This window comes from Lampetra fluviatilis, chromosome 6 (genome assembly GCF_964198595.1).
Source record: "Lampetra fluviatilis chromosome 6, kcLamFluv1.1, whole genome shotgun sequence".
Lineage (NCBI taxonomy): Eukaryota > Metazoa > Chordata > Hyperoartia > Petromyzontiformes > Petromyzontidae > Lampetra > Lampetra fluviatilis.
This window is the reverse complement of record NC_136280.1, coordinates 4,257,466-4,401,644: the sequence shown is the minus strand read 5'-3', so window position 1 is coordinate 4,401,644 and position 144,179 is coordinate 4,257,466. Positions and strand designations below refer to the sequence as shown.

General features: G+C 47.7%; 1 protein-coding gene across 4 annotated transcripts; it reads left to right on the top strand.

Annotated features, from left to right (window-relative positions):
* The first annotated feature begins 30,907 nt into the window (after positions 1–30,907).
* Positions 30,908–137,167, top strand: DTX1 (deltex E3 ubiquitin ligase 1). Of its 4 annotated transcripts, none has more exons than XM_078857567.1 (10): positions 30,909–31,782; positions 106,346–107,106; positions 108,690–108,946; positions 124,636–124,697; positions 127,298–127,459; positions 131,237–131,301; positions 131,871–132,029; positions 133,168–133,329; positions 134,281–134,370; positions 136,886–137,167. In XM_078857567.1, exons 1-10 carry the CDS (start codon positions 31,236–31,238, stop codon positions 137,108–137,110), a joined length of 2,490 nt encoding a protein of 829 aa, XP_078713693.1. In that variant the 5' UTR covers positions 30,909–31,235; the 3' UTR covers positions 137,111–137,167. The 4 variants fall into 4 exon arrangements, with proteins under 4 accessions (XP_078713696.1, XP_078713693.1, XP_078713695.1 ...); XM_078857569.1 differs by lacking the exon at positions 136,886–137,167 and adding an exon at positions 136,355–136,447; XM_078857568.1 differs by having other exon boundaries at positions 30,910–31,782; positions 108,690–108,901.
* The last annotated feature ends 7,012 nt before the right edge of the window (positions 137,168–144,179 follow it).

Below are 144,179 nucleotides of genomic sequence, written 5' to 3'. Positions count from 1 at the left end.
AAAAATAAAACATAATAAAATAATGCGATTCTCACGACGTTTCGGCCACAACGCAAGCAGCCGTCCTCAGGTGAAGAACAGGTCTGTCGGAAAGACAGTGTCTTCACCTGAGGACGGCTGCTTGCGTTGAAGAACAGGTCTGTCTGAAAGACAGCGTCTTCACCTGAGGACGGCTGCTTGCGTTGTGGCCGAAACGTTGTGAGAATCGTATTATTTTATTATGTTTTATTTTTTATTATTTTCTTATCTCCCTTCTACGTGCCTTTACCGAAAGAACCAAGAAGACTTTTTTCCTTGGTTTGCTTACGCCTCGCGCCACCGCTGTGGTATGGCGTGGGGGACTTCTAATGATGACCATTGTCACAAGCTCCAGCCTCCGCCAGGAACTGAATAGGGAGCTTGAGAGGGGTGAGCCTCCACATTCTGTCCCGCGGCTAGTGCGAGGGCCTGGCAGCAGTGCTGCGGATTTGTATTGAGAGTCAGCGTAGTAATTACTCTCGTCCTTACTGCCCTCTCATTCGAATGCATTGAGGATACTGAATGGAAATTCTTCGAAATCGTCCGATTAAATGGCACTTCAATGCCACGCGGTGATTCAGAGACAACACACGGTGTGGGGGCAATGGGCGATCAAAAGCCTTCACGGCAATTTGCTCGGCTCGTCCTCGCAACATTTCCACCCTGTGAGGGTCAGGTAAAGCGGTAAGTGTGTGGTGAGCGCAAGTATCGAGCGAGTGTTGATTTTCACCTTCTGGTTGAGTGTCCGCTGAGTGGTGGGTATCAGGTGAGGCTCGGCTGAGTTTCTGGAAAGTGCAAATGTCTGGTCACGGGTGAGCGGTGAGTGTAGTGAGCGGTGAGTCTGGTGACTGGTGAGTGTCCGGTGTGAGTCTTCCGCCAGGATGGGTTGCGCTCTAGTCATCGTGATTTTAGGTGACAATGAGACAATTAAATGTGGCACAGCAACAATCGGTGTTAACAGGCAGCATACTGGCTCGCTCCGAGACTAATTCTTTTGAGCTTTTCGGTGCGTAATGTTTTGCAGCGTCACATCTGCGAATGTTTTTGCATCCCTTTCCTCTCGGCCTACCGCATGCGGATTTGTAATCTGTCAAGTAGCCCTGTGGCAAAATGGAGCTGCGCAACATATTGGCTTACGGAGCAATGTGTTTTAAATCGAATGCAGCTATGTTAGTTACGGAAGGAATATCGAATACACGGCTTAGCGATAGATAGATGCGAAATAGAATATATGTACCACGTATTTTTTTTTTTACGAGCGTTACATTTTACATGCGACCCTTACCAACAGGAACACAAATTCTGTCGAACCGCTTCCAGAGGCCCGATTTCAAGTGGCTACAGCATCTCCTTGTGGCCACGCTCGGCATCAAATTAATGGTTCATAAATCAGGCGGCCGTGTCGTATGCTTAATTGGTTTTAGGTTCAAGCTCGCAGCCTGGAGGTGACCGGGTTGCTTGAGGATAAGAGCCCAGGGGGGGGGGGAGTTGGCGCCGCCGAGATCCTTAAGTTTGAATCGTAATCTGTGTTTCAGCCACCCATTATTAAATCCAGATCGCCAGGTACAGTTGAGTTCATGGCCTCAGCTCAGTCGCCAATGGCTGCGTCTAATTTGTCCAAATTCCATCTATTGAAAGTTATACGTATGTATATTTAGGTTTGAGTGCCGTGTGATGAGCATCGCTATAGTTGTGCATGTGAGAAAGTTGTGGCCCTTGATGTGCGGATCAAAATAATGATTTAAAGGCATATCAGAAGCGCTTCTGTGAGATCTGTTTCCACGTGACATTGTGTGGTATACGGAGGTGCGCGCAGCTCTGCGAGACATACGAACGGATCTTTCATACTGCGACAAGATGCCGGTAGCGCGATTAGAACAACGCTGGGAATAAGACAAGTAAATTAATTTCAGACTGAGATCACAAATGAGGAATGCAATTAAGTGAAATCAATTGGATTTCCCGTGGAATGCATTGCCCTTGTTGACAGCTATATACGAACACCATAACTTGCCGGTTTGCATATATGTACGCATGCATTTTTACGGAAATAAACAGAACAAAATCATCTAAAACACACTTTTAGATAAAACACACTTTTAGATAATACGATGTATAATTGTTTTGTTATTTTCTTTCAAACAACAATTCCCATTAGGATTCTTATTCGATGCTGTAACCATTGTCGGGATTGATGCTCAAAAGCAGACAAATACAAACCGTAGTGCTTCGATGCCATACTCTGTCATGTCACAACACTGATGCAGGGTGGTCCCTAAGTCATTGTGGAGCCATGGTGTTAGTCAGCTCATCTCTAAATAATCCTCATCGCTCCCTGTCACGAGCCACTGCGCTACATCTTACCACGTCCCCACTCATTTAAGCCGGGGTCTCTGGCCTTTTAAAAGAGGATAACTTTCGATTTAAAGCCTTCGTGACTGCAGGGATTCATCTTCTTGGTTCTTTCGGTAAAGTCACTTTACCGAAAGAACCAAGAAGAAGAAGATAACTGATTGATACTCCGGCACCCACCAATTCGCGTCAGTCATTCGCTCAACAGCGGCCAGTCGCCTCCGTATCACTCTTCTATTGCTACTGCCACCATGGTGACGGGGGATGAGCAGACTAGCGGCTGTTTCATCTCATCCACACTGCAGGTGCACGACATTTCTCGCTCTGCTGCTTCCCTCACATTGCTCCACTTTGGACTTCCCTACCATCATCTCTTTTCCTAACCTCTCATAACCTTTGCTACAATGCCAGAAATGTGTCACAACTCGTATCTATGAATCTGAAAATAAAAAAAATAAAAATATATTTTACCATGTCGGGCCCATTGAGCTATAAACCTCTTTTTTCGGAAGCAACCTGGCCACAAATGATAGCTCAACAAAGTGGCTTATCGTGTGGAAATGTACAGCGACCAAATACTCTAAACCCACGTTTTTAAAACTGGAGGGGAAAACACCGGAGGACCCGGAGACAAATCCACGCGACCGCGGCGAGAGAGACACGCAAACTCAAATATACAACAGGCGTCGGGTTCGGGATCGAACCCACGAACTCGGGTATAGCAGGCGAGGAAGTTAACATCTCTGCACCCGTGATGCAATATTGTAACTCTGATTCGCGTGGTTGGCTACTATTCCCCATCTCCAATTAGCATGGTTGGTTATGTACGGTGCAAAAGAAGTTCAGCATACATATGAATGTCCAACTTTGATCATGCTCATTGTTGGGCCGTTGAACCCGTGCCCAGTAACTGTAAAAAAGAGAGTAATATATGGCCTGTGTGCAGACACACTGCAGATGAATCACGCAAATATAACTCGATTTGTAGCTTCATTAAGAAGATGTTTCCTCTCGCAGAGAAAACATCAACGCTCATTTATTTCAAAACAGGACAGCGACATTCAGAAAATGTCCCGCAGCAGCAGTGTTCAATTTACTGTGTGGCTCAAGATTTTTAAGGCACCGTAAACTAAAATGTGATGAACCAAGTTATGATGTCAGCTGCATAATTAAAATGTCATTTAAACGCGACACCGCCACATCGCGTTTCACGGCGTTTATATGAAATGCTGCCCACGTTCTCATTAGCGGTAACCCCATTCCTGCGAGGCGTACATTACGAGAGAATGTGCAGTCTAATGTTGCCGTGGTGTAATTGTTAAGCACACTGGGGAGGGGCTGGGTGGGGAGGGTGGGGTGGGGCTGGGTGGGGAGGGGAGGGTGGTGAGGGGCTGGGTGGGGTGGGTGGGGCTGGGTGGGGGGTGGGAGGGGTGGGACTGGGTGGGGAGGGGCTGGTCACCCCGTGGTGCCCTTGTAAAACTCAACGTTTCACATACTCACGCCGGCTTGTGCTCGCCCTCACAGTCGGGCATATTTGCGGAATACACCACGCCGCCGTTGACCCTGGCCATTGCCGAGCAACCCAACGTTCCTACCAGCTCCCTCCGCAGGAATGTGTTCTATAGCTTTACCATATGTTGAGCCGGTTTTTTTTGGCTTCCTTGATTATTTTGAACTTAAATGTGGTATTAAAATCTCAAGAAGCCAACATTGAGGTGTTTCAAATGCCCCCATGAATTGATATGTAAATCAGATGAGTGCTGATGGCCACATTGTCAGTATACGGGAGCTTGCATCCATAAACTCTTCCCCGTTCGTTTTTGCACACTTTACCAAATCGCTAAGCCCAGGTAATAATAAAAAAATGTTCAGGGAGTGGCGCAGTGGTTAGCGCATCTGCTATGAATCTGGCATCCTGAGTTCAACTCTTGGCCACAGGTAGCATCGGTGATGGTTTATATCTCAACCGACCCTGGGCCGCTACTGTCACCAATCTGCACTGACCAGCGTGGTGAAGTATGGTTAAAAAAAACATGCCGTACACGGTATAGAGTGAACTTCATACACTGACACTATTATTGTTATAATCCTAGTGTTTGTAAGCAATGCGAGATAAATAACTGTGTCCTGCATACCAAAAAGTATATACACAATTACTTTAAATATGAACCACCAAAGATTACTCCCATGACCCCAAGGTTTTTGGGGGTATTTTTTCCAAAACACCCAGGAGTTTATGCACAATTTTATTGAAATATTGAAAGAAATGTTTTACTCCGTGACTGTATTAAATGGACAGAATCAATTGTGTCAAAAGGAAATGTCACACGACGATTAATAGCGGAGCCGTGAAGGGTGGTTACTTACATTTGAAGTGTCTTCTCCCTCATGATTTTGGTACGTTATTATTTTTGAGCAATGGGAGATGGCGGTCGAGCATTGTTCAAGGGCAGAGTGTGCCAAATATCCTCAGGAGGTCAATGAAGCATTTATCTTATTGAAAGCACTCCTTTCGTGGTCCCACTTAACCTGAAACACTCACTGTGATGAGGAAGGGAACTCCTAGATTGGATCTAATTTTTTAATTCGGGAATTATTGCTCACAAGTGGATACTGTCTTTCAAGTGATTTACGTTAAGTCCTCGCTTAACACGTGTTCACACATCGTGTTTTTACTATCCTGTGATGTACAGCACTTTTGAGTGCGCACCTAAGTAGACTTTATTTTACACGTATTATTACGAATATAATTGCATTTTTGTCTTATTTATTGTATGTGTTTACATTTATTTTGTGTACAGGTATATATGTATATATGTTAAACTTCTTTTGCACCATGCGTAGCCAACCGTGCTTATCGGAGGTGTGCGGCAGAAAACTAAAGCCCATGATCCCATCAACCTTCGAAAGCTAATGAGGGTTGAGCCTGGATAATGCTCGGATGGGATACGACCATGCACAAAAACACGTGTTGTCAGTGTTTATGAACAGCAAAGTTAACACAATATGTAGATCATTGTGGCCTAACCCAAAGAAATCCATTATGAATCATATTGGTTCCAGAAAGCAAACGTGCTATTCAAGTGAACGCTGTCTTCCCGACAGACCTGTTCTTCACCTGAAGACGGCTGCTTGCGTTGTGGCCGAAAAGTCGTGAGAATTATTTATTATGTTTTATTTTTATTATTTTATTATTTCCCTTCTACGTGACTTTACCGAAAGAGCCAAGCAGATGAACCGTTTAGTCATGTGTAGTGCTGGAATTATTAATTGATGACATATATTAACTATTCATATTTTTTACAACAAAAATATATAGCTGATCGGCGGCCATTTTAAAATGGCAGATGGCAGTTATCCGGCCTCCAAAATACTGTAAACAGCAGTCCACTCCTAAGTGCATTGCGGTGACAATGAGTGAGGGTCGTGGCGTTAATGGATTGCATGGGAGTTTCCATTTGATCATTAAATTAATCGAAGCAAGAATTACAGGATACACATTAATTGATTATTTCAATTCTATTCACGCGGTCTTGGCAATCTTTCTTCCATGCCCTCAAAATGAACAATATTTTGAGGGAAATAATGACAGAGGGCGACCCACTAAAAGCACCTTGATATTATTTTATTGCAAAATTGTTGTTGTTCTCAGCTAGTAACTTCCCATTGCCGGGCTAAGGCCTCTCTCATTTTTTTCCGTTCCTCGGTTGCTCCTGTAGAGTCGTGACCTCCGAAGTCTGTGATTTCGTCTCGCTTTCTGCCGCTCTCCACTCCAGAAAAGATTGTGTCTCTTGCCAGTTGCCAACTGCAAAGTACACTCCTTGAAATATATTGCATTACCATGGTATTGTCTGCATTGCACTAGTGCCAGCACCGTGGCGTGCCTCTTCAAACACCAAACCAGAATGTGGGCATCGTACATTACACGATTGCAACCAGCAGGGGGCAGTCGGTCACAGCAAACCGTGTCACGTGGCACGTGTCTTGTCTTGCAACGAGCCTAAATGTAAGTGGCACAAGCCACGTGCGAGAGACGCAGAGGACGGGATGCATGGATGCTTGCCAGAGGCCCACGTGAGATAGCGAACCCACCTTTGTGACGCACGCGGGTAGCTTTGCTTGTGGCAGATGTGTGCGGGTTATTACCGAGGGTGCAAATAACCACACGAATTCTCCCAGTGCCCGATTCTCCTAGTAGCAAAAGTAGCTACATATGTAGCTACGGGCCCCACACTTTCAAGGGCCCCGCGCTAAATGCTTTAAAGCTATCAATTCCGGTTCAGTCATTCTGCACTTGCTCTATTACTATAGTACTATAACGCCTTCAACTTTTATGAACGACTGGGTGTTTAATGGTTAGCGATTTGTCGTATTATATGGCTGTATAGCATATGAAAAAATACAATTACTTTACTATTCAAGTCAAAAATTAGTGTTTTAATGTTAATGTTTTATATATTAAGGGCCCCTTTATAACATATGCTCCAGGCCCCGCACTAGTTTAATCCGGTACTGAATACTACCACGAACTTACTATACGCCGTCCTGATTCACAGTGGACCTTAAAGGATCCCCTGGCCGTCGTTAGCAAGTGTAGGCCATTGCGAGCCAGCGTCAAGGGGAGGCGCATTTGCAAAAATTCGAAAATGCTCACCGCAAATGACTCGCTTGGGTTTCATGGCCAGCAGCAATCGTCGCCGATCCTCCTCGCAGACTAATGCCCCAGCAAGTCACGTATTTAATGACTCCACAACAGAGGGAGTTGGGTTGGATCGCGTAAATACAAATATGTCGTTAACCAAAAAAACCTCTATTATGGATAATATTGGTAGCGAAAGCCTACGTGCTATTCTGCCGACTGTTAAGAGAAAAGTGATGTGGCTTGGGCGGGATAAATCGTGAGTAGGAATGATGGCCAATGGATGAGACTGCTGATAGAATTGAGCAACCAAATGGTAATGTCCCAGAGAGTACAGTCGAACTATTGCAGAGGCGGAGCGATGGGGGTCTGTTTGTGTGCACAAGTGACGCGGACTGTGGAATCGCAGACTGTGTGGGATAATGACAGCTGGGGAAGAGGTCTATCTAGCAATGGATGAACAGTGGCTGATGATGCTAATGATATTTAAATGTTGCTGAGAGTAGACCATCGTCAAAGTGCTATGGTTTTGTTGAACACCAAAATCTAAAAGATGAATTTTTTTTTTCAATCATAGAAATCATTGCAGCAGAAATTAATGCGTTATATAATTATCTGGCAATGCCAGATGGCTCCCCTTGTGTTGGCGGGAGGAAATTGCTGAGCATGCACAAAAGGCTCCGAAACAATAGCGGTCATTATAGGTAATTGAAGATCTCGGTGCCCTTGTCATATGAATGCACACCTGTATGAAATGTGCACCTTTTCGTTTCCGGAATTTAACGACCCACCGATGACCAAATCGCCTGGAAAGCATCCGATCTGAGCAGATTATGGAAGACAGGTAGATTAGAGTCTGGATAGGTGTCATCGGCTGTGGCGGAGCAGTGTTTGTTTGTACGTGTGTTGTCGAACTGCTTTCGCACCGTACGTAGCCAAACCGCACGAGTCATCGTAGGTGCGGGCAATGTGGACGGCACGGGGCAGTGGAGCACAATTGTTGTACAGTACTTCTAGCGTGCTCCCGCGTCTATGTTGCCCGCTTCCTCTGACCAGCGCTGGCTAGAAAGGTGAAGTATGGTCAACCCCCATGAGTGGGGGAGGAAGTCCGTAGCCAGCAGTGGATTGAAAGAGACTGTACATTAGTATCATTATTTATGATAATGAATTGCAATGTAGTGGCAGACAAAAGTGTCACCTTTCACAAGTACTGTTACTTTTATATATATTTTTTAAAACAACATTTACATGAAAAGGGTGACAACGATTGTAAACGTTAAGGGAGAAAGTCACAAACTCATGTCATCATATTATTTGGGTCTTTCGGTAAAGTCACGTCGATAGAAAAATAATAAATTATTTTTAAAAATCTCGACCTTTCGATCGCAACACCTGAGGACGATTGCTTGTGTTGCGATGGAGACGTCGTGATTTTATTATCATTTTATTAATTTTCTATGTACGTGACTTTACCGAAAGGCCCAAAGAATATAAATTCCTGCAGTCACGAAAGCTTTAAATCAAAACATTACAAAGCTGTCAAATATTTTTGGTAGGCCCTCAAAGTCTGAAGCCCTCTAGCTATATGGCCCCGAAATCCCCCCCGTGTTAATCTGTCCCAGCCCACGTAATTAATTGGCGATAAATGCTGACGAATTGGGTTGCCTAATTTGTGGAACTGCCCATATGTCCTTTTGTGCGAAAGTACGCATGGGCTAGGCACTAAATTAGCGTGAAGACAATTCATTCACATTGCTGTACCATGTATCATTTATTTTCATCGCATATTGCATGGGGGGGGGGGGGTATTTACCGGGTTTGCAATCCACTTCTTTCCATGCGCTACTTATTTATTTATTTTAAAATTGTATTATTTTATTGACAGTCCTTTGCCAATTCACTGATGGATGAAAGCCTTCCCAAACTATGTCCGCTGTGAGGGATGTTTACCTTGCTAGTCAGTGCGGGTTGGGTTCAGATGTCATCACGTTCCACTGCTGTTCGTCTTGGCTGGAAATCGGTCGCTGGGTTCACATCGCAGTGCGCTAACCACTGCACCACCGCTCTCTCCCGTGTATACACACTGTGCTTCCGAAAAATGCTTTATGCTAACAACCAGAATAAAATATATACATAGTCCGTTCGCTTGAAATATTTTACGCAGTAAACCTATTTGAGACGTAATTACAGAGAGGGATAAATGAGCGACATGCGATGTATGTCGTCCAATCACGCTGTGACACAATGCATACATCACAATAGACTGACACGAGCAGGCTGGGAAAGATAAACAATACCCTCGTAAGGAAAACAGGCAAGTTTCTCACTCTACATGAATAATAATAACAGTACTTTTTTTTTGTTATTTCATTAAGTTGAGTTATTTCTCCGACTTCTTATTGGAAACGGTGAGAGTGTGTGATATTGCAGAGCTCGTTTTCAATCTCCGACGGTGAACGATAAATAAAATGTTGCCGCTGCGACCGGAATGATTTTCACAGCCCCGGCGAGGTTCGCGCCGCGCGCCTTGGCGGCACGGAGCCCTTCTTTCTGGTGCGGCACGTGGAACGAAACGTCGCACCGCCAAATAACGTGCGGTATGATACTCTTAGTTTTTTCGGTAAAGTCATGTAGGTAAAAAATGAAATTAAAATTAATAAAAATAAAATAATAAAAATGACGACGTTTCGGATTACAGCAAATCTGGCTGTGACGGTCCCACCTGATGACGGAGACTTGTGTTGCCTCCGAAACGTCGTGATTTTTATAATTTTATTTGCATTAATTTAAATTTCATTTTTTACCTACGTGACGTTACCGAAAAAACTAAGAGTATGAATCATTGCAGTCACGAAAGCTTCAAATCTAGTGCGGTATGATCCCGACGACGCAACGGAGAGAGCTGTGGACTGTTTGTGTGTACAGTTCAGTCAACTACGGATCATTCCACCCATTTACACCTGCTGGAATTGGTCTCATTTTCTTGCGGAGTTCGAGAGGAGAGGGGGGGGGGGGAGAAAAAAAACACCCACCACATCATCTTCAATAAATGTATGCATCGGTTAAATTAGTCATGAAAATTGACTAATGACCTACAAATTAAAATAAAACAAACAAGCAATGAAACAGCAGGCGGTGTGAATATAATTGGGGCTTCCCGTAGCGATAGGGATGCAGTGGAGGGTCATATTTTATCCGCGCTGACAGGAAGGCCCCCACACGCTGCTTGGCCGTCTCTGCAGCTGACCTCTCCAAAGTCCGGTGTGAGTCTGACAGCCCCCCCCCCCCCAAACGCCACCACGGAGAGCCATTAACTCTTTCACCCCGAATCCTGAAAAAAAAGTATCGGCATTGTCATCAGACGCGATCTCTCCACTGCTGGATCAAGGCCTCCCCGAAGCAGATGCCATCTCTCACGTGGTTTCGCGATGCAAAACGTCCTTTAGGCTTCTCTGAGGTGATTCGATCGCTCCATCTCCACGTTGGTTATCCTTTCGTGTGTATTCCCCCCCCACCCCTAATGTGGATGCCACTTTGTCCCTCCTGGCAATTATGCTCTGCCCAAACCCGATTACATTTCTAAATAACGTGATATATTTGAATTGCAATGCGTTCTCTAATGCACGTGCTCCTCGTCCTATCTCTCAGCGTATTTCCAAAGCACGGACCTCTGTATTTGTGTAATTTTCTGATTATTTTTTCCCATTTTCTTTGCCAGTGGCTTTCACGTTTCCTGATCGATGCCTGAAAAATTATCATTCAGTCAATGTTCTCCAAGGGAGCAAACTAATATCAAACCCGTTCGCTGCTAGCTTTCGCATTCCCGTGATAATTGTGTTGTTCCATTTTTTGTGAACGTGATCACGTCGCCTCCGCGCTCATCTCCTCTCCTGCCATTTCAGTATCTTGTCATTTTTTTCTTCTTCTTGGTTCTTTCGGTAAAGTCACGTAGAATGGAAATAATAAAATAATAAAAATAAAACAATAAAATAATTCTCACGACGTTTCGGCCACAATGCAAGCAGCCGCCCTCAGGTGGAGAACAGGTCTGTCGAGAAGACAGAGTCTGAATGAAACACCCCAGGCTTGGAGCGTCTTTTTAAGCTGGGTTGGAGGGGGAAGAACGCCTTGACAAAATAATTTGCATATCAAGAGGTTATTTAGCATATTTATGAGAAATACAGATATGGGATTAGTACTACTTGTGAAATGCGTAGGAGGTGGGCGGGGGGTTTTAGAAGATGCATCCTTGCAGTCACGAAAGCTTTAAATCGAAATTAAACTACCTTGTCCTTGTGTTTTTTTTTGGTGCGATATGCCTGTTGTTTATTTGGGTTAACATTGTGAACGTTTGTTCTTTAAGCACTCGTTTTGCCTGCTCCCATGTTGCCTGTCCCTCCGCACGGACCACTCTAACGTCGTCGTTGTTGTTGTTGTTGTCGTCGTTGTTGTTGTTATCGTTGTTGTTGTTCTGCGCTGATGTGCACCGCCGATCGCTCTTGCGAACTAACTGGGTAACTGGCTAACCGGAACTCTCCGTATGGCAAATGAATGAATAAAAAGCATCGGTTGAATTAAACTTGAGCGAGTCTGGTACACTGAAAAGCGTGATGTGTGCAGACGATTGGAATTGTGGGGAAATAACGACCTCCCCGCACCGCCCCGACTCTCAGTCGGGGCGGCTGTGATCTGGACAGTGGCGGCTCCTGCAAAATCTCTCAGGGGGGGCAAATGTCTGGATGATTGATAAGAATAAGGTCCACCCATGCAATGGATAAATTAACAGCTTAAGCATGTAAAGGCAACTTCACTTCTTTAATATTAATGAAAAATAAAGTGACTCTTACAATACATCTTGTTTGTTTCTATACTCACTATTAATACAATCCACTCAAGTTTATTTTATTAAAGATTCCACTAGGTGGCGACAAATAATATTGTTGGATGCAACGTGCTTACGTATGATGACGTAAGCACGTTAGTGCGAGCCCTCCCGGAAGCCATAGAGAATGCATTGCAGCATCCCCCGTTCGAAAAAAAAACATCTTTGAATGTAAGTCTATGGGGCCACTCGGGGCGATTCTCAGCCGTAGTGAAATCGCCCAAAAAGAGGCGGTACTCCACAGAACGTGACATGACGCTGATTGGACTATGACCAGAGGCACAGTGACGGCTAGCGTGACTCTGTGGTTGAATGACATTGGTGGTGCGTCGCCCAATCGCCCTAATGAAGAAACCGCCCCTGCTCCGCAGAATGCCCCAGGTTGCTGGTAAGTTGCTTCATCGTGATTTTAGTTTTCAGAAGGCAAAGATGGCCGTTTAACGTAGCAAAGCAATGCATCTTGAGGGCGTGTAATACATAATGCATTTTAAATTATTACACAGTTTTAAAACGATTACTTACGCTCACTGGAGGAGCCAGTGGGGGGGGGGGGTGGAGTGGCACGTGACCCCCCCCCGCCCCAATGGTCCGATCGAAATCCCTCATTTAGATCGGATCATTGGGGTTTATTAGTAATAAATCGGCATTTTGCGACCCCCACTGCCACTGTGTAGCATATTATTATGTGCCAGGGACTCTATGAGATGATAGGACAATAGTCTGAGCCCATAATTGGCAATAAGTAACGGCAAAGCAGTTATAAGTGACTCAGAATTGTGCGCAGTTGCGTTTACAGCCCACGACTTCCCTGAAGGCATCAACAGCTTCAGCGAGTGCGATGCCGATCACACACGGTTCGAATTCGACCCTCGATCGATGGCTGCGCCATCGCCGCACACGCGTCGAATAAAACGCGAAGGACAAGTCCTTACTTACTAACAACTCCTTACTTACTAACAACTCCTTACTCATTGCTGGAGGGGTTGCCCCCCCCTAACTGAAAATCCTGGCTCCACCATTGGTTACGCTGACGATGACATGAATCTAATTGTGCGTGGGAAAGAGTTCATTGTTTTTGTCTTACCCCCCCCCCCCCCATTGTTATCCAGTTGTGCTATCAGCATTATATCATGAGGTGAAGAATCCGTTTGTAAATCTCAGAACGCAATGCATCGGTGTGTCCCCCACCCAGACAGTGGCTGCAGAAGAGATTTCGCGTGACACTTCTCGCAAATGATTCCATCATGTTGGTATATTTTTTTATTTTACACAGTAGGGGCACCGCACTTTCCCACACATTCTGCTGTGCGGTATTTTTTGTTTATCTCAGGGCTGGAATTTAGCCGAACGAAGTGCAAACCAAGTTTCAATGCGATGGATTTTTGTCCAGGCATACGGGACCAATCGTGTGCAGCTCATATAGATGACACGAACATGATGCGGTAGTTTTAACACGTAAGCTTTGACGACCAATATTACGATTTATAATTTATTTTTAGATGAGATCGTGAGCAAACGTACCAATATATAACTGAAAATAATTTGGCGCATTTGTTCACTTTACAACTTCATTAATTGGCTGTCGGTTGAAAGAGGGTAAATGACGCATACGATTTGACCCACACATCAATTGTGAATCACGACATGCTAATGTTGTTGCATTTTGGCTGACAGAAAAAGCTGCCCTCCATAAAGAAGACGACTCAAGAAACGAGAATCAAGAAGAAATGGATGGTAAAAAATTAACCCGTAAAAACAAAGTGTTTCACTATAAATCCTTTATATGCGTGGCGACTAGAGTCCTCTCGTCCTCTGGCTTGAGATGGCTGCCACCTATGGGTCAGATGATTGCCTGCCACCATTAAGCAATTGGTAATTAAATATAAAAAAAAATTCCTAAAAAGTGTAAATTTGGGGGAAAAATGTTCACCAAAAGAAATTGTCACGCACAACGAGTCTGTGTGCAAAATGTCAGCTCGATTGGATCACGGGAAGTGGGTTAAAAAACGACCGAAAGATTTGCACGGTCGTAAGCGCGCAAGCAAGTGAACTTAATATAAAGGATTTAAAAATGAGACCATCTCACGGAGAGTTGCATTCTTTGCGTTACATTGAGAGACGGAGATAACCACATGGGTTGGAGAAACGTGCATTCAAATAGTTAAGTGTGTGTGTGTGTTTTCTTTTTTAAGCGTAAATGTGCTTGGGCAGGACAACTTGCTCGCAGCGATGATGGCAAATGGTCAAGAATAATAATAATGCAGCAGCAAGTGAAGGAAGGGAACGCGTCCAACTCCACGATAAGCCGTGGCATGCATGATGCATGGCCCAACTGCAGATTCATGAGGGCTGAGATGTGAGAACCGGGGTAGCTGCCCATGGTGCAATGGCGAGTGGTTATCACACCGGATTTGCATTCCAGAGGGTGGCCGATTCAATTCGATCTGCAAGCTGACACAATGGCCAAAATGTCTTCACTTCCCCAAACCGCCCCCACCTCCCCGCCTGATCCGCACCACCTCTAAAAATACACAGTCAGTCGATGGACAGCTCGCCTATGGTGGGGTAAAGTGTGTGTGTACTCCGACTTCATCCAAGATTTCTGGCCGGTGTGGAATAATTATATAATAATAATAATATTGTTATTAAAGATACCCTCTATGAAGTCACGTAGGTAAAAAAATTTAAATTAATAAAAGTAAAATAAAAATAAAATAAAAATCACGACGTTTCGGAGGCAACACAAGCTTCCGTCTTCAGGTGGAACCGTCACAGCACCTGAAGACGGAAGCTTGTGTTGCCTTCGAAACGTCGTGATTTTATTTTATTTTTATTTTACTTTTATTAATTTAAATTTTTTACCTACGTGACTTTACCGAAAAAAAACCTAAGAATATGAATCCTTGCAGTCACGAAAGCTTCAAATCTAGAAATACCCTCAATGTGTGTGTGTCTCTAGAGCTCCCTCTAGTGGATGCCGCTCTTCCAGCAGTGACGTAGCCAACGTTAGAGCTGCACTTTAACCTTTTTGTTGAAACTTGAACGTCCTATGTATGTTCTGTATGTTGAACTTCTTTCGCACCTTCCATAGCCAACCGTGCTAATCAGAGGTGCGGGGACGTTAAAATAGTGTGCAGGATAGGGACGCAACCTGCACATTGCTCGTGGCCAATAAGCGAAAACATTTTCCAAAAAATAAGTTTGGGACCTATTTGTGTGTATTATCCCCTCGTAAATGTGGGGTTTTCTCCGGATTCTCCAGTTGCCTTCCACGTGCAAAGCACTCATTTCAAGAGGAACTCGCCAAACAAAAACATTCCGGGGACCTAGTCTGCAAATGAATCTCGCGACTCGGCGAAACTTTCCTAGACGAATGGCAAAAAAATCCCAAAACGTCGTCATCCTAAGTGACGACGCCTCCTTTGTGGCTCAAGCTCCCCAGCCGAGCGTGCGATGTCTTCACGGCCGTTCAATCCCGCGGGGCGTGACATCGTCGCAATGACGTAGCGGGCAGCCCCTTTGTCAATTCCAATGGGATGAACGCGTGCCCGGACGGTATCGGTGAAATCGGTCGTATCGCCATACTTTTTTTTTATCACAACGATCGATTCAGTTTGGGTGGCGGTGTAACCAAGACTGGTTCACGAATCGCTCGCCCGCTCAGTCGCCGGTCACCAGGATAGTTTCGGTGTCAGAGGCCCTGCAGCAGCCGCTAAACAATCGAGTTTCTTTTTTTGTTGTGGGTGGCGAGAAACCCAGCCAGTAAGCCAGCCAGGCAACTCGAGCCATTGATTCTTTTGAATAGCAGTCATGACAAGTGCAATTCGTTTTTTGTTGTTGTTGTTGTGGTTCCCGAAGCCAACCTTCCAATGTTATTCTTGCGCGCAAATGTCGCACGATGCGATGGCAACCCATCGCAAGGTTTCTGCAGCGAATGGATGTCAGCCCAATCACTCGCCCCCTGGTCCACAGCGCCGTTCCTGAATCACTGCGCCACCGCCGAGAGAAAGTGGAAGAGGGGGGGGGGGCGGGGGAAATAGGGCCCCGTTCTTTCCACACCAGCCCCGACCACCGCTCCGACAAAGGCTGAGTCGTATCCCCCCACTGGTTGGTGCCCTCCTTTGGGAGCTGCACAAACTTGACCTTTGGCAAGAGCGTAGCTCATTATGCACCGCTGCAGCGAGGGAGTTATCACTGTCCCTGGGGACCATTTGTACGAGATGTAAATGCATCGTAAGCCGTTCTTAATTCACTCGTGGATGATGGAGGCAAATCGTAATCCTGCGCAGCTGCATTGCGTCTCGCTCTCGCATGCGCTAGTCTCTGGAACGTCGTCCCTTCTTCGTCCGAGATCGTTGCAGACTAACGCTGCCACTCAGCCACTCGAGTGGGGGAAGGATAGAGGCATCGAATCATGAGCGCACGAATCGATTGTGCAAGATTTTGATGTTTTGGGATTTCCGTCCAGTAATCTCGCTCACGCCAATGCTGGCGGAAGCAGCTCTAGAGGTGTATTTGGCCTGCTCTTCCACGGCGGCCAGATGCCCATTCACCTGCCCATCGACTTAAGTGTGGTGACCTCTGTATTGCAAGTGCAGCGTGCTAGCCATTACACCACAACAGCATCCCTTATTCGTGTGTGCTGTGCGCTGTAGGTCCCTGTCAACCACGTAGTCGCCACTACAGGTGCTACCATATTTTCCGTAGTTTTATTTTATTTCTTAAAGAATCAAATCGCGAGTCCATCGAGACAAACAGCTCCTTTGCAACGGCAACTTAGGTTGGAAAACAAAAATGTACGACAATGTGTGAATACAGACAGGTTAACGGAACAACCTTCGTGAGATACAGAAAATCAAACAAAATTACCGACACTGAAAACGAAAATATATGTGTATTTGTTAGAAGAACCAGGGGAGTCGTGTCTTAGCGGTTAGCACACTCCGCAAGACGAAACCTGCAGGCAGTCTCAATTCGATTCTCTTCCATGCCGCTCACACGAGTGATGATTTATCTCTGATCCAGCCCCTTCACTGACCACAATAGTGAAGTATGGTCGAATACCCCCATAACCGCCATGATGTGGGGTACCTTCACGCAGCAATAGATGTACAAAGGACCCTAAATTATTGTTATTATCCGCAACGAAATATAAGTGACAGCCGTCATTTTCATAACTCTTCACGCGTTTCTGAACTCTGGACACGAACATTAATCTGCTGAGGTTTTTTTTTATAAAGACTCCCGAGCATATAAGGAATATTCTGACGAAAGAATTCCTGATTTGAAGCTTTCGTGACTGCAGGAATCCATACTCTTTGGTTCGTTCGGTAAAGTCACGTTGGTGATTTATTTTATTTTATACCTTCGTGCCTTTACCGAAAGTACCAAAGAGTACGAAAGAATTCCATTAATAGGACTGCAAATTGAAAGTTTTGAGACATTCTAAATGAACAACCGTGGTCAGTCTTCTGTATGTATTACTCCCGCCTCTTCGGAGTCGCTGTCTGTGATGTGCACGTCTTGGAAACTCCTTCCGCCGTTTCAATTCGATTAAATGTCGATTTGCTACACGGGCAAAATCTCCCGTTTCGCCCGGTCGGCCCAGTCTCGTTTCGATGGCAACGCTCCACGGCAGCCGCCGAACAATCGATGGTGGCCAGGAACCCAGCCAGTAGCCAGCCAAGAAACTTGAGGCATTGATCATTTTGAATAGGAGTATGACGAGAGCAATCTATATTTTTGTTTAACAGGTTCTACCCCACGTCGCCGTGTGTGCGTGCGTGCGTGTGGTCTCGACGTGTTTGTTTGTAGGGTGGCGCATTCTCGTGTTTTGTTTGTTCCCGAGCCACCTGCGCATTCATCGCTCGGCTCCTCTTTAAGCGGAATCATTAATCGCAGCGAGCAGACGCAATCACGAATGGCGCGAGATGTGGGTGTGTAAGGTAAAGGTGCAGCCCTGCAATTGCTTGCTCACGCTACTGCTGACCGAAGGGGCTCCCAGAGGTTATCTTTCGCCTACTCGTCCACGTGTAGTGCATAATGTGCAGGGTGCTTCGAAACAATGTGAACACTTCCGAGAATTTTCAACAATACCACGAGAAATGTGCCGCCTCCGTGCTCTGGAGACCTCCTGGAGATGATTCCAGGCACGTGTTGACAACGATGGCGAACAAAGTGGAGACCCTTTGACTTTTTGAAGCTATTAACATTACATTTGTTATCATGTTACGGTGGATTATCCGTTAATTTTCCATAAAAAAAACGATAGTCCCGTATGAGCGTTAACATTTTTTTTAAGCATTTTTTTTTTACATGTCATAATGCAGCCGTGCCATTGCTTGCTCACAACACTGCTTGTGGATGGGCCTCCACTAGAGGGGGTTGGGGGGGGAGGGCTCTAGAGAGAGCCCATCAGAGAGGGTATTTGACATACTCCACCACGAATTTTGTCGATTCTTCCACGCCGGCAAGATGCCTTGGAAGACGCGCGGGTCCCCACGCTTTACCCCACCATGTGCCAACCTGCCCATCGGCTGTCCGCGCGGTGCCACCCGTCTGCACTGCCGGGTGGACAGAGGGGCGCGCCACGTGCTTTCAAATGCCGTGCCGGCAAGGGGGCCGCCCATAAATGACGTCACGCGATTTTGGACGATTTTTGATCCCCACCCCCCCCCCCCTCGGCACACGGCGTCACAGAAAGTCAGACTCTCCTGAAATATGACGTCACAAAGCTCTGCCCCCTCCCCTCCCCCAAAACAAAATAAAACATGCTTCAAATCGCTTTAACTATTGTCATTATAGTGCGTATTTAATGTGGCGCTGCACTCTGATGTTGTAGGAGAAAACATTGATTAAAATGATATTTAAATTAAGTAGAACGTGTTGTCTATATTTATTTAAAGTTGAGCATTTTGATGTAACGTCACATTTCTCAACTCCCCCCCTCCCTCTCGTCACACATCGTCACAAATGTCTGACCCCACCCCCGCCCCCTAGGTGCGTGACGTCATTTATGGACGACCCCCCAAATCGAAAATGGAGCCGGCACGTCCGACCTCCGGATTTGCCTCGTGTCACGCGCGAACCATTTCCGTATTCCACGGCACTTGTCGCCGTGGTGTCCGGGCTGCTCGAATTCCCACACGAGAGACCTTTGCGTGACGTCACCTTCGGAGAAGCACGCAAATTGTGCGCCGATTTGCTCACCAGACAACGCTCAAAAGTAGCGGTCAGAGGGGACAGACCAAATCCGAGGGCATAAATTAGCACGGACTCGGCCGTGCGGCAAAGTCACGTCGATAGAAAAATAATAAATGATTTTTTAAAATCTAGACGTTTCGATCGCAACACCCGAGGACGATGGCTTGTGTTGCGATGGAGACGTCGTGATTTTTTTTATCATTTTATTAATTTTCTATCTACGTGACTTTACCGAAAGACCCGAAGAATATGAGGGCATAAATGAGCACGGACTCGGCCGTGTGCAAAGGTGGCGATTCAATGGGCTCTATTCGCCCCCCTTAAAGCAGAGGTCGCAACCGGGTACCCGATACCCGTACCCTACCCGATACCCGGCTACCCGTACCCGGCCGGGTACGGGTACGGGTAGCCGTTTGCGACCCTGGTGCGGCCGGGTACGGGTACGGATAAGGAACCAAAACCCGTTTGCGACCTCTGCCTTAAAGAGGGGCTTTAACACAATCGTCAATTCTGCCCGAACTCTATCTCTCGTCTCGGACGTTTCGGCGCTGGAGGGGTTTATTCGTTATTTCATCGCAATGCATTAGAGCGGACGGCTAATTATTTAAATTAATAGGACGTTCACGATGCAGCGGAATAACACATTGCAAAACCCTGACATTTCAATAGCAAAACAAGCTTTAAGTCAATAACGATAATTCGATACATGTTTCTTGATGGGTTTGTTTTTACTATGTGACCCTGAAATGTAAGACTAACTTAATTGAGCTAACTGCATTAACGTAACTTTTAGCTTTTGTTTACATTCACAATGTATGCCTGGTTTTCACTAATGATAAAAAAGTCTAATTAGCCTAATGCGGGTTACAAGCAGCCGATGTATCCTTGCAATGTTCCATCGGACTCTTTGTTGTGAAAACAAATTACCACAAGCCTCTGAAACGTTGTATAAAAAATATCGCAGGACATGATACATTGCACGTTAAATGCATGAGATAGATTACACGGATTGGCTTGCATGAAACGCGTGGTCCATATACATTGGCGGCCGCCTTTGATTAAATCATCGGGTCTCAGAAGCTCAAACTGGCTTCGAGTCTGCATAGTGCTTGATTGAGTGACCGCTATGCACCACGTGTGGGGAGCGGTGGTGCAGCGGTTAGCGCACCGCGCTACGAACCCGGCGACCCGAGTTAGATTCCCCCTCATGGCCAACACCGGTGACGATTATCTGAACCGGTCCTGGGCCTTCCCCTAGGTCGACTCAGCCTCGAATGAGTACCTGGTGCGATGTGTAGTAGACATCGCCACTGGGGAGACAAAGGCGGCCGGGCGTGGTGCTGGCCACCCACGCCCTCCGGCCTTCATAGGTGCTCGCTGACAGCCCTTGCCCCAACAGTCTGTTAAGGCTATACGGGAGGGGGGGGATTTTGTCTCTTCTCTGGCTCTGCACCAAACCAGGTGTCTTGGGCGGCTGTGGGCCGCTTTGTTGGCAGCAGAGGGCAGTGCAGCAAACTCCATTGTGATACCGGACTTTCAATTTCCTTTGTCACGCGGTTCGCTTTTGTTCTGAGTCTCTCCGTTTGCTTCGTTGCTGTGCTAACCCCCCCCACCACCACGGTTTGTTTGACTTTTTTTGCCATTTGGGTGACCCCGGTTCACTCTTGCAAATGATATTTTTCACTTTTATGATTTTTATTAGATTTTCTAACTACGTGACTTTACCGAAAGAACCAAAGAATATGAATTCGTGCAGTCACGAAAGCTTTAAGTCAAAATGACAAGGATGCTTAGTAAGTAAAAAATAAATGGTCAAAAAAACCCCCCTTGTTTTTCAATGCACACACTTATTCAGGAAGTTCAACAACAAAACACAAGCCCCTGTGATTGGTACCGAACGGGTCCTGCAAAGGGGATTGGTTAGAGGTATGGGGAAATTGAAGGGATTGGAGGTAGAAATGCAACATGGACAGGGCGAGATACGGAGGATGATTGACTGGGAGGGTCGGTTGGGGGACCCGTTCGAAAAAAAGTGGGAAGGTGATCGGCCGGAGGGAAAGTGGGCCAAGGAACATTCGAGAATGGGGCTTTTGAGGGATATTGTAAGGGGGGAGACGCGAGGGCTCGAAACGCTTTGGAGTGAAGGGACTCCTTGAAGACCGCGTCTCGTGCCCAAGGAAATAAATACTTTCAAATAAAGATTTGTTGAAGGCTGCTTTGTCGGATGTCACTCCACTTCTATTGCTCCCCGGCTTCACCAGCCCATACTGACCAGCGTGATGAAGTATGGTCGATAAACCGCCACGACCCCCACGGCATGAGGAGGCCCTCATTCAGCGGTGGATTGACAAAAAAGGGCCGTACACAGTCCACGTGTACAGGGGTGGGGGGTAAGGGGCCTAGGTGGGGTAATGGCCTATATCTGTCTTGGTGTGCACATGCGGCCGTCTGTTGAGCTGCACAAAAAACTCGGAGCAGGGGCCTCTAGGGCGCCAATCTGCACCTCAACCTGTTCATGAGCGGTGGCATCGTTTCCGTCAGCGCGAATACATCGAGGCCTTATTACCCCATGTAGGCCTCTTAGCCCACCATACCCCCCTGCCTTTCGTAACATATTGGCTTGCGTTTTGATTGAAAGCTTTCGTGACTGCAGGGATTCATATTATTGGTTCTTTCGGTAAAGTCACGGAGAAGGGAAATAATAAAAATAATATAAATATAAAACAATAAAAATTCTCACGACGTTTCGACTGCAACACAAGCAATCATCATCAGGTGTGAAATCCACAGCAAGAAAAGTAGAAATTTCACACAAAATTTGAAATTTCAAATTTTCTTGCTGTGGATTTCACACAACATTTCTAATTTTCTTGCTGTTGATTTCACACCTGATGATGATTGCTTGTGTTGCAGTCGAAACGTCGTGAGAATTTGTATTGTTTTATATGTATATTATTTTATTATTTCCCTTCTACGTGACTTTACCGAAAGAACCAAGAATATATTGGCTTGCGTTGGTGTTTTCACTCCCACCGCTGCTTGTTTCAAGCCTCAAGTACGGTGTCTTTGACCCCGCGAGAACAAGCGGGGATGAGAATAACCTCGCCGGCACGAGTGAGCTGGAGCATCACAATAACAATAGCAACGCAAAAAATAAATTACCGTAAAGCAATGAGGACAATGGAAAGCATAACAAAAAACAAGCGCATCACGTGAACAATTCTAGATTTGAAGCTTTCGTGACTGCAAGGATTCATATTCTTAGGTTTTTTCGGTAAAGTCACTCTCTACCTGTGTTACTCTCTCTCTCTCTCTATGTATCTTGGTGATATCTGTCTGCTTATATGTCTGTCTATAGTTTTTCTGGTTAGAATTTTTTGTTGCTATTTCATTTATACCTGATGATGATTGCTTGTGTTGCAATCGAAACGTCGTGATTTTTATTTTTATTTTATTTTACTTTCATTAATTTTAATTTTATTTTTTTACCTACGTGACTTTACCGAAAAAAACCTAAGAACACGTGAACAATGTTTAAGACATTGCACAAACATGAATCGATGTTAAATCAAAATTAAGTGTAAAATTCCCCGCGGCGCAAAATCTGCTCGGGCAGATTATTTTTAGACTGATCGGCGTAGTGCCCATTTCGAAAATTAAGTTACAGAAACATTAAACGGATGTACGGTGACTCGTACTTAGCGCGTAAAGGAAGATACATGGCGATGCGTACGTTTGAGGCTTCATCAGCAGTGAGCGAACAAAGGGACTGTACGTGAGCACACACAGTACAGTAAAGGGTGCCCCAGATGTCTCGTGATCCCCACTTAATTCTCCAAGCGAGGTTGATTTGAAACAGAAATGAACATGCAAAGGAAAATTAATTGGGAGCCACAAGACATCTGGACAACCCTGTACATACATTGGTCATCGCTAACTCTGCACAACCACCGACAACAACAACAACACAAAAACATGTTTGGCTGGGCAAAGCATTGAATTTGTATTGCATGCAGCCGTTCCTGATGGTGGTGGTGCGTGAAAAAATGTTTTTTTGTCTAAATCATCTCCACCAGGGCGTTTAGCTTCGCCGTCAAACGCCATAATCGCTTAGTTGCCATGGCAACACCTCCAAAGCACCGTACCACGTCCATCAAACCGCTTAAAGGAGAAAGTGGACGTGCGGATCTGCGCCTGAGGAGGCGTATTGTCGGCTAATTAGATGATTAGTGGGTACGCGAGTCTAGTGTCGCGGTTAAAAGGGAAGGTGAGCCGTGGCATTCCCGCGTGGCTAATCAGTCAGATTTGTTTTTTTTTGCGTGTCGTCCTGCAGCGAGACAACAACTACAAGTTCGAGACCGTGTCCAACGTTATTTGTGCAAAAAGATTGCTGCGGCTGCCCAGGGTTTTCGCGGCACGATGGAGTGTTCTTTGAAACAAAACAGAAAACTAAAAAAGATTTTTAACGATGAAATTAATTCAGCACAGCACCGTGCCTGAATAACGATAATAATAATCGACATGTGCGTCAGAAATATGGACCCTGACAAAGGAGTTAAATCCCAAAAAAAATGCTGCACCTAAAATAAACGAAGAAGCGTGGGGAGATGCGCGCTTGGGATTGAAGAAGGAGGAACACGCGTAATCAGAAGCATCATTGACTGTTGAGGAAGTTCCTATGATCACTGTTACATTGTTTTTATAACTTTATTTTGGTGATTTTGGGAAACGTTTTGGTTTAGCCATGTTTGTTTGTTGTAGTACAGAGTTAGCCTGTTAACTTTAATCTACGTTGTCTTATGATTGTTATTGTTTGACTTGCATCCCACTGGGATTTTTGCACACAACGTTGAAATGCGGTGTTTTTTTCTGGAAGACTTTGCTGTTTTTTCCTGGATTTTTCTGTTGCGTGTGGTCACTATAAGATGTTTCTTGTTCATGTTTTTTTTGTTGTTGTTGCAGTTGCACCCGAGTCAAGAGCCGCATAGCTCACAGGGTTATATACCTAATAAATGCAAACTGAAAGTGCAGGGCTTGCACAAGAGATGCGTCACGAGAAGGCTCGATGGCCAACAAAACTGAGACTGGTAATGGAATGTGCGGCCAAAGGAGAGAACGCATAAAAGAGTGACCACCGCAGAGAGATGGAGCGATGAGATTAGCTCATGCGCAAGAGCTAAGAGGGATTGTTCATCGCACGACTGGAATGGGTTAGCGATAGTGTGGGGGGGGGGGGTGGGAGGAGAGACCATCCAGGAGTGGATAGAAAATGGCTGGTGATGATTTTTCTCTTGATGGTCAAATTCAAAGTGTTCGTGGTCTGTCTAGTATCCTATTTAGAACACAGATTTGATCATTGATCTCCAAGGTTAGAACGCACAGATGTCCTCCCTGCCGTTTGAAAAAAAAAATCAGAGGCCCATGGGTATTTCTTTTTTATTTAATCAGGCCATGAACATCAAAGGGCCCAGCTTTTAATGTTTACCAGATCAATAACTCCGAACACTTCACCACTAAACGAGAATGCTTGTTGGCGGTAACAGCTGATCGCTGAGTCGCGACGTACCAGGCTTGCTAATTAATGTTGCAGTGGATGTCTGTCATGATTGTTCGTCGGTGCATGTTAAAACGGTGGTTGGAAGCGGTGTAGCAGGGGGGGGTGAAGGACTGGTTAAGATATTACTCGCCACCAATAATGACCGTCGCCAAGAATCGAATTCGGGTCACCGCGGTTCAGTGCCATAACCATTCACGCCACCGTTCCTCCCATAGATATGCTACACGCGACTATGGCGCATGCCACGTGTGACATCTCTTTTTTTAGTAAATAACGACAACAGTTTCGATTTAAAGCTTTCGTGACTGCAGGGATTCATCTTCTTGGTTCTTTCGGTAAAGTCACGTAGAAGGGAAATAATAAAATAATAAAAATAAAACATACAAATAAAACATAATAAAATAAGAGAATTATTTTATTTTGTTTTATTTTTACTATTTCATTATTTCCCTTCTACGTGATGACTTTACCGAAAGAACCAAGAAGAAGAAAATAACAACAGCCTAAACCCCCGCCCCCGACTCCACACGCCCCCCCCCCCCCCCCCTGCATCCCTCCTCCCTTGCTCTTAGCCTATATAATCGCTTGTCACATACAACTCTCTCTGCCCACTACAGTAAAAAAAATGCTGGGGTTGTCCCACCTGATAACGGAAGCTTGTGTTGCCTCCGAAACGTCGTGATTTAGTTTTTTTTTTTTTCACCGACGTGACTTTACCGAAAGAACCAAAGAGTAGTATGGATGCTTGCAGTCACGAAAACTTCAAATCTAGAATCTCCTTTTACTGTTTTACTTAGGGTCAGCAGAAGTGCTTTGGTGCTTAAATGTAGCAAGCATCAGTTAGAGGCGGTGAGTGACGGATGATTAACGCGATGAGTGTATGTGTTCAAGATGAGACTGCTTTATGGTGCATTTGACCACGGAATTAGCCTTGTGCAGCATTTCATGCCGTTAGGATAAACGACGATAGGCGTTAAACTGCAAGTAGCACTGAGAGGTGAGTGACAGTTTTCCAGTCGATGAGGATGTCCACTGGCATGATTTGTTTTGGTGGCCCACTTTACGTCTGGCTCATTCATCGACTAGCATATTCACGTATGTGTACACAAAAATGTTTTTTAAAATTTCCAGAAAACCTATCAATCCATTCCTGGATGGATGCTCACACGATCGTGGGAGTTGTTTGACCGTACTTGGTATAGCTTTTGTAAAGAGGGAGGGAGGTTCGAGGACCATGACCGGTTGAAATATAAAATCTCCCCACCGATGTCAGATGTGGCCGCGTCTCAAAGAGCGATGCGTAAACGACTGCGCCACGACTCCTCCACGTCCACAGGGGCGGTCCCTAAATGACGTCACGCACCTAGGGGGGGGGGGGTCAGACATTTGTGACGATGTGTGACGATGTGTGACGAGGGGGGGGGGGTCTGAGAAATGTGACGTCACATCAAAATGCGCAACTTTAAATATCGTTATAACAACACTCATACAACATCAGAGTGTAGCGCCACATTAAATACGCACTACAATGACAATAGTTTAAAGCGATTTGAAGCATCTTTTATTTTCAAAATGGAAATATGGTTTTGGTGGGGGGGGGGGGCAGAGCTTTGTGACGTCATATTTGAGGGGGGAGGGGGTCTGACTATTTGTGACACCGTGTGACGAGGGGGGGATAAAAAATCGTCCAAAATCGCGTGACGTCATTTATGGACGGCCCCATAGCCATTCATACCGGCATCGAATTAAGAATGGCTGTGGAAGGTCACTCCTCATCTGCTGCCCCCTGTCGTTTAGAAAGCTCTCTTGCTGATGTTGTCCACGCTGCAGTCTAAAACTGATGACCTTCGGGAGCTTCTTGAGCTATAGATAATCGACGGCATTGTTCCACCACTTTGCAGATAGATTATCTATAGCCCCCTATACATCTCAACGTTCATCCTACAAAGTGCCATCAAGAGAAAGAAACGCAAACAAATAGACAATCAAAATGTTGCCTGTGTTGAAACGGATGTGCTCCGTATGGACCTAAAAACTGAATTTCAATGTACACAAGAATACGGGTAAACCGCATGGGTTGACCGGCATGACGTTGCAACATTTTCGTCTCCGTATTAATCATCTCTCCTCTCCCTGTCCTTGCGCTGGTTGCATGAATCCAAAGTAGCCGTTTTCTTGATTCTTTCGGTAAAGTCACGTAGAAGGGAAATAATAAAATAATAAAAATAAAACATAATAAAATAATTCTCACGAAGTTTCGGCCACAACGCAAGCAGCCGTCCTCAGGTGAAGAATGCATGAATTCTTCACCTGAGGACGGCTGCTTTCGTTGTAGCCGAAACGTCGTGAGAATTATTTTATTATGTTTTATTTTTATTATTTAATTATTTCCCTTCTACGTGACTTTACCGAAAGAACCAAGAAGATGAATCCCTGCAGTCACGAAAGCTTTAAATCCAAAGTAGCCGTTGTTGCCAAAGATCACGACACATCACAGTGCGGATCACGACCATCTGCGCGGACTCACACACGCGTGGTGTGTGTCACACGACTGCTTGATCTTCCCAACATGCGTTTTTGTTTTGAATTTGTTCTGGGGTTTTTTGTTGTTTTGCTTGCCAGAATGCACTGTTTATGTATGCGTATGCTCCGCACGTAATCTTGAGATGCTTAGCCATTTAGACGCTATACGCATTCCAATGATCGCATAATGGAAGTGTCTCTCGATAAGCAGCGTACTGGTCACGGAGTTTCAAGTGGATCCAATGTACACCAGTCAGCCGTCCGTTTGTTTTACGTAACAAAAAAACACAACGCATTCGTCAATAACGCTGCCCCTAAAACGATGTACACATATTTAGTTGGTGACGTTTCAGGCAACGGCCCTTCTCCGCAGCAAAGAGATCTCTCATTTGCCCTTGTGCAGCACTGCCAATGCAATATCCCCTTACAACCTTGGTTATTCTTGCATACAGCAGTTCCAGCTGAGCGTTGGATGGATTGCAGGATGACCCACGAGTGGAATATCCAGTCCTGCTGCGACCAACAAACAGCCCATGCAGTGACTGCGTTAACAGAACACGTGCCAGGCAATGTGGGCTCTCGTTTCAATTTGGTCAGCACATACGACGAATGGGGGAGGGGGCCTTCATGAATTTCACGACACGCAACTTTGTTGATTCGTTGGGGGCAGTGCCGGATTAAGCTCAGTGCGGGGCCTGTAGCATGTGTTATAAATGGGGCCCTAAATATAAAAAACACCGAAATATTAAACCACAAATGTTTTAACTGGAATCGTAAAGTAATTGTATTTTTTTATTTGATTTTTTTTTACGTTCGTAAAAAGTTGAAGGCGGCAAAGTACTACAGTAATAGAGCAAGTGCAGAATCACTAAAACCGGAATTGATAACTTGAAAGCATTTAGCGGCGGGACCCTTGAAAGTGCGTAGCCCGTAGCTACATACACGTGCAGTGTCATCGCGTGACGTCAACGTGCAGTGCCGGCCCTCGAGAGGCACGGCATGCGGTGTAGCGACATCGCAGACACTACGGCGATGTGGGTGTAGTACCGGCCCTAGAAGGGCCCCGTCAGCGCTGAGTGACAGCGCCGGATGGCACCACGCTTGGCGTGCAGTGCCAGCCCCTACAGGATAGGGTGTGGAAGTGCCGGCCGTAGGAAAGGGGTTATTAAAGGCCATGGCACTCAGGTTTACCCGAGACGACACGTGACCGGTCAAGTCTACAAAGGGGCCCCAAGTGGGGGCTAGGGGTGGTCACGTGGTCAGGGTCCAGCTCCTGCTGGAGGGTTCTGGAAGGTGGGCGTGGCCAATGGAGGAGCCAGCCACTCCGCAGAGGATATAAGCCGGGTCTCCCAGAGGGATCGGCGTTGTTGTTCATCCTGAAGAAGCCTTCGTCTACGTTCTACCGAGTCTCCAACACGTGGACCTGGACACGAGCTGTGGTCCAGTCCGTAGTAGCTCGTTACGTTGTGATTAGTGTAGTTAGCCTGGTGGTCACCACCCGGCTAACTACACCAGTTACGTTGTGATTAGTGTAGCTAGCCTGGTGGTCACCACCATAGCTTGTTATTCTGTTAAGGGGCAGTTACCCCGTGTGTTGGCGTTACATAAATGTGTTGCCTACAAGTCTACGTCTGCTACTCAGTTGAACTCACTACATATATAGCTACTTTTGCTACTAGGATCATCTGGCACTGCCTGGGGGTGGGGGGGAGGGGTGCTGGGGGGCGAGTGGGTGACGAGGCTGCATGATTCCGTGGGCTATTTTTATTATTTCTACGGGACCGTTTTGTCAGTATACAAAATGATTAAAAGTAAGAATATGTAATACCCTCTCGGCTTGTTGGTTTGCACGTTTTGCCATAGGTACGTGTGGTTAATGCAGATTTGATGCCTTGCAAAAGGTTTCTATTTGGTACTCTTAGGTTTTTTCGGTAAAGTCACGTAGGTAAAAAATAAAATTAAAAGTTAATAATGGAAATAGAATAAAATAATAAATCACGACGTTTCGGAGGCAACACAAGTCTCCGTCATCAGGTGGGACTTGTGTTGCCTCCGAAACGTCGTGATTTATTATTTTATTTTATTTCCATTATTAACTTTTAATTTTATTTTTTACCTACGTGACTTTACCGAAAAAACCTAAGAGTATGAATCCTTGCAGTCACGAAAGCTTCAAATCTAGAATTAGTTTCTATTTGGTGTTTGAACATCTTAACGCTTGTTTAATTGCCAGAAAAGGTAAAACCTATTATTATTATTATGCATGTTTAACCAGGAAAAGCCTCACTGAGGCGTACAACTCTGCAAAAAAATGTTTGCAGTAGTGGGCGATGATTGCTGTGTATATTCCATTTGAGTTATTTGCAGGAATTAGTTTTTTGTTTGCCAAATATAGGAGATGATGGTGCATGTTTATGGTGAGAAATTGTGGTGGGTTGGGGGAGATTATGGTGGGTGGGGGAGAGAGGGTGGTGGTGGTGATGATGGTGGGTGCGGGAGAGAGGGTGGTGGTGATGGTGGTGGTGATGGTGGGTGGGTGAGTGCTGAGGGAGGGTGAAATAGTAAATGGTGAGGGAAAGAGGGAGGATGATTTGGTGGGTGATTATGGTGGTGGTGCTGGGTGGATGGGTTATCGGGTGGGTAACGAAGATGAGGGATGGTGGTGAGAAATGGTGAGGTTGGTGATGGTGGAGATAAACTGGGTGGCTGTGTGATGAGGGTGAGTGACTGTGTGATGAGGGTGAGTGACTGTGTGACGAGGGTGAGTGACTGTGTGACGAGGGTGAGTGGCTGTGTGATGAGGGTGAGTGACTGTGTGATGAGGGTGAGTGACTGTGTGATGAGGGTGAGTGACTGTGTGATGAGGGTGAGTGACTGTGTGACGAGGGTGAGTGACTGTGTGACGAGGGTGAGTGGCTGTGTGATGAGGGTGAGTGGCTGTGTGACGAGGGTGAGTGACTGTGTGATGAGGGTGAGTGGCTGTGTGACGAGGGTGAGTGACTGTGTGATGAGGGTGAGTGACTGTGTGACGAGGGTGAGTGACTGTGTGATGAGGGTGAGTGGCTGTGTGATGAGGGTGAGTGACTGTGTGATGAGGGTGAGTGGCTGTGTGATGAGGGTGAGTGGCTGTGTGACGAGGGTGAGTGACTGTGTGATGAGGGTGAGTGGCTGTGTGACGAGGGTGAGTGACTGTGTGATGAGGGTGAGTGACTGTGTGACGAGGGTGAGTGACTGTGTGATGAGGGTGAGTGGCTGTGTGATGAGGGTGAGTGACTGTGTGATGAGGGTGAGTGACTGTGTGATGAGGGTGAGTGACTGTGTGACGAGGGTGGGTGGCTGTGTGATGGGGGTGAGTGGCTGTGTGACGAGGGTGAGTGGCCGTGTGATGAGGGTGAGTGGCTGTGTGATGAGGGTGAGTGGCTGTGTGATGAGGGTTGGTGGCCGCGTGACGACGGCGGGTGGCTGGGAAGCAAGGGGGGTGGGGGGGTAGGGTGGGGGTGGGGGGGTAGGGTGGGGGTGGTGGGGTGGGGGGGTAGGGTGGGGGTGGTGGGGTGGGGGCGGGGGGTGGGGTGGGGGCTGGGGGGTAGGGTGGGGGTGGGGGGTAGGGTGGGGGTGGTGGGGTGGGGGCAGGGGGGTGGGGGGGGGTGGGGGCACGGGGGTGGGGGGTGGGGGCACGGGGGTGGGGGGGTGGGGGTCCTTGAATTAAACGCACTCCGGCAGGTGGGGGCGCGCTCACGCTCATCCTGCACCGCAGCCACCACAGCGCATCGCATCACAAGGCGAGCCGAACGTGCCCCGAGCCCTCGGCAGAGCGCGCGTGGGCGTCGGCGTCGTCAGAGGGGCGGACGACACAGAACCGAGTGCAGCAGCAGGAGGAGCAGCAGGAGGAGGATGAGGACTCATCCGACAAGGGGCTGAAGAGGAACCCTGGGGTTCGAGGCAGGCTCGGGGAGTACGAGCGAGAGCTACAAGCTCGGTTGGAGCGACCTGGTGCTGGTGGTGGTGGTTCGGTGGGTGGGGAGGGGGGTGCGGCGAGGAGGAGTAGGAGGAGGTGATCCGCGATGATGCCGCTGCTCGGGTCCGAGATGCAGCTCCTCGCTTCGGGCGCGCATCCCAGCGCGCTGGCCGGCGCCTCGCCGCTCGCCCTCGCCCCGCAGCCCGTGTGGCGAGTCGTGGTCTGGGAGTGGCTGGACGATCAGCAGCCATCCCCGCTCGGCGCGCCGACGACGCAGCCGACGCCGCAGCAGTCGCAGCAGCAGCAGCCGCATAACGGACAGCAGCAGCAGACGACAACGACGACGCATCAACAATCGCAAGCGTCAACACAGCAGCAACAGCAGCTGCAGCAACAGCAGCAACAGCAGCAGCCGGCTACGGTGTGGCGAGCATACAGCGCAGCGGTGTGTCACCACATCGAGACGGTTCTGCGTTCGGGAGGATTGCAGGGCGGTGGTGGTGGCATGCGAGGTGGCAGCGTGAGTGGTGGTGGTGGGGCTGGCGGGGCTAGCCTCGGGGGCTCGGGCAGCGTGGTGCTTGGCCAGGCCGACCCGACACTGTCGCCCTACATCCTCGACCTGCAGAGCATGCAACAATTCCGCCAGGACACGGGTACGTGGCGACTTCTCTTTTCGCGACTTTGCCACCCGCGTCTGAGTCTGTCTGTCTGTCTGTGTCTGTCTTTGCGTGACCGTCATTCCACCGTGACCCTAGCCATGCGCCACCGCCGAAGCAGACAAATCCAGCGGAGGGCATTGCCCGCTCACACGGCCGTCGACATTGCATTGAAATGGTTTCAGCAGCAGATGATGATGACGAGAATGAAGCATCGGTGGGTAAATCCTCATCCTCCTCCATACGGTCGCTTGCAGCGTTCCAAAGGCCGTCGAGGTGGCCTCTGGCTTACATCGCGTGAAGTGCCGCTGCGTGCAACGGGTTGTGCGAGCCCTTTTTCTTTTTGTCCCATGCGCAAAATGCACAAGTCGTTAAAGCTCTGGCAGCAATGCTCTCGCCCCCCCCTCCTCCTCTCCACCACAACACCCCCTCCTCCAAGCCTCGACGCGCGTCTGACAAGAGGCGTCGTTCTCGACGCGCGCCAGCCGTGTGCCGTGACCGTCGCAAAGTGAGACGAAATAAAAACGTCGGCACCACAGACCGCGCGCCGGTTGCGAACTTGCGCGCAGGCATCGTTTACGCATTGACGGAGCGGCAAGCCTCCTCGGGTCGGCGTCACTGCCCCCCCACCACCCCGCCCGCTCCCGCAACACCATCAGCACCATCATCATCATCACCAATCGAGTGTTTTCTAAACCAAAAAAAACCGATTCTAATCTTCCGTCGCTCGTTGCTTTCGTTACGGATTTTTTTGTCGTTGTTGATTTCTGACCACCCGCTTCCACCACCACCGCTCCTCTCTCCCATTATCCTCACTCCCTCCCCCGTACTACTCCGCGCGCTTCCACCCCAACCGCATCAAATGTGCGATTGCGCACAGACAATTAACGTGAACCGCAAGCAAACGAGCGTCGACTGTGTCCCGAGCCACGATAGAAGGGCGTTTGCTCGTAACGTCGTTCGTCTCTTGCCGTATTCGCATTTTAGTGCGGCGTCACATTGACGAACGGCTGCTTTTGGGTAATTTGCGAAAGCCGATTTATTGCGGCGTGATCGGGGTGATGCTCGAGCATTCGTGACACCTGTGAATACGTGAGCAGAGCGTACCCTCGCTGTGTGTGGGAGACAGAGAGAGAGAACGCGAGAGATCTGCCGATGCTGGCGATGGTGGGTGTTGCTGACTGTTATTCGCGTCACGTCTTAGACGCGTGCGTGCCTTGCGTAGCAACGAACCCCTGATACTGCTGGCACTGCTCCGTTATTAATATTCATAATCAATGCGCGCCCATTATGCGTGGGGGCAGGACCCCGACCCCCCCCCACCCCCATTTTCTGCAAAAGCTGTCGGATGAGCATTGATCTGCGCTATGGCTGTTTAATGACGAGCAGATACTGTTCGTCGCAGCGACGCATGAAGCACGGGGACGGCTGAACGACTCATTTGCCTCTCGTCCGTTTCGCGTTCGACGGCGCACGAATCGGGCGAGAGGCGGAGCGAAAGGCGGCGTTCGTTCTCAGGGATCTCTGTCTGTGACCTTTGAACTTGATTGGGTTGCGTCGTTTTGTGTTCACGAGAGGTTGCGAGGTGACCAGGAGATGGCAACGTTAAAGGGATTGAGGTTTGCTCGGTGGTGGCGTTTGCTCTGGCTTATTGCCCACGTGAAGCAAACCACTCGCCAATGGAATCGTGCCAAGCGTCCCGATCTAGCAGGACCCTCCTGAGAAAGAGTCTTGAGACTCGGTGAGGGTCCGCACTATTCTTATCAATATTATTTTCTTCTTCGTCGGCGTTGTTATTGGGGCTGTTAGGAGAGTACCATTAGCCTCGTGTTCCACCGTGATGCACTCACATATGCCCCCGCTAATCCCACCGCGTCTAGAGATGAGGTTGCATGTAGACGTTATGCAAATCCAAACCCGTGCCCTGTTGTATTTCAACTGCAAGTAATAATAATTCGAATTTATAATGTACATCCCATCCTAGGATTCCAATTCGCAGCGCATGGAAAGCAGGAAACAAAAACAGAACCAGGGCAATCGACCAAACTGAAGAGGGAATGCCACTTTAAAGATATGGGTTTTCAAAGAAGGCGTCGATATTTACCGACTCGGATTTTCTGATTTAAAGTGGCAAAGCGTTCCATAGCCTGGGTGCCACGCTCACAAAAGCCCGATCGCCAAAAGAGTGCAACCCAGACCTGGGAGTGATACGTAGTTGGAGATCAGAAGCTCTTAAGGACCTTGATGGAATATTTAAATGTATTAGTTCCTGCAAGCAATGTGGGGTGAGCGCCTTTAAAGCCTTATAGATTAATAACAGCATGTTAAAATCCACTCGGAATTTGACCGGTAGCCAATGAAGGGATAAGATCACTGGTGTAATGTGCTCACGGAATGGTAAACGTGTGGACACTCGAGCAGCTCCATTCTGAACAAGCTGGAGTCTACACAGTACTTTGCTCGGCATCCCAACCAGGAAGGCGTCGCAATAGTCAAGTCGGGATAACGCAAACGCATGGATCAGTCTCCCCAAGTCAGCCGGTGACAACGTAGCCAGCGAAATTCGTTGGACGGGGCTCTCCCTGAGACAGAGATGCTGAAGATTGCGAAAGATTGACAAGAGTCTGTCATGGACACTCAACCGCCAGTTATGAGGACGACACCTATCGAGGCCTAGTGAGCTTGCTCCACCACCTGCAAGCCTCTGCAGCGGCAACAGAAGCAGCTTCAGAAGCCACGTGCAAGTTGGCGCCACAGTTTACGCACGCACCTGAACGAAGTTGATCAAATGTGCAAAACTGTTTTACGATGACCCCCCTCACCTCCCCTCTGAGCAGAGATGCGCCTTGGGGGCGGGGGGGGGGTGGCGGTAATGGTTAGCACCCGGGCCTTGCAGTCCAGAGGTCACCAGTTGGATTAGATCCATCGCCATGGAAGTTCTAACAATGGGTAGAAGTTTGTTGAATCTCGCACCGCCTCTGTACGCCCGGCAGTATAAATGAGTGCTCCACAATTAGTTGATCGGTAATTTGTGGGCATTCCTATTGCTTTCCGAGACGTCTGACCAGCATAGAAGGGTAAGTAAGCGACATTACCCTCTAGAGAGAGGGGGGGGGGGTCTCTCAGGAGCTACCACTAATGGAGGCCTTGCTGCCAGCAGTGAGAATGAGCCGGACATTGCAGGACCACACCTTTCATCTTCACATTATGTGTGTGTGTATCGGCTAGAGTTGCCCGATAATTCATCTGACCCAAAGAAATGTGTGCTTGTATATATAATGTATGTTGACTTTTTTCGCACTCAACGTAGCCAGCCATGCTAATCGCAGCTTTGGGACAACGCGTGGTGGCATGAACCCTTCGTAATTAATAAGGGGTTAGATAACAGCCCTGTAGGTTGGAATCTCCGTACGTCAATGGCAAAACTCGCTCAGTTGCTGGCAGCTATGTGCGTTATCCATAGCACCACAGAAATTAGAATTAAAGAGTCCCTTAGATCTAGAAATGGGGTTTCCACTTGTGTATGGATTTATTTAAAACAATGAGAATTGTGCACTATTTTTTTTCACTATTTTGTTTTCATCAGTGCATACACAACCTGCTGTCACTAGAATTATAAATGTGGGGAAGTTATCAATTGAGACTGAACAAATACTGAAGAGTGTGCAAAGACCCCTGGAGAGATGCCTATTTGGAATTACTCCGTAATACAGAAAGAGAAACGCATGTATCAGAGTGCATAGGCAGGCAAATGAGAGCATTCAAACTGTTAAGATGAGGAAGTGGACGCGCGTGTTGTGATGATGATGATGGCCGATGGTCAAGAATAATAACAGAGTGGCAGCCAAGGAATGGAACCCATTCCGAGAGGAAGTCAACCCCACGGAGACACATACGGTCGTGATGAAATCGGAGATACGATGTGGACAATTACCACTGGTGAGGGAGAGATGGTGTTGTGGTCGGCGCACTGTGCGACGAACCCCATGACCAGAGTTCGATTCCCGGTCATGGCCGGTATCAGTGACGAATATCTGAACCAGTGCTTGGGGCCTCCCCTAGGTTGACTCAGCCTTAGATAGGAGTGTAAACGTTAGCGTTGGGGAGACAAAGACGGCCTAGGCGTGGTGAGTCAACCACCCCCTCATGTGCCGTGTAGCCCTTCAAAGGTGCTCGATGTATGTAGAACTTCTTTCACGTTGCACATAGCCAACCGCGATAATCAAAGGTGCGGGTAAAGAAACAGTACTTGCCCCAACAGCATGTTGAAGGCTATACGGGCGATATTTGTCTTTGTGCTTTACTGTCACTGGACTGTGAGAGATGGGGGTGGATTGGTGAGGCATGTATCCAGCAGTAGATTTATAACTCTCCTCTGCCTGCTGTGCAAACAAGAGTCAGGGCACATCCATCCGATGGCGAATTTTCAAGAGAAATCTGGAGAGATTGCTCATATCTTCTTGGTTCTTTCGGTAAAGTCACGTAGAAGGGAAGTAATAAAATAATAAAAATAAAACATAATAAAATGAAATAATTCTCACGACGTTTCGGCTACAACGCAAGCAGCCGTCTTCAGGTGATTGCGTTGTCGCCGAAACGTCGTGAGAATTATTTCATTTTATTATGTTTTATTTTTATTATTTTATTACTTCCCTTCTACGTGACTTTACCGAAAGAACCAAGAAGATGAATCCCTGCAGTCACGAAATCTTTAAATCGAAAGATTGCTCATAATTGGAATTCACTTTCAGATGCGGTCTTGTCAATTGCACTCCGCACGCTGCCGCCATCCCAGACAGGGTTCTGTGATGCCGCAATCCATCTCGCTCCTACGCGGGGACGGATCTCATCTCTGTGGTGGTCTGTCTCTTGAGCGGATCTCTTTCTCTCTGTTCCATCACTTCAGTGGTGTGGCCAGTCCAAGCCCGCACTCCCTCCTTTACAGTCAATGCTATGCCTCTGATTTGCATGTTTCCTGATCCGTGTGCTCATCTTTCTTTACTCTCGATGCAATTGTGAGCACGTATATATGTTGAACTTCTTTCGCGCCGTACGTAGCCAACTGTGCTAACGCGAACCTATCTAGAACTACTTTGTCTGCTGTTTAACTGTTCCTTTTCCCCTGCCAGTGGCCATGTTTCTGATTCGTACGTCTTAGCTCTCGGCAAGCACGGACTTAAAACTTCTTCATGCACATCAGTATTGTCCTTGTCATTATCAAATGTCAGTTTTCCAGAAATGTTCCATCCTGCTCGTGCTCATCCCCTTCATTTCGTGATATTGATCCAAAAATGCCTTCAGTAATTGCCCTAGGTATACACCCGTATTGCAATCTATTTCAGTGCTTCTCTCGAAGAGCTGTGTAATTTTTGTTGCACTCGATTACGTGTGTATAATACGTCTCATGGGAAATGAATAATCGTCACAATTCAGCCTCACATTTTAATACATTTTCGTCGTCATGATCGCGTCTTGTCTTGGACCCTCTGTCGTGCTGTCTCGGTCCACCTTCTTTCACTCCATTCGCCCGACGGCGACTTGCACCTAACCCGTGAACGATCAACCCGACAACACGCACACTTTCGTACGCGTGCTATCGCGATATTTGTGAATGGCCAATCTGTGTGGAACCTAGCGCGCCACGTGTGTCCTTGTGAACGTGTCATCTACTCGTGCGTGGGTTTTCACGGTTGTGCTGTATACCTGCAGTGAAACACAATCCGTCTGTATGAAGGAATTGAGAGGCTATATTATAAATGAAGGTGACACCACAACGGGGAACTGCAGGGATGAGACTCCCGACTTGTGGTGCTGAATGTTGAACGTTATCAGCACCACCGAGTGGACTGAGCCCCCGGCTCCTACAAGCTCCTGGGTGTGGGGTGGAGTGTGATCGGCGGACAGCCGCGGAAGCTGTCAGTTGGGGCAGTTGACGGGCAGCCACGAGGTTGTCGGTTGGGGCAGTTTACGGGCAGCCACGAGGTTGTCGGTTGGGGCAGTTGACGGGCAGCCACGAGGTTGTCGGTTGGGGCAATTAACGGGCAGCCACGGGGCTGTCAGTTGGGGCAGTTGACGGGCAGCCACGAGGTTGTCGGTTGGGGCAGTTAACGGGCAGCCACGGGGCTGTCGGTTGGGGCAGTTGACGGGCAGCCACGAGGTTGTCGGTTGGGGCAGTTCACGGGCAGCCACGAGGCTGTCGGTTGGGGCAGTTGACGAGCAGCCACGAGGTTGTCAGTTGGGGCAGTTGACGGGCAGCCACGAGGCTGTCGGTTGGGGCAGTTAACGGGCAGCCACGGGGCTGTCGGTTGGGGCAGTTAACTGGCAGCCACGGGGCTGTCGGTTAGGGCAGTTAACGGGCAGCCACGAGGTTATCGGATGGAGCAGTTAACGGGCAGCCACGATGCTGTCGGTTGGGGCAGTTAACGGGCAGCCACGGGGCTGTCGGTTGGGGCAGTTAACGGACAGCCACGAAGCTGTCAGTTGGGGCAGTTGACGGGCAGCCACGGGGCTGTCAGTCGGGGCAGTTAACGGACAGCCTCGTGGCTGTCGGTCGGGGCAGTTAATGGGCAGCCACGGGGCTGTCGGTTGGGGCAGTTAACTGGCAGCCACGGGGCTGTCGTTTGGGGCAGTTAACGGGCAGCCACGAGGTTGTCAGTTGGGGCAGTTAACGGACAGCCACGATGCTGTCGGTTGGGGCAGTTAACGGGTAGCCACGGGGCTGTCAGTTGGGGCAGTTAACGGGCAGCCACGAGGTTGTCGGTTGGGGCAGTTAACCGACAGCCACGAGGTTGTCAGTTGGGGCAGTTAACGGACAGCCACGAAGCTGTCAGTTGGGGCAGTTGACGGGCAGCCTCGTGGCTGTCTGTTGGGGCAGTTAACGGACAGCCACGAAGCTGTCAGTTGGGGCAATTGACGGGCAGCCACGGGGCTGTCAGTTGGGGCAGTTAACGGACAGCCACAAAGCTGTCAGTTGGGGCAGTTGACGGGCAGCCACGGGGCTGTCAGTTGGGGCAGTTAACGGACAGCCTCGTGGGTGTCGGTTGGGGCAGTTAACGGGCAGCCACGGGGCTATCCGTTGGGGCAGTTAATGGGCAGCCACGGGGCTGTCGGTTGGGGCGGTTAATGGGCAGCCACGATGCTGTCGATTGGGGCAGTTAATGGGCAGCCACGGGGCTGTCGGTTGGGGCAGTTAATGGGCAGCCACGAGGGTTTCGGTTGGGGCAGTTAATGGGCAGCCACGAGGCTGTCGGTTGGGGCAGTTAATGGGCAGCCACGAGGCTGTCGGTTGGGGCAGTTAACGGACAGCTGCGATGCTGTCGGTTGGGGCAGTTTAGGGAATAGGGGAGTCGATATAAAAATGGGTGAAATAGCAGTTGGATAGACGGTTAAGCCTGGAGAGAAAAGGGAGTGGTTGCGAGAGCTCCATAGAAAGTTATAGGACGAATAAGTATTGGAGTCTAACCAGCAAGTTACCGATAGTTACAATTGTGAAGTAAAATTTCATTAAATTGTGTTACCCAGTCCTGGTATAACATATACACGATTGTCAGCGTTTTTAACTGTTTATAAATAGCAAATGTAGGCGACGTTACATACAAACGCACGGCCCATATGCCCCCGCTCGATGCTGTGCACCGTTCACCCGTACGTAAGACCGTGTGCGTGCGTCCTTGCTCAGCCACACTGCCGGAGATGCAGAGGGTCAGATCAGCGTACGTCACTTGAGGCTGACCCCACTTACTTTGGCTGTTCCATTATTCACCACGCGGCAGGCCGAGCATCACATGGCACGGTGGGAAATAGTCTCAAGGTTTTCGTCCGTTATTTAAGCTTTCAGATGTGGGTAGGTGGCTAGATTTATGACACGCCGGTATATATAGAGCTGTGTCTTCATTGTAATCTTCGTCAGCAGCAGCAGGCATTGTCTATCCACTACCGGATGAAGGCCTCTTCACACGGCCATCTTTTGCCGTCCTGCGATGCCACAGTCCATCCCAGTAAATATGCAATGCTGTGCCAACGTAGGCATGTGGTTGTAACCATTGGACGAAGCGTTGGTCCCGTGTTTACTGGAATGTTACTTCTGTGTGTGAACTGATTTAATTGCTCTTTCTCCACTGTGGCTGATCGCTCGGGCTCGTTCTAGCCTTTTGGCTGCCATTCCACCACTAGTCTTGTCCATTGGCCATCTTGCTCTTTAATGGTGTGTCCTGCCTATAGTTAATACCTCCCTGGGGTTTTGCCTGGTAGGATGGGGATGGTTTAGTTTTATTTGTATGCGTTTGGGTGGTTTGTTTACATTTCTTATACTTTGCACTGCTACTATGTTGTTTCGCTGTTTGTTGTTGTTGTAACGTTCTTACCCACCCCGACTGGAAATATGTGAAAAAAGCTTTATAGCTCATCGGATCCCTCCATTATAAATAAATATTCTGATTCTATAGTATGCATACCATAGGCAGGTCACAGTACTGCGCATATACAGCATTGTTTATGCTCCTGTAACTGCTGGGCTAGTTTTCTCATGTTGTAACCCGATTTCACAGTATAAGGCTTTAGAGCAACGTAGCTATTGCCAAGTATTACAAATCCACAAGCTCATGATTAAATACATTATTTGGTGAGGCAGTACTTCACTGGTGCATACGCACAAATAACGTAACACATCGACACATTCATCAATAACACCGCCGCCTTTAAAAGGAAAAAACAATATGTTGATTTGTTGCCTTTTCTATGAATATATTTCTTTTTATGGATATGTTACAGTCCTGCAAGTATCGTTGGTGTAGTTGGTGCTTCAGCGTTGATCGTGCGCCGTTACTTTTCCGCGTTACTTCTTGAGTGGTGGTGCTGGCTTGAATGTTGCTGTTTCTTAAATGTGTTGCTACTCAGTGTCTGCAATGTTATAATTTTTTATACCGTGATATTTTCTTCTCACCAACATCCTCCGCCGGTCATTCTTACGGTCGAATGTTTCCCACCCGATTCATTTAACAAAAATAAATGAATCAATATCCTCTTTGTATGTGTGATAAAGAAGCGCCGTTACCAGCAACATTACCTTTTTTTTATTTAAGGCAGTGTTCATAGATCACAACCAATAGTTATGCAAACAATATTGTGGGAAGTGGGTTTGGGCAAAAAAACATTTTCATTATATCTTAATTTTAGAACTTTCGTGACTGCAGGAATTATTATTTGGTTCTTTCGGTTAAGTCACGTCTAAAGATAAAATAATAAATTAAATTAAATAATAGAATACGACGTTTCGATTGCAACACAAGCAATCATCATCAGGTATAATGAAATAGCGACATAATATCTAACCAGAAAACTATAGACAGACATATTAGCAGACAGATATCACAAGATACATACATAGCGAGAGCAACACAGGTGACAGAGAGGGGTGATCGTCTCTGTGGGGTGGCCTTAAATAGACAGAGGGGGGGCGGAGGCAGAGAGAGGGAGGGGGGTTAGAAAAAAATTAGCATATCAATGAGTGGTCCAAAAGAAAACGTGGTGCTGCGAGTACGATGGCACAGGCTTGCTTGCTGTGCCATCAGGCTTGCTTGCTGTGCCATCGTACTCGCAGCACCACGTTTTCTTTTGGACCACTCATTGATATGCTAATTTTTTCTAACCCCCCTCCCTCTCTCTGCCTCCGCCCCCCCTCTGTCTATTTAAGGCCACCCCACAGAGACGATCACCCCTCTCTGTCACCTGTGTTGCTCTCGCTATGTATGTATCTTGTGATATCTGTCTGCTAATATGTCTGTCTATAGTTTTCTGGTTAGATATTATGTCGCTATTTCATTATACCTGATGATGATTGCTTGTGTTGCAATCGAAACGTCGTATTCTATTATTTAATTTAATTTATTATTTTATCTTTAGACGTGACTTAACCGAAAGAACCAAATAATATTTTCATTATATGTTTTATATCTGCTCGTATCAGTCTCGCTGTAGTCAAAACATCTCGCTCATTAAAATTAAAGGCAGCTGTGGCCCAAATTGTTGTCCCGATGTTTGATATCCCCAGCCACCCTGCACTGCTTTCATTGTAAGGAGCTTGTTTTCGTTTATTTTACAATACAACTCCGTTTTATCTTCTTCCCTGGCGACCGAGGATCGTGTGATCTTGAGGCTGCACTGACAATGCTGTACATTACATTGTCTTTGAGCCTTTGTACTTGAGAAGTTGAATGTAATACGGTACTCTACACCACTGTGCTATGTGGGATGTAACTCTGGTGTAGTGGTTGGCGCACTGGACTTGCAATCCAGAGGTCGCAGTGTTAATCTCCCGGTGCTGCAGCTGAAATAAATGGGTGCCAAGTTTATTTTAAATCCTGTTTACCGAGCAGCTGTCTGCTTAAGGTCGTCACACACACACACAGAGTCGACACACAGCTAAACACCACCATGCGCATCATCACTGGTACACTATGATTCAGACTCGCAATAACCCGCAAAATTATTGAAAAAGTCTGCCAAGAAAGCCGATTTGGAAAGACCGACCCACACACAACTTCAACACCAAATCTCACCTGGACACAAGAATGGGAGTCACTGGAGCTGGTCCTTGATTTCAACCTCCACAGGTCCAGGGTCACGGCCCATGCCTTGCCAACCTCCACCGATGGGGCATAAGAGCGAGCCCCCTATGTGCCTGTGCGGTGGAGCGAACCATGCGCCACATCCTCGAAGTCTGCTCAATGCACAAATTCGGCAGAGGCCTACTCGCCCTCAACACAGCAGGACCAGAAGCAACCGCTTGGCTTAGGGACTTTGCATTTGGTAACTAAATAAATAAATACCGAGCAGTAGAAATGGCTTCCCCGCATTTCAAGGCGATCGGCAGGTTAAATGTGGCGGGCTAAAGTGTCGGGTAACTCCCAATGGAATGGCTCTCTCGAGCTCCATCCAGTGCAGGAAGGCATCATCCACCAGCAGTGGTATGAGCCAGCAAATTGCGGGGCTGCACTTTTGCCTTTTCGTGAGCATTATCTCTTTTGTTAATCAATTTCAAGGTAATCAATTTCAACGTAATTCATTGAGTCGGCTGTAAATTGTATTCGCGTTGTCATCACACGTGACTTTAACATGGTGCCAGCGCACGGAGAGGGCTTAACAGCCGAATGTAACTTTTCTGTTGCTTTTAAGGCGCTAATAGCCAAGTCGTTGAACGTCAGACTCAGACCACATTCCTAGGTTGGCTGTTGTGCTGTATTCATCACCCTTCGCCATAATCAATCCACTCCTGGATGAACTGATGTCATCGCTCCATCTCATCGGTGAACATGGATGTACTCCATTTGTTCCTTGAGCGACTCCGACACGCGTCTAGAAGAAGGCTTCTCATTTATTAAGAGGACACAGGGCGATACACTTTGTCATGCAGTGACACCCAGGCTGCTCTAAACATGCGACCCCTCTCCGTCCTGCGCTATGCTGGCTGCTTGACGAGCGTAGCGGCGAAGACTTAGCGGCTTCCGCAGAAGAACAGCCACGTGGTCGACGGCGAAGATGACGGCGACCAGCGACGCAACCAGGACCCAGACCCCACGCTAACAGCCCCGAAGCTCTGGTTCGGTGCTCATGATATCAACCTGGCGTGGCCAAGCTCCACCTCTGGCCACGCCCCCTTTCTAGAACCTTCTAGAACCTTCGGGATCGTTCCCGGAGCTCCTCGACTGACACCGACCTTGACCTTTACCCCAGATACGCTCCTTGACAATAAGGCATTGGGTAATTCAGCTATAACCGTAATTACCCTTACAGGCCGGCAGGTGTCACCCTGTCATTACACTTACATAGTGCAATACTTTATAGACACCAGGTGGGAGCGAGTTGAGAGTTAAAAGTTGAAACGTTTAAAGGAGATGTGGGTCACAAATACATTAAATAGAGCACTGTATATGCATGAATAAAGAGTCGAGGCAACATCTCAAATCAAAACATTTTACATCCAACAGTAAAGCAGTGTCCTGTTTTAAACAATGTGACAATTTTTAACGTCCGTTAGCATTGCCTAATAACAGGGGGGGAAATGTATAATAGGCTCACATTTTGAATAATTGTCCCATAAGGGCAATTGCCCAAAATGTCACCTTAGTTCATAGTTTTTGTTCCGTTATAAAGCAGAGTTAATGACCAATGTGGTGAGAATTTATTGATTTTTTTTACTTTATTTTGCCTCATCCACAACTTTCACAGGTTGTTAATGCCAGCGTAGTGTCACCGGTGTAACATCCCTCAAGCATTGCCTCTGTGACCCCCACAGAGAAAGAGAGAACCCAGTGGCGGGGGGAGGGGTTGAGTCAGATGAACACCAAGGGAGGGAGACGCGGCTAATTGTGCCAATGTCGACCCTGATCCAAACGCAAGCCCCAGTCGGGTATCACACGAGACCCGGGGAGCATTGCACATCAGTGGGGTATCTACAAACGGATCGCCCCGTGCGTTGTGCACTGATAGGTCCACCGGTTTTACAAAGCAAGGGTCATAAAATAAACGGCATGCAAATGCATGTAACTGTACGAGGCTTTTTTTGTTTTTTAATACTGTGCGCGTTTCGGTAGTCAGATTTTATGGAGCGCGCGTATGGCGTAGGGATTTGGAGGCAAGCATAAATGTGAGGGATGTCACAGGGGAAGGATTCCCGCCAAAATGAGATGGGACAGGGGGGCGGGGACAGTGGAAGGGGGAGGAGCAGAGAGGCGAGGAGAGATAAGGGGGAGGAGCAGAGAGGCGAGGAGAGATAAGGGGGAGGAGCGGAGAGGCGAGGAGAGATAAGGGGGAGGAGCAGAGAGGCGAGGAGAGATAAGGGGGAGGAGCAGAGAGGCGAGGAGAGATAAGGGGGAGGGGCAGAGAGACGAGGAGAGATAAGGGGGAGGGGCAGAGAGGCGAGGAGAGATAAGGGGGAGGAGCAGAGAGGCGAGGAGAGATAAGGGGGAGGAGCAGAGAGGCGAGGAGAGATAAGGGGGAGGAGCAGAGAGGCGAGGAGAGATAAGGGGGAGGAGCAGAGAGGCGAGGAGAGATAAGGGGGAGGAGCAGAGAGGCGAGGAGAGATAAGGGGGAGGAGCAGAGAGGCGAGGAGAGATAAGGGGGAGGGGCAGAGAGGCGAGGAGAGATAAGGGGGAGGGGCAGAGAGGCGAGGAGAGATAAGGGGGAGGAGCAGAGAGACGAGGAGAGATAAGGGGGAGGGGCAGAGAGGCGAGGAGAGATAAGGGGGAGGAGCGGAGAGGCGAGGAGAGATAAGGGGGAGGAGCGGAGAGACGAGGAGAGATAAGGGGGAGGAGCAGAGAGGCGAGGAGAGATAAGGGGGAGGAGCAGAGAGGCGAGGAGAGATAAGGGGGAGGAGCAGAGAGGCGAGGAGAGATAAGGGGGAGGAGCAGAGAGGCGAGGAGAGATAAGGGGGAGGAGCAGAGAGGCGAGGAGAGATAAGGGGGAGGAGCGGAGAGGCGATGAGAGATAAGGGGGAGGAGCAGAGAGGCGAGGAGAGATAAGGGGGAGGGGCAGAGAGACGAGGAGAGATAAGGGGGAGGAGCAGAGAGGCGAGGAGAGATAAGGGGGAGGAGCAGAGAGGCGAGGAGAGATAAGGGGGAGGAGCAGAGAGGCGAGGAGAGATAAGGGGGAGGGGCAGAGAGGCGAGGAGAGATAAGGGGGAGGAGCAGAGAGGCGATGAGATATAAGGGGGAGGAGCAGAGAGGCGAGGAGAGATAAGGGGGAGGAGCAGAGAGGCGAGGAGAGATAAGGGGGAGGGGCAGAGAGGCGAGGAGAGATAAGGGGGAGGAGCAGAGAGGCGATGAGATATAAGGGGGAGGAGCAGAGAGGCGAGGAGAGATAAGGGGGAGGAGCAGAGAGACGAGGAGAGATAAGGGGGAGGGGCAGAGAGGCGAGGAGAGATAAGGGGGAGGAGCGGAGAGGCGAGGAGAGATAAGGGGGAGGAGCGGAGAGGCGAGGAGAGATAAGGGGGAGGAGCAGAGAGGCGAGGAGAGATAAGGGGGAGGAGCAGAGAGGCGAGGAGAGATAAGGGGGAGGGGCAGAGAGGCGAGGAGAGATAAGGGGGAGGAGCAGAGAGGCGAGGAGAGATAAGGGGGAGGGGCAGAGAGACGAGGAGAGATAAGTGGGAGGAGCAGAGAGGCGAGGAGAGATAAGGGGGAGGAGCAGAGAGGCGAGGAGAGATAAGGGGGAGGAGCAGAGAGGCGAGGAGAGATAAGGGGGAGGAGCAGAGATGTGAGGAGAGATAAGGGGGAGGGGCAGAGAGGCGAGGAGAGATAAGGGGGAGGGGCAGAGAGACGAGGAGAGATAAGGGGGAGGGGCAGAGAGGCGAGGAGAGATAAGGGGGAGAAAACTCAGTCTTGATTTGAAGCTTTCGTGACTGCAGGCATCCAGACTCTTTGGTTCTTTCGGTAAAGTCACGTAGGTAGAAAATAAAATAAATCACGACGTTTCCCACCTGATGACGGACGCTTGTGTTGTTCCCGAAACGTCGTGATTCATTTTATTTTATACTAACGTGATTTTACCGAAAGAACCAAAGAGTAAGGGGGGAGAACTTTGCGGGACACGGAGAGAGAAGGCTGGGGACGAATGTGGACTTGGGAAAACAATAAAAGACGAACCCCCTACAACCATGTGTCGCCTTCTTTACAAATGGATAGTAGATACCAGAGGTGGGACAAAGTCATTGTTATGCAAGTCCAAGTCGAGTCGCAAGTCATCAAATTCATGACTCGAGTCTGACTCGAGTCCAAGTCACATGACTCGAGTCCACATCTCATAGGTGGGACAAAGTCATTGTTATGCAAGTCCAAGTCGAGTCGCAAGTCATCAAATTCATGACTCGAGTCTGACTCGAGTCCAAGTCACATGACTCGAGTCCACACCTCTGGTAGATACTGTCTACGTGCGTTGGGGGGGGGGGCAGGTGGTGTGGAAGTGCTTGTTGGCTTACTGCGCTAGGGGGTGTTGAGTTCGATTTCGGGTCGCAAGGGACATTTGTGGCCAGTGGCATCTGACTGGGCCACGTCTTTTACCAGCGCACAGTGGCCAAACACGGCCGAAAGAGAGGACTTCAATTTCGATTTAAAGCTTTCGTGACTGCAGGGATTCATCTTCTTGGTTCTTTCGGTAAAGTCACGTAGAATGGAAATAATAAAATAATAAAAATAAAACAAAATAATATAATAATATATAAACTAAACATAATAAAATAATATAATAATATACAATTTTTTTGTGTTTTATTTTTATTATTTTATTATTTCCAGAGGGCTTCGTCTGACAGTGTATTGACAAAGGGTTGTAAATTACTGTTATTGTTATTGCTAGCAACATCTACAGTCGGTTTAACACGTAGGCTTTCGCGACCAATGTCATCCATAATACGGGTTTTTGGGGGGGGGGTGTTAGATCGTGTAAATATAGAAATGTGTCGTTAACCTCGCCACCACCCGACACAGCCAATTAGTAAGGGTTTTCGCGTAGGAGTTTCTCCAATTTTGTGATTTGAAGAAAAGTATCCTCCCAATGGAGGCTTAGTCAGTTTAACACGTAGGCTTTCGCGACCAATATCCATAAATGTTATGTTATTTACACAGTCTAACCCCAAAAAAAAACTGTATCATGAACATCGACAGTCCATGCAAACCAATTAAAAAATAAACATTTAAAATTCGGCACGCAGTAGTAATTTATTTGACCGTATGGTATGTTTTTTATTGCCTTGCAGCATAATTATTTTGCGTGTGATGCATTTGAATACACTAGTTATGCAAATGCTTTGTACACCATTCTGCCCCTTCCACCCGATTCTTTTCCGAATTTCGTACATTACTCAAAACATAATTAGACTTACCAAGCACCGGTTGGGGGTGACGGAGAAAAGGGTCTTGTGGCCGGTGCGTGAGTTGGAGAAACTAATGGATCGTCACAATGCGAGGTTTTAATATTTTCACTTTCGTCTGGCAGGCAGACGTTGGCTGATTTTTGCATGGCCCTCGGTTGTCTCAACGACAAATTGGCTTCGCTTGAATTGCCTTTCGCGCTTTAGCCGCGTCGCAGAGGTCAAAGGCCGCCCCCCCCCCCCCCCCCCGTGAGCATCGCGCAACTCATAAACATTGAAGCCTCGTCCACGTCTGGGGGCGCGTTAATCGTCCCTTGCACTATTATCCCACAGTGGAATTATTTGAAGTGTCAGTTGAAGATAGGAAGCGTACCCAGGTGCTTGTACGTCGCATCAGGAGAGATGGGGATGGCGTTGAAGATGTTGGAGGTTGTGTTTTCATCGTGACCAGGTTTGGCATGATTTGCTTTGGTCTTCTTAGGCCATATTCGTTTGCCAAAGTCTTGGAATTGTAACGCTTATGGCGATGTACATGTACAGCCCTTTGCCAAAGCACTGCTGGGTTGAGGGCCTGCTTACACCTGGCAGGTCATTGGGGTTATGTAACCATACTTCACCACGCTGATCAATGTGGGTTGGTGAAGGTAGGAACCATGGATCTGTAAGCATAGAAGTGTAGTACAACGATGGATGTTGCTACACTGCTCTCTGCTCCCCACCATGTAATCCCACAGCCGATGTGTACCTGCTGTGCATAGTGGTCACCCATTCAAGCGCTATCCAGGCTCAAACCTGCTGCGCTTCTAAAATCTGATTAAAACCGGCATACCGATAAGGAAGGCAACATGTTTGAGACCTTTAATGAGTCGAGGGAGCTTGGCGAACTTGCGCTTAACTCAGACGATCCAGTGCAAGAGGGGATGCAAAGATGTATCTGGACAATACCTCGATGTGGATTGGTTAACAAGGACAGGTGAAGTGAGGCATGTTACAGGAAACACGTTTTTTTTTAAGGAAGGGATGAAGATCCAAGACTGTCGGCCGCTGAGATTTTGGGAAGACACCAGAGGTCGCAACCAGGTACCCGATACCCGTACCCTACCCGATACCCGGCTACCCGTACCCGGCCAGGTACGAGTACGGGTACCCGTTTGCGACCCTGGTGCGGCCGGGTACGGGTACGGGTAGGCCGTGAGTCACTGGTGAGTAACCGTTTGTCACTCATTTCGGGTAGGGGTACGGGTAGGGAACGGGTACCCGTACCCGCCAAAGTCTTGTACCCGGCCGGGTACCCATTTGCGACCCTGGTGCGGCCGGGTACGGGTAAGGAATCAAAACCCGTTTGCGACCTCTGGACACACAACGACCGCTGAGCAGAGGGGGTAAGGGATTGAACGAGGCAGGGTAGAGGCAAACCGACGACTCTGCTTTTGGAACCTCCCAACAACCTCCACCTGTGATCTCGCCCACCCACTTGGCCGAGCACCCCCGCCTTTCCCCTCCCCACATGCCGCTAATTGCCCGACGGTCTTGCCATCTCTGCTCCCCGCAATCAGTGCTGCAGCGTTGATTGTGAGGCTCGCATGCGGTTTCTTCGCCTCCCACCAACCCCCCAAGCATGCTCCCTCGTTGACAGTTCTGCTGATGCCTCAAGGATGCCTTCGGAATAACGGGGGGGGAGGGGGGCACGGTGCCAAATTTTGAGACAGCGGGTTCTTTGAAATCAGCCGATTGCTGAAACAGAGGACGTCTTTGCACCACAACGGAGCCACCAAGTGTGCCCACGTACCAGATGGCTGTTGGGGCCTAGGGCGCATTACTTTCATGCTTTGTTAAAATATTTCGCGACGCTTACACGAGGCAGCGATGCAAGAGAGGGCTTCGATTTTAGTTTTTTTACACGCTTTTTATTAGCTCACTCTGTCTGTTGTTGTTGTCGTTGTATCCTCAAATCTTGTAACTCCATTTTTACCCACTTCCCAATGTGGTATCAACTGCAAACTTTGTATAATTATGTTATACTGATGACAATGCTATATTCTATCATAAAACATATTTTTAAACATTATTTTTAATATGTTATGGTTTGGCTTGGCTGTAATTGTCCACGGTCAACTGACGTTGGCTGTAAATGACCTCGGTCCCTTACGTTATGGCAAGCTTCGGGGCCACTTCCTGGAGTCGTGGAGTTCTTCCATTACTAGTAGGGTACATTTCATACTGGTAGGAACCTCCTGGTTACACCAGCCCACAGGGGATTATTGTGTCTGTCCGTCCGTCGTGCATCCAAAAATGGGAGGGGTGGGGCTGGGTGGAGAGGGGAGGGTGGGGAGGGGCTGGGTGGGGAGGGTGGGGAGGGGCTGGGTGGAGTGGGGAGGGGCTGGGTGGGGAGGGTGGGGAGGGGCTGGGTGGGGTGGGGAGGGTGGGGCTGGGTGGGAGGGGTGGGACTGGGTGGGGAGGGGCTGGTCACCCCGTGGTGCCCTTATAAAACTCAACGTTTCACCTACTCACGCCGGCTTGTGCCCACCCTCACAGTCGGCCATATTTGCGGAATACACCACGCCGCCGTTGACCCTGGCCATTGACCGAGCAACCCAACGTTGTTACCAGCTCCCTCCGCAGGAATGTGTTTAAAGCGTGTTTTTAAAAAAGTGTTTTTAAATATTATTTATTTGTTTAAGATGACAGCCAGGGGCACCAGTGAGAGGCAGTGCCTCACACAGGGCCCAAACTCATCCTTCCCAATACACAAACATATCAGCAGTTCCAGAAATGTTCAGGTTGGTTTAAAAAAAGGGATAAAACTTTAAAATAAGAGATAAATTACACTGAGTGTTGTTTGCTGTGCATAATGTTTCGTGTAAATGTTTAAAAACTGACAAATCTTGGCACTTTGTTCATGTTTTACTGGAAACTTAACTTCTGCGAACATTTCGTAGGCAAACAACATTGGCAAAAATATATATACAGTATGTAGATAAGCAATTCAGTTAATTTACACCTAATTTGTGGAAACAGCCTTTCTGTGAAGACATGAATCACCAATACATCAATCGGTCACACAACATCCTCAAAGTGAGGGATGTGTGCGTTCATCAGATATCATCATCACTTGCTGTGTCCTAGAAGTGCACGTATATCATTCTCTTCTTTTATACGCTCACTGTACACCTTTTTTAGCTACCTGTTTCTATAGAGAGAGAATGTGCCTCAAGAGGATGGGCCACATCGTCGAGGATGAAGTGAATGAGATGGGCTCCTGTAAATGTGTGAGGTGGATTTGTGGCATCGCAGAGTGCATTGCCAAGTCACGTGTTCTATATTCTCTGCATTAAGATGCGTTTTCCTTCCCTATAATTTAAAGCAAAAGCCTCCTTTCGATGTAAAGCTTTCGTGACTGCAGGGATTCATATTCTTGGTTCTTTCGGTAAAGTCACGTAGAAGGGAAAACAATAAAATAATAAAAAATAAAACAATAAAATTCTCGCGACGTTTCCATTGCAACACAAGCAATCATCATCAAGTGTGAAAACTACACTTGACTTTACCGAAAGAACCAAGAATACAAAAGCCTCCTGTTATTCTGGGAACTGCGCATGCATGACCAGATCTTTGTACATTTATTTACACTGGACACAAGTTTCTGGTGCGTCTTGATTTTCTGAAACATCTTTAAAATTCTAGATTTGAAGCTTTCGTGACTGCAAGGATTCATATTCTTTGTTTTTTTCTGTAAAGTCACGTAGGTAAAAATTTTAAATTAATAAAAGTAAAATAAAAATAAAATAAAAATCACGACGTTTCGGAGGCAACACAAGCTTCCGTCTTCAGGTGGAACCGTCACAGCACGCTTATTTTATTTAACTTTTATTAATTTTTATTTTTTACCTCCGTGACTTTACCGAAAAACCCCAAGAATATGCGTCTTTATAATCTGGAGGATACGATCGTACAGTAGTGGTAAGAACCCCACATTTTTGTTGAAATCAAATTTCAATACGTTAATTTCCCTTCACAAATAGGCATGAATCAAAAGTGATGTCGTACTATTGAACCGTTGAAAGTCACTGCAATGGAAAATGAGTCTTCGTCTTGCCCCCGGCGTGTGTGTATCTGACGACGATACCAATTAAAATCGATGGCACACTTCGTGAGTTTATTTACAAAAGAAAAATGTGCCGCCTTCAAACAAAGACATTGGCGAGTCAACACTTTGTCATGCTGTTTAAAGCAGCACAAACAGGTGCCACGAAGAAACGAGCTGCTATTACGTTATTTGCATGACACATCACCAGTAAAATGTGTTTACATTGTGCCTTGCTGTTATAATAGAGATGTTCCTTTTTAGGCCTTCTATTTTTGTAATTACCACAAGAAGATGCGTACACGAGTTGAAAATACTTGAAAGGCTTTCTCGTCGATTTAATGAAGTCGCAAAATAGACATTTCTCTGTCATGACATGTTGAGAAACACGTGACTTCATTTCAGACAATTGTAAGCCTCTGGTGTTGTGACATAATTCTTTGGCGTAATTAGAAAAATTGCATTAGAGGGAGCCGGCAGTGAGTGAGACCAGTGATTGATGGGATGGTGCCTCACTAGAGTCTAGGCCTATTGGACCTGTTGGGTGGCAGGGGTGGCACAGTGGTAACACTCGTGCCCCGCAGTACGAAGGATCTGGGCTCAATTCCTTTTCTGTGTGCAGGTTGTATGTTCTCCCCCTGTTCTGCACGGGTTTTCTCGGGACGCTCCGCTTTCCTCGCATAGCAGCAACAACAACAAGAACAAATACCCAGTGTGACTGATATTGGCCAAACATCTCAATGCTGAAAAGTTTCCTGCAAATTACTCATTTGGGATGACACAGCAGCAGCAGCGGCAGCAACTACATCGCCCCAACTGCGGCAAAACGTGACAGGACCCCCCTGAAAAAGCGTCTCAAGACCCAGCGAGGCCTTCCTCGGCAACCAAACGCAATAAACAATAAGTCACGATGCGTGCTCCTCTATTCGATGAATCCTCAAAGATTTCGGATCTCGATGCGATTCAACAATTGTCTCACTTGTGTTGTGGCGAATGTTAGTGGCAGCAGCAGTCACGTGAACCCATCACATACAGGGTATACAAACTACAACGGATTATTACACCCGCCATTTTATTCCTGCATCGTAAGGCCAATACTGCAAACGAGTCGATGCATAGTGACGTCCCTCATGATTCATGACCGCAGTCCGCGTTCCTGGGCGCCACGGTGGTGAGGTGTTAACTACTGTGCCTGGTATGCACGAAGCCTGTGGGTTCAATCCCGACCCTGACGCCTGCTGTATATTTGGAGTTTGCGTGTTTCTCTCTCCCGGTGGTCACGTGGATTTTTGTCCCGGTCCTCCGGGGTTTTCCCTCCACGTTTAGAAACATGCGCTTTTGAAAAAGGGGCTTTCTAGCTCAGTGGGCCTTACCTGGTCAAATACCATAAAAATGTGTTTAAGTAGTTGACATAGTCCTCTATATTCTAAAATATGCTGATCTCACTCAGGACCGTGTGTCTCTGTAGTCGGCTGGAATGAACCCTAATGTGAGCGGACTATAAAATTGTACTCAAGGAAGTGACGTGAGTAATTGAGGCAGACTTGACTCCTCGCAGGCGAACAAATGGAATTTCCTATAATATTGATCACGCTTCTAGCAGCTGACTCCCCAACCCCCCCCCCACACCACCCCCTTGCTGAATCTCACCCTCTACCAAACCCAAAAGTCTCACTGAGCCACCATCAGCCACCCCCGCACAGTGGGGGGGGGGGGGTCAATGGCCTTAAAGCCTGAGAGATACCTTGTTAAATCCAGTCATTTCCCCACTGAGCATGGTTGTCACTGCACCAGTGACTACAATGATCCGCAATACCGCACCGTGAATGTGACCCACTACACAAGAGGATGCCCTTCTAGCAGCAGTAATGTGCCATTGTGAGTTTATTCAATCAATTGCTCACCTTGCCTCTCCCCCACCCCTTTATCCCAATTTTGTTCCAATCGTGCTCTCGGCATCGTGTCACAAAGGCGAGAGAGCCATTCGAAATGTTTTTTTGCAGACCAGCGCAACCAACGTGTTTTACAGAACGGTCCGTTCTGTAAAACACGTGGAAGGTTATATCCACAACTACACTACACTCATCAGCCGTTGTCTTATCCACTGCTGGATGACGACCTAGCCACACCATTGATATCCTTCATGGCCCTGGGCGGTCACAATCCATTTCGCTCCCGTGCATGAGCCGACCTAATCTCCCATATGCACGGTGATCATCCGATTCCCTCCTTCGGCTGCCATTCCATCGCTTGGCCTCATCCACCGCAAATCATTCCTCCGAACGATGTTCTGCCCAAGCTCAGCTTTCCTGAATGGTCAAGTGTGCGTTTGTCCCCTGATCGATGCCACGTGAAACGCCACTCGAGAACGCAACAAGTTTAGCCTTGCAGACACACTCGGGCTTCGCACGCGCATTCACACGTGCTCTTGCGTTCCTTTGCTTTTGTTCGTCTGTGTGCGACTGTGTGCCAACTTGTACATTGTGTGGGAGCGGTGGTGCGTCGGTTAGCACACTGTGCCACGAACCTGGTGACAGGAGTTCAATACCCGGTCATGGAAAAACATCAGTGGTGAGTGATCTCTTAAACTGGTCGTGGGCATCCTCTGGAATCGACTCGGCCTTAAACAAACTTCCCCACAAACCCTTCTTCTCGAGATGTGTGTGGCATGGCAGTGAGTCGAAAATATTTTAGCTTATTCTTCAGATAATAGGTTTTTCCCATTTTTTCTGGCAACAAAACAGGTGTTAAGATGTTCAAACACCAAATTGAAACCTTTTTTACAAGGAATCATGTCCTCGTTAAACACAATGCTTGTGGTCAGAATGCAAACAAAAAACATACTCTGATAATATATGCATTGTCCTTGAAACTGATTGGTCCACACCAGAGACAGCTTTCGTTTGAGCCTCGTCTCAAACGGTGTTAGACCAGAGGACGCCAAAAGGCGAACAGCCCAAAGACAATGCACTATCAGAGTAATGAGAGCTCGGGGTGAGCATCTACATCATGGGACCTCCTTTGCCAGTACCAGAATATGATAATAGGGTTTTCCCCCTTTTTTCTGGCAACATAACAGCTGTGTTAAGATGTTCAAACACCAAACTGAAACCTTTTTACAAGGAATCATGTCCGCATTAACCACAATGCTTGTGGTCAGATTGAAAACGAATGCAGTACTGTACGCTAATGTAAGTGAAAAGCAGACTTGAGAACTCAGTTTATATCGCTGGTGGCTAAAACCGATCGAACCTGGCTCTCATTGCTTGTTACTCCTGTGCTACCTAATCACTTCTCAGCTGTGGGAATTTCACAGGGTATCGGAGCCAGTAGTAATAGTTAGTGATCATCACCAAGATGAAATAAAGGCTGAATTGAAATGGCTATGGAAAAAACCCTCCAAAATATGTCTTTTTTGCTATGGTGTCCTTTTCAAAATGCGCGTGTATTCCATCTAAAGTATACTTTGTAGAATATTCATGATAATAATTCTAAAATGTAATGAATGAATTAATGGATGCTTTGAATAGTGGGGATTACACTAAACTGAAAATTGCATCATGAGTGGCTTCCAGGATATACAGCGTGATGTAATTTCCTCATCGTTATTCCACTGCCGAAAACAAAACTAAAGTGGAGCGGTGGCGCAGTGGTTAGTGTACTGTGCTATGAACCGAGTTAAATTCACGGCTAACATCAGTGTCAAGTGAGTAATAATATCTTCTTAGTTCTTTCGGTAAAGCCATTCAGACTCTGTCTTCTCGACAGACCTGTTCTCCACCTGAGGACGGCTGCTTGCGTTGTGGCCGAAACGTCGTGAAAATTATTTTTATTATGTTTTATTTTTATTATTTTATTATTTCCATTCTACGTGACTTAACCGAAAGAACCAAGAAGATGAATCCCTGCAAGTCACGAAAGCTTTAAATCGAAAGAGAAATAATATCTGAACCGGTACTGGCATATCCCTCCCCTTTCACCAACCTGAACTGACCAGCAGGGTCAAGTACAGTCGAACAATCCCCATGACTGATACGGTGTTGGTAGAAATTCACCCAGCAGCAGATTGACAAAGGGCTGTGAGTAGTTAATGAAAGGTCACCAATGACTGCAGAAAAATCCGCTTGATTTCGCACGTAACTACACATTGCATATGCCAACGACCAAAAGCGACGTAAACGTTGACGTAAATGTGCGTAACCTCATCGATCTCAAAATCGAAGCAGGTTTTAACCTGCTTAGTACGAGGATGGTTGACCCCTCCGTACTTGGGATTGCAAGGTGGGCGGGTGATGGCAACGCTCTGTGTCGTCTCCTCATATGCGTTGTGAGCTTTCCCCGCGTGCTCCAATTTCCTCCCAAATATCCATTACATGTTGAAGTGGCCAAAAAAGCCCAATGCAGGACCCTCTTGAAGAGAAATATTGAGACTCTGTGAAGCTCTCCTGAACATATCATCATTATCGTCATTATTATTATCTTTCCTCTGAGAACATCAAATATATCCGTATGGTCAACCACTCTTCGTAGAGGTCACGATGGCATTGTTTCTTGTGTTTGATAGTCTAATGTCGCAGTGTTCATTTTACTGGTAGGAACCGCCAGGTTACACCAGCCCACAGGGGATTATTGTGTCCGTCGTGCAGGAGAGGCTGGGTGGGGAGGGAGGGGCTGGGTGCGGAGGGGAGAGGAGGGTGGGGAGGGGCTGGGTGGGGAGGGTGGAGCTGGGTGAGGAGGGGAGGGTGGGGAGGGAGGGGCTGGGTGGGATGGGAGGGTGGGGAGGGGCTGGGTGGGGAGGGTGGAGCTGGGTGGGGAGGGTGGGGAGGGGCTGGGTGGGGAGGGTGGGACTGAATGGGGGGTGGGATTGGTGAGGCTGGGTGAGGAGGGGCTGGTCATCCCGTGGTGGCCTTATAAAACTCAACGTTTAACCTACTCACGCCGGCTTGTGCCCGCCCTCACAGTCGGGCATATTTGCGGAATACACCACGCCGCCGTTGACCCTGGCCATTGACCGAGCAACCCAACGTTCCTACCAGCTCCCTCCGCAGGAATGTTTTAAATGAGAATCTTCGGTGGAGGTGAATATCTGAGTGGTGTAATCTTCAGGGACGATTCTAAATGTAAACATTCCATAAGGGTGTCTATTTGTCTCACAAAACGAGTCTGATAGCGGCGTTATTGGGATAAACACGGACTGTTAAAATTGAGAAGCGGTTGCACTGTGGTTAGCTTGCCATATTACGAACCGATGGAGCTTTGTTCAATTTCCCGGCTACCTGGCCAGGGCTAACGTGAGCGCAGTGGCAAGTGATATCTGTACAGGTGCTGTGAGCTCACCCCAAATGCCTTTCGCTGACCACCACTGACCTGTGTGGTGAGGTATGATCAAACAACCGCTGACCACCGGTATGGCGTGGGGAGTTCTCCATCCACCAATTGGATTGACATAGGGCTGCGGCGGGCGGACATTGCGCATCCTATTAAAACGCAAAGTTATTCACGCCATCACTCCGCTTATCCGTGGGAATACTGTGGATTGTCTTGGATAACAGGAAGAATAGGGCTGCAGATAATCGGCAGTTTTTTTTCCAGATGCGCGGATAATGAGGCGCGCGGGTAGTCATGCCGCACACAAGGGTTCTGTGATGTAGTAGGGGAAGAACGTTTTGGGCAGTGATCTAGCTCTGAAACGTGAATGGCAACGTGGCGGAGACTGCAGATTCGTGATTGTATGACACCAGCAATGCAAGTGGCTGCAGTTGTGCAACTAAAATAGCTTCGTTGTGACAAAAAAGCAAATAGATTCTGTATACTCTTTGGTTCTTTCGGTAAAGTCACGTAGGTGAAAAAATAAAAATAAAAAATTTGAATAAATATAATATTTATATTTTTTCACCTACGTGACTTTACCGAAAGAACCAAAGAGTATGGACCCTTGCAGTCACGAAAACTTCAAATCTAGAATATATTCGGTATTCTTTTTTTACGATGAAAAATGTAATAACAGGCGAATATTTTATTTGGTGCTTTTATATATACATATAACTGCATGTAAAATCAATCAATCGGCGGACTGCAAATTGGTTATGACCAGATGATATTCTTTTCACCCGATCTTGTAGTACCTCGGGAAGCTATGCTGAGTTAAGCCTGATGAGTACTGGAATGGGTGAATACCAGGGCTCCACAGTGTCACATGTCAAACCCCTCCACGCATTGCATGACAAATGTTCTCTGGGTTCTTAGTTATTTCCAACATCCAAAATTGCAGCAGAGACCCCTCCTGAAGGAGAGTCCTGAGACTCATTGTGAGGCTGTTCTGGAGAAAAAAAAGACGACATTCTCATTTATAATCAGAGAATGACAGCAAAAATTATGCCACGGAGCTACTTGTGAAGTCACTGCACACTAGCCCTTATCAGCACTCTAGGAGTCTGCTTTATTATCAAAGATTGTTGCATGAGAAGGTGTTATCGAAATGTGTTTACTGCAGTACTCTTAGACGCTTTGTAGGGAGACAGCGGTTTAATCAGGTATCAACTAGTCCCCATACTTAAAGCCAATAGAGGTTGTCACCTATCATCTCGGTGTTCATAAAAGAATACATTCTTGAATCGAATCGTGATAATTGATTAAATCACGCGGGCGGGCTGGGGATGAATTCTTCAACCCCGAAGTACTTATGTAATTTGTACAGGACAATGTGGCATATGCGACTGGCTGTGGCTGACGTATAGTCGGCGGATATGTGAACGTTTAGAGAATATTGGACAAATGCAGTAATGCTACGATGTCACGTCTCCCCCTTTCACGTGGTTTCGCAATTCACGTCGTCACTGTATCATTCACACCATTGCCTGATTTGCGTCGCACCCCCCCCCCCCTTTTGATTGGCGTCGTTTCGAGATTCGTCATCGCACCTACCAGGAACGCATCCCCCCCCCCCCCCCGGACGTAAAGCGGGGAATTCATGTACTGGGTGTGGCCGATAAATTGGTCATGGCGGGTATTCGACCTTGAACTTTATATAATACTATTTTTGCACGAATGTTACAGTTCTTTTTTTATTCATGCTTATTCGGTGCTGTACCTTTTTAAGGTCTGCCTTGTAAAAGAGTCTCGGTACCCAGTGGGTTTCGTCTAGCTAGCCTGAATGATTGGATTATATTTGATTGCCTGTAGGTATTCTCTTGAGGATGATTAGCATACCTTTTGTAGGTGAAACTGTGGTGCTGAAGCGAGTGTTATGAAATGTATAGGCCTGAGAGTGAACATATTAAAATGTATATTTCGTCTTATTTCCGTATACAAAGTCGCAGCAAAAGCGTGCAATTATATCGATTACATTGTTTTTAAATACATTTTATTGCTGTGGTTTTCACACCTGATGACGATTGCTTGTGTTGCAATCGAAACGTCGTGAGAATTTTATTGCTTTATTTTTCTTATTTTCTTATTTCCCTTCTACGTGACTTGACCGAAAGAACCAAGCAAATTTTATTTTACTTAGTCGGTATATATGATCATTGTTATGGACTCGGTCTTAAGCATTTATGACCCTCATAATGAAACCCTCAAGACATGTATGTCTTTGAGCTGTACGCCTTTTGGCGTCCTCTGGTCTAACACCGTTTGAGACGAGGCTCAAAAGAAAGCTGCCTCTGGTGTGGACCAATCATTTTCAAGGACAATGCATATATTATCAGAGTATGTTTTTTGTTTGCTTTCTGACCACAAGTATTGTGGTTAATACATACATGATTCCTTGTAAAAAGGTTTCAGTTTGGTGTTTGAACATCTTAACACAGCTGTTTTGTTGCCAGAAAAAAGGGGAAAACCCCTATTATTACGTATGAAAGATTCAAGGCTGGCTGCCGGGCTTGTCTACCACAGATGGAGCTCTAGAGAGCCCCTCTATACGGCACTTGGCCTACTCTTTCCACGACGGCCAGACAACTTGGTAGGAGGTTTCAGTACCCACACTTTACCCCCACCATACGCCAATCGACAAATAATGACATCGATAAGTAGCCTCCTGGATTGAAAAGTTCCGAATGTGTGACCACTACACGCTTTCGTCGTGATACAATCGCGGCAAATTGCACATTAAAATATTTTTTGCGTAAAAAAACACCAAAAAATCCGCAACGAAACTTTTCATTTTTGCAAACGCATTAATGTCACGGACGAAATATCCGCATTTTTATTTTGTTTGTAATTATTATTTTTTTTTGTTTGTGCTCGCCTGGCCACGTGCTGATCACTGCGAGCGCGTAAGGCCCCTTTAAAGTGAACAGTGCCGCAGGATCATGCGGGTCACGGTCGCCATGGAGACGGGACTGCTCACGGCTCTGGTTGGGCCGTCTCCCTCCGCCACCGTGACACTGCCCCGCCCCCCGTCACTGTGACGCAGGCGTCCCACACCCCCACCCGTGCAAGGGATTACGACATGGGGGGCAGTGGGGGGGGGGGAGGCAGTGGGGGGGGGGGCAGTGGGGGGGGGCAGTGGGGGGCAGTGGGGGGGGGGGAGTGAGGGGGGCAGTGAGGGGGGCAGTGAGGGGGGGCAGTGGGGGCAGTGAGGGGGGGGGGCAGTGGGAGAGGGCAGTGAGGGGGCAGTGGGGGGGCAGTGGGAGGGGCAGTGAGGTGGGCAGTGAGGGGGCAGTGGGGGGGCAGTGTGGGGGGGCAGTGTGGGGGGCAGTGGAGGGGGCAGTAGAGGGGGCAGTGGGGGGGCAGTGGGAGGGGCAGTGAGGTGGGCAGTGGAGGGGGCAGTAGAGGGGGCAGTGTGGGGGGGCAGTGTGGGGGGCAGTGGGGGGGCAGTGTGGGGGGCAGTGTGGGGGGCAGTGTGGGGGGCAGTGGGGGGGGGGGCAGTGGGGGGGGGCAGTGGGGGGGGGCAGTGACGGGGAGGGCAGTGCGCGCTGCCGAAGGCGAGAGGGCAGCATGAAGAGCGCGGTGCAACAATGGATTCAGCTGCACTGCCCTCTGTTACGCCACCACCGAAGCCTGTAACGGCCTGCCGTGTGTTGCATGATTGCCACGCATCCATATAAGCATCCGCCATGCGTAAATCCCGCTTTAGCTTCCGAGATCTGACGACATCATCGGAGTAACAATCGCGTTGCAATGCAAGCCCGCATGCAAGCCTGCATTGCAGCGCGATTATTTTGACCATCGTTCCTTGAGGGCAGGGGTGGGGAACCTTTTTCCTGCCAAGGGCCATTTGGATATTTATAACATCATTCGCGGGCCATACAAAATTATCAAATTAAAAATTAGCCCGTTTTATTTGGTCAAACATTTAATTAACCCACCCCTAATGCGATGGCTGGAACTGCTTCTCTTTAGTGAGATGTGTGATGTTAGCTGGTATTGATGATGTTGCTACTCGCAACTGCTTTTCCAGGTTTGCTCCTAGATTTATTGAATTTCGAGTCCCGCCTGCGGTTGCCTTGGCACGGCCAGACCCAAATGATTTCGCGGGCCTCATACGGCCCGCGGGCCGGACGTTCCCCACCCCTGCTTTAGGGGTTACTACAAATGTTTACATATTGTGAGAGTACAAACTAGACAGCGAAATTAGGCACGAAATAATGCGCGCTTGAATCGTGACATTGGAGGGGTTAAACATGACCGTGCCTAAGTGTATATGGAATAATGCCACGATCCTGATGCATCTACTGATTATCTTCACGCGTTTTGTTTCATCCGAATTCAACTTCACACCGAAATGCTACAATACAGCACTCACACAAAACGGGTCGAAATTTCGTGAACGCACGCATATATTGGCTTGGGCTCGTTTGCATGCGCAGTCATTCCTCGGCCAAGTGGTGAAGAGTCTAGATTTCCACGGTGGTCACCGGTCTGTTTGTAGGGCACCCACTGTTGACCTCCCAAGCAGACTCAATTGACTGATCCTGTAGACCAGGCCCTGTCGAGTCCATTATTCAGGATTTAAACTAACTACACGAACTTAAAAAATAATTGACGACAGCAAAGTTAATGAGGCGATTTAAAATCATACTTTGGCATTCGTCTAAAACAAATCCAGTGGTACAATGAATGCGTGACGTGTAACTAAAAGAACCCATAACAATGCTGCGACAGCGACAATTTTGCACCCACCCGCGGTTTGGGGGGGGGGCGGTTCCGCCTTGTACATTTTCTAAGTTGCGGCCTGCTAAGTGGTGCCTCTGTGTCGCCACTGGCGATGATGATGATCACCCGTGAGGCCGCACGTGGGATAAAAACACCGCCGCCGGACAGCGGCGGTTGGCTACTTTGATTTAGTGTCGAAGCCCCTGCGCCACTGCCCAACCGTTGCCGGCGCCCGATGGGAAGTGTCACGTGCGTACGTGCCGCCACTTCATCACGGAGCGATGGGGGGAAAGAAACGGCGGGGCGAGCGGCGCTTAATCGCCGCGAGGCAGCGGTGTTGCGCAGGCGCGAGCGAGCGAGCGAGCGCGCGCACACCGCTGCGTCAGGCCCGCGTCCCGTCCGGGTTGCTTGCCATAGCCGTGGGACAAACAAACAAACAAAAAAAAACGACAAATTTCATTCCGGAGGTTGAGCTCGCCATGAGAAAATTGAGCCAAGGGTTTAGGGTCCCAAGTTGTCGCGCGAAGCCCAAATTCATTGCAAGAAAATCTATAGGGATGCAACCAAATAAGAGCTCCAATTCGGATCCTGACTGCACACAGAATGCCAATTAACATGATAATTATAATTAATTCCCATCATCCCTACCGTAGCCGCAGCGCTTTTCTTTAATCTCATTGCATCTGCTCACTGTAACGTGCCCACTTTTTCTCTCATATCTGTACATCTCTTGTCCATATCTTATCTGTAATCTCACGGGGGGTTTATGAACTGAAAGGAGAGGATGCTTCCAAAATAATCTGTGCCCAATGGACCGGCACCATCACTGGTATCACGAGAAGAAGAGAAAAAATATCTCGCAAAAAAAAAACCCCAACGACTGGTGAACTGCACGTGAATGGCTCGCCTTGAGCGGTGTATTGTTAACGCAAGTGACAAAAAAAACCCCCGCCACTTGTAATGTCCCGCGAGGCCTTACAGATTTCTCGACACAGCTTACCTCTGATAGAGGACGCGTCCTGGGGGAAAAGCCACGGCAGGTGGCAACCCCAGCGTGGTGCCCATCCCCGCCAGCGGTCGTGATCCCACCGGAAAGTGGCTTTGACATTTAATTTGCGGCATCAACGCCCGCGTCGAATTACGGTGACGTCAACAATTTCAATGAATGCTGCGGGAACCGTGGAAGTCACGGCTTTTTAGGCCGCAACCGACGCATGCTCTGCGTGCCGCTGGGAGATTGTTTTTTTTTTGTTTGCAAAGACGAACGAGATGCACTCTATTGATCTGATACCGAAACCTTTTTAAAATCAAATGAGTAGACAAACACGCACCTCAACTGGTAAGCAAAGTATCTGATACGATGTCTGTCATTTAAAAAAAATTCCTTTGGAAATTATTGCAAAGCAATTTTTTGTAGCAATTTTGTTCACGTGGAATTAAATCGCTGTGCTTCTGATATTCTGTTGTGATCTCGGAGAGAGCATTTTAGAATACAATTGTAAAAGCAGGTAAAACAAAATGACATTTCAAGGGTTTGAAATGCAGTGAACGTGGAAATAAAATCACGTTCGTTGACAAATAAACAGCGAACGGCCATGCTTTATCCACTGCACGACAGAGGTGCCCCCAAGCCATTTCCATCTCTCGTGGTCGCAAACTGCGACGATCCATGTAGATCCTGCACACGAGCCGATTTAATCATTCCATCTCCGTAGGGGACGTGCAATCAGGCGTGGTCCCTCCATGGGCTACTCTCCATTGCACGTCTCATCCACCGGCAATCGTCCTCATTGCAACGCGTCCTGCCCAAGCCCAAGGATTGTTTTCAAATCAGCATAACGTCTCTAACCAGCATTCGCTTTCTTATCCATGTGTTCCTCTTCCTGTCTCTCGGTGTAAATCCCATCAGTGTTTGTTTTATTTTCTTTATCAATGCCCACGTGTTTGTGAGCCCATCTATCATGTATGCACTGATGAAAAACGATATTTTTTCGGTATATTTGATGTTTACTTTTAGAATTAACTTCAGTTTTCAAAATTTCACCCCAACTTGTTCTCCTTTGTCTCATATTGGTCCACGTCAACCTTCAATTGACACTCCTAGATGCACAAACTTGGTAGTGTTTTTTTCCAGTTGTATCCCTCCAAAAGATATCTTCAGATGTTTAGTGAACTTGTTGTAAATTGATTTTTGTTTTGCTCACGTTTATCGTACGACCAACTTTGTCGAGTTCTTCATTTCCAGCTGTTTTTTTTTTATGACGACCACTAACATAGTCATACGTCATCGGTAAATCCGAGAATATGATCGGGAACAGAATAACGTGCGACCACGTACGTAAGCGTTCTGGATTACGGAAAGCTTTGTTTAACCATCAACAATTTACGCGCTTTTTAATCAGATTCTAAAGAAAAAAAAATTAACTACATGCGTGCCCTTTCTCGCCCATGAAAAAAGCATCAGAGTCGGTTGGGACCGACGCAATCGTCGAAGCTCTCACTAATCCAGCACCTAACTTAAAATACATATTTATAAATAACGAATATCATTTACAAACATGAAACCGCTACGCTCAGAAGCTTATTCACAGGGATTGTCGGAACATGATTTCGGAAAGTTAGTTTGGAATAAAGAGGTATAAAAACAGATATTAACCGTTGATGATTCACATTCTATAATCCATTAAGATGTAACCATTGCGAGGTGGAATGGGTCAAAACGGTTCGATTGCACAGGAAGACATTACCTGTTTTCACGTAATATCACGTCTCTGACATGTCATTCCACGGAGCTACTTGGCAACCGGAGTGAAAAAAAAATCGAGAAGAAATCACGTTAAATTTCGATTTAAAGCTTTCGTGACTGCAGGGATTCATCTTCTTGGTTCTTTCGGTAAAGTCATTTCCATTCTACGTGACTTTACCGAAAGAACCAAGAAGAAGAAATCACGTTGTTAAACGATTAGCCCTTCCACTGTGGGCGACTATCGAAAGCGGTAGCTGTAGGACTGTCAGAGACACGATGCAGGGTCCTGCATGGAGGCGTGTGCACAGGCTAGCTTCCGAGCGACAAAGGCCACCCATGCCTTCAATTCCAACATTTTTCATTTTAAGCAACGAAGGGGGCTCACAGCTCCGAGCGGCATGAAGTTTTGAAATTAACGAGCATCCCGCGGCGAGCGAGCATTATCCCCGAGGAGACAAGTCCGTTTATCTGATAGCCTCGGCGATTACAAAGCACAGCACTGCAAAAATAACGGGAGCCACGTTGCCCGACCGTAACGTTTCCCGCCGCGATGCGTGTGCGTCGCGTTAACCCCATTTTGTGCTGTGCCCACTCGGTCTTTGGCTGAGAAACAGTGTCTTTGACGTTGACCACCACTATAACAACATCAATTCAATCGGATGTTAAAGTGGCATAGCCTGGCATTTAATGCCGATCGTTCGAGACCGCAGAAACTTGAGTTGCCCGAACAACCAACCAGATACAGGGGAGCATATTTCACCTTTACAGCAGTCAAACTAATGGGTCAATGCATGGAAGTTTTGGTGCTGGGAACGCTACATTCTTGAGGACGGTTAAGCAATCAGCGCCTATAGATTTTGACAGCGGGCCAATTGGCGTGCGAGAAGCTTGACAACCAGATAATGAAAGTATAGTATTTCAGAGATGTAATCGGTGCTATTTTAGCTGAATGTTAAGTATAAGTTTGTTCACATATGGCTGGGTGGCTCAGAGATTAGAGCATCAAACCCAGTGCCGCTGAGATTCTGGGTTTCAGGTAGCCGCTCTTGACCAAAACGAATTCTCCAGTGTCGTGAGTTGATGTTTTTAGCCCAGCCACAAATCTTCTGCACAAAATAAACATTAAATGCGATTAGGTTCGGTACCTGATTCGGCTATATTTCCAACTCAGAGACTAAAACAAAATCGTATTCTTAGGTTTTTTCGGTAAAGTCACGTAGGTAAAAACATTAAAAAGTAAAATAAAAAAAATCACGACGTTTCGGAGGCAACACAAGCTTCCGTCTTCAGGTGGTACCGTCACAGCCACGACAGCTGTATCAAGTAAATGAGAGATTGCAGGAGTTACCACTGCGTTTATATAATGGTTGGAGAAGGTGGTGGGGCAAGGGCCGCATACTTATTATGAATATGGTAAGGTGAGGCTTGAGACTAAGAATAGACTGCATAACAAAGGCTGAGCCTTTGTTATGGAGAGGTGCGGTTTGTGACTCAACCTGTAACAAGAAGACCACCACTAAACATGGTAAAACAGTAATGGTTGTCTGTCAAATAAGATTGGCAAATAAGTGTAGTTAAATCTTTTTTGCATGGTTAATCACATCTTTCCAATGATTACTCAGTTTGTAACCGTCATCACGGTTGAAATTAATGTTTTTACCTACGTGACTTTACCGAAAAAACCTAAGAATATGAATCATTGCAGTCACGAAAGCTTCAAATCTAGAATTAAAACAAAATCGGTTGGATTATCTCTATATTGCAGGACAGGTGGGAAAGTGCTGCGTCCGACCGCGTGGACCAAGGGTCGCTCGCAGGGATCTTGGGAGTTCTAGATTTGAAGCTTTCGTGACTGCAAGGATTCATACTCTTAGTTTTTTCGGTAAAGTCACGTAGGTAAAAAATGAAATATAAAAAAATAAAAAAAATAATACAATTAAAATTAATAAAAATAAAATAATAAAATTGCGAATTTTATTATTTTATTTTTATTAATTTTAATTTCATTTTTTACCTACGTGACTTTACCGAAAAAACTAAGTGTATGAATCTTGGGAGCTAGCTTTGTGATATCCATTCATGCGGACTGACCTATAACAAGAAGTTGCCGTGGTGCTGTGTGAGCGGTCCGTACTGAGTCTCCGTCTCGCGATGCCGACAGCACATTTGGGATAAAATCGCGGGAAAAGAAAACAAATGAGGTGCCATGCTGTTTGTGAATAGATGTAGATAGGATCTATTTTTTTAAGTGTACGTTTTAAGAATCCTAAAAGGATTGGAGACGGCATGCGGGGTAGTGGCTCAGAACGGATGCGGGTGAACCCGCATGCGTCCACGGCATGCGGCAGCTTGGGGTGTGACTTTCCAGTAAATCAATTATCCTCGCGTTAACGCGGCTTTTTTTGGCTGTTTGTTTATGCTTTAGTTTTGTAATGTTTGCAAGAATAGAGTGGTCGAGTTTTTCATTTGAGTGGAAGGAAAAAATCTTGATTTGAAGCTTTCATGACTGCAGGAATCCATACTCTTTGGTTCTTTCGGTAAAGTCACGTAGGTATAAAATAAAATAAATCACGACGTTTCGGGCGCAACACAAGCGTCCATCATCAGGTGGCAAGGCATGGTCTGCTGCTGAGTCAGACTCCTTTTAAAAGTCTGTTTTAAAAGTCTGCCTCAGCAGCAGACCATGCTTTCCCACCTGATGACGAACGCCTGTGTTGCGCCCGAAACGTCGCGATGTATTTTATTTTATTTTATACCTACGTGACTTTACCGAAAGAACCAAAGAGTTTGGAAGGATATACACGGCGGTTCTGAGTGTGTACGCAGCAGCTACGGTGCTGTATAGTGATAAATAAGACTGCCATGATTGGAGCGGCGTAGGTGAGAGCTCCACGTGTTAACGAGTTCCACGGGAAAATCTTGTAACTATTTCGTTATTTCTCTTCAACACGTACAACCCGCAGCACGTACAGCTTCCAGGAATAACCCCGTTAAGACGCCACAAACTCACCTTACCAGCTCCTTTCATGCCCTCGTCTCCACCCTTCTGGAAGTTTCTCCGTCTCTCCAACAATCCCCTTAATTTCCCCAAACGCTCATTGTCCAAATCGCTCCTTTTCCAAATCAAATCAGATTTGAGTGTTTCACCGCCCTCCAATCAGGCTGCGTGTGCTCACAGGGGTCTGCCCTCCGTGTAACAGATCGCGAGACTCGGGTGAGCATCAATTGCTCATTTGATTACTTACTTAGGGTTCGTCTCTTAGCGTGCCTTAAACATGTGTAAAGATAGACAAACGGTAGAAACAAGAGTTAAATGCCTTATACGTTTTTTTAAATTAAATATTTACATCTAAGGTTGAATGAAGCCTTTAAGCATATGCTCCGTCTGTCACATTGTGCATCCGTCTGCCCTTACAGATCATCCAGTAGGACCCAAGCCATAGCCTTCTATTACGAAGCAACGATTCATCTGGCTCCTCCACACGAGCGTTATTTCACTCTTCCGCCTCCAAGATTGGTGGTGGTTATATGCAATTTCATTTTGTTCAGTTTTAAAATTGCATATTCCACGAATTATAAAGAAAAATTATTTGGTAAATGTCTAAAGATGTAACTTGTGCTTTATACGCAGGGGAAATATAAGTCGAAGAAACAAGAACTATTATCCGTGACCCGATTTTTACCCGTGAATTCAATTATCCGTGGATGCTTTTAGAGTCTGTTAAAAACTCCTATTATCCGTGGCCATATTCGTCCTATTATGCCCCCCCCCCCCACACAGATTCGCGGAATTAATTCGCGGAAAAAAAGATCCGCAATATTGCTCCCCCCAAAGCCGCTACGGATAATAGTATCTCTCCTGCAGTGACCATTTTGCCAAACGCATCCCCCCACTTTGTGAACAGTGGAGGTGGAAGTCAGATCTCCGAGCGCAAGGAAAAGGCGAACGTGTCGAGATTTTAAGTCCCTGTGAGCACGGAGGTCAATATCGGACGGGGATGTTGAGTGAATTGGTTAGGGCCCTGGTCTTACTATCGGGCCCAATGAGTTCGGCACGAAAAAAATAGCAATTCTATACCCAGGAAGAAAAGAAAAAAAACCTCACCGAGTCTTAAGGCTCGTTTTCATGAGGATCCCTCCCGTGCCCTGAGATGGTTTGGCCATTGGTGTGCATTCAACGAGTTTCTGCTTAATAATAATAGGGTTTTTCACCTTTTTTCTGGCAACAAAACTGAAACTTTTTTACAAGAATTCATGTCTGCATTAACCACAATACTTGCAGTCAAATGCAAACAAGCCGTCCCTTGGTGTGCACCAATCAGTTTCAAGGACAATGCATATATTATCAGTGTGTTTTTGTTTGCATTTGACTGCAAGTATTGTGGTTAATGCAGACATGAATCCTTGTAAAAAGGTTTCAGTTTTGTTGCCAGAATAAAGGGGAAAACCCCTATTATTATATTTTGGTACTGGCAAAGGAGTTCTAATGAAGCTGTTGCTTATAAAGGTGAAGCAAGCAATAATGTTTTGCCGTGCAGTGGTGTAATGCGCGTTGTGAGGTAAATTCAGATTTAATGAATAACGTTACTAATCTATCGTGTTTTATTCGTGATATTTAATTATGAGTTAATAAGGTGTCTGTGTTAAATACGTATCTTTTATAAACTCTTCATGTAAAGAATTCGTTTATCATTATCATTATGTATAACACACGAATAGTTGTTTACACGCCCTATGTCAATCGATAGTCGATCATCGGGTGTTAATTTACCAGCGTAGACGTTTCGGGAATTGGCCCTTCTTCATAGCGCATAAATGCTATGAAGGCTGGCCATAGTCCGAAACTTCCCCCGTTACATTCTACGGCAACGTTATCATAACACATCAATAATGTATGTGCATATGAAGAAGGGCGAAACGTCACCTATTATATATATATTTTCTATTTAAAAAGTGGTGTTGACGAGTTTGACTTTTTTTTTGTCAATTGTGTTTGTGCACCACTGCCAAATGTAGCAGTATCACCGGATAATCGCTTTACCGATCAATGAAAATGGGTGAAGAGGTGGACCCAAGACAGGTTATAATGTTAAAATATTTCAAGTTTAGTTATTCATATACAGTATACAGGACTACATATAATTGGCTAAACAAATTTTATAGATAAATAATGCATAATCATAATATCAATAATTTGAACTCAATAATGATCTATTATAGAATGCAGTGATGCAGTGGGTATATTGGTTGGTTGTCGATAGGAACCTGGAATGGATATTGAGGTGGGGGGCGGGGGGGGATAATCGTTGCTAAGGTTACAGCGTGTGAACCTCGCCAAACATCGACATGTTCTACATTTCAAAGCCGACATTTGACCTTTGCTGGGGTTGAGTTTTTATGTGAAACTTTAAAACTCGATTTTACGGCTGGGTTTCCGGAAGGTCAATTGTCATGGTCACATGGCCACAGGGGTATTACACACACACGCGCACACTATTTCTGTCTTGCATGGACAACCCATGGTGTGGAGAGAGAGAGAGAGAACCTGGTAAACCAGCAGTATTTGTTGCGCAAGTCCGACTCCACTGGATGAGCGCAAGAAAACCTAAACCGGTCAAGAGTTTTGCGGCTTTCAACAGCTGCTGCTGGTTGATGTCATTCTGGAAGGCCGATAGGCTGGCGGGCTTGAAAGATATTTTATAATTTATGTGAAAAAATGTAGCGGAACGTGATTTGTTTAATATTGTTACAAAGAGAGACCTACTTTTAAAACCTGATTATTTTTTTCCTTCCCTCCTGGGGTTACGTGGCGAAAGCTGAGTTCGGTTGTGTCGGCTCAATCTTCATAATTCACCAATTCCCTTTCATACCCCAAATGAAAGCTTAATTTTCAACAACAAAAAAGACATTATTATTATTTAACTTTTAGCAAATGAGTAAATGTTGTGTCGCTTATTGTAAAAGCAGCTTGCGTGCAGGTGAGAGTTGGATTCTGTCGTCGCAAGATCATAACGGATGGCGAAGACTTGGCGAGGCCTTCATCCAGCAGTGGATGGACCTTGTCTGATGATGACGATGATGATATCATTACTGTGTGCTTGTAAGAAATTATAATGAACCAGACATTGCAATATCGCTCGCTGAGGATAAACAAACAGCGAGACTGGAATAACAGGCCTCGCAAGCAAGGCGGCGAGTCGAGCCGAGTGGAGCGGACACACCTATTACGTTACCGGCGATAGCAAATGGCGAGGAACAGATGAGCCACTCGTATTGTTCGGGGGCAGAGGCGTAGCTAGGGGGGGGGGCAGGGGGGTACAAATGTCCCCGGGCGCCAAGGTAGAGGGGCGCCAAAATGAGGCTTACAACGTTACATTATAACTTATTGCGGCGGGCGCGGCAGCCTGAAACTACTGCACAAATCTACACCTCAACCTGAAAGTTTATATATCCCGCCACACACAGCCTACATGTCATGTAATTACATTTTGGTATGTGATTAAACGGGGGGGGAGGGCGCCAATTTTATAGTTCGTCCCCGGGCGCAAAATATCCTAGCTACGCCACTGTTCGTGGGGGGGGGTGGTGAACTTTATAAAAGGGTCACCGAGGTCAAACTTCATTCACCGCGGTGCAAAGTGAGTTTGCTCATTATCAGCCGTGGAGACGGGGCCTTATGAGCGAGAACCACCGTGGCTGAAGGAGCTGCTGTGCACAACTGCGCCATTGTTGGGCACACAAAAGGTTCAGAAGTTCAGCGAGCTGTATTGCTCGGTCATCCTCACGGTCCGTTCAAATTGACCCTCGCGTACAATGGCTTTAATTACTGGCTGCCCTAGGTTTACCATCATCAATGTCGTCATTATCATCATCATCATCGTCGGCCATGGTCAATCCACTACTGGATGAAAGTCTCCCCAATTCGCCAGCAGCATCTCACGGTGACAATGGCATAATTGACTCAGCACCTGCAGACAAGCTGATGTAATCGCTCCATCTCCTCGATTGAGGTATCCTCCAGAACGCGTTTCATTCCCTGGCTGCCAATCCTTTGTTATTGTTGACCAGCGGACCATCATCCCGTCTCGTGGCGTGTTCCGCTTTAGAGCCCCCCACTTACTTGTGTTAACAGTCAGCAGTAGTTTTCCCGTTTCGCGGTGTGAATAAAATCATGACAAACGTACCAAAGTAGATGTTGCACCCCTCGGCCACCGTTATGCTAATACGTATGCCTAGGGAAGTCGGCGAAGGTGGATCGGGATCAAAGTGATGAAATTAGGAGGTTGAACGAGCGGAGGCGAATGATAATCGGCGGGTGCTACCCGCAGTGACACGCTTCGACAACGTGGACACGAACGAAGTTAGAATCGCACGTTAGAAATCAGCGGGAGACGGAAAGAGGCGCGGCGCATTGATTCGAAGAAAATTCACAAGTTCATAACGTCACATAGCAATCGCATAGTAAACGATAGTGATCGGGTTTGGGCAGAAGACATCAATAGATGGGATGATGGCCGATGGATGAGGCAGGTCACAGAATGGCACTTAGGGAGTCACCACCGCGGAGATGGAGTGATGAGATTAGCTCGTGTGGCATCGTGGGAAAACTTTGGATGGCTACGGCATTGGCAAGGGCTTCATCCAGCAGTGGATTTGTCGTGCATGATAATGGTAATTTAAGTCATTAGCAATTACTGTGTATACTGTAGATATCATTGACTACACACAATTCAAGAAAGTATACTGTAGTTAAATGATGACAATGGCGTACTTCACATACCGTCCCAAAATAATGTGTTATGCATTCCTAATTAACTCCACGAATTCCTTATAACAGGAGCGATTTTCTGTGGTTTACTTTGATTTTCTCGGATGTTTTGAATTTGCTACGGTATTTGTCACAGGAATGCGATAACATGTTCGCCATATACCCACGTGACTTTACCGAAAGAACAAAAGAGTATGGATTCCTGCAGTCACGAAAGCTTCAAATCAAGAATGTTCGCCATTCTCGCAGAAATATATATATTTTTTAATTGGACTTTTTATTTTTCCATCATTTCTCTAAGTCGCTGCAATCTGGTCAGCCTGGCCATAGTCAGTGCCAGCAGGAAGATGGTCTCGACATTAGAGAGAAAGCAGCACACAGCTAGACAAACATGACAACCGATTGACACATCTCCAATTTGCCTGCCAGCACTCGAATCATCGTTCCAGCAATCTGCCGTGTACCGTGCTAACATGGATCATCACCGAGGGAATGTTCTGCATTTACGAACGTACCGTCGACACGGATTTCCTCCACCTCTTTCAATGTCGTCTGCTCTTGCCATTGTTAGATCCCATCGTGCAAGGGGCTGACTAACTACTGCCTTTTCAACTAATTCCACGTCCTCCCCGGCTGCAGTCTTCCGTGTGTCCCGTTTCCGCGTGAGCCTCCGTCGTGCGTGCCCTGAGTGGCTGTCAACAGGCGTTGTCATCTCGCGTTCTTAATAATTCAACCGGACTGCCACACGGGATGCAAAGTCGCCTAATACGGTGGTCCAGGCCGGCTGGCCCTGCTGAGAGAATTGTAGCGCTTTGGTGTTTTACGAACAAGAGATTCCCTCTTTTTTTCTACGTGGAAACGTTACGAGTGGCATCGCCGTGCAAGAAACCTTAGTATGGAGCCACGTAAACGATTCACCTCCCCCGTCGGATCAATCCTCGGTCACCATTCGATGTAATAATAGATTTATGTATTGGACATTGCGGTGAATACAGGGGCCTCTGGTGGATGTAGGAGGTCATGCAAAAGCCATGTTATAACGAGGTTAAGTAAGCAACATTATCTTCTTGGTTCTTTCGGTAAAGTCACGTAGAAGGGAAATAATAAAATAATAAAAATAAAACATAATAAAATACGATTCTCACGACGTTTCGGCCACAACGCAAGCAGCCGTCCTCAGGTCTTTCCGACAGACCTGTTCTTCACCTGAGGACGGCTGCTTGCGTTGTGGCCGAAACGTCGTGAGAATTATTTTATTATGTTTTATTTTTATTATTTTATTATTTCCCTTCTACGTGACTTTACCGAAAGAACCAAGAAGATGAATTCCGGCAGTCACGAAAGCTTTAAATCGAAATTTAAGCAACATTAATCGCCGAATCGACTCGCGTTATAATTACACCCCTGAAATCTCAACGTTTGTGTTCAAATGTTAAAACACCCTCGGCAGATAATGTCGGCAGCGGAACCAGATTGCTTTTTTTTTGTTAACACCCAGCCGCCGTGCGAATTTGTAGTCTGCAGCCCCAAACGCCTCTGCATAGCCGACGAGCTGTGCTCTCCTGGAATCGATGGTCGAGATGAGCACTTTGCTTTTCCAGCCGCCCCCCCCCCCGTAAGTCTGAGCGTACATTAGGCTGACAGAATGGGGACAATCTGGAGCAGCAAGAACCCTATCTTATCCGCCGCAGTCTGCACTGTATGCCATCAGTGTGCGCTCCCTTCAAAAAAGCGTGCTCGATGCAGCGGTGTGCATTTGTAATGCAAATGTCGTAAAGGGTATAAAAAAAATTGTAAATGTTGTGGATGTACTCTCCAATACACCGGTGGGCTGAAGTAGTCACTGATTGGCGAGTTGTTTGCGTGACGAATCCCTTACTAATTGGCTATGGTGGAGGGTTACGACACATTTCTACTTACGCGATCTAACCCAAAAAACCTTTATTATGAATAATATTGGTCGCGAAAGTCGACGTGTTAAACAGGGTAGATGTGAATAATAATAATAATAATAATAGGGTTTTCCCCCATTTTTCTGTCAACAAAACTGAAACCTTTTTTACAAGGAATCATGTGTGCATTAACCACAATATTTGTGGTCAAAATGCAAACAAAAAACACACTGATAATATATGCATTGTCCTTGAAACTGATTGGTCCACACCAGAGACAGCTTTCTTTTGAGCCTCGTCTCAATTGGTGTTAGACCAGAGGACGCCAAAAGGCGTAGAGCACAAAACAATGCACTATCAAAGTAATGAGGGCTCGGGTAAGCATAAAGATCGATGCAGATAATACACAAACGTCTTAATTGTTTCACTCATTCATTGTCAATCACGCCCGATTCTCTTGGTTACCAATGCTGCTCAGTATTTTGTTCCAATGTAGTTAGTCTTGATTTGAAGTTTTCGTGACTGCAGGAATCTATACTCTTTGGTTCTTTCGGTAAAGGCACGTAGGTATTTATTTTTTCTACCTACGTGACTTTACCGAAAGAACCAAAGAGTATAGTTAGTCTTATATACATATATTTTGTTCTCTCGGAGTTACATGATGTTATAACGGTGTTAAAGTGTCCATTCGTGAATATTACAGAGCAGTGAATCATCACCCCGTGTGAGAGAACGGCCCACTGAAGGTGACATCACAGAACTATTACTGAGATCCCTTTCAAGTGACCTCTTTATAAACACCTGGAAGGACTACAATTACCAACACAGACACGTCTGTCACATGGCAGTCAAAAAACATCTCCATAAATTAATACAAGGCTGAGAATGATGGCCAAGTTAAGAAAGCATCGTACTATGGGACGGTTTTTGTTCTCTAATGGTGAACAATGATGACGTCATCATGCACTATTTAAGACCGGAAGCAGGTGGGATGGCTTCACTATTCTGGCAAATCGCCCGAAGATGCGGATGTAATTTACAGCGAAACGTCGTACTACTCAAAGTATTGTGGATTCACTCTTCAACACACCGGTGAGCTAAAGTAGTGAACTATTTGTCTTTTGTCAACGTGACACATTTTTTACTGGTTGGCCGTGTCGGGTGGTGGAGGGTTGTGACACATTTATAAATAACGCGATGTAACCCAAAAACATTTTATTGTGAAGGCTGGGTGTCAACTCACATTACACCTCAGAACCCCGTTTAAACATTGGTGGCTGAAACCACGAATTAAAACCCATGATCTCAACAGCGCTGTCTCGTCGCTCTGTCGCCAGACCCAACCTGGAACTTTGACAAATACTGTAATCAAACATTCAAAAAATAATTGACATATTTTCACAAATGGAACAGAGGCATATTTGATTAATTGGAGAAACGCAGCGTTAGATCATTCTGACGCGTGATTTGCTGTATTGCTCCTTCGTAGAACCATTAATCAGCACTATAATGCGCGTGGTATTACAGTGAGCACTTGCACCCACAAACACAGTGGAAATAGCTTTCATTGAAGGGATACATTCATAATGTATTTAATAGAGCAATGTATAATACATTGACCTATAGTTTTCATTAACTTGAGTCTGTCATGGCTACACTTGCCTCTGTCGCAATCACAGGCATAACCTATGTATACCTGAGAGCAAGGATGAAACGGCAAAGTTATTCACCACCATTGAAACCTCCTTTGCCAGTAGAAAAATATGATGATTGGTTTTTTACCCTTTTATCTGGCAACAAAACTGACACCTTTTTTTACAAGGAGTCATGTTTGCATTGACCGCAATACCTGCGGTCGGAATGCAAACAAAAAACACAACACTGATAATGTATGCACTCTCCTTGAAATTGATTGGTCCACACCCGAGACAGCTTTTCTTCGAGCCTAGTCTCACATGGTGTTGGACCAGATGCCACCAAAAGGCGCACCTCACATGGTGTTGGACAAGGCTCTAAAAAAAGCTGTCTCGGGTGTGGACCAATCAATTTCATTATAAGAGTTGTGTTTTTTGTTTGCATTCCGACTGCAGGTATTGTGGTCAATGCAAACATGACTCTTCGTAAAAAAAGGTGTCGGTTTTGTTACCATATAAAAGGGTAAAAAAACAATTATCGACAAAGTTATTGTCATTACTTGAAGATAGTACAAAAAACATATCCAATTGCTTGATACTGTATTTGTTATATCTGTAAATGTTAAAAGGTGGCCAAATGGCTCAAATATCAGAATGGCGAGCTGGCACTCTCAAAATGCTGGGTTCGAATCCAGACAACCACTTATGATTGAACCGGATTCTCAAAGTGGTATCATCCTGCTCACCAATGTATCCGCAAACATTACATTTCCGTTTTATATAAATCTTGCGTAATTCTAGCTCTGAGAATTCCAACAGGTTGGTGTGGCTGCCATGTGAAGAACAACCCCGTGGCAGAGTGTGACCACGAAACCCGGGCTGCTCAAAGAAACACAAATGCCACTTGCAGGGACTTGTAAGAGGTCCCCGCGAAACGTCACTTCCGCAGGCGTTCGGACGTGCACGTGGCCGTGCGCTGCTGTGTGAGATTGCCAAACGAATTGTGAGTCCCACGACGTGATGCCGATGGCACAATTCGAATTTGAGGTGGAAAGGATCTTTTTTTTTCAATTCCATTTTTTGATACAACCTTTTTTTCTTTTGCTCCCTGAACTGATGCACCCCCCCCCCTGTCACCCCCTGCCCCTGTTCCAAATCTCGCTTTTCATCGCCCGCGATGCACGCATCACGGGGCTTGTTGAACAATGTCCCTGACGTGCGTTCGTTAATACAAATGGTATTCCGATGCTTTGAAGCGTACGTGGTAACAACGCACTGTACGGGTGTCGAGAAGCTATGAGATATAACCTTGTTTTCTTTTTGCCCATTTTGCACAATGAGGAAGGTCCAGCCGAGGATGTGCAAGCGACACCAGACGCAACTTCTGAAGAAACAATTGAGCCACTATCATTATGCGGTCCTTCGAGGGGCTTTTATAAAAAAAATAATGGTTAAGTGTGGGTCCTATGATAAAAAAAAAATCCCCCCGATGCACCCAATCTCGTCAGATCTCGGAAGCTATGCAGGATTGAGCCTGGTTAATACTTGGATGGGTGACCCGCCCGTTTGTACCGTCGTTTTTCTCTGGTTTCTACCAGATTCCTGCCACATTCATCCACGTGGCAATTGCTAAATATTGCAATGTAACAAGAGTCTTGAGACACCCTTTACTAGGCAAATAATTGGCTTTTATCATTGTTACAATAGGCTTGTTCTTAAGATTGAACAATTCACTGTCACTCCCTCGGGGGTGCAGGCCATTAAGGGAGTGACCAGAACCTTTGATTCGCACGGTTGGTTACGTAGGGTGCGAAAGAAGTTCTCCATACATACATATGGATGGGGCTGTTTTCCAGTTACTCCAGTTTACTCTAATCTGCCAAACACTCATTAATGGACACTTAAAAGGAGGGAGGCTTTCCTGGGTAAATTTTTGGCATTCTTTATATTCATAAAAGGTTATTAAGATTTTGTGCAAATGGTTTTTTTTTTGTAACAGAATATTGAATGTCAATTTGATCCCAACAAGAAATTATTCATTGCTTATCAGACGGCTATAAAACGTTAACGGGGCAACATGATTGGTAGCTGCGGGAGACGTGTCATTTGTGTACAAAAAGATTGCTTCACTTTGCCCATGTAGTTGCTATGCTTTTTTTTACGTCAAATTAACCTCTCCCTGAATGTTACAATGTATAAAATGTCCAGAATAATTTGACAGCTCGGCCAAAGAAAAAAAAGAAAAATAATGCAGCCTCGCATCGCTTCCCCGTTATAAGCATCCAAGTGGATTCCAACAACAAAAAAGACAACGGCTCCCGTAGCCGTCTTCCCACATGTTGCACACTCGAAATGAAGGACGTTGGCAGGTACTCCAAATCGAGGGCAAGCACATTTATTGTGGTCAATGTGTAGAATGCAACAGCACGTGTGTCACACACAGCAATCCTCAACCGAGTCGCCATTAACCACGTGACTGGAGCACAAGTCTGGTTGATCAATAGCCCTGCCAGCCACCCACAGGCCCGACTCAGTCATCGCATGCTGCTGTACACACGTGCATTTATGTACTGCGCAGCACGTAAGGACTTTCACAAAACCACACGTTACTCCCTTGCTGCACGAGGAAATAATTAAAAGAGTGGCCCATTCCTAATGTGCCACACTTATGATATTAACGCGCAAAGTTGGATGCCGCCGCAGTGTGTAATGGTCAGCACACTGGACTTGCAGATCCGGAGGACCGATTCGATTTGTTCTCGTGGCACGGCAGTTGAAACCGTTGTGGAAGTTTCTTGAAGCCCTCCCCACCTCTGTCCCCCACCCAGCCGCGTGAAACAATGTCACCACAGTTTAGCCGATTGGCGGCACGCGTCCGACGGCGTGTTGTCTGCGGTACACTCCCAAACCTTCTTTCCGAGAATTCTGGCCGGCCTGCAAAAGTACGCCGCACGCCATCTCCAAGAGAGGGGGGGGCTGTTAGAGATCCCTCTGGTGGAGGCCATTCCTCCAACAGTGGCACGAGCGGTACCATTTCGGGCTGCACCTTTACCTTTGTACTATGTCGAGGATGCGGCCTGTTGCCCAACGTTCCGCAGGGCTGCCGCCCCCGAGCGTTTTGCAGTCTGGCGTTGTGCATGTGCACGGTTTGCACTTAATTGCGTTCTTCTTGATCGAGTACGGTTGGTTGAAATGGCCTTTTTATTGTCGGCGAGTTTCTCCCGTTGCCATGCATGGAGGGCGTTTTAATTTTAGATGGAACTGCCTGTGTGGGAATGAGCTGCCCCCCCCCCCCATGGGGTGCCAGGGAGGTCACCGTGTTGTCAAGGCAGTGGGGAATAATCTGACCCTTCCCTGGGCAAAAGCCAGTTTGATTTAACGTGCTCAGGTCCACACACTGAGCAAAGCGCTTAGGGGAAAATGCCGAGAGCAGGCTGCGTCTCATGAGCTTTCATAAAGAAGGAGCAACGCGGCGCTAAATAGCACTTTTATGCGTGGGTGCGTGCCCATGTGGGGGGGGGGGGGGGTGGTTGCGTGGTGGTTAGCGCACTGCACTACTAAACCGATGGCCCGATATCGATTCCCACTCATCGCCAATGTCAGCGGCTGAATATATCTGGACCAGGCCAGGGCCCTACCCTCGGATGACTCGGCCTTGAGTGAGTACCTGAAGTGACAAAAGTGGCCAGACAATGTGCGAGCCACACACCATCGCTTCGTGAGTCATGCTGGCGATATTTGGTGTTGACTAACATCACTTTTCCAAACAGTTTGTGCAGCTATAGGGGGATATTTGTTTTCACACCGTGTGTGTGTGTCAGTGTGATGGCATTTACCTTTTTTAATACTGCATTCTGTCGATTCATTTCTTAGTTCGTTTTCTTATTCCAATTTTTTTTTATTTTCCAGCGCATTGTGGGCTTCGTGTAAAAATGAGAGAAAATATCCGTTCACAACTGCTGTGCGTCCCAAGACAGTGGCCTTGGCCAAATGTAAATGAAATGACGTGGAAAACAAAGTATGTGTCATTGGTGACTAGCCCTGTGAGACGATCAGCTCCCTCCACTTGAGGACCCCCTTCAGTCGTGGAATCGCGGGCCAAATTCAAACCCACAGGGGCTCAGTGGCGCTGGCTCGGGTTCATGACCCCCCTCCACAACCTGGCCATGTCTGATCATTGGGAATGTTGAAGTTAAAAACAATTATGGCCACGCTATGCAGGAAAGAAAAACAGGATTTTTTTTTGTTCCTAGATATTTAAATAATGTAGCAATAATATAACATTGTCATCAGCATTTGAAAATTACCTCCCACCCAACGGAAACTGTACTGCAGCATCAATTATTATGCAAGGATCATTATTATATAACGCAGCTTCGCAGTGAATATTGACAGTAGTCTTGGTAATGAATGCGAGTTATAAGTACAGATGCTTTTCATTGTTAAGACTGCAATGGCTAAGTATTATGATTATTATCACTCTACAAACTCACTGTGCCCTGTGGTGGAGGATAGTGGGCCATCATCGTCAACAGCCATGATCGATTCACTGCTGGATGAAGATCTCCCCAAGCCGTTGGACATCTCTTACGATCCTGCAGTGTAAAATAAGTCATCAGCACAAAAGCTGATTTGGAGGATCGTGGGTAGCTAGTGAATAATGAACAGACAAAACGTTTGTCCTCCCATGTGAAACTAAATGTTTGCCGTTTAGACATTTAGAATGAATAGGCCTATTGAATAAAACGTTTTCTTTCATGTTGAGAGATGGACTTCCCATATTTTTTAGATGCCATCCACTCAAAAAAAAACCTCAATAAATACATTATCGAGGTGGCATCGCGTATATCAAACATTGCTGCACTTCTCGTGGCTTGCTCAATGGGTTCCTCCATCATCTGCGCTTTTAATATTTCAATCGAGAGGGGAAACGGCCACCTGATGCCAGGCGACACGAGAGTGCCCAGTGTTCGTTTAGGGACTCGCTCTTAAGGTCACCGGCCGACAAGAGCGCGATTTTCTCGCAGTCATCTCTCTAGAGTGGCTGCCCCTTGTTACGTCGCGAGCCTGCTTCTCAGCCGGTGCTCGATTCGTTCCTTTCAATGTCACCTTGAGCATTCTCGTCTCTGCTGTGGCCGAGAAAGCGACGCATCTGGCCAAAGCCACACGAAAACCTGTGCGTGCAGCGCGTGCGTGCGTGCGCGTGCGTGCAGCGCGTGCGTGCGCGTGCGTGCAGCGCGTGCGTGCAGCGCGTGCGTGCGTGCGCGTGCGTGCAGCGCGTGCGTGCGTGCAGCGCGTGCGTGCAGCGCGTGCGTGCAGCGCGTGCGTGCGTGCGTGCGCGTGCGTGCGCGTGCGTGCGCGTGCGTGCGTGCGCGTGCGTGGAGCGCGTGCGTGCGTGCGCGTGCGTGCAGCGCGTGCGTGCAGCGCGTGCGTGCAGCGCGTGCGTGCAGCGCGTGCGTGCGTGCGCGTGCGTGCGTGCGTGCGCGTGCGTGCGTGCGCGTGCGTGCGTGCGCGTGCGTGCAGCGCGTGCGTGCAGCGCGTGCGTGCGTGCGCGTGCGTGCAGCGCGTGCGTGCGTGCGCGTGCGTGCAGCGCGTGCGTGCAGCGCGTGCGTGCAGCGCGTGCGTGCGCGTGCGTGCAGCGGCGGTGCAGCGCGTGCGTGCAGCGCGTGCGTGCGTGCGCGTGCGTGCGTGCAGCGCGTGCGTGCAGCGCGTGCGTGCAGCGCGTGCGTGCGTGCGCGTGCGTGCGTGCGCGTGCGTGCAGCGCGTGCGTGCGTGCGCGTGCGTGCGTGCGCGTGCGTGCGCGTGCGTGCAGCGCGTGCGTGCGTGCGCGTGCGTGCAGCGCGTGCGTGCAGCGCGTGCGTGCAGCGCGTGCGTGCAGCGGCGGTGCAGCGGCCTGCTCAAGGCGCTACGGAGCTGATCACCCGAGTTACGATTCCCAGTCGCGGCAAACGGCGGTGTCTGATATCTGAACCTACTGGCCTGAGTCAATGTCGACTGCTGGCCACCCACTCCCAGGTGGCGATTATCTGAACCGGTCCGAGGCCTCCTCTAGTTCGACACGGCCTTAATTAAATACCTGGTGCGGTGTACTTTATATTAAACATCAGCTTCGAGGAGACGAAGGCAGCTGGACGTGGCGCTGGCCACCCACCCCTTCGTGTGCCTTAATCGGTGTTCGCTCACAAGCACTTGCCCCAGCGAACTTTTAAAGGGATATATGGGGGATCTTTGTTTTTTTATATTGTGGTGTGAGTGTGTATATGTACATGGCACTCACGGATAGCACTTGCTAGCAGGAAACATCAGTGAGGGCCACTGACAGTTGATGACAGCTGACGCTTCCTTTTTAGCTGCGCGTGTGACATTTTGACGACGAAAGTGCAACTTCACTATAATGTGTGGAGAGTGCCGAGGCCTATTGAGGACAAACCCAAAAATAAAAATAAAGTGTTTCCGTGGCTTTTTTGCCGAACTTTTAGTTGTGTGTGAAGCGGGCGGGGGGTGGGGGAGGGCAATTTGGTCGCCTGGCGTTTCTCTGCAGGCAGAACGAGCGGCGCGATTGTCTACAAAACTTGTCGCGGCACCTTCATCTGTGTATGTGCGTTGAACTTCCTCTGCACCGTACGTAGCCAACCGTGGTAATCGGAGGTGTGTGGGGCGAAGGACAACAAACTAAGCGCACACAAAGCGGTTCTGGAGAAATGAGTGTTCAATTTAGATCGGCCGTGGGCTGGGCTCCACCACACTTTGATGTGTGTAGTTTAAGGCGCTGTTGTTTGTTTATTTAATGTATGTCTACAGGCTGCCGCTAAGTGCTTTCTTTTTTACCGTAATATACCCCGGGACGCCGCTCTACGTAAGAGAGACTCGGTTGTCACTGCCGGCCAGGCACAGTTTGTATGATGTGCGTGCTGAAAGTCTCTTGAAAAGCCTGTCCTGCAGTTTGCTTTCGGCCGTTTGTGCAGAGCGCAGACGCAATTCGTAACGAGATTTTTTTTATTTAACTTTACACGGTCGCACCGTGACCGATTCACCCGAAAAATGTGGCCGATCTCGGAAGCGGAAAAGTCCATGTGTGTGTCTGTGTGGCGGTGGTGTTGCGGTTAGCGCCACACTGCACTACGAACTTGGCGACCCGGGGTCGATTCCCGCTCACGGCAAACACCAGTGACGATTATCTAAACCGGTCCTGGGCCTCCCCTAGGTCGACTCAGCCTCAAGGGAATACCTGGTGCGATGTGTAAACATCGCCACTGGGGGAGACAAAGGCGGCCGGGTGTGTTGCTGGCCACCCATCCCCCTCGTGTGCCGTGCCGGCCGTCATAGGTGCTCGCTAACAGCACTTGCCCCAACAGTCTGTTAAGGCTTTACGGCGGGGGTAGACACCTTTGTCTTGTGTACGCAAAGTGTGCTGGCGCGCACAAGAGCAGGGCGCAGAAGCGCGTATGTGTCAGCGTCATCCCTCCGCCATACCCCCCCCTCCCCCAATCAGCACCCCGCCCCCTCCATCCATTATTGCTTCTTTTCATCCTCGCCTCAATCTCCCCTCCCTGCCCATTTCACGACTCTTACTGCACCCACTTTTTTGTTTTGTTTTGCTGCCAAACACAGAGTCGGGGCTGGGAGGGGGGGTCCCGTGCACAATAGAACGCCTGTGCCTAATGAGCGTGAGAACCGGCGGCTTGGATGGAGCCTCCTTTCAAAATCCTGGTCGAGTCCTCCCCACGCTGCCTGCCGCGGTGGCGTGCGCGTTTTGTGTGCGTCTGTCGCCGAACTCCTCCGCTCCGCCGGCGACGCGCTCTGAATACCCGAACGAATTTTGGCAAAACGGCGGTGGCGTGCAGTTTGCGCGCCACGATGCAAAAGCTTAAAGAGGGACGCACGCGGCAACTCCCGCGATCGATGGATTTGTGCGCCCGTTGCGTGAAGCCCGCTGTCGGAGTGGTGCAAGGGAATTGACGACGAAATGATTGCCCGTGGGGGGACAGAAGGAACCCTCGCGTTCCTCGCGCAAGCCGGAGTGGTCAAGCGGTGGAATTATTCGCTGCCCTCCAGCGATTCGACGAATGGTCACAATTTATGGTCGCCAATTGAATCAAACGTCCGTTTTGTTTTTAGCATCGCGCCCACTGGTGAATGATTGCACCTCTAATTGGCTGCAGGGGGTCACGTCAGGGTTTTTAAAAAAAAAAAACGTCATTCCTCAGGAACCCACTGCGGTTTTTCGATTCGCTTCCGTTCAAATATAAATTAAGTCGTCAAGCGCTGCACGAGCCTAATGGTTGCGAAACGCATCTCACGTGACAGAAATCGCCGATTCCAATTAATTATACGATCTTGTAATGCGAGTGGAAGTGTTCGTGAGAAGTGTCGTGTTAATAAAATTGGCAGCGTCTGCGTAGTGTGGGATGTGTTCGGCAATCGTCAGGCACGTGAAGCATGTGATTACTCAATGTTTTTTTATTCGAACGGATGCGAGATCGTAAACTTGAAAAGATTCACTACGTTGGGGCAAGAGGATGGAGGTTGGGGGAAAAGTATACGTTACCTACAACGCATGAGATTTAAGAAACAATAAAAACTATAAACAATTTTGATCTTACCAGGTAGCTCTTTTTCAAAAGCAACCTGGCCACAAATGATAGCTCAACGAAGTGCCCTTTCACGTGGGAATCTGTAGCCGCCAAATAGTCTCAATGCATGTTTATAAATGTGGAGGCAAAAACAGGAGGACCCGGAGAAAAATCCACGCGACCACGGGGGCAACACGCAAACTCTAAATATACAGCAGCAGGCGTCAGGGTCGCGATCGAAGCCACGACCTCCTGTATACCAGGCGAGGTTGTTAACATCTCACCACCGTGACGAGTCACACACACACGACTCTATTCATGTATTGTGGTCTTGTAGAATCGTGATGAATCGTGGTGAATCAAAAAACGCAGATACGTGTTCACGTTGCACCGCGTCTCATACGGCACGACGTCCCGCCGGTCTGCTCCCAGGACGTGGAGCAAAACGTTGGACGTCGTGCTGAAAAGAACAAATAAATAATTTACCCGTAAAAACAAAGTTTTTGACTATAAATCCTTTATATGCGTGGCATCGGTTTTATTTTATTATTCATTTCTGTTTTTCTTGAGTAAGAGTTTCATTTTTTATCACATTGGTATTTTAAATTAAATATGGAAAAAAAAATATTTCACGAAAATAAATTGTCACGCACGACGAGTCTGTGTGCAAAATGTCAGCTCGATTGGATCACGGGAAGTGGGTTAAAAAACGACCGAAAGATTTGCACGGTCGTAAGCGCGTAAGCGCGCAAGCAAGTGAACTTAATATTAAGGATTTAAAAAGGACAGCGCAGCCACGAGAAACAAACTTACGCAGCGGCAGCGCTTCGGCGTGCCCTTCCAGAGCCAAGTGCCTTATCGTCGTTGTCAACGTGCTCGCCAGTGGGACAATGCGTGAGAGCCAGCGACCAGCTCCTCCTTAATGTCTCTTTCTGCAGATGGCGTTGCTGTCGCGATTAAGTGTGTAGTGCCGACTTTCATGGTCAAACATCAATTTAATTAAGCCCGCAGCAATGCACGCAGCACCTGTTAAAACACACCGCCATTTCGTCACACACTCTCAAGCAACCCACGACCCTTTGAAGGTTTCCTTCGTTCCCACGAATCCCAGCGACTGCCACCGTTCCACATTCCCCCGTGATAATCATCTGCACATTTTACCTCCCTTCTGGTCTCACAGCCACTCCCGCCCACCCCTTTCGCAGTTAATCAAATGCCTTTATATTTAAAAGCATTATATATGTAAACAACAACAACAACAAAAAGGCAGACTCTACATGTACGCAATAATAGCCTCTGCCGAATTCCCTTCGCTAATAAAGCGGAGCTTTCATCCGGCATGCGCGTCGCTTGCAAACGAGCGTTTTCGCAGCTCTGGGAAGTGTCTGCGTAGGTGCTTTTCGGCATGCTATCTGACGGGTTCGCTCCACGTGCTGAAACGCATCGGAGCTCTGGGATGCGCTCATCAGAGAGCCAAGAAAAAGGGGATAAAAAATGGATTTAAATATTGCTGTCTTGCTCTGCTCAGAAGTTAATGTGTTCCGACAAATGGAAATATGCCGCATTAGCATAGCGTGGCCTCACGATGCACCGTACACGTGCCAATACCCATGGCATTCTAGACAGGCACATGTCTCGGCCCACGTAAGAGCTTGGACCGCTTGGCCCTGCTTGTGCCAGCATGACAGAAGAGTGATGGCGATTGGCCGTTTGGCTTCAAACGCCGGGGGCCTCGGCTAATGTGCCGCTGTGGCCCACTTATGCTGTCGGGGCAGCTGCAGCGCCGCATTACACGTACGCCTACGAGAGAGTGCCTGCGAGATGAGATAAATGTATACGCACCCTCCGCTCTGTGCTCGTGCTGGGAGCTTCATCAGGAAGCCAAATAAGCTACCCAGCACGTGGCGCGAAACGTCGGATAAGTAATGCCAAACGCCGCTCGGTTGCGACCTGAAAATGCCTCCTGAGAGCTGTGTTCAGTTTCATTTCAGTTGTCAGTTTCATTTATTAGGATTTACCCTGTGAGCCATTCGGCTTTTGATTCGGGTGCAACCGCAACAAACAATAAAATTACAAGATACACCTAAAATTAATCGTGCACAAATCTAAACATCACGTACATAAACAATAAAATCCTACATAAAAAGCACAACCCGTCCATGCTGCGTACAAAAAGTGCAAAAAAATTCCATTTCGATGTTTGATCCCAATAATAATCATAATACAATACAGATCAAAATTTTAAGTATAAATCTATACTAAATCAAAAAAATCGGGCCAAACCAAGTCCCTCTAAAACTTACTAAAACAATGCTATATAAACAACGTAACAGTTTTCCCACCGCGAAAGCGCGAGTCGATATACCCCACTGCTTCTTTACTGCGTCTAGACATGCAGACACGTGCAGACACTTGTGTGAATCGGAATTGTGACGTGTAACGCAGTAGACCAACGATTCACCCCATCGACTTTTTTTGACAATTGCTGTTGTCTTCTTCACCACAAATCGGGGGCCACAATCACTCGGCGAAAGGTGAACGGAGAATGCCCTTCGGTGTGTGCGCCTTAGAAATCGCAACTTGACGGCGGCTTCCAGTTCCCATCTGCCCATGCAGATGAGAACTGATGGGAGGTCGTGAGTCCTCTGCCCTTGCCCGGTGAATGCGTTGTGCGTGCAAACCCCGCTTGCCCTCCACAACTGTCGATGTTAAATTCACCGTCATCAGCCTTTGTCCACTCACTGCTGGGCGAAGGCCTCCCCATGCCGTTCCCATCCCTCGGGCGCACCTTCGATGTCACAATTGATCTAATGTCTGCACGTGAACGGATTTGATCGCTCCATCCCCGCTCTGGACGTCGGGCGCATGCTTTCCGTTGGCCCTGATTCTCTCACCCGCCTTGTCTATCGGCCAACATCCGCTTCGAGCCATGCATGGTGTGTGCTGCTCAAGCCGACTTAAACTAAACTATGTATTTATTTCACCGGGTAAGCCTTCACTGAGCTTTGTAGTTCCTTCTTCAGAAGTGACCTGGTTATCGTGCGAAAATGTATACCAGCCAAATTACTCTTAAACGCATGTTGATTCTAAATGTGGAGGGAAAACCTGGAGGACCCGGCGAAAAATCCACACCACCACGGGGAGAACATCCAAACTCCAAATATACAACAGGCTTCGGGGTCGGGATCGAAGCCATGGCCTCTTGTATACCGGACAAGCTAGTTAACATATCGTAACCACATTCAATGTCTCTGATTTGCATTCAGTTCCCTGATCTACGTGTTCCCCTTTGTGCCTCTCTGTCGCGTCTCTCCAAGTACTCCTTTGAACTTTCTTCTTCTTGGTTCTTTCGGTAAAGTCACGTAGAAGGGAAGTAATAAAATAACAAAAACAAAACATAATAAAATAATTTTATTTTCTCACTGAGAATTCTCAGTGAGAATTATTTTATTATGTTTTGTTTTTATTATTTTATTACTTCCCTTCTACGTGACTTTACCGAAAGAACCAAGCAGATGAATCCCTGCAGTCATGAAAGCTTAAAATCGAAATATACTCCTTTGAACACTTTTCTGTTTTGTTCAAATTTTCTTTGTCCAGGCTTCTGAGCCATATGACGTGTGTGGCGATATGCGCTCATTGATCGGCACTAAATTGTTTAAATGGATATGCAGCAATCCCTTCTTCAGGCACGTTTGTATTTAGCTTTTAATGAACAAATTTAGTTTTCGAAAAGAACACACGTCCTGGTGCCATTCACGTCTTGATTTCATTTGTTCATTGTATTCAAACAAGGAGGTAATTGGTTTGATGAATTACAGACCCATTAGTCTCCTGTCACATCTCTACACTGAGTTCTAAAAGGCCATCGGGAACCCTAATGTACATCTTGGAGGCCAAGCAACCAAGTGAGCAAGATGGATTTGGGAAAGTTTTTTTTCTTCTTCTACAATTGGTGATATGCACACGATCAATCGCATTCTCTAAGAGACAAAATATATCAACATTGATCACGCTTGGTCTTTGTTGACCATGAAAAACCATTTGATATTGTGGAAACTGAAGCAGTCATCCGGGCTGTCACACGCCAGAGCCCTGGACACACACACACACATAGAAATGATCAAACCCATTGACAAAGTAGGATCCACTTATAACTAAAATTACATGAGTGACAAACACACAGACCAAAAGAGGAGTCAAGCCAGCAGATCTGTTGCCACCAAAGCTATCATTCACAGCAACGCAAGATAGTTCCTGAAAATGTGATGTTCGAAATTAAGGCGTGTGTATATATATAAATTAAGAAACTATTATTGGTTCTTTCGGTAAAGTCACGGAGAAGGGAAATAATACAACAATAAAAAGAAAACATAACAAAATAAAAAAAAAATATTTTATTTTTATTTTATTATATTTAAATAAAAATATTTTATTTTATTATGTTTTCTTTTTATTATTGTATTATTTCCCTTCTACGTGACTTTACCGAAATAACCAAGAATATGAATGCCTGCAGTCACGAAAGCTTTACATCGATATTTAAGAAACTATTGTAAACGTTTCTATTTGCTGGTGACAGTCGTTACAACAACCAAGTGGTATTGAAACTAAGGACATTGACTGAAGAGCTAAACAAAGAGTGCTACGTGTGTATGTTGAACTTCTGTCGCACCGTACGTAGCCAACCGTGCTGCATAAGTTGGACTCGGGATAACTTTGAGCAGAACATAAGTCACGTATGCTGCACGTTCGAAATGGAAGAGTTGAGGTGCTCCAGATCGAAGGCAAAAACATTTATTGTGGATATCTGCCACACGATGTATATCACAGTGAGCAAGGTCTGCATCCGCAAATTGGCCCATGTGGCGCTGGGTTGCATGCAAGGTTACGATTCAAGAGCCCATCCAGCCACCTACTGCCCAGAATCTATATCGACTGCTGGCGACCCTCTGCCTGGTGACAGCACTTGCCCCAACAGTCTGTTGTAGGCTATACGTGGGGTGGGGAGCTTTGCCTTTGTTGTTTTGATATCCTTCCTTGTGTTGTGGGTGTTGTAAAGTGACGCAGAAAATGCACTGTGTAACACGATTTTTGGCCCTGGGTAGTAAGTGTTCTTTTTAAATTGCTTATGCCTAAAAAGCGTAAAAAATGGCTATTATTCCCCACAAACGTTGCTTTTGTGACCAGGACTTTACATGAAGGAATGACACAAATGCACACGTTTTTTCATTCAAAATATGTAAAACTCAAAATATTACGGTCCTGGGAAATAATAGCCATTGTCTGTACTTTTGAGGCATGAGCAATTAGGAAATAACACTTACTACCCAGGAGCTAACTAAATATTGTTACACAGTGTTATCTGAACCGGTCCCTGGGCTCTCAAATGAGTACCTGGTGGGCAGTGCCGGATTAAGCTAGTGTGGGGCCTGTAGCATACGTTATAAAGGGGTCCTAAATAAAAAAGAAACATTAAAACACAATTTTTTTACTTGCATAGTAAAGTAATTGTATTTTTTCATTTGCTATACAGTCGGATAATACGATAAATCGCTAACGTTAAACACCCAGTCGTTCATCAAAGTTGACGGCGGTATAGTACTATAGCAATAGAGCAAGTGCAGAATCACTGAACCGGAATTGAGAGCTTGAAAGCATTTAGTGCGGGGCCCTTGAAAGTGCGGGGCCCGTAGCTACTACACATGTAGTTAGTACATGTGTAGTAGCTACTACATATGTGTAGCTACTACATATGGGTAGCTACTTTTGCTACTGGGATAATCCAGCACTGCTGGTGGGATGTTTATTATCAGCACTGTGGAGACAAAGGCGGCCGGGCGTGGTGCTGGCCACCCACCCTGTCACGTGTCGTGTCGGCCTTCATAAGCGCTACTCGCGAACATAACTTGGCCCCAAAGGTCTGTGCGGGGAATCTTTGTTTTTGAAAGCTCAAGCAATTAAGAGACCTTGCAAACAAACTCAACTTACAGACAGACATACATAAATGGAGGGGGTGGGGTGGGGTGTCCATTTCTATCACTCATCTCTCTGAATTTGTTGATGCAGGGACACTACTGGGAAACACAGCAGAAATTGTGTGCCGAGGGAACTGATCAAAGGGAAGGGGAATCTGGAAGGTGACGTTATTTTTCCAGTAAGTCACTGTTCAGCAACGACCGTGTAAAGTGAAAAACGCGCTGAGCGTAAGCAAACGTCCCCCTTTAATAGCGTAAGGGTAAAGTTTGTCGAAATACGATGTGCGTGCGCTTGGTGAGACGGCGGTTACGTTCCGCAAACTTTGTATCACTCCGCTCGGCCCGCGCAGCTCCAAACAAAAAAAGTTCGTCGTCAACCGCTCGCTAAGGGGCCATCCATTTAGTATTTAGGGGCCATCCGTTTAGTACGTACGCAGGGGGGGTTAACCCAAATGCGTACGCTTGCGTATGGGGGGGTCTACTGACAATGTACGCATAGGAAACGGGGGGGGGGGGTGAAGCCTCGATAATAATTTGTCTACATTGGCCTTTAAATGAGTTAGTCCGGCGGTGTGAACTATCTGTTTGCTTAAACGCATTAATATTATGAATCCATGATCGTTTCTGCGTGGATTAAATATCGGCCGTTCTATAGGATTCGGGGGGGGGGGGGGGGGGTGCGTCAGGCGTACGTACGCAGGTGTGGGGGCTGTTAAAAGTCCGCATGCGTACAGGGAGGAGGGGGGGGCAGGGCTCACGTTTTGACAGATTTTCGCGTACCTACCAACTGGATGGCCCCTATAAACTACGCGATAACTGCGCGCGTTCTAACGCCTTGTGCGCAACAATTCGCGTTCCCAAAGCAGACTCGGCCACACTGGCTACTGTTTTTATTTGCCGAACACCGCCACGTGCATCCCGATAAGCAACAACCAGGAGCCGCTCAGGGGTGCAAGGCTGATAAATATACCTCGGAATATATATTTTTAAAATATATATATAAATCTCTTTAACACCCGTTGGGGGGCATCTCCAACCCCGTGTACTTATTTATAAGGCTGCACAGCTTCGCGTAGACAGCCTCATTGTCATGCGAGCACGTGGCTGGCAGGACACCGCAGGCTACTCAGAATGACAGCGGCATGCCCCAGATCGGTAGGCCAGTGCATCTGGAGCCGGTGATGCGCCGTCTCCTTCCCTTATTAATGCATTCATCATCATCACCAGCCATATGATCATTCCTCTGATGGATGAAGGCCGCCTCACGGGCCGTCGCCATCCCTGGTACGGTCCCGTCAGGCACGTTCCCTCTTTTTTGCTGCCACTCCAATCTTCTCCCACTCGTATCATCCGTCACGATTTTAAGAATCCATGTTAAAAGATGCGTTGTTCCGCCCCTATCATACAGTACAATCAAAATAAACTCGCCACACTGGCCATTAACTTTGCATTATTTCCTCAATGTTGCAAGCAATGGTCCTGTTCTTCTCCTGAAGAAGAACAAAAGGATGATCCGACAAAGGGCCCCATCGCCTCGAGCAGTGGTTCTCAATCAGGGGCACGCAGACCCCTGGGGGCACGTGGCAATGTCCCAGTGGGGACGTGAGGTGATTTATAAATGTGTACAATGTGTATCATACATGAGTTATTGGTGAATAATGACATATGGATCTGCCAATGTAAAATAACTACGATTACATTTTAATCCGTATGGTAACCTAGAAAGATATACAATGCCTTTCTAAACTCACTGATCGTAAACAATGGGGTTTCCTCGAGTCACCAGCGAGGTCGGACAAATTACGTCACGCTTGCAGTTACTAGCTAGTTAGGATACGCCTCACAAAATGGGCAATTGGTAAAAATATCGATGTTCATTATTCGTACGTGTAGTTCGCAAGAACCACGTTTGATCAGGCAAGGGGGGGGGGGCTGGGGGTATACTCAGTTGAAACAAAATTCAAGAAGGGGCAACAGTAACCAAAAACAAGGTTCAGAACCGCCGGCCAAGAACATCAGCCACGAGCAAGGAATATATTTTTGTGTTTGCTCTCGTTGCCCACTTCCAATGCAGTCGTCTGCTATTTTGCGTTTGATTTATCAAACGCAAAAGTTTGGGTTATTTTTTTCACATTCCTCCAGTGGAATTGCAGACATTGTGGTGAAGTCATATGTCTTGCTTTGGAGCTTATAATTGGAAGCCAGACAACATCCCCCCCCCCCCCCCTGGGACTAGCCGGACACAATTTGCACGTTCAAGCGGTTGTGACAGTTGTCATCAGTGCATGGGGGGGGGGGGGTGAGTTTTTTCCCCTCGCAATTTACAAACACGAGTGCAGTTCCACAAATTCGGCGGCACTTTCACGGTTAAAAGTGTCTCAGTTATTTCTCATCGTGCACACGCGGGCTCACCTCGCAGATATCTTCAGCTTGAGAAACTACGGCTCATTTATTGAATAAGTCGGTGCTAACTAGATTCGAAGCTTTCGTAACTGCAGGAATTACTCTTTTTTTTACTCTTTGGTTCTTTCGGTAAAGTCACGTAGGTATAAAAATAAAATAAAATAAATAACGACGTTTCGGGCGCAACACAAGTGTCCGTCATCAGGTGGGAAAGCATGGTCTGCTGCTGATGCAGACTGATGACGGACGCTTGTGTTGCGCCCGAAACGTCGTGATTTATTTTATTTATTTTTATACCGACGTGACTTTACCGAAAGAACCAAAGAGTGGATTCCTGCAGTCACGAACGCTTCAAATCAAGTCACTGTCATTGGAGTACACCCAACACCAGTGTGGTATGTTATCAACATTTTGTTCCCTTATCGAGAAAGGTCGACCTCTGATCTCCATCAAAATTGCAGTCCTAATAGGGTGACATACTATTCCCATGTAAACAAAAAAAGCCACTTCATAATGGTATGAATGATGACCCACGTGGTTTTTAAGTGTCTGAAATGTAGGTCCGAAGTGAAAGCACCACTACCGTCAAGCCAGCCATGGTTACAAAATAGTAATTTTGTGTTGAGTACATCCGACGCCATACTCCACGTGAATTACAATCCTAATTCGTTTAAATAGTTTGCGCATAGAAAAAAAAAACAAGCCGCCTCATAATTATACGAACGATCATTGTCCACATCTTTAAACTGTCTGCACTGCTACGAACGCAATCGTGGTTCTGCCTTCACGCACATCGCACGGCATCACCAACGTTGCCATCAGTGACACTTGATTATGCTTTGAATATTAATACCATGAGGGGAGGGGGGCCTCTTTAAATCCCTTCAAAGCCACGGCGAGGTGCGTGGAATGCTCAGGCAATACGTAATGATGTCTGGGTCCATCCCCTTAATTAATTATTCTCACAGAATAGTAATGACTTGCACGGCACGAATGCCTTCCTTTGTCAAACAGCATCCCTTAAATCTTGACTTAAAGCTTTCGTCACCGCAGGAATTCATATTATTGGGTCTTTCCGTAAAGGCACGTAGATAGGTTGTTATTTTCTTTGAACATATCTACGTGACTCTCCCGAAAGACCCAAGAATAAGCATCCCTTAACCCGGAAATTGTGAATGCGTTTCGAAATGGGGCAAAAAATTCACATTTTAAGCTATATACATTTTTTGATAGTCCTGTTTCGTAAAATAAAAACTCTGCACCTCTATTTTAGAATTTGCCACAACCTGCTTGCAGCTTGCAGCTGTCAGCCAATTTAATAGAAGCACACCGCATCGACATCTTTTCCCTCCGCAAACGCCATGTTCAATATCCCCCCACGCCCCCCCCCCTCCCGGTCTCGGGGGAGTTTGGTGTGAGGGCCTGGGGACGAGAGGAGGCTGCAGGAGGTTGTAGAATAATTTTGCAGAGCTGCAGACGGATGTGCGCCCACGTACGTACGTGTGTGTGTGCGTGCGTGCGTTCGTTTACAGGGAGCTTCCTTGGCTGAGGTGTGGTTTAATACGTCTTGAGAAGGCAGACCTGGCAGCCGTGCAAAACCAAGAGTGCTTTTTGTTGCCCCCCCCCCCCCCCCTGGCGTTTTGGGGGCCCTCTGGGCCTGTGTTCAGCAACCTAATTTTTTTTTATTTTAATTTTCTGTTTAACGCTTAGCAAGCTTTCGCGACCAATATTATCCATAAGAGGTTATTTTTTGGGTGAGATCACGTGGATATAAATGTGTCGTTAAACGCGCCACCACCCGACACAGCTGATTAGCCCTCTGGGCCTGTGTTCAGCAACCTAATTTTTTTTTATTTTAATTTTCTGTTTAACGCTTAGCAAGCTTTTGCAACCAATATTATCCATAACAGGTTGTTTTTGGGTTAAATCGCGTATATGTAAATGTGTCGTTAAACGCGCCACCACCCGACACAGCTGATTAGTAAGGTTTGTCACCTAAACAAAACGTGCAAATTAGTTACTAGTTCAGCACACACCGGTTGTGTGTTGGAGAGTAAACCCACAACATTTACAATTCGAGTACGATGTTTCGCCGGTCATTACAACCAGCTTCATCAGGCGACAACCAGAATTTTCCACAACTCTGACTATCGCCTGATAAGGCTGGTTGTAATGACCCGCGAAACGTCGTACTCGAATTGTAAATGTTGTGGGTTTACTCTCCAATACACAACCAGTGTGCTGAACTAATAGCCAATTGGCACTTGTGTTTACGTGACAACCCCTTACTAATTGGCCGTGTCGGGTGGCGGCGGGTTCAACGACACATTTATATTTACGCGATCGAACCCCCATAAAAAAACTTCTGTTATTGATATACATTATTTTTTTGTCAAGCTGGATAGCATTTTCCACGAAGTCCCCCAACGACCACATGGCACCAAGAATGTGCCCAATCTCGTCCGATGATCTCGTCCAATTTCGAAAGCTAAGCAGGTGCGCAACCTGCAGGGTGCTTGCATGGGCGGCCACCATGTGCGACAGTCAGGCGTAGGAGGCGTTGTGGGTGGCAGGGGAGCAGTGCAGCGACGCATCTTTGTTCTGCACCCCCCCCCAACCAAACCACAACCACCACGTTCAACAACCCGTGTTGACCAGCATGGTGAAGTATGGTAAAAGTATGTTCATGGCTCACAAAGGCATAAGGGGGGGGGGGGAAGGCACTCATCCAACAAAGACCTGTACATTAATTAATTAGCTTACACATTTTTTTTGCATTTCCATCGATACATTTAAGTAGATGTGAAATATTTCCATGGTACGCGTCGACCCAACTGCTCGATAACGTACAAGCACTTTAATCGCGTGCTCGTCTCGAGTTGCGGGGAGCTCGGGTAAGTTCATGCTAAAGTGGGGCATTATGACAGCTGGATAATTATAGTAAAGCCATCTATGCACGACACGGCTGTGATTACGGAGTGCACGACATAGCCCGAGTTATATTAAGCATCTTAATGGACAGCTTTGGGAAGAGCTGTGGCGAAGCGGTTGGTCCGCCCCCGCTGTGACTTCAGCGGAGCTCAATTTGATTCCGGGCCATGGCTAATATCAGTGGTGAGAGAGCCATCAAAGTCGGTACCGGGCCCGCTCAATCATCACGAACCGGCCCCTGACCAGCGTGGTGAAGTATGGCCAAAATAAATCTGTGACAGTTGATGTCTGAGCTGATTATGGTCTGCTCCCCCCTTCATCACCAAACTGTAGTGATTCAGCATGGCGGAGTATGATAAACAAAAACAAATATTACGACTGACATTGCATGTGGGGGTGAGGGGAGGGCTTCATCCATCAGTGGATTGACAGAGGGCTTTGAATAATTATTGTCATCCGTTATTAATGGCCAGCCTTTGTTCAACCTGACTCTGTTCTACACAGAATCCCATCCGCCCCCCTCCCCCCGCAGTAGATATGGGCAATTTTTTATATTACCAGCAGTCTGCAAAAGAAAATGCAAAAATTATTGCGTAATGTGATTTTAATGTCAATTTGGTCTGCACTTTGCAAGCAGAGAAGGCCAATTTGAGATGAGTCACCATGGCTACTTTGCACGCGACTCGATGGTACGCACGTGATAATGAAGACAGGTCCTCACTCATAGCTGAGGATTACTCATTAATGGCCTTTCCTGATGGGCATTGTGCCAGACGGCAAAACGTCTGCTGATGAACAGCAATAAGAATCGGCCACTCGGTCATCATAGCTGGTCGTGTAAACTGCCTTGCAGCCATGTACGCCGCGAGGGAATTCACGCGCTTTCTCGCCAACGACAGCGAGACCCCAACAAATGCACCTTGCTGCCAACCTCAGGTCCCGATCCTACTTCTGGGATGGTTGCTGCCACCATCCTCGAATCTCGCGCAGATCCGGAAGCACGCTGGCGAACAGAGTGCAACAACGGTACGGACGTACAGAATAAACGCCACCTCTTTGGAGTGCCAAACATTGGGCACCTCCTGGCTTCGACATTCCTCGAAGACACCGGCGGGGGTGACCATTAACCGCATCGGAAAATATCAACGGGGGCGATGTGCACATCTCCTTCGTAAATGGAGAATTAGAGGCAATTCTAGATTTGAAGCTTTCGTGACTGCAAGGATTCATATTCTTAGGTTTTTTCGGTAAAGTCACGTAGATAAAAAAATAAAATTAAAATTCATAAAAGTAAAATAAAAATAAAAATGACGACGTTTCGGAGGCAACACAAGCTTCAGTCTTCAGGTGGAACCGTCACAGCACGATTGCTATTTCAAGTAAGACTGTTTTCTTGGAACTTCTCTTACTTGAATCAGCAATCGTGCTGTGACGGTTCCACCTGAAGACGGAAGCTTGTGTTGCCTCCGAAACGTCGTGATTTTTATTTTACTTTTATTAATTTTAATTTTTTACCTACGTGACTTTACCGAAAAAACCTAAGAATCAGAAGCAAGCCACGGTGGCGCAATTGTGGCCAGGCCATGCTGTTACCCCGCACTATGTGGGCGTGGAATATAAACCGCTATGGTCTGCGTTCCTTTACTGGAGAAGGAAAAGCGAAACTACACAAATTGAAGCCCGCTCGCCGTCGCTAACCAAACTCGACGTGGGCATACAACTCCTTAACGTAATGCCATCGCACTCGAGAACATAATAAGCTTCGCCGTTCCCACAAAATAAGCAGTGAAACCCTGTTTGCTTATGCAAATGTGCCCGGTTAACAATAAACGTGATTGCACAGCACCGGCTTATTGAAACGTACCCACTTCTTAGACGATGAGCATAATTACTCGGCGCCAGGGTTTACTAAAAAAAAAAACTTACGCAGTCAATGACTAACTTGTTATTTCGCTGGTCGGCTTGCAGCAAGAGTGACGACGAACAGACTTAGCCACACGCGGGCACGCCAGAGACAGCGCACCGGGTGCACAAGTACGTGGTGGGCCCTCTGGACCCAGACAGACCCGCGACTGAAATTAAGCCCCGCGCTATATGCATGCGCGCATGCATGCATTAGCAGCTTATTCAAATTTACCCGGTTAATTATTAACACGACTGCATGGCATCGGCTTATTCAAAGGTATCCGGTCAATAATTAGAATTAATACGCAGCCCACTTGTTTTTAAGCGCGGGGTTTAGGCAATCGTAATGGTTGGTGCCTGTTGCAGGACGCGTTTTGTGTTGTTTTCACGATTAGGTGATTGCGTGCATTGGGCTTACACAACCATCCCCCCCCCCTCGAACCCCCAAGCAATTTGATGAATTGTCAGAATGCGGATACGCAATTATTCACAGGATTCCAATGTTTTTGTCTCGTTTTTAGCATTTCATATACGCCCTTTCTTGGTTTTTCTCTGTAGCTTTCACTTTTTAAAACCTAAGTATAACAATCATCGTCATCATGAGCCATGGTCGATTCACCGTCGGATGAAGTTCCTTCCCAAGCCTCTCACGATCCTCTCTGACAATTGCAACGTGAGCTTATCACGACGTCTACATTTTGTACGCGTAAAAAAAAAAATCTACATTTCTCCACGGCCACAATCCGTCGTTTCGCGCGCAGAGTAAAGCGTCCTACGGTAAATTATTTTGGCGACGTTGGCGTTTTGGGTTACACATAGAGATTCGCACAACAGGATGGCTCCGGGTGACCGCGGTCTATTTTGCACTCTTGACAGCAGTTTGAGGCCCGGTCGGAAGGATGTCCTTGGGCATGGCTCATCCTGCTCCCAAGTGAAGCGAGAGACAAACACCGGAAGGGCACGGACACTCGCGTACATGAAATATCCCACCCCAACAGCCACCCTCCTCTCGATGGCCGGCTTGTGGCCTGTCATCTCAACTTGCTAGAGACGGCTGTCGGGTCGTCGAGCATGAGAATGGTTGTCCATTGCTGAACACAGTCATCGTTCACCGCGTAGATTTCATTTTAAATTTGTTGTTACTTTCTTTGCTTCGTTGCAAAGAACGCACGCTCGGAGTTAAGTTGAGAGGGACGGAAGGAGGAATGCGTGGATCAGAGCGTGCATGCGCAAGATAGCAGTTTGGCTGTTTGATCGATGTAAGTTGACTTAGGCAGGACATGTTATCGCTAGAAGAGGGATGATGCCCGATGGGCAAGACAATTGGTGGAGTGGCAGCCGAGGGATGGAACACGTCCTGGAAGATGTCCACCGTGGAGATGAAATCAGGTCGTGTGCATGAGCCAGGTGGATTGTTCCATCACAAGACCAGGAGAGATGCTGATGGCTGGTGGGATTGATCGTCGCTGATGCAGCATTGGATTAGGATCATTGCTGCTGCTGATGTTGCAGGTTTTTGAGATATAAAATATTGCATTTTCAATAAAAACTGCGGAAGAAAAATATTAAATAAATGTGGATATCTACATAAAATGATGTTGTAAACACACTATCCTAAAAATACAGCACCATATTTTAACACTAAAGCAGTCACTGACTCGCAACAACTTGCAATTATAAGTGACAGAGTTAATTTCGGGTAAAATCAATGAAAATGGGGTATGCCGATAGCATAAAAATGAGATGTGATAGAGAAAATCCGAGATCGGATTTGGAATCAGCACCCTGAAATTAGTCTAAAACAGCTGCAAAAATCCAGGCCAAATTTTTTTTTTGTTGACCAGTGTTATCTTTGAATCGCAAACCCCCTCCTCGAGTAACCTTTGCTGTTGCCCTGTCAGCGCCATCCCTTGTCCTACAGCTTGGCGTGGGCCCACGTCTGGCATCTCCCACGCCGTGCCACACACCGAGAGCCCATCCTCTCTCATCTGGCTGCCTTGTGGCTGCGCATCCTTCCCACGTGGCCACGCATCGTCTGTTCCCACGTCTCCCTCTCTCTGATATTCTGTCTTCAAATCAAGATTGATATTCTTTCGTTCGTCAATTATTTATACCCCAAACGTCTCGGGTATCTATTCTCCCCCTGGCTTGAGGGTCTAGCACGACGTCAAGAGTGTCCGTCTGCCGATTTCGGGCACTCAAACACGGCCGTACCGACGGGTACGGTGTGAATTCTTGCGATTTCTTTTCAGGCACGTCCATCGTGAAGATGCGGCAGATGTGGTGCGCTCGCTATGGCGTAGAGAGTGACATCGGGAGCCCAGCAATCCAGCAACAATTCCTGTAAAAAAAACTATTGGTACGCACGTGATAGAGCTGGGTTTTTTATTTTTGCAATACAGCAGAGCGGGTGACAGATTCTCGTTCACGTGATGATGTACATGTACAGCCTTTTGTCCATCCACCAATGGATGAAGGCCTCCCCTTGCCATGTCAATCATTGGGGTGGGGAGGTTGAGGGGGGGGAGGTTACTATACTTCACCACACTGGTCAGTGTGTGGGTTGGTGAAGAGGGGTGAGAGTAGGACCGGTTCTGATGTCACTTGCCGCTGATGTTTATAGCGGGCTAGCTTGACTACCCGGCTTCGCCCGGGACTTGGATTCTTGACTGGGATTAATTTCATTGAAAAACCCTGAAAAAAATGTGATGCTTGCAAGAAAGAAAGAAAGCCGAAACAAATCAATTTAACTAAATGGAATGTTTTTCACTCAAGGAAATTCAACCTTAACCCACTTATACGTAAGGTCGATTTAGGCAACTCGGGAAGGGAATGACGTGACGAGCTGAAAATAGTCGCGCTCCCTTAAAAATTCCAGACAGCGTGAGCTGTGCAAATTTCATGGCGTCAGAGCTCAGCGTTCGAGAGTTTTTGCTGCTTCACACAAACAGATGTATGTTCTGCTTTATATTTAAGAGCGAGCTGAAAATAGTCGCGAGACAGCTCTGCCGCGCATTTGTGCGGGATACGCGGCCTACGCGGAGGGGTTTTGGGTGGGGGGTGCGTGACGTCAGCAGGCACACTGCGTGACGCTGCCGCATGCGGGTGACATCACAGATGTGACGTCACCGCTCACTTGCCGTGCAAAATATATCCATGATTGCGCCCCCCACCTCCCCCAAAATACAAAAGCCAATTTTTATACTTTTTGCATTGTGTACAGTCTGGAAGCTACCCACATGCCAAATTTCAAGTTTATTGCGTGTCGGGAAGTATGCTAAACATTTCGAACAGACACACATATTCACAAATTTCCCTTTTATATATATAGATAATTTGGGCCGGAATATAACCAAATTGTTATGATGCAAGCATAGCACTTTTCATAGATATTCGCATTAAGTTAATTTAATTGAACAATAACTTCCGTGATCCACACTGCTATTTTGTGGAGAAGTCAACAGTAGTTGTCCAACGGATATACTTGTCCCTGTCATAGGAATGGGGAATTTCCATCGCCAAATCAGCTCTATATATGGGAGATAAACACTGCCTCTCAATACTCAGAGCAAGGAGGATTTCTCCACGAATCTGGCTGTCGCCTGATGAAGCTAGTTGTAATTACTGGCGAAATGTCGTTCTCAGATTGTTAATGTTTTGCTCTCCAACACACCGGTTAGTGCTGTACTAGTGACGAATTGGCACCTTCTGTTTTCGTGACAAACTTTACTAATTGGTTTGGTTGGGTGGTGGCGGGTTTAACAACACATTTATATATTTACGCGATCTAACCCCCCCAAAAAAAGAACCTGTATTAAGCAGGAAATCGCTTCGACTTTTGCTAAACCAATTCTGGAAAGTAACTATCAAACACATTCCTGCGGAGGGAGCTGGTAGGAACGTTGGGTTGCTCGGTCAATGGCCAGGGTCAACGGCGGCGTGGTGTATTCCGCAAATATGGCCGACTGTGAGGGCGGGCACAAGCCGGCGTGAGTAGGTTAAACGTTGAGTTTTATAAGGGCACAGCGGGGTGACCAGCCCCTCCCCACCCTCCCCACCCAACCCCTCCCCACCCTCCCCTCCCCACCCAGCCCCTCCCGCCCCACCAGGCCCCTCCCTGCACGACGGACGGACGGACACAATAATCCCCTGTGGGCTCGTGTAACCAGGAGGTTCCTACCAGTATTATTGATTTTTAACTGGAATTTGTGCAGGCTTGTCCAACTTTACTGTACTCCCGATTGTCACATTCTGTGCCGCAGCATGCGCACCCATCTGCCTCGTGTCTATGACGCACGTGCCCGAGAACAAATCTCTGTGATCTACGCCGTACCAACCGGTACTATGTGTGAGTGCGTTCATAAATAGACAAAAACACTCTCTTGAGGTATCGTAGATCGCAAGCCAGGGGAGAAAAGATGTCCTAGACGTTAGGGGTATCGCGATTTACCGCCTCTCACACCCCCCCCCCCTCCCCCCGTTCCAACAACCCTTGGCAATGATGAATTTTCACAACTCGGGGTCACGATACAATTAGACTCTTTTTTATTTCTTTATCATTTTAACCGTCTTGTTTGTATCATATCCTTGTTTTCTCTCTTGACTACAATATTTTGATTATCCCATTTTGAGCAAAATATAAAATGTCATGCGATTTGTGCATCACGTACATTTCAAGATCCGATCACACTTAGTAGACGCTCTGCAAGTCGGAATTGTGGCTTTGTATTTTGCAATTGTATGGTCCGTCGATGTGTCGACGTTCAGAAGTCAGTGAACGTGCTTACAATAACAAAAACAAGAGGATCAGTGGTGTGTAGTGTGGGAATGGAGTGGGCCCTCTGTCGAATTCCCACCTCTTCGTGCCCCAACACGCAGGCCCCCTCCAGCCCATGGACCCCTAGTCCATTCGCGGCACCTGCATTCCCATTTGCTGTACCCCCCACGAATTCATTTCATACTCGAGATTTTTTTCCGGGTTACCAGGGAGACTGGAATCTTTTGGGAGTTTGCATGTTCTCTCTCTCTCTCCCCGTGGTCACGTGGATTTTTCTCCGGGTCCTCCGGGTTTTTCCCCTCCAAGTTGAGGATCAACATCACGTGTCGAAGAGCATTTGGCTGCTATAAATTCCCACGCGATCGTAAGCCACTTCGTCGACCCATCATTTGTGATATCCAGGTCGCGTCTGAAAAAAAGAGCGACATAGCTCGATGGGACCTCACCTGATGAAATAAATAAAATAGTTGAGCTTAGTCTCGGCAGACCTGAAAGTCGGCGCCTTTGATTGCCGCCGCGCACCTGGGTGAGACGCGGCGTCTTGGGCAGCGCGGGGTTGGGGGGGGGGGTAGCCGAGCTCGGAGCTTGTTGTGGGGGGGGGGTGACACTCTTCTGACGGTGGCTCGCAGCAGCAAAATTCTCCCCCCCCCACCCCCGCGGCCACACGTTGGCGGCGATCACCCTCCCTAATTGTGCGTTTTGCAGGCGAAATTAAAGAGCAACGAATTTGCTCATTGAGCAGCACTCTCCTTTGAGTGTCTTGTCGGGAGCGGACGAGCCTTTACGGCATTGGAGCGGATGTAAGATTCATGTTGTTTGCTCATGAAAACATTGCATACGATTTGCAAAAATTATAAAAAAAATCTATTTTTTTTTTACACTCGTTATTTGATCGATATCATCGCGAAACGGTACTATCAATTTAGATGTATCAATTGTTCACACGTCTACAGTCGAAACGTAAATTAAACCCCAAGGGACGGAGCGTGTGGATTATTACGTTCAGGATTGTGAAAGTCGGTGATGGCTTGTGGTAGAGGGAATGGGGGTTCATTCAGCAGTGGATTGACCATGACTGATGATGTTGATGATGGTAAAAAGCCCACTCTGTGTGTAAACTAAACCTGCCACGGTAGCCATTTGACATACGTTAGCCAAGGCTGATGTATGTGTTTGTATATTTAAAGCCACGGTTTCAATTGGCCTTGCAAAAATCTTCAGTGACAAGGGAAGGGCACATGGGAATGATAAAAATCCAGAGAAGGGAACACGGTTTCCTAATTAACGGAGTAAGGAGCTTCTCTGAATGTGTGATTTCCTGGTGGATATAACTGGCAAAGATAAATGTGTTTGGGTTAGGTGGGCCCACTTGGATTGTTCACGAAAATACAATCTGATGATTAATTGCTATAATTAATTGGGACAGTCCTGCATTTGAATGATTGGACAATTCATTTTTAATGAGTGTGTTGTGGGAGGAAACGGGAATGCCCAGAGAAATCCCCGGCACATTTGAGTGAACATCACTTTGAGGTCCTCAAAGACAAATAACAAACCCACTTTTGCTGTTAATCTGCTATCTGCAGGACACTTTGAAGACCAATGAGTCATGTAGTTCTTAAAATGCTGCATGCGATCCATGCGGATAACCTATTCTCCGAAGTGCTGGCTCGTATACCACCACACCCTAATTAACAGCATAATTAATGATCTGACGGTCAAACTGGGGCAGTGACTCAGTGGTTAGCACACTGCATTGTGAACCTGGCTACCCAGCCATTTGATTTCCGGCCATGGCTAACATTAGTGGGAAGTAATATTTCGACCAGATTTGGGCCTACGCCGCTTCGCCAATCCCCTCGTGTGTATGCTTTCTGCGTGCACGAGCGCGGGCCCGCCTGGCCGGGCTAGACCCGGACAATCCAGGAATTGCCATCTGTGTTTTATGGTGCTAGGAATCATATTTCGTACCGAAATCTGGAAAAAAAATTCTTACCGAGATCTGTAAATCACTCGTACCCAGATAAACCTGAGTTGACTGAGAAATATGCCTTAGTTGAAAATGTGCCAACCCTGCCCGGTTATTCCGGTTTCCTACCACGTGCCAAACACTCGCAGGCGGATTTCCCCAAACATCTCAATGCAGTACCCTCCTGAGGAAGAGTCCTGAGGCTCGGTGAGACTTCTGTGAATGAACAGACGGACTTTTTACCTCCTGAAGTGCTGGCGTGATCACGGTGCTCTACACACAATTGACCGCTGTCACTGATACCCTGGCTCCTGTCCAGGGTATTTAAGGCAGCGGTCCCCAAACTTTTTGGCACCAGGGACCGGTTTCGTGGAAGACAATTTTTTCACGGACCGGGAGGGAGGTGGGTTGGTTCATCATTGGGTCTTTCCCCCTTTTCAAAGAAGCTCTCCAGCGATGTTTGTTTTTTACTCATTCTGGCTACTAGGGGTTAGAGCTTGTGGGCTCACCAACACTGTGACTGAGTGCGCAGTACGGGAAAGAGACATGGACGGGAGTGGTGAATAATAAAATAATGGGAGGGCCACGCGCGAACTCACCGCTCTCACCTCCTGCTGTGCGGCCCGGTTCCTAACAGGCCACGGACCGGTACCGGTCCACGGCCCAGGGGGTTGGGGACCCCCGGTCTAATCAACCCTTTTGTTGCCGGGTTCTCGTTTACAGCCTCCTTCGCGTCCCTCACCCCTCCCCAACGCCCCCCCGCCCCCGCCAGCCCCCACCTCATCTTGCTGTTTGCAACGTCTCTCGGTCGTGGCAGTGTAAATCACACCGGCTCGTGTTTCTACTTTTAATTGAATGCGCTGCCACGCGCTGGTGAACCGGCACGCAGATGTTACAGTTATATAGGGCACCGGGAAAATAAATGCAGTAGATTCATACGTTATGTGGGGCCGTTCATAAATGACGTCACGCGATTTTTTACGATTTTTGACCCCCCCCACACCCTCGTCACATGGCGTCACAAAAAGTCAGACCCCCCTCGAATATGACGTCACAAAGCTCCCCCCCCCCAAAAAACATGCTTCAAATCGCTTTAAACTATTGTCATTGTAGTGGGCATTTAATGTGGCGCTGCACTCTGATGTTGTAGGAGAAAACATTTATTAAAAAGTCTATTTAATTAAGTAGAACGTGTTGTCTATATTTATTTAAAGTTGCGCATTTTTATGTGACGTCATATTTCTCACCCCACCCCCCCTCGTCACACATCGTCACAAATGTCTGACCCCCCCCCCTAGGTGCGTGACGTCATTTATTGACGGCCTCTGTGATTGACGTCGCTTTATCAATACGCACCATTGTTATCTTTCAAAGTGTTAAAAAGTTGTACGTTTTGGACGCGAATTCTCCACCGTTGGTGTTCGCGCGTGATTGTGGTTCAGGAAGTTTTATTTTCACGACCAAAGGAATTGTTAATGCCCCTGTTTGAGGCCATTGAACCACGCGATTAAAACCCATAAATGTGTGATGCTTGCACAAGCACGAAATAACAAACAAAAAAATAATAACAGAAATAGCACGAACTACAAAAGAGGGAAAAAACTTACATAACAGGCGACCACTTTTTGGGAAAATGTCCAAAGCCAAGATAGGACAGAGCGATTGAGTGAATAACGGATTGAGGATGCACTCTAGACCATGATAAAACATCCGTTGGCATTTAAACAGTCGCCCGTTAGCAGATGCTGAGTTACAGACAAACCATCCAAAAGTCACCAGTCTTTGCGCCACAATCCATTTGCCTCGTCACACGTTCTCCAAGCCCACACGACATCTGCACGTTCTGTGCCCATTCTCTCTCCTTCTCCTCCGCTGCTTCCCCCACCTCCTCCACTCCCCCTCATCATCATCCTCCTCCTAACGTGAGCGTTCCCTCTCCGCCGCAGGGACAATGAGACCGGTGCGACGGAGCTTCTACGATCCCTCGGCGGCGCCGGGCCGCGGCGTCGTGTGGGAGTGGGAGAGCGAGGGTGGCGTGTGGACCCCGTACCCCATGGACGTGTGCGTCACCATCCAGAACGCGCACGAGAAGCAGCACCCGTGGCTCGACCTGGCCACGCTGGGGCTGCCAATCCTGCTCGACTTCACGGCCATGTGCCAGATCGGGCGGCTCGGCCAGACGCGCCGCCGCGTCCGACGGCGCCTCGACACGCCGTACCCGCTGCTCGTCATCAACAGCGGCGGCGGCAGCCTGGCCGCGGGGCCTCTCGCCCTGCCCAAGTCGCAGTCGTGGCCCGTCGGAGCCGGACAGGCCTCGGGCGGCCAGGGACACCACGGCGGCCAGCATCAGCAGATGCATCAGCAGCAAATCCAGCAGCAGCAGCAGCAACAGCAACAGCAGCAGATGTCGCTGCTGTGCGCGTGTCCTCAGTGTTTGCACCAGCAGCAGCAGCAGCAGAGCCACCACCACCACCAGAATGTGCAGGGACATGCCCAGCAGCAGCAGCAGCAAAACATGCTCGGTGTCACCGCCTACGGGACGGTGACTCAGCGGCCCGCTCTGTCTACCAACAACCTGGCTTCCACGGCCACGGCTGGCAACGTCACGCATCATCAGCAGCAGCAGATGCAAATGCAGCAGGCAATGTCCCAGCAGCAACAGCAGAGGAGACGCGAGACATTCAGCTCGCCGACGAGGCAGACACAGGTGAGGAATGCCGCGACATCGCGTGATGCCAGCCGGTTTCCCCGACGCAAGCGCAGCGGCTTTGTGATGATTCCGGAGTTTTTTCAGCAGGTCCACCCCCCCCCCCCGGTCTGGTTTGTTCTCTGTTTTTTTGCCACCTGCCGTTATTCATCTGCTGTACGGCTTTCCCTGCCGATCCGACGATTTTTGGGCTCTTCGCCAAAAGCCGGAATCACATTTGTCCCGACAAGGAAAGTTAATATCAAAGCGGACGAATAAAAAATGGTCTGCAAAATAATGACTGTGTTGCACTTTCAAAAAAAATTGTTTACGTGACCAATGATGTCAATGTTTTCTAAAAGGTTATTCGTAGAGCAAATGTTTATTTAAACATGCTCCACACAAAATATATAAAATATTTTATTATGTTTTATTTTATTATGTTTTATTTTTATTATTTTATTACTTCCCTTCTACGTGACTTTACCGAAAGAACCAAGAAGATGAATCCCTGCAGTCACGAAAGCTTTACATCGAAATTTAATGCTCCACACCATTTAGATTCACAAGATTTATGCTCGGACTTAAATGAAAATCTTAACGTGGACAACAATTACAGGAATAATAATAATAATAGTTTTCAACCCTTTTTTTGTAAATCCGTTGCCGGATGAAGGCCTTCGGATTGTGGGGCCCATGTGGCCGTACTTCACCACGTTGGTGAGTACAGCTTGGTGGACAGCTGTACTTGGCACTGGTTAAAGATATCGGTCGTCAATCTTGATTTGAAGCTTTCGTGGCTGCAGGAATCCATACTCTTTGGTTCTTTCGGTAAAGTCACGTGGGTAGAAATAAAATAAAATAAAACAAATCACGACCTTTCGATCGCAGCACAAGCGGTCGTCATCAGGCGACACAAAAACGTCGTGATTTGTTTTTTTTTTGTTTCATTTATTTTTTATTTAATTTTATTTTTAACTAGGTGACTTTACCGACAGAACCAAAGAGTATATCGGTCGCCACTGAGGGTTTGGAGGTGCTCGCCGAATCGAACTGATATCACACCGGGGTCGTCACGCATCGTGCTAACCCCCGCGGCACTGCCTCCACCTGCAACGCTTGCAAAGACACAAAAAAGTGATTTTGTGGCGTTTTGTGGCGTCCCCGAAACCAAATCGTGGCACCCACTTCAGATCCTACCCACAGTTAGACTGATGGCCTTAATCTAAGTTGTCTTGTGGTTGTTGTTGTTGTTTGACTTGCATCCCACTGGGATTTTTGCACCCAGCGTTGGTGTACGGTACTTTTTCTGCAATATTTTGCTGTCTTTTCTTGGATTTTGTGTTTGCACTTAGTCACATATTCACTTTAAGATGTTTTTTGTTCGTGTTTTTGTTTGTTGCGGATGCACCCGATTCAAGAGCCGAATGGCTCACAGTGCTACACCTAATAAATGAACTTGAACTTGAACGTGGCATTGGCCACCCACCCCTCCTCGCGTGCCGTGCCGGCCTCCCTCGGTGCTCGCAGAACAGCACTTGCCCCGACAGTCTGTTAAGGCTCTACGGGGGTGGGGGGGGGGATCTTTGTTTCGTGTGTTTCAGGGGCAGGCCCGGTCAGGCTTGACCGTGAGCAGACCACGGTCACAGCCCGCTCTGCAGGCCATCGCCGCGGGATACACGCCGGCCAATCGCGGCCAGGGGATGCCGGCTATCGCCATGGCCACCTCCGTGTCTGCCCCGAACAACCTCAACCGGCCCGGTGTGAAGCAGCAGAGGAGCGTGGTGGGCTTCACGGGCTCGGCGCGCCCACCAGGGTGGGTGGCAAGCCGCCACGCGTGTCCGCCTGCTTGCCTGCGCATGTGGGTGTCCGCGCCCCTGGCTACTTCCCGTCCGTCCGCCCGTTTGTCTGACAAGTCACTCTTGCGTCACGCGTCGCTGTTGTTGTTGTTGTTTCATTCGTCGGTTGTCAGCCACCCGTTCGTTTTGACTTGAAACTTTCGCGGCTGCAGGAATTCGTACTCTTGGTTCTTTCGGTAAAGTCACGTAGATAGAAAATGAAATAAGAATAACAGATAATGAAATGAAATAACAAAATTTCGAAATAATTCAAGCAAAAAAACGCACGACGTTTCGATCGCAACACAAGCGGTCTTTATTTTATTATCTGTTATTTTTATTTTATTTTCTATCTACGTGACTTTAGCGAAATAACTTAAGAATATGAGCACCTGTTCATGTTTATCCGTGGATCGTCATCAGGCCTCAACCAACCCGCCTCCACCTATCACAATCCCACCATGTGTAACAATCCGCCCAGCATCCACAGACGAACTCATTTTACCATCGATCCATCTCTCGGATGCGTTCCATTCCTCGGTTGGATATCTATTTGGTTAATAGGATCAGAATATTTGTTTATACCGGAGGAATCCGATACGCTACATAGCTCTCTTTCACAGATATCCAATAGATCCGCCTATAGCGACCGCCCCCCATCCATTTGCCGCTCCTATTATTGAGGTGGATAAGAGAAGTTTGTGAACATTTTTTTATTCCTGCATTCACGGTAATAACCTTCAGATCTATCACACGGCACAGGAATGACACTCGATGACGCATTACGCCCACTCATTCCGTGGTTTATCAAGAAAGATGAACAATTCAATGTTTGTATCGACACTCGAGCAATTACGCGTTCACGGCACAGCACAGTCGCCCAATGTCACCGGCGCATTTCGTTGCAGTCACGATGCCCTGGGCTCAAGGTCTCCGTGTTACCGTCTTCCGCAAGACTCTTTGCAGAGGGATATCGATTTGCTGCCGTGGGCAAGGCTTGGGATTTCTTTCCCTGTAGTCGGTTACTTTATTGGCCCCCCTTGAAAGTCGCAAAAGTCAGAGATATCTGACCACATTTCCTGAAGGTCTATTACCTAAAGTGTCGGCGAGAGCGGCTCGTAAAATGTTCCCTCGGTGATTGAGTACTCACTCGTACTGTGCGGTGCGCAAATGATTGCGCATCTAATGCACGTTTGGTCTTAAATATAACCTGTTAGTGGCAGGAACCTTTCATGTGTAGCAAATGGCCTGCCTTATTTAACAGAATTAGTGAAGCTGTAATGGATGGGGTTTTATTTTTATTTTTAAATGGGCTATATTTAAAAAGAAATAGCAGAAATGACTGACATGTATTTTTACGTGAGTTTGCCGGAGAACACCTCCCAGGCTGCTCCACCAGTTTTCAGTTAATGAGTGGTCGATATGCAGTAGGTGTGTGCGCGCGACCAGATTTGTATCATTTAACTATGCACCAGCGACAGACAAAGGTCGCCGGTACAGCCTTAACGGACTGTTGGGGCAAGTGCTGTTAGTGAGCACCTATGAAGGCCGGCACGGCACATGAGGGGGTGGGTGGCCAGCACCACGCCCGGCCGCCTTTTCCTCCCTTGTGGCGATGTTTACACACTGCACCAGGTACTCATTTGAGGCCGAGTTAAACTAGGGGGGCCCAAGGCCGGTTCAGCAAATCGTCGCTGGTGTTGGACATGAGCAGGAATCCAACTCTGGTTGCCAGGTTCATTGCGCAACGTGCAAACCACTGCCATTACCCCCCCCCCCCCCATACACACATGCACATGCATGTGTACGAAAGAACGTGTGCTGAGATGGTAGTTGCCAGTACAGGAACGGATTCTTGAATCCATCTGTGTGGAGCTTTGAGTGTTACCCTCTCGCGTGCATAGTGAGTTTTCTCTCTGGGTGCTGTCGCATATCACAAGCCCAAAAAAAAAGTCACGAATCGAATTAACCAAACAACCCAATGCAAAACCCCTCCTGACAATGCCTTGGCTCAGTGAGGCTTTCATCGCTAAAAACCTCGAATTATAATTCAACGTCAGCCTTTCCACTCAGTCCTTCACAGTGCTGTGATGCAAGGCATATATATAGGACATTACATTATTATTATTATACTTGCACTGATGCTGTCATGGTGTAATGGTTAGCACACTGGATTTGCAATGCAGAGGTCAACGGTTCAATTTAATCTACCGGGGCAGCAGTTGAAGCAATGGCATAGTATAACTGGCGACACGAAAGTCGATCAGCAGGTTGAGTGTGGTGGCGAGGGGTATGAGCGTGAGTTCTTCCACCTCTTCGAAGACGTATCTTACGGTGCCACAGAGGCGAGATGTTAACTACCTCGTCTGGTTTACAGGAGGTCGTCGATTCGATCCCGATCCTGACGCCTGCTGCTGTACATTTGGAGTTTGCATCTTCTCGCCGTGGCCACGTGGATTTTATCCGGGTCCTCCGGTCCCCCCCCCCCACTTAGAATCGTGCGTTGAGAGTATTTGGCTGCTATAAATTCTCACAAGATAGGTCACTTCGTTGAGCTATCATTTGTGGCCAGGTCGCTTCTGAAAAAAAGCTATAGAGCTCAGTGGGCCTAACCTAGTAAAATGAAAATAAAAGTTTAGTTTAGTATGTCTGGCCAGCAGGAAGAGTAGACCAAATGCTCTCTAGACTTTAGAGGGACTTCGATTTAAAGCTTTCGTGACTGTAGGGATTCATCTTCTTGGTTCTTTCGGTAAAGTCACGTAGAAGGGAAGTAATAAAATAATACAAATAAAACATAATAAAATAATTCTCACGACGTTTCGGCCATAATAAAATAATTTTCACGACGTTTCGGCCACAACGCAAGCAGCCGTCCTCAGGTCTTCTCGACAGACCTGTTCTTCACCTGAGGACGGCTGCTTGCGTTGTGGCCGAAACGTCGTGAGAATTATTGTATTATGTTTTATTTTTATTATTTTATTACTTCCCTTCTACGTGACTTTACCGAAATAACCAAGAAGATTTAGAGGGACTGTTTAATCATCCTCTAGCGGAGGCCCTTCTGTTGGTGGTGACGTGGGAAAGCAATTGGAGAGGCTTGGCATTTACCTCTTTTGGTTGTACATGACACAGCTCCGTTAGCAGCTGCTTCACGCCAGACTCCTGGAGCAAATGCAGCAGTGAAGACAACAACACACCTGAGGCATTGTGAGGGTGGCTTAATGGGGAACTGGAGGAAGCTGATAAAATATTGCTGTGGCAGATAGCGAGAACACTGGAGAAATGTGGGCGCGTTGGAAATTAGCCAACAATAAGCCTGCAAGATTTTTTGCAATCGGACTTAGTGCACTACAACCTTGGATTGCTATCTTGGGTTAGACACACGCCGTTCGCTGGCCTAAAATAGATGACATATTTTCGAGCCGATGACAATTCCACGCGCTGGATTTTAGTTTTTTTTACGTGTGCCAGCAAAGAGAGCATCTTAGATCTACAGATGATATTGTGACAGTTCACATCCGCGGATGGAATTCCTTTCCAGCTCAGACCCCGCTTGCTTGCCCATCGCCACATAAATAACCTCTTGTTGCAACAGCTCTCTCGCTGGTTCAGCAGGTCCACTGCTGGATTATAAACATTTTCCGCCTGAGGACGACCGCTTGTGTTGCGATCGAAACGTCGTGATCTATTATTTTTTGTTTCATTTTATTTTTCTAACCAACGTGACTTTTACCGAAAGAACCAAAGAGTATGGATTCCTGCAGTCACGAAAGCTTCAAATCAACATTGAGAGAGGGGTGATTTTTTTTATTACTTTCCCAAATTATGTTACGTTATTTCTATCGCCGTCTTTTCGTGAGACGCGATCGCGATTACGTCACATTACTACTTCTTTGGAACTCTGCGGCTAGCAGTGCATCGCTCCTGTGTCAAACAACGAATGACCCTGGATGATGATTCCCGAGAGATGCTTCTGAAATCACTTCGGTTGACCCCTTTATCCGCTGGAAAGGAATAACATCCCCGGTAAAATTTCGATTTAAAGTTTTCGTGACTGCAGGGATTCATCTTCTTGGTTCTTTCGGTAAAGTCACGTAGAATGGAAATAATAAAATAATAAAAATAAAACATAATACAATAATTCTCACGCCGTTTCGGCCACAACGCAAGCAGCCGTCCTCTCGACAGACCTGTTCTTCACCTGAGGACGGCTGCTTGCGTTGTGGCCGAAACGTCGTGAGAATTATTTTATTATGTTTTATTTTTATTATTTTATTATTTCCATTCTACGTGACTTTACCGAAAGAACCAAGAAGATGAATCCCCGGTAAAGTCACGTTGGTTAGAAAAATAAAATGAAACAAAAAATAAGTGTTTTCCGTATGTTATTGACGCCAATATTTTGAAGCCCCCCCTCCCCCCCCCCCAGAGCTGGTATAAGAGACAATTGATAAACTAAATTGAAGATCTTCTTGGTTCTTTCGGTAAAGTCACGTAAAAGGGAAATAATAAAATAATAAAAATAAAACAATAAAATACAATTCTCACGACGTTTCGGCCACAACGCAAGCAGCCGTCCTCAGGTGAAGAACAGGTCTGTCGGAAAGACAGCACCAAGCTTGGCAACGTATATTTAAGCTGGGTTAGGGGAGGAAGGGCGCCTTGACAAAGGAATTTGCATACCAACAGAGGAATTTAGCATATTTATTATTAAATCAAAATTTAAATTGAAGATGGTTGTTTTGGCGCAGTAATTGTTGATGGACTGGCAGAGACGATCAAGTCGCTGCAGCTGGTAACATTGTTGTTTAATCATGGGTGGCTGAAACTCAAAATTGACCCCTGCGCCACCTGGCAACCCTCGAGAATGTTTTCTCAAAGAGGGACATTTCTGTGAATGCTGTCCTAAATGAGTTATTAACACAGGATTCACCTCCCTATCAATTGAGCGAACTGATGAATCATCGTGATTGAGGGTCACAGTTGTTGTTCTTCTTAACGCTTTATAAGGTTGAAAGACCATCGGTTGTTAGCCACGACATCTCTAGGAATGATGATCCGACAGTGACGAAACTTTTGCGTGACGTTTCGTTGCTATTTGGAAGTCACCACCTTTGAGAATTGGCCTAAATTGACCGATGCGTCTGCCCGCACCCTGGAGGTACAAACGAGAGCAAATAAGGACTTCCATACTGGCAATAAACGCCTCCGAGGACAAATTAAATGCACATGGGGAAAGCATGGCACGAGCCATGCTTGTAAATGCGTGGGTTTTCCACTACGCACGTTTCACGATACGTCCTCGTGTTACGCAAATAAAACGAAGAGTCAGGTCGTGCAAGTCTAGAGCAGCGATTGAAACGAAGAACCTGTATATGTACTCTGCAGAAACCTCCTTAAAGTGTTTTTTTTTCTTTTTCATCCAAAAGCTGGAACACCTGCCACAAATTTCATTCGGAAGGTGGTCTGCCTTTTCCTGGCACCAGATCTTTCATGAATGCAGAACCTGGCAAAGTCAATATCCACTAGGCATTTTTTTGCATTTTCCCCTCGGGAGTCTAAAGGCCCCATCCTCATTAGGAGCTCTTCATCTGTGTCAGACCTCCTGCAGACATCAAGAGCAATGCATTATTGCGTTATATTATCGCGCGCTGCAATGCCCCGTGTGCAATTATGATTTTATTTTTAATCTAGTTTGTAATTAATAAGCTAAATTGTGCCGGTTTAAAGAAAATTATCGCATTCTCTAGTTAAAAACACCACGTGCTAACGATATCATGAGTGCATAACAATAACGGTAAAGCGAAATGAAATATTACCGGAGAATTGTGAAGGCCCCGGGTGGAATGCTAAACCTGAGTTTGATCTGTGGTCACAGCTTACATCAGCGGTGCGTGATATCTGGACCGGTCCTCTGTGCATCCTTTCTGTGCATCCCCCATTCACCAGCCCGAACTGACCGCAGCGGTGAAGTACTATCCAACAACGGCCACGGACACTGACACAGCATAGGGGCATGAATAATTGGCGTAACATACTAACAAAGTCTATAATACATTTTTCATATTATGGTCATTATACCCGACTGTAATAAGCTTTCAACACTTCACGCTTATCCAGATCTTCCTCCATAAGGATACTTATCTCAATGGGTTCTCGCTTGCTCACATATATATGTGACCTAAACGCAAACCTGTCAACCCCTTCTCAATGCCTACCTTATATTGGTAGGAACGAAGTGGACGAGACCACCAATAGATTAATGTGTCCGTCCGTCCGTCTGTCCGCGTCCGTCCGTCCGTCCGCGTTTGTCCATCCGTCCGTCCGTCTGCGTCCGTCCGTCCGTCCGTGTATCAACATCGCCCCCTACTGCAAACACTTGGCATGACCCTGTCCGACAAGATGGCCGCCCGCTCCCCCTGCGATCTGTGAATTAAACAAGATGGCCGTCGCTCCGGCGCATCACGGCAAAACTTTAAACTTCGCTTCAAAATTACTTTACTGAAACGCAGCACGTTTTTAAAAAAATTACTTTACTGAAACGCAGCACGTTTTTTTAACACAGAGACAAGAAACATTTATTAACACAGAGACGAGATACATTTAATCGCCTTATTTGTGCACGAAAAGCACGGCGCGAGGCCTAGTGCGGCAGGCTTCGCGAGGCCTAGTGCCGCAGGCTTATTAACACAGAGATGAAACGCAGCACGTTTATTTAAAAAAAAATTACTTTACTGAAACGCAGCACGTTTTTTTAACACAGAGACAAGAAACATTTATTAACACAGAGACGAGATACATTTAATCGCTTATTCGTGCACGAAAAGCACGGCGCGAGGCCTAGTGCGGCAGGCTTCGCGAGGCCTAGTGCGGCAGGCTTCGCGAGGCCTAGTGCAGAAGGTGGTGGTGGGGGGTGGTGGTGGGGGGTGGTGGTGGGGGGGGGGTGGTGAGGGCTGGTGGTGAGGAGTGGTGTTGGGGGGTCTTTAAATCTCACAGCGTTTCTTGTCAAAACAAACACTTTTAATTAACGTTACACTAGAATACAGTAATTTTTTCTTTAACTCCTCTATACCCGGTCGATATCCCTGTACCGGTACTAAGTATTATTCCTACCAGCCCACCCCGCAGGGTCCTGTTTACAGACCAATTCAGACCTTACTGGTTACCCCGTGCCCTTATAAATCTCAACGTCCATCCTACAAAGTCCCATCACACAGGAGAAACACAAACAAATAGACAAAAAATATACAGGTTTTTTTGTTGTTGCTCGTATTGAAACGGTTGTACGCCATATGGACCTGAAAACTCAATTTCCCTGTACAAGAATGCGGGTAAAAAGTATGGGTTGACAGGAATGTAAACGGGATCACGCCAGGCCTAATACAGCAATAAGTAGCGTCTACTTTAGTAGGGTTTTTTTCCCCCTTTTTTGTCCCTTTAACAACAACTCAATTTATTGTGGTGTGTATTTTAGCGACGTGACGCGTAGCGAGGAAAGGACGCTGGCGGGTTTGGACAGGCCGAGGAAACAATGGAGGGATGTGGGGAGATGCGTGACCCTGCCGGCTGCCTTGGGGATTTATGAAGGTCACGGCAGAGGACATCGGAACGTGGTCGCTCTGTCCTTGGAATGCGGAGCCGCTCGCTCGCTCGCCTCCACAGCTTCCGGACAGCACATGTGCTCCTTGCATTGTGGATGGGGAGGGAGGGAGGGGGGGGCGGCGAGGGATGACGACCTGAGCCGTCCTGTATTTGTCACAGACGTAAGCACAGATTGCACGCTGTCTCGCGCACGTGTGCTGTTCACCACCCGTTGCTGGATTCTCCCAGTAGCAAAAGTAGCTACATAATATGTAGTAGCTACTACATATGTCGTAGCTACGGGCCCCGCATTTTCAAGGGCCCCGCGCTAAATGCTTTAAAGCACTCAATTCCGGTTCAGTAAATCTGCACTTGCTCTATTACTATAGTACTATACCGCCTTCAATTTTTATGAACGACTGGGTCTTTAAGGTTAGCGATTTGTCGTATTATCGGGCTGTATAGCAAATGAAAAAAATACAATTACTTTACTATGCAAGTAAAAAATTTGTGTTTTAATATTTACGTGGCTTTTTTTATTTAGGGCCCCTTTATAACACCTGCTACAGGCCCCGAAATGAGTTTAATCCGGCATTGTCACCACCACCGTGTGTGCGCCTTTGTCTTTGTTAGGGGGAGTATGTGCGTGCGTGCGTGTGTGTCGGTGTCTACGTCACTCTGTGTGTCTGCGTGAGTCGCTGTGTGTTGGTCTGACTGTGTTAGCAAAGGAGTCTGGTCTGTCCGAGTACGTGACAGTGAGTCGACGTATTACTGTGTGCGGTGTGTAAACATCGCCACTGGGGAGACAAAGGCGATCGGGCGTGGTGCTGGCCACCCACCCCCTCGTGTGCTGTTCCGGCCTTCATAGGTGCTCGCTAGCAGCACTTGCCACAACAGCCTGTTCAGGCTATACGTGGGGTTTTGTATGCGAGAGCTTCTCTCTTGTGTGCCAGTGTCTGCGTGTTTTGTATGTGTGTATGTTGAAATTATTTCGCACCGTACGTAGCCAACCGTACTAATCGGAGGTGCTGGGGGAAGGCCAACAAACTAAACACAGAAAGCAGTCCTAAAGAAAAGAGTTTTCAATTCAGATTTCAAAGTGCATATTTGTGTGTTGAGCGGTGGTGCAGTGGTAAGTGCACTCTTTGACACCCCCAGCATCGTGAGTTTTATTCCTGGCCCTAGACAATGTTTGTGGCAAGTTGTACTTTACATGAACCCGCCCTTTGCCTCCCTTGAGGTCGACTCAGCCTTAACATGAAAACCTTGGAAACATTTCCCCCCCCCCCCCAGAGTTGCCATACGTCATTCCGAAACGGTTGTCTAGAACAAAAGCTTCAGGTGTTAACCTTGAATGACCCTTAAAAAAATCGTGACTTGTACACGATTTAATGACGTGAATTCATGGATTTATTATCGTAGAGAGCAATGGGTTATAAGCCGGCTGGATGAGACCACTGAAAAAGAAGTAAAAAAATATATAAGCAGACAATACAACTCCTTCCCAAATTTATTCTCTACACTGTAAAAGTAAAAACATCCCATCAGCCACACGGTCTTCTCGGAGTGCAATTACTTTCAGCAGCAAATTGGTTTTATTCGCAGCAAAACTCGGTCCCAGTTACGATATTCAGTGTCTCGTCAGCAGCCTTACTTAAACCGAGCTGGCAAACTGCCCAACGTTTGTGGGTTGGATTCGGTAAGTCGTTAGACACTAACATATGAGACGCGAAACTAAATAATTTCGTGCAATTGTGGAGGATGTAAGCAACAAAGCGTATGAAGAGACGATACTCAGTATTCGTCTGTTCCCATTGGTCTCGCCGCTAAAATAATAGAATCACTACTCAATAACTTTATCTGCGGAGAATGTAAGTAACACAAAAATACAATTCAATGAACAAATATTTCGTTCGCGTGGAGAGTCGAAGTCTTTCGCTCCATGTATATTTCTCCACAACGACGCTCAAGAATGATTTCGGAGCAAGAATTCATGGGGTTTTCTCTTCGAAGAGCAGGGCGAGAGGAGGACCACACCGGCTGACATTTACACGAGGGGAGACGACTTTTTCCTGGCTTTCCTGTTTTTCATGCACCCGCTAAATGTCAGGAGGCCTATTTTTAAGGCGTCCCGTTCGGCATATTCCTGCAGGTGTTGTGCTTCTTTGCGTCCGGGATGCCACGCACTTATCCTCGTTGATGCGTCATGGCCACTTCTGTTTGTGTCAGGAACAAACTAGTGGGTGGTGGTGGGGGAGGAGACGGAAGAGGGTGGGGAAGCTCTTCCAAAATCGCACTTGCTCTTGGTTGGGATGACGCTGAGAGTCAGAAAGGAAAGTTTCTGGTTTATAGAGAACTTATACAAGGGCTCGGGCAAGGCACGCGGATGGGGTGACGGCCAAATTTGGTGAGAATAACAACGGACGGTGGCAGCCAGAGGAGAGGGGGGCGAGATGCCATCGAGGGCACGCCCGGCATGGAGATGGAATGACGAATTCGGCTCATTCGCAGGCGCTGAATGCATTGTTGCCTTCATCCAGCAGTAGATTGATTATGTTCGACGACAGAAGATGTTACAGTTACCCACTGTGGGTGTAACGATTCACTCGCATCCCTCCCATCGCCCCCACGGCGATGAGATGAATTGTCGCAAAAAACGATGTGATGATTTTATTGAAGAATTAAAAATGTTTCTTTTGTTTTGTACGGTTCTATAACGTAGGTACTCGTGAGTCTCATTTGTATCGCCCTGTCTCGCACCGTCCCGTCTGCACTTTGTTCACGTCTCGTGCGATCTGCCTGTTTCATTTTGTATTGTGCGCTATTTCGTATCGTCTCGTCTCATTCTGTGCCATGATCCTAAATGGGCATTTGCATGCAATTTGCATAAATTGTAACCTAATACATCCTCACACGTGACTCTGCCTCTGGTGAGCGTAATAATCAACTTCAATTGACAAATTAATGCATTACACGTGCCTATTAACTACGGTCATTCAAATAATATTCACTTATTTTAAATAGATTTTAAATAGATGTTGAATGCGAGGCTTGATGAATGAAATTACAAATTGGGTTCAAAGGTCTCATGTTAGCTTCAAATTGAAAATTACTATTGTATATGGGTAGCCATTATCTTCGTGCTATCTTGTTGTCACTGTTCCATTCTTGTGTTACATAATTCATAGGCAAACATCATTATGGGGAGGAGTGCCATGATCGGTGGTAAGTGCACAATATAATAAACTATGAACCCGGCAAACTGAATTCGATTCCCAGCCATGGCTTCCATCAGTGTTGAGTGCAGGTCGGCTTACCTGTCCTGGCCTGCCTTGCCCCCCTTCAACCCTGGCTGGCCAGCAATGGTGAAGTATGGTCAAACCATCACGGTTTAACATGGCATGGGGGGAGACCTTCATCCTACAGCGAATTGACAAAGGGGCTGTACCATTACTAGACCTATACGTAGTAGTCGTAGACAATTCGGCTTTGTCATGCGAAAAGATGGGTGCGCGCAAAAAAAAATCATTGGCCGGTAACATTGTTCATCGCGCACTTTCAGATGCGCTCCTGCGGCCGTCTGGAACGCTCTTCCTTCCAATAGTAGGAAGCCGCTGGAGATATGCACTTTTAACTAGGCTGAAAACTCATTTCTTTAAAACAGCTTTTTGTTGTTTAGTTTGTAGACCTTCTCCCGCGACTTTGAATCGCGCAGTGGGCCATGTGCGGTGCGAAATAAATTCTACATATACACTTTTGACTTACGACGCTAAATAGTCATCGACAACATTGCCCAAAGGACACCCTTGTACATTTCAGCAATTTCCAAGATTAGACGTTAATGTGTAAAAGCAATAGCTATACTCGTGATCGGTCTGGAGTGTCTGGAACCAGAGTGCTTCTCATGCCTGTGGAGTGTGAGTTGCACCGTCTCACACACACGCGGCGCTAATTGTCGTCCACAATGACTCCCGTTGATTATTGGCTGCTCCTGCTATAATAACAATAACCATGCGGCAATCAGGCAGCCACGACGTGGGTGCATCTGCCCAAGGAGCCTCTTGGAACTCCGATGGCGCTCCGGTGCCCATGGCTGTCTTTCTCACGGCGGAAATCTGCGGCGCGTGGCCACACACACACACGCAACAAAGACAACAAAAAGTTCTCGAATATATCTATCGTTATTGCGTTTGATCTGTTCTCTTCGCACGTAGAATGATGTCTTCCAACTTCTAACACGTCTTGGACAGTGCCTAGAGAGGGGGTGGCTGTCTCGCAGTGGTGCGCGTGTGGAGTCGCTTGCATGCAGGGCTGCCCCTTGACCAGTTTTAGCCTACTGGCAATGCATCGGTGGACGAAGGCTTTTTGTTGTTTAGTTTGTAGACCTTCTCCCGCGACTCTGAATCGCGCAGTGGGCCATGTGCGGTGCGAAATAAATTCTGCTGTGTCGGTCGTGGGGGTTGTTTGACCATACTTCACCATGCCGGTTATTGAAGGGAGAAGATCGGGGGGGGGGTGTTGGGGGAGATACCACTTACCATGGCCGGGAATAATATTCGTGTTTCCGAGTTGATGTTGCGCTAACTACAGCACCGCCGCTCCTTCCCACCATAACGGTGTTGATACACCTACACATTTAATTGGGAATCTTTCACAGTCTAAACTAATGGATAGTTCTTCTTGGTTCTTTCGGTAAAGTCACGTAGAAGGGAAATAATAAAATAATAAAAATAAACGTAATAAAATAATATAATAAAATATTGATACTTTTTATTATTTTATTATTTCCCTTCTACGTGACTTTACCGAAAGAACCAAGAAGATGAATCCCTGCAGTCACGAAAGCTTTAAATGGAAATTTAATGGATAGTTCATTAGAACGATGCTCGTGGAGGGGTAGATCTTCTAAACCGCATCGCCACGCGAGAAAAAAAGCAAGTCCCTGTTTGACCCTACATGTCTCTTGTCGATAAATTAGATTGATGCACCATTGACAAACAAACCGCAGCGTTAGACAACAACAACAACAACAAAAACTATGCTTGCAGTTTTTTTTTAATTGACCGCATCATTGTGATTGATTAAATGTAGTGACTGAATGAAATTATTTTTTTGGCCTCGTTCTGCTGTTGGTTTTCACAATGCTTTGCGATGCCTACAACGGAGTCTGCCAAAACGCGTGGCGTGCAAACGCATTTAAGAGAGCCACGCGTTCCCCGCTGGGAGATTTTCGCGAGAGCAGCCCGGACTTTCTGGTCCAAGTATGGTTCTAACCACGTGACAAAAAAACCTCAACGAGCGGTGCAGCCTCCACAGCCTAGTGGGGTGGGTGCAGTGCCGGATGATACGAGTAGCACGAGTAGTTACATATATCATTGTGATAGTAGCTACTACATGTGTAGCTACTACATGTGTAGCTACTACATGTGTAGCTACTACATGTGTAGCTACTACATGTGTAGCTACTACATATGTAGTAGCTACGGACCTCTCACTTTCAAGGGCCCCGCGCTAAATGCTTTCAAGCTATCAATTCCGGTTCGGTGATTCTGCACTAGCTCTATTACTATAGTACTATACCGCCTTCAACTTTTGTTAACTACTGGGTGTTTAAGGTTAGCGATTTGTCGCATTATCTGGCTGTATAGAAAAGGAAAACATACAATTACTTTACTATGCAAGTTACAACATTTTGTGTTTTAATATTCACGTGATTTTTCCTTATTTAGGGCCCCTTTATAACATACGCTACAGGCCCCGCACTCGCTTCATCCGACACTGTGGAGGGATCAGCCCTCTCCCCCCCCCCCCCCCCTTGACTTAACTTTTAGATTCAAGTAATTTGTATGCATGCATGTTGAGCTTCTTTCGCACCGTACGTAGCCAACCGTGCTGATCGGAGATTGTATATTTGACACGTGTATATAATTGATACACAAACTGCTCATGGGTTGCCGCAGTGAAGTGCTCTGGGTAATTAGATAAATAAATAAACCGTAGCTCTGTGTCGCACAAACGCTAAGTACACGTTTCACTCAAACCAGCAGCATTTGTCTAAGCATGGAAGCTCTGCTTTCATTCGTCTGGGGCTCATCAGCGTAGTGTAACCGTCACACGTGCTAAACAAACGCTGCTCGTTTATCGGATAAGCATAAATAATTGGCAATTATTCATCGTATTTATGCCACAGCATCTCTAAAGTTAACTACAATTACACATGCAATATAAGACATCCGGTTAGACGTGGAATGGGGAAAAGGAGAGCACAGACATTACCCACGGCACGGGGACACTAGCAGCACAGGGAGAGACTGTGACCTGGGCACCACAGACCATCAAGCACGATTCACAGGGGGTGTCTGGGGAACAGGAGTGGCCTCTCTCTCTCTCGACATCACAGCGCTGTCGACGCCGCCAGAAATAACATCGCAACGGACATCGCAAAGTGCGCTGCTGTGACGGCACATTCGGTGTGGACGGCCCGTCTTGCCTCGTGCAATCTCGCACGCAAAATGCGCAGCGCCCGTCGGGGGGGGTGGTCTGTCGTCCTACCCGCAAGCCTTGCCCACGCAACATTTCTCCCCGTAAAGCGTTGAAACAAAACAAATAAATGGGGCCAGAGACGTCGCGTCACGGCGGTGTTTGTGCTTTCCTTCTGCAAAGTTTCTGTGAAACGACGCGTGGGAATTTGTATTTTGTTGCGTGCGTTCAGCCAAATTCTCTCCACCTCTCCGTCACACTTCTGACTCATGTGTGACCCTGCACGGCTGCATTTTTATTTATTTTCATTTCACTATCTTATTGACAATGAGGGGGGGGTGGGCGAATAAATGACGAAAGAATGCGGCCGTGGGTGGTGCTCATCGTCGGCTTGGTGGGACTCTCTCGTTGGCCTGGCCTCATTAGCATCACGCAGCAAAGGCCTCCGAGTTTCTCATCGGGAACTCTCATTGTTCTCACATCTCACCCATTGGAATGTGCGCGATTAAAACACTACGCGCGTATTGCGGTTCGCGTGTCGTGCTCGTTAGGGGGCATTGTTGTGTCGATTTTTTTTGACAAAGGCACTAATTTCGTACCGTTGCTTTTCATAATATACATGCACGCATGTGCGTATGCACGCATATATGCAGGGCTTAATTTCAGCTGGAGCTGCCGCTGAATGTGCCGTGTGGCGAGCCACTTGGAGACGCCCCGCTAAAATAATTGCGGATGGCATTACTGTGCAGGAAAAAACGGCATTTGAATTCAAAGCCCCTGCACGTGTCCCACCAAATCTTCCCTCCCCTGGTCGCACCTTGTCCAACAAAGTCTGATTTGCCTCGACATTAGGGCTGAAGCCGTACAGACATCTCAGTGGGGCAATCTACAAGGCTTCATTTCTGCTGGAACTGTCCGGGGCTGAGCTGCAGAACATATATCTCCCTGCCACCTACCCCCCCTCCCCGACCCTCCGCTATGAGAAATCTTCCATGAGAAATTTAATCTCCTTAACTGATATTTTAAAATATATATGCACGCAAAAAAATGTTCGCGTTAATTTCATTCGCAATTCCAACCCGTCTTGCAGACGCTGAAAGTCCCAGACTGTTTTATTGATTTCTCCGAGTGATTTGTTGAAAATTGCGCAGAGTGGACAAAAGCCTGCTGTGACCTCTCTATTTGCCCCCCGCACCCCCTGTCTCTGGGGGACATTGAAACATTGAACACACGTTCTGTTCTTCTTGGTGCTTTCGGTAAAGTCACGTAGAAGGAAAATAATAAAATAATACAATAATAAAACTTAATAAAATAATTCTCACGACGTTTCGGCCACAACGCAAGCAGCCGTCTTCAGGTGGAGAACAGGTCTGTCGAGACTCTGCCTTCTCGACAGACCTGTTCTCCACCTGAAGACGGCTGCTTGCGTTGTGGCCGAAACGTCGTGAGAATTGTTTTATTATTTTATTCTTTTTTTATTTTCCTTCTACGTGACTTTACCGAAAGAACCAAGAAGATGAATCCCTGCAGTCACGAAAGCTTTAAATCGAAACACGTTCTGTTTTTTGTTTGTTTTCTCCCCTCTGTGGGGAGTGGCACGGTGTGAAAAATCGCGTTCTCACCACGTGTTCGTGTTTCCTTTCGCTCGCAGGGTGCCTGCGCTGCCCGTTAAGAATCTGGGTGGCTCTGGCCCAATAAATCCAGCCTTGGCGGGTGAGTGTTCTCATAACAGAATGATCGTCATTTTTACAGATGTTTAATAGGACATTTGTCTTATCGTATGCGTGCAGGTGTCAGTGTGTGTGTGTGTATATATATGAGGGCTGCTGCCATGGTATAATGTTTACCGCATTGAACTTGTAATGCAGAGGTCGCCACTTTCATTCGATCGGTTTAAGTAATGGTGCACTTTTCTTAACCCCCCCCCCCTCTCTCCCCCGACTGCCTCTATTCACCCAGCGCTATAAATGGGTAAGCCACAGCCAGTCAATAGGCAGGTCGCGTCTGGTGTGGTAAGCAGTCGGTGCCCCCCCTCCCCCCCGCCTCTTCCCGAGCGGGTGGTCAACGTCAAAAAATAATCTTTAGCAAAGCCGTGTGAATGTCCCCCTCCGGTGGAGGCCCGTCTGCCGTCGGTGTATTGAAAGACGGGGCCATTCGCCTGTACGCACACCTGCAAACCTCACCTTGCCGGCTCACCTCGTAAAGAGCTTCGCCCTTCTTCTTGGTTCTTTCGGTAAAGTCACGTAGAAGGGAAGTAATAAAATAATAAAAATAAAACATAATAAAATAATTATCACGACGTTTCGGCCGAAATAATATATTAAAAAAAATTACTTTTTTTTATTTTATTATTTCCCTTCTACGTGACTTTACCGAAAGAACCAAGAAGATGAATCCCTGCAGTCACGAAAGCTTTCAAAAGAGCTTCGCCCTTTTAGGTGAAAAAAATAAATACAAACTACACGGCGCAATAAACAATGACGTGGTCCGATGAGAGGCATAAATACGAAAAAAAATCGAAGCCTTCTCCATCTGGAAGGGATCATTAACATCCCCAATTAACACGGCAATAACGGCCCGCGCGAAGGACGTTTGCTGTAGGCGTCGTGGGAATGTGCGTGGGAGCGTACAAGTTCAGCTTTCTACAGCCCACTTTTATATCTCCACACGAGCTGCGTGCTGGTGGTCATGTGAACTTTTGCCCGATTGTTGCCGATACCCAAGCTGCCAGGCGCTTACACACCCCCGTGGTGCTGGAGTGGTGTGCAGAAGCATTGCGGTAAAACGAACCTGTGTTTCGGTTCATCGATGTCTGCATGTTGAACTGCATGGTCGAGGTGATTGGGGTTAGATCGCGTAAATATATAAATGTGTCGTTAAACCCTGCCACCACCCGACACGGCCAATTGGTAATGTTTGTCAAGTAAACAAAACATGCCGATTCGTTACTGGTACAGCACACCGGTGTATTGGAGAGTAAAACCCACAACATTTACAATTCGAGTAAAGTGTTTTGCCAGTAATTACAACCAGCATCATCAGGCGACAGACCAGAATTGTGAAGAAATCTTCCTCCAGTTTCCTTCGCACTTTGCGTAGCCAGCCATGCTAAACGGAGGTGCATGGGAAGGACAACAAACCAAGCATCAACCTCTCGGGCATCATCGTCACCATTATCAGAATCCAAGCGGGGTGGAGCCTGGGTAGTGCTTTGGATGGGTGACCACCCCACGCAAAACAAAATCCAAACGAAGAAGGCATTGCGAACAGCAGAGCCTGGTGGTGGTGTTGGAACATTGTAATCAGACGTGGTTAAGCCATTGGTGGATGAACGAGTGCCAAAAACTGCTGCCATCATCTTTCTTGATATTCAGCTTTTTAAACTCCAGTTATTGAATGGTTATGTTGCCATCTTCGTCGTCATTTTGAGCCACGGTTACTCCGCTGCTGGATAAAGAACTCTCCAAGCACGCTGCCATCTCTCGTTGTCCTGCCACGCAAAGGGTTTCGTTCACAAGGCACTAATTGTCTGGGTCTCTGAAATATAAACCGCGAACGTGAGCACCACGTGACGTACGCTGCTCCATGTAATGATTCGCTCGCTCTACGATTCTATTCATTGTCACGATTCGGGTGTTTTAATTCACAAGTGAATCCTCGATTAATTATTTTCCTGCCCATGCTGTGCACGTACACAGTGAAGCAGCATAAATCTATAGTCACATCGCCATTACCATCATCAGTCATCATCTACCCACTGCTGGATAAATGCCTCCCCAAGCCCTCGCCATCTCGCCAACAGCCAACAGTCTTGCCGATGCAACAGTTTGGCACACGAACGGATTTCATCAATCCATCTTCCCGGTAGGGTCCATCATCATCATCATACCTAGAAAGGGATGATTATCATCATCATCATCATCCCTATAAAGAGGATGATGATCAGTGATGGAGAATAGTGATGGAGTGGCAGCCAAAAGGAGGGAGAACATGCCTGAGAGGTTATCCACCACCGTGTCGAAGTAGTGATGAGATAAGCTGACATGCAAGAGCCAGATGGATCGTCCCATCTGACGGACCTGTCCGTGATGGCAACGGCTTGGTAGGGCGGTGGGGTGAGGGGTCGGGTCGGGTGATGCCTTCACCAAAGCAATGGACAGACCGTGGCTAACTGATGAAGATGACCATCCAGCGCTGACGGCTTTGAGTGTCAACACTGTTTTCTCTCGCGGCTCGGGTGTGCGGGGGTGGTGGTGGGGTGTGTGCGTGGTGGTGGGGGGGTGGTGGTGGTGGTGTGTACACCTCTGGCGCAGGCATCACGGGCATCTTGATGTGCGCGGCCGGCCTGCCGGTGTTCCTGACGCGAGCGCCCAAGCCCGTGCTGCACCCGCCCTCGGTCAGCAAGGGGGAGCTGCGCGCCGTGCCCGGCGTGTCGGGCTCCTGCCGCAAGATCAAGAAGAAGCACGCGCGCAAGGGTGAGTGCCACGCACGCGCGCCACGCACGCGCACCACGCGCGCGCGCGAACACGCGCACCACGCACGCGCGCGCGCACGAACGCGAACGAGCTGCGCTTAAAAACTGGCGGTGGTGTCACGGCAGCCGCCTAAGGGGCCGTCCATAAATTACGTCACGCACCTGGGGGGGGGGGTGGGGTCAGACATTTGTGGCGATGTGTGACGAGGGGGGGGGGGTTGTTTGAGAAATGTGACGTCACTTCAAAATGCGCAACTTTAAATAAATATAGACGACACGTTATACTTAATTAAATAGGCTTTTTCATAAATGTTTTCTCTTACAACATCAGAGTGCAGCGCCACATTAAATACGCACTACAATGGCAATTGTTTAAAGCACATCATTCAATATATGTGGAGCATTAGGGGGGAGCAGTAGCACAGTGGATGACACAATATTGCATGTTGAACCGAGCAACTAGAGTTCGAAAACTGACCACGACTAACATGAAACACAATTTACGTCCGAACCGATCCTCTGCCCGATTCCCCAAGACTCACTGACCATTGTGGGTAAGTATGGTTGACAAGGCATGGGGAAGGTCTTCACTCAGCAATAGATTGGCAAAGTTGCTATCGAGTATTAGGTGACCGAGTGCGAACACTGATTTTAACCGATGCGTTGTGCCAACCCATAATGTGTGTTTGCGTGCGGTAGTAGCGCCGAGTTCAATTCCCGCTCACAGCCAACATCGGTGGCAAGTATCAGGTTGACTCAGCCTTAAATGAGAGCCCCTGTTACGGTGCGTAATCCACACGGGGGAGACGAAGGCGGCCACCCACCCTCTGTTATCCCGTGCCAGCCTTACTGGGTGCTCGCGAACAGCACTCGCCCCACAAGGCGGCTTAAGGGTACACGGGTGTTCTTTATCTTTGCACGCGAGTGGCGCCTGAGTGTGTTTACATTCGCTAGGGCGTGCTCACGATTTGTCCGTCATGGTGTGTACATTAGTGGGTGTATGCTGCTGCACAGGAACGGTGAAAACAATAAACTTTCACTGAACTTTTGTCCCTTTTCGCAAGCGCAAGTGAGATGTCGCCCCGCAAGCCTTGGGCCACTCTGTTACAATACGATAAAATGTGTGTTTTATATAACGTGCACAATGCAACCACGCCACAAGGCGCCCGAATGGAAACGGTGGTCACCGTTATTTTTTATAGAGGCAGCCGGTCGCAGGCAGAGAGGGGGGGGGGGCAGGAAATAATAAAGATCTTCTTCTTGGTTCTTTCGGTAAAGTCAAGTAGAATGGAAATAATAAAATAATACAAATAAAACAGAATTAAATAATTCTCACGACGTTTCGGCCACAACGCAAGCAGCCGTCCTCAGGTGAAGAACAGGTCTGTCTTCTCGAATAGGTCTTTCCGACAGACCTGTTCTTCACCTGAGGACGGCTGCCTGCGTTGTGGCCGAAACGTCGTGAGAATTATTTTATTATGTTTTATTTTTATTATTTTATTATTTCCATTCTACGTGACTTTACCGAAAGAACCAAGAAGATGAATCCCTGCAGTCACGAAAGCTTTAAATCGACATAAAGGTCTTGTGCCTGTGCTTGAGCGGTGGCAGGAGAGTCCGCAGGTTGCACGGCTCGGGGAAGGGAATTCTGAATGTTCAAATGGCCGTCGTGAATGGCGTGCGTGATGATATATCTGCGTGCGTACGCACGTGTACAGGATGTTGGAGTGGCATGACTGCCGCGTCTGCATAAATATCTGTCGGCAAAACAAAAAACAACAACACGCACTTTTCCGACTTTGTTGTTGGGTGCGATAAGTGGGCGCGATAAGAAGTCGCCGCCGCCGCCTTGCAGTTCAGAGATCACTTTTCTTTTTGTTCTCCCGGTTTTTTTTTGACCGTCAAGATTTTTCTTCTTGGTTCTTTCGGTAAATTCACGTAGAAGGGAAGTAATGAAATAATAAAAATAAAACATAATACATTTTATTATATAATTATAGTATATTATTTTATTATATTATTTTATAATGTTTTGTTTTTATTATTTTATTACTTCCCTTCTACGTGACTTTACCGAAAGAACCAAGAAGATGAATCCCTGCAGTCACGAAAGCTTTAAATCGAAATCGTCAAGATTTTGTTGATCTATCATTTTCGCCCGTCTCCTTGACAAACTTTCGTTCTCTCCACTGTCCTAACTGGGAACTCTCTGACTCTCTCTCTCTCTGTGTGTGTGCACGCCATGCTTTCTCAAACAAGTCGGCGACCGTGGCCCTCCATTTACCTCTTGTCCACGTATCGTTTGCGTGTCATTTGCATCGATCGAAACATAAATTCTCACGCACGCGATTCAACGCCGCGTGCCGTGAGCCTTTTTTTTTTTAATGCTTGAATCGACGAATGGATGCGTCGTTTTTATCCCCCCCCGCCCCCCCCGGCGATGAGTTTTAAAAAGTGGCACGTCGCCTTTCGCCGATGGCGACGCGCCGAAGCGAGTACCACGGCGTTTGCTTGCCGATGTTGCATTGAGGGTTGAATTCTTATTTTTTTGGCCTCACCCTCAGACACGAAGGCTATTAGGCGAGCACTTGCGTGCGCCTGCCACCTTTGGTCTCCGCAAAGATCCCACGTGGTATCAGCGTCCTGTGAAGGCGATCCTCGCTCCACGTTGGCGCGAGACCGGCGCTTGCCAACGCTAATTGACGGCGCTCAATTCGCGTCGGGCCAACGGTTGTGACCAACGGTTCCATCCACGTGTCCGGACGTTGACATCTTTACTGGGATGGTACAAAAGTAAATACTACGATTTGAATAATGAGTACAGCTGCACCTTCACATCCATACCATAGATATTTGTGACGATGGGTGAGTGAAGCATGCGTGGCCTCACACCGTCACCGCTACGCTACCACTTGATGTGAGGACGATTGGGTTGTACGCATGACGCAATGCATCTGCTGTAAGTAAAATTATATTATCATTTTCAATTATTTCCGAAGGCAAAATGACATTCCGTCACGAGTGAAAAGGTAGTGACTGCATCAACGGTGCATGGAATGTCTGTGCTGTGTGAATTGGTGTGTATTGCGTTCTGTGTGTATGGGGAGCGATAATGTTGCTTTTATTTTTCGATTTAAAGCTTTCGTGACTGCAGGGATTCATCTTTTTGGTTCTTTCGGTAAAGTCACGTAGAAGGGAAACAATAAAATGATAAAAAATAAAACATAATAAAATACAATTCTCACGACGTTTCGGCCACGACGCAAGCAGCCGTCCTCAGGTGAAGAACAGTTCTGTCGGAAAGACAGCGTCTGAATTTCTGAATTTGAGGACGGCTGCTTACGTTGTGGCCGAAACGTCGTGAGAATTGTATTTTATTATGTTTTATTTTTATTATTTGATTGTTTCCCTTCTACGTGACTTTACCGAAAGAACCAAGAAGATGATGTTGCTGTTTGTGGTTAAGACACTGCACTATGAACTCAGCAACCAGAATTAAATTCCCAGCCATGGATATTTTTTTTTATCAAGTGGCAAGTAGTAACTCCAGCCGTTTTGGCTCTCCTGTGGGCCAAATCAGTCTTAAATGAATGCGTCAAGTTGTACGTAAAACATCGGCGCAGAGGAGACAAAGACGGATGCACGTGGCGCCGGCGTTTACAGATCTTGTGCCAACAATTCGTCGAACAATCTACGAGGCAATGCGGGGAATCTGTCTTTGTGGGTGTGTACGAGCCATCGGGAGTATCGCCACACTGTGGTTCACGTTGTCGCGTAGGAGGTCGGAGCCCAGAAGAGGTCGTGAAGAAATACCTGCAGAAGTTGAAGAACCCTCCGGATGAGGTGACTGTGAGACACACGAAACATATTTCTCTTTTCCACCGTGTCACCGGGGGGCCGTTCCGGGACTGCGTTGAGCCACCCTGGAACGGTTCCGGTAAGGCCAGGTTGTTTTTCCACCGCAGAAGCAGAGCTGTGCCGCTGACGTCACCAAAATCGAGATGCATTAAGATGTAGATGGCGCGGTGACGCTGTGCTGCCCTCACGGTTTTAATGACTGGCCATCACGTGCAGTGAATGTATAAATTAGCCCCGCCCCTGGCCCTGCTTGGCACCAATCCGGTTTCAGATGTCGACGGTATCGCAGCTTGGGTCCAACTCAGCAAGGCAAACGGTAGCAGAAGGTCGCCGATACCTTGAGAGCCGCCCACCGGCACGGCTCAGATGTGCCAGTGGAAAAACAGAAAAAACTTGCGCCAGTTCATGAAAGCCAAACTTGACGGTCGCCATTCGCGGCACCGGCGCTCCGCGTCGTGGTGTCGCCGAAAACGTGCGACGGTGACCTCTGACCCCTCCTCTCCCCCCCCCCCACTCCGAAACACTCCCACTCCTGCTAACCCCGCGCGTCCCAGGACTGCACCATCTGCATGGAGCGGCTGAACGTGCCGTCGGGCTACGACGGCATGTGCAGCCACGGCAGCGTCAAGTCGGAGGTGGTGGGCCGCTTGGGGAAGTGCGGCCACGCGTTCCACGCGCTCTGCATGCTCGCCATGTACGCCAATGGCAACAAGGTGAGGAGTGCAGAGAGTGGACCCTCCGTCGCCGCGGCCACTAACAAAGGAGCATAAATCATCACGCGAGCTCCAGTCATCCTCGCTAGCGGTGGCTCTTGGATGGCCATCGAACAAAGACGCTCACCGCATCGCGCGCTTTTCGTATGCGCTTCTGCGGCCGTCTGGAACACTCTTCCTTCCGATATTGAGAAGCCACTGGAGCTATGCACTTTTAAATAATCTACATTTAAAACGCATTTCTTTAGAACTGCTTTTTGTGTTTAGGTTGTTCTTCGCCCACACCCCCGATGAGCACTTTTGGCTACGTATAGTGCGAAAGAAGTTCAACATTCATACCTACATTACCCACCGCAACCACTGGGCTCTCTGAAATTGGAAAACTATTTTTATTTTATTAGGTAAGGCCCACGTGTGTAGCAAACGCCACCAAGCTGGATTGTTGCAGAAATTGCCACTTCCGAATGTTTAGCCTTTATTTTTTCAGAGACATACTTGTTCATGACGGCGATGGGCAAAGTGTATTATGGCAAATCGCCTGATGAAGCTGGTTGTAATCACCAGCGAAACGTCGTACTCAATTGTAAATGCCGTCAGTTTACTCGCCATCAAACGGATGTGCTGAAGCAATAGCCAATTGGCACGTTTTGTTCACGTGACAAACCTTCCTAATTGGCTGTGTCGGGTGGTGGTAGTGGTGGTGGTTTAACGACACGTGTATATTTTCCCGCGATCTAACCCAAAAACCTTCGTCATGAATAATACTGACTTAGAACTTTCGTGACTTCCGGAATTCATATTCTTGGTTCTTTCGGTTAAGTCACGTAGATAGAAAAGAAAAAGAATAAAATAAAATAAAAGTGACAATTTTTTGCTAGAAATAAATTGAAAATAATAAAAGCAAAAAACCCACGACGTTTCGATCGCAACACAAGCGGTCTTCTATCCACGTGACTTTACCGAAGGAACCAAGGATATGAGCAATATTGTTCGCGAAAGCCCTACGCGTTTAAATAGTATTCCCCCCACCTCCCCTGCGGTTTGTGGACCCGCAAACCGACCACGCGTGCCTGATCCGCGACTCGCGAGCTACGGAGCGACGAGGTCCGAGGCTGCGTTTGTTCCCTCGCTGCGACAGGACGGCAGCCTGCAGTGCCCGACGTGCAAGACGATCTACGGCGAGAAGACGGGCACGCAGCCGCCGGGCAAGATGGAGTACCACGTCATCCCGTACTCGCTGCCCGGATACTCCGACTGCAAAACGATCCGCATCATCTACGACATCCCACCCGGCATGCAGGTTCGTGAGCAGCGCAGCGCGCGTCAACGCCGCCTCCCACGCGTCCCCGGTTAGCAGCTGACCGGAGCGCACTCGTCGTCATTGTCGTTAGCCGTGATCTGTCAACTGCCGGATGGTCTTCCCCAAAGCCATTGCCATCTCTGACGATCTCACAATGCAAACGATCCATCTCGCTTCTGAAACGCGAGGTGATTTCGTCACTCCCACCTCCACGGTGGTGGATTTGCTTCTTTGGGAATATTTCACCCCCCCTTCCCCCCCCTGGCTGCCATTCCGTTTGTGAGTCTCGACCACCCGCCACAATCCTTTCTTGGTGATGCGTCCTCTGCCCAATCCCAGGACTGAACCATGCTTGGTTCCTCCCGCAAGTCAAATCGCACTTAATGAGCACCCAAGCCAGAAAGTAAACATCGGCAGTGTGGATACGATGGTGGCCGGGCGTGTGGCGCTGGCCACACCACCTCCCCGTGCGCTCTTGCAACTTTAATAGGCGCTCGCTAACAGCACTTTACCCCAACAGTTTGTTAAAGGCTTTGTGCGTGTGTGCGTGCGTGTACGCGTGCAAGCCTGAAACGCTTCACGTGGCCTCGCAGCGCATCTAACCTGGCACAATTGCTGTGGTGACATCACCGCCACTTAAGTGGCGAATGTCACCCGTGGTGGTTGTCGTCGCTGCACATTTGTCGTTGTGCGAGGCGGGCGGTGTGAGTGCTGATGGCGCGAGGGATCCTGTTCACGCGCGGTGCGAGGCGGTGTGAGTGTTGATCGCGCGAGGGATCCTGTTCACACGCGGTGCGAGGCGGGCGGTGTGAGTGCTGATGGCGCGAGGGATCCTGTTCACGCGCGGTGCGAGGCGGTGTGAGTGTTGATCGCGCGAGGGATCCTGTTCACACGCGGTGCGAGGCGGGCGGTGTGAGTGCTGATGGCGCGAGTGATCCTGTTCACACGCAGGGCCCCGAGCATCCCAACCCCGGGAAGAAGTTCACGGCTCGCGGGTTCCCTCGCCACTGCTACCTGCCCGACAACGAGACGGGCCGCAAGGTGAGGAGTCGTCCTCCCTCTCCCTCCCTCTCTCTCTCTCTCGGCTCCTCGTGACTGCATTTTACGAGACCCTAAATTTCAAGGTGAACGACGGCCGCTTTGCCGTTGTTGGTGTCGCCGCGCGACTTCGCGTAACGTCGTTACCCTGTGATTGTGTATCTACGCTCGGTTAATATTAAAGGGGTGTGATTTTGGTGGGGTTGTTTTAGTCTTTTTTGAGGTGTTTATCTGGCTCGGCGAATCGGAACGCTGTCAGTTTAACACGTAAGCTTTCGCGACCGATATGATCCATAATAAAGGAGGTTTTTTTGGGGGTTAAATCACGTAAATATGAATGTGTCCTTAAACCCGCCAGCACCCGACACAGCCGATTAGTGAGGTTTGTCACGTAAACAAACCGTGCCAATTCGTTACTACGACAGCACTCGAGTACGACGTTTCGCCAGTGATTACAACCAGCATCCTCACAACTCTGGCTGTCGCCTGATGATGCCAGTTGTAATTACCGGCGAAACGTTACCGTAAATGTTGTGGGTTTTACTGTCCAACACACAACCGGTGTGTGCTGAACTAGTAACAAATTGGCATGTTTTGTTTAAGTGACAAACCTCACTCGTCGGCTGGGTCGGGTGGTGGTGGGTTTCACGGCACATTTATATTAACGCGATCTAACCCAAAAATCTCTATTATAGAACACTGTACCAGGACCGTAAACTTTGGTTTGAGTCTGAGTTCCGGCTGCCCTTGATTAAACTGGGATTTTCCGAGTGTAGCGAGTTGACGGGTCTCAGCGGCCACCAATTGACTGCATTAAATGAAATCGGCCGTGTTAAATTGCGTGCGATGTTTTTTTTTTGTTCAATCAATTTGCCAAAATCCCCAACTCAGAATAAATTAAAAGAAAATCCGGTTTGACTGCCAAGCGATGAAGCGCCATGCCAGGAAGTTCGTTGCCCCCCCCCCTCCTCCTCTATAGTGTGTGGCGGATAAGGGTTTCAACTGAAGGGATCTCAGGAAGAGGTTCGTAGTATCTCATTCCATGGACCGTTTTCTCACGGGGCGATTTGCTGCTCTGCAAGAGCGATGAGTGGAGCGGCACTTTGGTCCGTTGCGAGGTGACAACGTTGGAAATAAAAGAAGAAAATAAACATTGGGTGGAAGAGACGAAACGATCAATACTTATCTTTTCAAAAGTAAGTGTTTTTACTTGTTTGAGCGATGTAATGGAGCCTTGTAAATGACTCGTTTTACTTCAGCAGGATGCTGCGTGGCGCTTTATTCCTAAAGTGGATTTTATTTTCCCCTGCAGAGAGATATTGCTGTGTCTCAGCGGGCTCCTTAATGTGTACAGCCTACAGCCAGAAAATATCAGCCAATAACATTTAGACGCGTAATGTAAACCCACAGCGTGTTTGACGAGGGCCTCCCTGTGACACGTGAGCCGTGGGTGGTTGTTACCATACTTCATTTTTATTTTACCAGGTCAGGCCCACTGAGCTAGCTTAATAACGTGGAGATGTACAGCGCGGACAAATGCTCGTAAACGCGTCACGTTCATTATAAGTTTGGAGGAAGGAGCCGGAGAAAAATCCACGCGAACACGGGAAGAGAGACACCGCAAACTCCAAATATACAGCAGCAGGCGTCAGGGTCGGGATTGAACCCGTGACCTCCTGTACACCAGGCGAGGCATCTCCTGGCCACCGTGGCGCTCCACGTTGGTCATTGTGGTCTGGCAATCGCAGACGAGGGCATCGTAGAAGTACATTACAACAGCGTTCGTCTCATACCGCCCACCAAGTAGTTCCCTCCGCTATTTGACACCCCACTCCCTCGGGTTCATGCGACACAGCTGTCGGTGGGTTGTATCCCCTTTTGTTGCCTGACCTCAAAGTTCGACGTTTCGCTGCATGCTCCGAGAGACCTCTTCGGGAACTCTAATAAGGCAACTTAATCGAAAAAAATCTCTATGCACCTGGAGCAGAAACGTCGGACATCGTGCCACGCGCGGATGTCTGAACCGCATCGGAGAGCTCCGTGCCACGGTGGTTTTTGCGGATGACGACGACGGTCGCCCATGACGAGCAACCCCCGCTCGGCTTCCGAGGTCCGACGAGACCGGAGCGCGTCGTTCCCTGGAGCGGTACCGCTCGCCAGAGGTCGCAACCGGGTACCCGTACCCTACCCGATACCCGGCTACCCGTACCCAGCCGTTTGCGACCCTGGTGCGGCCGGGTACGGGTAGGCCGTGAGATCACTGGTGAGTAACCGTTTGTCACTCATTTCGGGTAGGGTACGGGTAGGGAACGGGAACCCGTACCTGGCCGGGTACGGGTACGGGTACCCATTTGCGACCCTGGTGCGGCCGGGTACGGGTACGGGTAAGGAATCAAAACCCGTTTGCGACCTCTGCCGCTCGCCAGCGGCGGCGTTGCGCGTCGACGGCGCCTCCGCTAACAGCGCGTCGCGGGGCGGCGCGTCCCCCCCCACCCCACTGCCCCCCCCCCCTCGGCAGGTGCTGAGGCTGCTGATCGTGGCGTGGGAGCGGCGGCTCATCTTCACGGTGGGCACGTCGAGCACCACGGGCGAGTCGGACACCGTCGTGTGGAACGAGATCCACCACAAGACGGAGTTCGGCTCCAACGTGACGGGCCACGGATTCCCCGACCCCAACTACCTGGAGAACGTCCAGGCCGAGCTGGCCGCGCAGGGCGTCACCGAGGCCAGTCTCGTGGACTGAGCCCGCCGGGGCCCGTGGTGCGGCCTGAACCCACTGGGCCCACCGAGCCAGCGAAAGTGGGGGGGGGGGGGGGGGTGGTCGGAGCGCGGAGGTCCGGTTGGCGACGAGGGGAGGTTGGGGGGTGCAGGGGTGCGTCGCAACTCGTGCGCTCGGGATGCCGGATGGCTCCTGTGGAACCGATGGGGGTGCGGGGGGGGGGGGGTGGCGGGGAAACGATGCTCTTCCGTGCACGAGCCTCTGCTCGAGCGCTTGTCGCGCGCCTCTTTTGTGCGCGCAGAGGATTGTCGCCCGCTAAGAATCCGCCCGCCAAAGCATTGCACACGCGGTGGAGGAGGAGGAGGAGGAGGAGAGCGAGCGAGCGTGATGGTTTCTCGCGAAGGAGGCCCGCGTGTGCGGTCGTGGCGCTGCGGGGCCCGCCCGCATTGCGATGCGAACATCTGGGACGCTGTGCTCGCAGAAGCTGAAGTTTTTAAGATTACGATGTGCCATACTATCAAAGTGAGTAATCACCCGGGTCGGCTAAGGTCTCATCATGCGCGTGTCCAGATACCTGAGTTTAACGTGTCAATTTTTTTCCCGTCTTGAGTTTTGGCTTTCGTCATCGCGAGGTGACTGTTTCTTTTTATCCCAGCTATATCTACAACATTATTGTAGCACAACGACAACAACAACAACTTACATCTGCACTGCGCCCATATCGTAACAAACGTCTCCGTGCGCATTACACTACACTGCAAGATTACACCAATTACGATCACGCTGTGGTGGTGGTCAATAGAAAAAAAAATGGTACTTTATCCAGCGGTAGAGTTCACGAAAGATAATTTTCCAGAGGGTGGTGAGGGATGGAGGGGACATGGCAGTGAACGTGAAATATTTTGATGAGACCCCTCCTCCATCGACAAGCGTGAACACCGCGTGACTTCTTCACCTCCGATTGGCCCGGCGCGAAAGGAAGACGTCCCACCACGCAACTGGGTAACACGTCGTGCAAGAAACACGCGGACGAGCAGCCGGTGCCCCGTAGCACCTGTGCATCTGCCCTCATCATTCGTCGTGATCTATCCACTGATGGACGAAGGCTGCCCCCCCCGGCCCCCACACACACAAACCTCGCGATGTAGAAAATCAACCGAGCGTCCGTGCATCAGCAGCGCAGGGGTTGTTTTGCACTCGTTTTGAAGAAGAAGAAAAAGCAAAAAAAAACATTCCGCATTCAGTTTTCCTTTGCTGTCACGTGACAATGTGTCGCGTAATTTAAAAAAAAACGACAAAAAAACTTTTGGTGAAGGATAGAAATTCTGAGTTGGCGGAAGCTCTTAAAAATGAGACTTTTCTAAACGAGAAAAACTTAACGGAAAGATGATACTCGTACAGTATACCGAAGCCTAACCCCTGTATATATTTTTGTTCTATGCTCTGTAATATACCTTTAAGAAATGTGACAATTTACACTTGTTAATCGGTATTATTTTGATGTAGGTGCCAACAACTGTACAAGAGAGAGGGTCTGTACAGTTCTCCCCAGGAGGTTGTCCGTGATGCATCGTAAGCAAGTGTCCGCCTCGTAGCCGGAACGAACCAGTCAAGACGGATACATTCAGGAATTGGTAAATGGTGGGAATACTGCAGAACACTTGACTCTCACTGGGCGGTCCGATTTAACACACGCTTGTCTACGTACGGTGCGAAAGAAGTTCAACATACATCATACATACGTACCATGCCCAAAGATGTTGCCCTATTTATTCATGGCGAATCCATTGGGGCACTCTCCCCCCCCCCCCCCCCCCGTCCTTCCCATTCCACCGTTTCACTCCAGCATTTAGCATCCACAAACTAGTGCCAAAGCGTAAATGAATAAACTATTTTTCAATTATCGAACGTTCTTTAAAAAAACACACAAATAAACATATATATGGCTCACGGGAAGCGGAGAGCATTTGAAATCGCTGCGAAGTAAAATGTAAGAGTTTGAGGGCGGTGGAGACAGAAACATTTATTTTGAGGATAATTCAAATTGCAGCTGACGTTTATTGAAATGGCCGTTCACCTCCGTCCACGTGGAGTTTCACTTCGATTCTTCCGAGAACGTTTAGTCTAGTGTCCACGCCGCTCCCTGACAAGTTAGCAGTTATATTATATTTCTTTGCAATTTACCTTTTGTTTTGTATTTCAGGGATTGTTAACGTGCCAAGCGTCATTTACTCAGATTCCATTGAAGCCATCGATCGCTACGCAGCATGAGTTTTGAGTGAAGCATCACGAGTCTTGATGCATTAGTGTTAGCCATTCGCTGCCGCGCGTACGATGCGACGCACCGTGACATGCGTGTGCGAGCCGTGGCGATGATCAGTGCTGCCGGCGAAACCCCCCTGCACATTAACCTGGGGGCCCCCACAGTGCCGAGGCGAAGACATCGGGTCCCCCCCCCCCCCCCGCGGGCTGTTTGATGTGCACTACAGCAGCGGTGTCAGAGCTTGGGCGGGGGGGAATTCGTAGTTGATGAACGTACGGCAAGTAACGCGCCCCAAATCACGTCGATAGTGGGATTCAGCGGGAGGTCCTGTGGCCGTTGCAAAAAAAATTCAATCACTTGTGACAGCCTGTCAAAATTTAACTCGCACTGAGTAATATCACTTAATTATACAGTGCAGCAAGACTTACTTTGATGGACCAGTGCACTGCTCTCGCCTGACTGACAAGGACAAACATCCTATAGCGCTGTGGTTTCTTCCATCGATGAAAACAAATTTCTGGGCAGTTTTTTGCTTGTTTGTATTATTTCATCAACCCACGCCTCCTGGAGTCGCACGTCCACGCGTTGCTCGCTCGCCTCTGGTCATGATCCAGCGTGTGAAAGACAATTGAGAAAAGGATATCCTTAGGACGAAATCGAGGCTTCCAAAGTCCGGGACGCGTTCGCTCGTTCTCTTCCCCGGGCAACCATGCCGCTGGCGTGTTAGCTCTCCCGCGCGAGATGGACGCCCCGATGCTGGTGGGCATGTTGGGTGTTGTGAGACACAGGAAAGCAATTTAATGCCATAATTACATCAGTCGAATGCATTGAGAGCATTTCCAAGAGGCAGGATGATTTCTTTTTTTCTTATAAAAATCCAATTTTTATGCAGCAGATTGCATTTATTTTTTTGCCCCTCCCGCAATGGCAGTGACGTCCGGATTTATTTCTGTTCAGTCGGCGTGTGTGCGATTTTTGCTTTGCGCGCGAATGTTAAATGTGCGCAAAAATCGGTGGCGACGGGGCTAGTGAGAAATGGCAGGCAAAATTTACGGTGGTTTTTTTTGGATGAGACCAAAAGGGGGTATGAACTCCCATTGAATTTCGCTTCTGATCAAGCAAGTCCGGTGTCGTTATTTTTTACTTGGATGAAGCTTCCTGTTTCGATCGCCATCCTGCCTGTTGCCAGAGAGAATCTGCACGGCAATTTTCTGGAAGTTGTGGATTCCGGCATGCGGCGTTGTTTCTGGTGGTGGCGGCGGTGGCGGCGGTGATGGTTGTGATGCTCGCGACCGGTCGGAGAAACGGTGGTACAGCGACCAACGCAGCGTGCTGTCTACCTGGCGAGCTGTGTTCGCTTCCAACCCGCGGTGGCATCATTGGTGAACGATATCAGGACCAGTCCTGGCCACCCGTCCCCCCACTTCAGGTGCAGTGCAAAAAACGTGAGCGTCGGGGGAGACAAATCCTGCGGCGCATAATGCTGGCCACAGCCACCACCCCTGTGTACTGCTCTGGCCTTAACAGGTGCTCGCCAACGGCACCTGCCCCCAACAACCGCACGGTTGGCTACGTACGGTGGGAAAGAAGTTCAACATGCATGCGTACAACCCGTAGAGAAGGCTGCACGTTGGCTCCATCGATGGTCGTGAGCGCAGCACTGTTATTACGAAACATGTCCACGTGGTGGCAGTGCTCTCCAAGGGTTGAGGCTGGTTGTCAATAGTCAAGAGGTCACTGACCTTTATTCCAATTGAACACATTCTTCAATAACACTGTGGCCCCAAAAGGAGAACATATATAATAGGCGACGTTTCGGCCAGTGGTCCCTTTTTGGTTGCCCAAAAAAAGTCGACCGTGAAATATCCTGTGAAGGCCACAGTGTTATTGACGAATATGTTCAATGGCAATAAAGGTTACCGACCAATGTGCATGTGCTCCGGTGTGTGTGTGTCCATCGCTGGTCACGCGGGCAAAGGCCAGTGCTGAGACGAGCCTCGTCAGAGTAGACTCCCCAAATGCGATGTCGATGGCGCAATTGGCTTTGGGAAGCAAAAGCTCCCTGACTTTATCCATGCCATGTTTTGGCCGCATTAGGCGGGGGCTCTGGAATCAAGTCAATGTGACAGCGCCGGGCGGGCAGCAGATGCAGCCGTTGCAGGTGAATACAAGATGAAAGGTTCACCGTTTTTGTTGCGTGGAGACTCGTTAAATCTGTTGCACGCTCTGTCTACCAGTGTGCGATTATTATATTTTTTATTAAAAACCTGCTGGTGGTCGCTCGCCACCCCACCTGTGCTCCACCACACTGCTACACTTTCAACCCATGCCACTCTCAGCCATGGCACTCTCTGCCACATGCCACTCTCACTAATGGCCCTCTCACCATTGCCCCCTTAACCCCTGGCACTCTTGTCACCTGTGCCTCTCACACTTGCCACTCTCATCCCTGCCACGCTTGGCCATGCCATTCACCCATTTCTCTCTCACCCATGGCTCTCTCAGTCCGGCCGCTCACCCCTGCTACTCTCACCTGTGCGTCTCAGTGTTCCTTAAACAATTCCGGCGAGTAGGCTTTGGGGAAAATACCGTTCAATAAAAGTAACGTGAAATAAAGTACAATGGATCTTTTTTTTGTTTATTCCCCAAGTGTGTCTTTGGCCCAAATAATTTCAGTTATTCTAAAGTACCTATTTGATATTGGCGTTGTTTAACTTTGTTTAACTATTCTTTTATGTGAATAAAAAAAAAACCAGGATGCAAATGTGAGCTGTTGAAAAAAAAAGAGGTGAGTATTTTGGATGGGTGATGCTCTTGGCAAACGGTTATTTTTCGGCCAACACTTCCCTTATCTGGCACAAAACATTAAATAAGCAGCACGAATGGCTGTTTTTTTTTTTGACGGACACACCACAAGAAATAAAAACGCAACTGCTGGGCTTAATTTCTCACTCGATGCTTTCTGACGCAACACTGCTCGGCTGCCTTGGAGCAGGGATGAACGGCGTAAGACACACGACCGCTAGAGCACAAGGTACGCCTTCTCCATAGTGATCCTACACGATTGTACCACGCGTTTCCTTGCTCATCCGAAGAGATGTCTACAATATTGAGGGACAAATGCGATTCGCCAACAAGACTTTCCCCAACAGCGCGCCGGACTGTTCTTCGGGCTGATATTGTGCGCGATCGCGCAAGAGATGCGGTGCAAAGACTGTTTTGGAGGAACGGCGGCAGCGTTTTCGCCTTGAACTGTTGTCACGATGAAGCTTCGGAAGACGAACCCTGAACATAAAACTCACGCAAAAAGGTGAGCACTGTGGGGGGTGCTGGGCTCATTTGAGGTGGAGGGAGGGGGGTGGGGTTTGCAAAAGTTATCCCACCCCTCTTTAGATGCAATAACTCCAAGAATATGGACAAGAGATGGAGATTGAGGGAGATGAGCTGAGCGGGAGGTAAATGAGACGGACGCGTGTGAATGTGTTCATTCTGATACTTCACCCGTATCGATAATCCGGCGACCCTTCAGCTGCTCGGGGAGGGGGGGGGGCTCCTAAGCTCTTGCTTGGTTTTCTCCATGCCTTTAGTGGCAGAACAACGCCAGCAACGTGGCAAACTCCAGCCAACAACGGCCCCACACGTAAACAGGCGACGTCTCCGCTTCACAAGTCACCACCAAAACAAGCAAACAAAAATGTAGGCCCGTTTGACCGTTTGCACACCCCCAAGCCAATTTGTTTTCAGCTAAACATTTTCCAGCAGCGCTTACTCGAGCAGCGTCGCTGCCGCGGTGCGTGAATGTTTATCACGCCAACCTTGCAGCGCGGAGGTTCATCGGTTCGATGACGATGCCCTGGTTCTGCGGGTGAAATAGCGGTGCAAAGGATGTTTAAATCCCACCACCACCACCACCGCCTCTGTATATCCAGCAGTACAAACGGGTCAATTTCCCCGACTCTTTCAAATCGTCTGGACAGCGTTGACGAGGAGGCCAAATAGGCAAAAACAAATGTGCCCTCTAGATTCTCGCTTTGGTTATTTCGGTAAAGTCACGTGACTTTACCGAAAGAACCAAAGAGTTATTCCTGCAGTCACGAAAGCTTCGAATCTACTCCAGATTCTCATTTTGCGTATGGTTACCGCGCGGAGCAAAATGCCAATGTCGAGGTCTGCTCGCTACGAGAAGGGCTTCAATGTTGCGTTTAGTTGAGCTCTTTGTCCGTTGAAAAAGCGCAGGCTAAAGTGGTTTAGTATGCCGTTCCATGGCCACAATCGTACTCATTGTCCCGTCCTTAATTATACATCTTATGAAGGAGAGGTGCCCATCGGCCTGTGAATGAACGCATGACCATCATTAAGAAGCCCTCTAGATAAAGCCAAATACAGCTCCTAGTCGGAGGCCCTTCCACCCGCAGTGCTGTGAACAATTGCGGGACTGCTCCATTAATTGTTTTCAACATTTAATTTACTGGTTTTAACTTTTTAAGACCTTGTCAGCGTCGCGTGGCCTGACAACCAAACGCGGACGGGCCGCCTGCTGCCGTAGATAGTGTTCGTGGGGCATGTTTTGACAGCGCTGTGTCAAACTATTCCGGGCCCAATCTCGGTTTGTTTATTTTGATTTTTTTTGTCTGAACGAGCGCCGCTTTGATGCGAAGGGCCTCCCGAATGGAGCGGACAGGCGGAACGGCCCCACGGAGCGCGCCTACAAATGGGTTACCCTGGCACCCGTTGTGTGTAGGTGTGTAGGTGTTGTGTCTGTGTGTGTGTAGGTGTTATATCTGTGTGTGTGTGTGTGGGTGTTACATCTGTTGGTGTGTGTGTGTGTTG

What these genes read in the sequence shown, in the direction of transcription:
- DTX1 (XM_078857567.1), top strand. Translation starts at nt 31,236, where the DNA reads ATGATGCCGCTGCTCGGGTCCGAGATGCAGCTCCTCGCTTCGGGCGCG. An exon ending in CCGCCTGCTTGCCTGCGCAT is followed by an intron (nt 108,947 to 124,635) that starts GTGGGTGTCCGC and finishes TTTCGCTCGCAG; the next exon opens with GGTGCCTGCGCTGCCCGTTA. An exon ending in GAAGAAGCACGCGCGCAAGG is followed by an intron (nt 127,460 to 131,236) that starts GTGAGTGCCACG and finishes GTTGTCGCGTAG; the next exon opens with GAGGTCGGAGCCCAGAAGAG.